We start from the raw sequence: 143,864 nt of genomic DNA, 5'->3' as shown, positions 1-143,864 counted from the left end.
CTCCACCTAGGCCACTTATCGGTCCTGCAGTGCTTTGGGTGTGCTGAGGGTCCTTTTGATGCAGCAGAGATATATGGGTTCAGTGGGAAGATTAAAAACATGGAAACAGGCTCGAATGTGGGGTAGGTTTACATTCATTCCCAAAGCTTACTTATCTCCAGGACCAGAACTTGGGACCTTGGAACTTGAGAAAAATAATGAACGGGTCTCCTTGAAAGACAGGGATTGCCTTAGCCTCTTGCCCTCCAATTTTTATTGGTAGTGAAGGGGCACTGGAGCTCACGCCAGAAGGAAAACTGTATGTACATAAACTCATGTGTTGGCCTTAGAAGGGGCTCTAGGCTGGTGCTAACTAAGGCTGTCCTTTGTCCTGGGGACATTGTGTAATCCTGACACTGCTGGGTAGAACCTCCCGTTCCGTTCCCTGCCGTAGTCCAGCCACACCCTCATAGCTTTGAGATTTCTGTATTTGGATCCTGGGAGATTTTTTACTGATAAACGTGGTACATACCTTTAAATCTGATGAGTGTTTTCAGTGTCTCTGCTATGTAGCTAATTACTTGCTTATTCAGTGCCTAGTATGTATCCGGCACTGTGCGAGGAGCTGGGGCCACAGGTGAAGGACATGGTCCTTGCCTGCTCTTGAGACTTGACTGTCTGCTGCTGGGAAGCAGTGAGGAGGTTGCTACAGGTAGTGGGGGAGGGGCTGAAGAAAGGAAGCCTCGAGTGTGGTGGTGACCTTGGAGCTGGGTCCAGGAGGATGGGTGGGCCAGTGGATAGGGGCAGGCCCAGAAGTGTGAAAGGACCTGGCTTGTTTGGGGGGCAGCCGAGTTCCTCACAGCTGGAGCAGAGAATATACGAGGGTTAGTGGTGGGAGAGGAGGCTGAAAGGGGAAACGGGCCAGATTGTCAAGAGCTTTGCACAGTACAGTGGTACCTCAGTTTTTGAACATAATCCGTTCCTGAAGACGGTTTGAGTTCTGAAACGTTCGAAAACCGAGGCATGGTTTCCCCATAGAAAGTAATGTAAAATGGATTAATCCGTTCCAGACCTTTAAAGTCAACCCCTAAAACTGCAAATTTAGCATGAATTTTACTATCTAATGATACCGTAGATCCATAAAATTTATGGCGTTTGTAAACCAAAATGTTTGTTAATGGAGACGTTCGAAAACCGAGGTACCACTGTACTTGAAGGAGCAGTGGAGAGCCATTGAAAGGTTTAGAGGGAGGGGAGGAGCATGATCAGATTGGTGTTATGAGCAGTAATTCTGGTGGGACCATGAAGGAGGGTGGGTTACATAGGGGTGAGACTGGTGTCCAGAGTGGTTATAAGGAAGGGTCCACAGAGAAGAGAGTGCTAAGGCAGTATTGGGGCGGGGGGGTGGGGGCAGGGAAAGAATTTTAGGTAGAATTGACAGGACTTGGTCATTACACGGTCTGGAAGGTTAGTGAGGGAGAGGGGAGGGGAGCAGGCAAAGCTAAGGAGAAGAAGGTATGAGAAGAGTTGAAGAGATTTGAGATTTTTTAGCTTGGATGGGCAGAGATGTTACTAAATTAGAACATAGAAGGAAAATAAGGCTGAAGGCAGGGATGGGGAGATGAGTTGGATTTGAGACTTACTACACGTGAGGTCTCAGGGACCATCTCTTTTATTTAAAAAAGCATAACAATGCTCTGTTCCCTGTAATCTGATTATTTATCTCCATTTTGCAGGTGATGGAATTGAGGCATAGAGAAGTTTAGTTGCCCTGAGGTCACACAGCTAGGGAATGACAGAGCCAAGACTCAAACTGAGGCACAGCGTCTGTTAGCCACTGTCAGCCATCATTTTCTGCCTTGTGCCACGTGGAGATAAGGAGCCATTTTTATCCTCAGGTGGACAGAGGCTTATGGAGGAGACAGGTAATAGCTAATCTGGTGGCTGGTCCAGTGCTGCTGCTCTGAGTAGAAGTGTGTGTTATGTACACAGGAGGGGCTGTGTCACTCTGGCCATATCCTTTAAATCTAGCACCTATGCAGCGAGGACTGTGAAAATTTAGGTCTCAGGCTGTTTAGGATGAGATGAGAAGCCATCCGGTATCTGTTGCAATGGCAAAAGCACTGGTGGTGTGATTGAGCACTTTCAGTGGGTCAGTTTCTGTGCTAAGCCCTTTCCCTGGATTCTCTCACTTAACCCACCTAACCCTAGGAGGAGGTCACAGTTAAGAGACCAGGCACAGGGGTGGCCGGGTAGCGCAGTTGGTTAGAGCCCAGTGCTAATCACACCAAGGGTTGCCGGGTCTATCCCTGCATGGGCCACTGTGAGCTGCGCCCTCCTTTAAAAAAAAAAAAAAGACCAGGCACAGAGAGTTTAAGTAACTTGTCCCAGACCATGCGGTTAGGGTGGGACAGAGTCCAACTGGCTCCTGAGCCTGCGCTCTTAGTCACTGTTCCACGTGGCCTCCTTGCCGGGAAGAAGGATCGGTGCTTTGGTAGTTTTCAACAGGCTGAAGATTTTTCATGGTGTCTTAAAATTTGGACTTTTAGTTTCCACATGACATATCCTATGAACAGAAAAATGACAGTACTAAATCTGCTCTTTTCAAGAAGACTGGAGTGGTCAGTACAGGAAAGCAGGGTCACTCAGTAAATGGAGGTGTCTAATCCTGACTTTGTAGCCTGATTGGACGGTTCTGGGATAGCAGCACCCAGGACTCAGGCTGCTTTTTGAGCCATTTGGGCATGCAAGGCATCTGGCACAGTTGGTGCTCAGGAAATACTGTGGAAACCCACCCTATGCGCCTTGGATCCGTCAGCTGCATGTGTTGGGGAGGGTAGGATGGGGAGAGGGAGAAGGTAATTGATTCTGCCTGATTTTCACGCAGCAAGTACTGTACCAGAGTAGGTGTGATGGTGGCTGTGAATCCTCCAGTCCCTCCGCTGGCTCAGTTTCTGTGCGCCTTGCAAAGTGTGGGCATTCTGCCACACTGAGTAAGGTATGATGTTTTGAAAAAACAATTTATGTACAGCATGGCTTCTGCGTACAAGCTGACTACTGACCTCGGGCTCAGCTGGACTTCCCCAAAGCTGGAGGAAATACTGCTTTGGACTTTTTTGAGAGCCAAAATATTTGCTTCCTAACACATTTTTAGGGTAATTTTGAACTATACTCGTACAGGATTTTTCCTGTCCCCCTTAGACACCCACTCTAGAATCTGTCCTGTACTACTGTATTTGTTGATGAATCACTCGGTTCTTTGTCTCTGTTGCCATGTGAATCAGTGTTTGCCTGGGCTCTGGCCCCTGCAAATCAGGTCGAAGTGGAGACCTTGCTGGCAGTGCCGCGTGCCCTCATTTGGCCGTGTGCTTCTGCTCAAGCTGTGGGGCCATTCCTGGTTTCTGCATGGGAGTTCATGGGCAAGCTAATCTTACCAGGAGGGTCCACACTCCTCAGAGCCATCGTTCTCACCAGCTGCCTATACCCTATGGCTTTTGTTCCAAGGAGGTCCTTTTGCTGTGACCTCGCCCTTGGGCATCTTTTCGATAACCTGAGCGTCAGTAGAAGCCGTCTTTGTGTTGAGTGAGATCCTGCCGGGAAGAATGGCAGCTGAGGAATGTGTCGGAGGCCGCTGTTTCCATGTGGATGTGTCTGAACCTAAGGCCTTCCTGATGCTGCTCCCCTCTCTCTGAGTCCCAATAGAACCTGTGCAGTGTGATCAGCTCCTGTGCCAGATGCTTGTATCTACCGAGGGCAGGCTTTCTCAACCCCGCCTCTGTTGCCATTTTGGGCCAGAGAATTCTTTGTCCTGAGGGTCTGTCCTGTGAACTGTAGGGTGCTGACCAGTATCCCTGACCACCCACTAGAGACCAGAAGCACCTCATCCCTCAAAATAGTCATGACGTTCCGAAATGTCTCCTGAGTGGGGAATGGGGAGCCCTTGCTTAATGGTTACAGATTTCTGTTTGGGGTGATGACAAAGTTGTGGATACGTGTAGCGGTGATGACTGCACAGCATTGTGAATGTAATTAAAACCACTGACTTGTACACTTAGAAGTCGTTAAGATGGCAGGTTTATGTTATCAACATTTTAAGCAAAACGTTAGAAAAATGTCACCGGACATTGCCAAATGTCCTCTTGGGGGCAAAATTGCCCGATTGAGAGTCACTGGCCTAGAAGGGCTCACTGATGAGTCATTTTAAGGTGTGACTGATCAGACTTAGTCTGGCTGCTTTTTATCGCTTCCTTTTGATTTGATGTGTCAGGTTAAGAGTTTCGGAATATTTAGCCATTTCATTTCATCTTTTTAATTGTGGCAAAATATGCATAACAAAATTGACCACTTTGAAGCACACGTTAAGTCCATCAACATTGCTGTGCAACACCACCACCCATGTCCATAACTCTTTCTTCTTCCCAAATGGAAACTCCATACCTAATGAACAGTAACTCCCTATTCCATCCTCCTTCCAGCCTTTGGCAACCACCGTGCTATTTTGTCTGCCATTTCGTTTCTTTACTTTTTTTCAACTAGCATCCATGAGACAGTAGAGAAGCTGTGGGACTATTTTCTGATCCCTTTATGGATATAGGATAAGTTATGTCGGGAAAAAGAAGTAATGCGTATATACTGGCTTTTAAAAGCCTGATGCAAATGACAGAACCTCTGGACAGGGATTTGGTGGCAAAATATGAATACACATATGCAATAGGTTTTTTCTGTTCACATAACGTCATCTAGAACAATGTGTCCTATGCTACCTTTTATCTACAGTGAGGCTATAAACACATATCCACACATACGTATAAACATAATGTGCACTTGCTTATATTAAACAAGTATGTTTATACGTACATACACGTACCTATTTATATTTTTTTTAAATGGAAGAATAAACCAAAAACGAATTGAAATTATTATCTTTATGGGGAGGAAAGAAGGGAAAGAAGCAAAAGGAAGGAACAAGGATGGAATCTAGGTGTCTCTGAATATACCTTGCTTTGTAGATTAGATTTTGGAACCAGGCAAATGTTTTACATGATTACAAAATAAAAATAATTCAATGATAAAATGGTAAGTCTTTCCCCTAGAAAAACACCTCTTGATGTGTTTCCCTCCCTTTCTAAAAGCTCCGCCCACTTGTGTCCTTCATGCTGGAGCAGCACAGAAGAAATGCGGCCGTAAGTGGTCAGTCCCTCCACAGGCCAGTGAAACACTGGCTCCTTTGTCCCCTGCCTTCCTGGGCAGGCACCCTGCGTGCCACCCTCTGCAGGAGGAGGCTCCACCAGCACTTTAACCTGATGCTTACATTGTTGTTTTTATAGTAGCAGCCTATGAAATCTACAGAGAACATGCACAAATTTAGGTTTTGCTGTGGAAATTTCCTTTTTTTTTTTTCATACCCTACCGCTGTTATCAAGATAGTTATTTAAAGATTTTTTAAAGAAATTCCAAGGAGAGGATTTCTGATCTATTAAAAGACATAATAAACTGGGAGAAGATGTACCTTTTGATTTTTTTGGCAAGGTCTCCAGAAGCGGCAAGAGCCCGGGGGAATTGAAGGAAATCGAGTTTGGGTGTCATGTGGTCAGATAAGGAATTCAGTGGACAGGCCATGTTGACCACTGGATGGGCTGACACATCTTTGAATGCGATCAGACCTTTGGTAGAATTCCAGGCATAGTGCACACGTGTCCTTGCTTTATGACTATGGATGGGAAGGGAGGGAAACTGAGGTGCAGCAGGAAGGGGTGATTGACACGGTCATCCTGCTTCATGCAGAGGAAGAACTGGAAGGACTGACCGAGTGGCCCCTTGGGGCTGCTCATGTGCCTGGCCAGCCCACTGAGGGTGCCTGAATCAGACTTCAGAGCTGGCAGGGGCTGTTTGAGGGCACTGAACACAGGTGAAAGGACTTGTCCATGGAACGTGGCAGAATTGGGACGACGACTATGACAAGCTGCCACCTGAGGGCTTTCTGTATGCCAGGAATTGTCACGTGCTTATGTGGATTCTCTCGTTGACTGAATCCCCAAATACTACAAGATAGGTGCTTTATTTGCATATTATAGACGCTAACACAGCTTAAGTAACTTGCTAGAAGGTACATGGTGCTTAAAATGGAAAATCCAGGACCCATGTCCAGGTTTAATTCTCTAGCCTGTTCACATAACGTCTTTGCTTCCCAAGGTGTCCTGGTTGGGAGTGAGGCAGCAGTACCACCTGCCCAGGAAAGGTGCCCAGTGTCCTGGGGAGTTCCATGTTTCCTTAATGTTCTCTCTGAATTATTGCGTGTTATCAGTAGTCTTCCTCTGGAGTGGGCTTGAGCCATGGACTTGATGAAATACTCGACTGGTCCTTTCTTGATTTAGTCCAAGCTCTCAGTCTTTTGAAGACCAAACATTATTAGACTTGTTTGGAATAATATTTACTTTAAGACTTTCCAACCATCGCTCTGGAGTCCCGCCGACCTGAGTTGAAATTCCAGCTCCTGCACTTGCTTAAGTGTGTCACGGGGAACGAGTTACCTAACCTCTCCAAGCTTTAGTCTTCTCATCTGTACATTGGGGATAACAATGAATGGGGTTTTGAAATCTCCAGACATGTAGAAAAGATTCCAGTTCTACATAAACAGTGTACACAACGTTTGTGCCCTCCCCAATTGTAGTTGAATACTCTGCAACCACATGGGCCACTGAGTATAAATCCACAAGGGATAGTTGGCAAGGGGGGTGAGGCTTGGGGTTGTGCGATGATGATGTGGGACTTGGCACAGGTGTGGCTGCTCCCGATGGGGCTGGAGACGTGCAGGAAGAGAGCAGGGTAACAGGTGTCATGAGGGATTTGCACTGAGGTGCAGATGGGTGTTGACCCCGGACTAGTCTCTCAAAAGTCACCACTTACAGAGCTTTCTAGCTCTAGGAAAATGGGTGGGCTCTGTGCAGCTTGGGCAGGGACAGGACAGTGCCCAGAGTGAGCGGGTGGGCCCTTGATGGCCATGGGATGCCCGCCTCCCTGATGCCCCTCCTTTGTCCGTGCCTGCGTTCGTCCTCAGGGAGGGAGCAGTGACTGGTTTCTATGCCATCCTGCAAGTCCTCGTGTAGTTCTAGGACCTGCAGTGCGAGCACCCCACACCTAGGACGTGTGTCTGGCCTTGGAAAGCAGGCACTCGGCCGGCTAGTGAATACGTCCGGGTCATTTCTCAGCTCGCTGAAGAGACTGTCCCTTCAGATCTGAGAAGCCGCAGGTCTGGTTCAGCTCTGCAGGGCTTGGCTGCCTGAGGCCTGGTGGGGCTAAGGAGAGTTTAGAGGAGCAGAGATAGGGTCTTGGAGGAAGGAAGGGCTTCCTGCTGATGCGTCCACGGGGCGGGCTGTTCCTCCTCCGGATGTCTTAAAGAGTCCTGCTCTCGTAAGAGAGGAGCGGGTGTTGGGTATGGGGGAAGAAACACCTCCATCCACCCTCCAAAACCCTGTGGGTGTTAGGGACCAGCGTTCAGATCCAGTTATTTTCTGTACCCGTTGGAAAGGCTGAGGCTTTAAAACCAATGAAACCAATAGCAAAATAGATGCTTACTCACTACCTAACAAAGCTGTTGTTTGTACAGTTGTTTTATTGAGTGGCGAATCTAGATTCGGTTTGGCAGGTGATTTATATTATGGGCTCTGTTCCCAGGTCCCTGCCTCCAGCGGTTCTCTGGACCTCTGACCAGGCCAGGTGGACTGGCTTCCTTGGTCTTTGTTCCTGTGGCACCCTGGGTGCCATCCATCAGCCCCATCACACTGTTACTCCTGGGTCTTCTCCTGTCTCCTCATTAGGCTGGGTTGTTTGCAGACAGGGATTGACTCTAGGTCCTCAGTTCCCAACACCACGACTGGCTCATGGTGGGCTCACTGAATATTTGAAACAATAGTGGCAAATGAGAGAGGCAAACGGGTACCTGTGTGTCCCACTAGCTTTGTCCTGTGAGCGCAACCCTCATTCTTATACCCGTGCATGCAGAACCCCTTTCTGAAGGTTTTACTGCCGCCTCAAGCTTCTCAAGTTTGAAGCCTCTCTCTCCATCTTGTTTCTTTCTGTTTTCTGTTTGTGTGAACCTGAGTCTCCTTCTCCTCTTCCCACCATTCTTCCCCCCTTCTGCCCTCCTCCAGCCCATACAGTCCATTGCTTGGCTCTCCCATGGCCCCTTTCCCTCCCCTGCAACCCTCATTGCTTCCATCATCGAAAGCTCTAGCATTGATCTTTTTTTTTTCTTTCAGTCTTGAATCTTCCTAAACATTTGCCAAACCTAAAAGATGTCTAAGTACCTGCTGTGTTGCGGGCACTTGGGTACGGGGCCCTGTATCTAGGAGGTGGGGGGTCAGACCACCAGCCTGCCCCTACGTCTCCTGCAACGTCAGTTTCTTCTGTCCTACCAGGATCATCACCTGGCACTCATGATACTCTAACCTCTTTTCCCCCACTGCTAGTGTGATACTGATTCCTTGAGTGGCATTCAAGGCCTCCTATGATCTTGCTCATTCATCTCGGTCTCAGTCATGTCCTGTTGCTCCCTATAGTGCATACTGCTCGTTCCAGCCAAACTGGTACATACCCCATCATTTCCTACCTCTCCCTCTGTCATCACTGGCTTCCTGCCAGAATGCTTCCCCTTCACCTCTCCCCTGTCCAAATCTTGTCCTTATTTGTGATTCAGCTCAAATGCCATCTCCTTCAGGAATCCTCCTCTGCTCTTTGGTAAACAGTGAGGTGAGTGCCTGTAGTGTGTCCACCATTTTACCGCCCCCCCCCCATAATGTCCCCTTATTTAATTGCCTCTTACAGTAGGTATCGGTTTATTTCCCTGCATCCTATATCCTCTTCGCAGGTAAGTCGGGTGTAGGTTAAATTCTTTGCAACCACCTTTCTGCCTAGTACAGGGTTCAGCCCACAGTAGACTCTGGAGAGGTGCTAGCTGCATAACTGAACACCAGTTTCAGGCCTGAGCCCTTTCCATGCTCTGTCACATTTAATTCTCACAACAGCCCTTTGACGTAGATGTTATTATTAGCCATATCTTCCAGAGGAGAAAACTGAGGCTCAGAGACATTAAGCAGTTTGCCCTGGGTCACACAGCTAGAAAGCCGCAGAGCTGGGATCTGTGTGCCCAGGCTTTTCTGCCTTTTAGCCACTGTGTTATATGACCTGAGTCAATTGGCTAGATATAACTCACACTAGTACATATAAAAACCCATTGGAGGATAGAAACAGAATTCCGAGGATGCTACTGATTCGCAAAGAACACTTTTTATTTTTTAAATCACGGGTGGATTTTGCTGTACCCTTTACCTAAGAATAGCTCACAGCTGGGGCTTCATCAAGATTGGGGAGCGGAGGAAAGGGGAGAGGCAGCCAGAGATAAATTGGCTTTCCCATACTCCCTCAGCAATGACTTCTCAGGAGCTGGCATTTCCAGGTCCCTTCTCCTGGTAGACAAGACTCCGAGGTGTTGCAGAAAGACAGCAGAACTGCCTCTTTGTCTGCATTTCTTCTTTAACCCCCATACGTAAGGGATAGTGACTGTCAGGTACTGCCCTGAGTCCTCTGGAACTACAGAGATCGAATCAGTCCTGTTCAGATGCCTCTGCTCCCTTAGATGGGAGACCTGTAAATAAATTAACGTTCAAAAGAAGTTCACGTGATTCTAAGAGACTCGTTTATTTCTGTTGAGGTTAGGAGGAGGGAGAAACCCTTGCAGCTCCAAACTGTAAAAGGGCTCCAAACCTTGGCTTCAGGGAGCAGTTTCCGTAGCGAACACCCCAGCTCTGACTCGGTTTGCCGAGACTTGTTTCTAAGGCTGGATGTTTGACACCCTCACGGCCCTGCCAGGAGTTAGCTGAGGGCCGTGGTTTAAACCTGCAAAGGGTGTGATTAGACGCTTTGCAGCTGGGGCAGCCTCCTTAGCAAGGAAAGCTGGGGGCTGGCAGATGGCTGCCTGTACTGAACTGTCTGGAGGGCTCAAATTTTGGACTGGTAAAGTGAATCAATGAACAGGTACTTCAGGGATCTGTCGTACCTTGTACTTTATGTAACATAGTCATTTAGTTCTCATTACAAACCTATTTCGCAGTTAAGGAAACCGACATTTGAAACAGCCATAATCTTCCCAAAGAGCTGAGGCAGCTCTTCACTGTAGTCTAATGCCAAGTGTGGTAAATATAGTAGGAGGCAGGAATAGAGGCATGTTTTGGGGGAGCAGAAAGGACTGAGCAAGTTTCAGGGCAGAATCCTTAGGACATATTTCCATGCTCTTGTTGGCTTGCACTTGGCACCGAAGAATTATAAAGACCACCTTGCGTAGAGGGAGGCTGGTGCTATGGGAGCCATTTAGTTGGATCTTGACTAGCAGGAGATGATTATGAAGATGTGGTACCCGCATTAGCAAGGCAGACGTGGGAGAATCTGCCTGCCTGGTTGATTGGTTTCCAGCCCTGAGTTGGTGGTGGACAAGCCCTGTCAATTGTAACAAAAACTCAGATTCTAAACCAAAATCAGACAGTAATCAAAGTCATTATTTGATTGGAGAATGTCACTCCCAGAAGGGGCCTCAGAGGGAATCTAAGGTTTTATATTTTACCGGCATAGAAAACTGAAGCCAGCAGGGAAGCAACATGCCTCAGATGACAGTGTGTTAGCCACAGCCGAGACAGCTTGCTGGTCGGAGCTGAACCTGTAAGACGGGTTTTAGTAAAGGAAGAGAAGATGAATGGAACAGGTTCATAGGAGGACGGGGCAGTGGATTAATTTGTGTTTCTGAGAAATTTGCCGGTGTTGAGGATTGTGGCTGGGAGGCAGTTGGGAGGCCAAGTCCAGATTTGTAGGATCCAGTGGGCTGAGTGTCTTCAGATACGGAGAAGAGTCCCCGATGAGGGGGAAACCGATACTGCAGAAGAAGGAAGGCTATTGTAGAATGGGGATCCCTTCCCAGCTGGGAGACAGGGTCCAGAGTCCGGGCGAGGAGCTGGAAGGTGGTGGTGGTGTAAGCTGACAGCTTTTCCTCTGCCTCACCCTCCCACTGCAGGTGATTGCGGTGGTGATGGATGTTTTCACAGACATTGACATCTTCAGAGACCTGCAGGAAATATGTCGGAAAAAGAGAGTTGCTGTATACATCCTTCTGGACCAGGCTCTGCTCTCTCAGTTCTTGGATATGTGTGTGGATCTGAAAGTTCATCCTGAACAGGAAAAGGTTTGTATTGCACTGATTCTAGTTTCGCCCAGTCAGAAATGGGACCTCTCTCCATGGTAGTTGGTAGTGGGATCCCTATTACAAGAGAGGGAACTGAGGCCGTGAGCAAAGTGATTTGCCTGAAGTCTCACAGAAGAGAAGCGAGAGTCAGGATTCAAACCTCGGCCTCTCCCGTCGTCTCGCTGCCTCCTGTTGGCGGCCAGAGGCTGCCCTGAAGCTGCTGCCTTTGACTGTAAGCTGGTAGACTCCAATTTTAATGGTAACGACCACCATTTATGGAGTTCCTGTTCTTGTCTTGGCACTGACCTAGGGTCCTGACACATGTTTTGCAAGGTAATCCTCACAGCAGCCCTCTCGGGTAAGTGGCATTTCACGTAGGTTTTAGATCACGAGGAGGTGACAGAGCCCAGTGTCTCCAACTAGACAATAGTGGGATTGGCGTCTGACTCCCCATCTGCCATCACTGTCACATGCTGCTTCTCACTTCTCATTATCATAAAATTAGATTTTTTTATGTCCTTTGCTCTGAGCATGAAAGCAATTTGAACTTATGTGTTTAAATGTAAGGTTATACAATTTAGCTAGCCTGGTCTCTTTAGTGGAGAGTGGCAAGAAAAGCAGTCATATGTATTACACCATTCTTTTTTTTTTCAAATTAAGCAACTTCACCTGTGAGCTTCAGAATTTTATTCATCCACTTGTGAGCAAGCACCTACTATGAGCCGTGCACTGTTCTAGATACTGGCAGTAAAGCAGTCAGCCCACTGAATGAAGAATTTGGGCTTTGGTCCTGTAGGTTAGTGCACATACTTACCACCTTGCTATTAAGTAGTGTGGTTTGCTTGCAAAATGTTGGCTGTTTAACTTCTCCCACAGAGTTCTTGTTTGTTGTTTTGCCTAATGAGGAAACAGGATTGGGTTTAATTTGATAGTTTCTAACGTGTCACTAGTGCTACAAAGCAAATCATGATGGAAGTAGGATTGGAGCTTGGAGACCCAATGAAACGAGCCGGTCATGTGACCTACCAGTCAAGTGACACATGAGATCAGGTGGACCTGAGGAAAATGCAAGTATGGGAAAGCACATTGTCTTCTAGCCAAATGTTCAGTCTGTGACTACTCCCCTAGGGCGAGCTGAAGAAATCGAAGGCGTTAGTGTTTAATTTCAAGGCGCTCTTTCTGTAATTAAGACTGTGTTCGCAGCAGGAAAATCCCAGAATAGTTCTGACCACCACTTTCATCAAGTGATGGGCTCTGCTTCATCGACTGGGCAGAAATCTAGGAGCACTGTTTGCCGACTCAGTTGCCCACTGCTGGTTGCTGCAGGTGTCCAGGTGCTCTGGAGGAGGGCTTGAAAGAGGTCTGTACTTCTGGCCTCACCGATTTTTGTCATGTCCTTCCTAGGGAAGCACCACTCCTGGTTGCTTCTCTCACCAGGACTTGTCTGTGCTGGGGAATAGGTGCCCTCGCGAGTGGGGGCTGACTTCCTCCCCCAGGCCCTGGCTCTGTGCTGGTGTCTTGTCGCTAGGAACGTAGTCACACATTCGTGTGCAGGCCTCCAGAGTGCTTTGGCCACAGCCACAGAGGCCTGCACCATTCAGGTAAGTGCCAAAGGGAAAGAGGCACAAAATCACGCCGAAATCCGCCCACAGTGCTTGTTATATGTTAACGCTTTGAAGCGTAGGACTCCTCACCTCCTATAGGAAGCCCTCCCCTGCCAACACGTGTGTAACCAGCACCGCCATCGAGGCACAGAACTGTTCCGTCACCACTAACATCTCCCCATGCCGCATCTTTATAGTCACATCCACTCCCCTCTCCGTGCCCTCCCCCCACCATCTTTAACCTCGGCAACCGCTAATTTGTTCCCCATCTCTATGATTCTGTCACTTAGAGAAGTTGTATAAATGGAACCATGTAGTATGTGACCTTTTGAGACTGGCTTTTCTCCCTTTGACATAATGCCCTTGGGATCCGTTCAAGTTGTGTGTATCAATATTTTGTTCCCTTTTATTGCTGAGTAGTAGCATATGGTGATTATACAACAGTTTGTTTAACCATTCACCCATTGAAGGACATTAGGATAGTTTCCAGTCTTTCCTATTATGAATAAAGATGCTGTGAGTATTTGTTATAGGTTTTTGTGCAGGTATAGATTTTCATTTGTCTGGATGATGTTTGTCTTGCTGTAGTTTTTAATCATTCATTACATTTCTCTCTCCTATTTCAGTCCTTGAAGGTCAAGAGCGTGCCTTATAGCAAGAAGCATGCGTTATAGCTCTGTTGTCTCAAGGCTTGGCTCATAGTGGGGGCTTTGTGGAATGAATGAGAGAGTCAAACAAGAATCTTAAACATTTAATTTGAATGTGTAAGATTTCTAAAGATATTTAGCTACCAATCTGCTCCAAGAATGCAGTTTGTCTTAGTATTTTGCATACCATTGTATATACATTAACATGTGTCATTTTGCAAAGATAATTATGCATACACATGCAGTATACAGTTCCAGTGTGCTACCAGTGTACCTTTTTGGTAAATACATACATGTAGGAGATATGACATTGCTGATTAAGCCACATGTAACCACATGTAATATGTTTTCTGCCTCAAGGCCTGTGTTAGAGAAGGCTTGTTCTATGTTCTTATTCTCTCTACTCACTATGGTGTGGGGGTAAGTGAAGATGGGCTGAGTAGGAGAAATATCCGCTTAGCTTCTTTAAGCCTTTGTTAAGATGCTATTCATCACTAGCGTGTTTCCTTTGATGATTTAATCCCCCACGTTTTGTTTCAAAATCATTTCTTGGATTCCACTGGGTAGTATTCCCAAAAAGTGGGGCTCCTGTTAGAGTACATGAGCTAAAGGTATCAAGGATAAATGTAAGATGTACTAGACCAAACCAGGAGATCACTGCATAAATTATGTAAACGTCCAACCACTGTGCTGTACATCTGAGACTAATGTAAAATAATACTGAATGTCAGCTCTAACTGAAAAAAACGAATAAATTTTAAAAATTGAAAAATGTACGTATTAAAATATCTAAATGGGGGAAATAATAAATCAATGTAAGAAAAGGGCATGTGAGAAGATGGACTAAATGCGAAGCAGCGTTTCCTGAGTCCCGAGAATCATCTGGCTAGTGTACTGGGAGCCCCTCACTGGCCAGGAAGTTTGTCTGTTTGGGAACTGTAAACTGAGCCCTCTAATCTTGAATCATTTGCTTACTGGGTTATTCATTTATTTTTCTCCCTGATCTCTCACCAACAGCTGATGACAGTTCGGACTATTACAGGAAATATCTACTATGCGAGGTCGGGAACTAAAATTGTTGGGAAGGTTCATGAAAAGTTCACACTGATTGATGGCATTCGTGTGGCCACAGGCTCTTACAGGTAAATTTTTCACCCGTCCATGCCTATTAATCTATACTTTTTAGAAGGAGCCATGATACATAAAGGCAAAAGCTTTTTTCTCCGCAACGCAAGGCTTTATGGGCAAGCATTCTGATACGCGTACATCTGTGTGTGAGTAGGTTAATCAAAGCCTCCTCCTCTAGGAGGTAGTTGGGGTGGAGGTCACCTCCCCTGCCCCGTGGTCCACAAACCTAAGGTGCAGGGGTTGAAACTTGCCTGGAGACCTCCTGGTGAGCGAGTCCTACATTCAAGCCTCAGCCAGGCCTGCAGTGGAAGAATTGGGGGTTGAGTGAGTCCTGTTCCTTGGGGACTTTGACACCCCCCCAACCCTCCTTCCTGCTCACTGGAAGATAAGGGCAGCCGTAGGCATGGGCATCAGTGTGGAGGGAAGAGCTGAAGGCTTCAGTTTACACTTAAATCCTTCACCTTGCTTCAAGCCTTGTAATCTGGCGCTTTAGCCTAGAAAGTACTGATCCAAGCTCTGGCCCCACCTTTGAAGTCTCCCTTTGGCAATAATGTCTTAGGCAGAGTTCAGGGAAGTTGAATAGAGGGTGGAGATAATGAGTGGTTAACACTAATCTCTAGAAATTAAAACGTACCATATTTTTCTCCTGCGGCTTCAATGGTAGTGTGTTTTGCCACCTCTGCCTTAGGTGGTCTGAAGGGGTGTGTCTAGAGTTTAAAAAGAAAAACTCACTTCTGAAGAAACGCACATTCCTGAGTGATAACTGTGTCAGCCCTGAGTAAAGGTGGACATGCAAGGATTTGTGGGTGCTGAGGCGATAAGATCAAAAACCTCTTGAGGCCTTTCTTCTCAAATAGTACCATCACTGCCTGGAACAAAATCCGAACTCTTCCTTGAGACTTCCTTCCTTTCACTTCCTTTCAAGAAGTTTTTAAATAACAGGAGGAAACTAGATTTTCACCCAAAGTAGGATTTGTCTATATTAGCCAAACTTAGCTCCAAATGGTTTTTGGCTATTCTAAAATATAAAAATATAAAAACGGCCTTCTATAAATAAAATACGCTGTCATTGAGGGTGAGGTTGAGGATGAAGATAGCTTCCATGTGTTGAGGACACTTATAATCCTGGTGTCGGACGGGTGTCTTGTTTCCATGATCTCATTGAGGGTTTTCAAAAGAATCTTCATTCTTTTCTATCAATGGGGCGATTGCAAATGCCGAAAGCGAACTCAAACTACTTTGTGCAAAGTGGAATTTATTGACTCACACGACTTGCCAAGTGTAGGAAGGTTTTTAGCTCTTGACCTCGAGGCCATACATTTACCAGAACGCTGTCTCCTGGTTCTGCTTTTCTTAGTTCGTCTTTATTCTCAGTTACACTCTCCATTTGAAGGCCAAGATGCAGGCTTTCTTATGTGACCTTGAATAAGTATCTCCCAGAGAGACTTGTATTCTTTCAACACTGGTATCAGTTCTTGAAAAATTACTTGGCCCTAGTTGCGTCCTGTGCCCACTCTGTACCCAAGGGGTAGGGTAGTCTGGCCAGCCTGGTCACATGCCCACCCCTCTGGTGATTGGATAGGGCGCATAAATGAAAGCTTTTAGGGCTAGAGTGCGTGTGGGTTCTGTCACTAGAGGAAGGAGAAAGGATGCTGGGCCGGCAGGCGCATGGCTGCTAATCAGCTTTAAATGTGCTTCCAGCAACAGTGTTGTCATGGCAATAACGATACTGTCCGTTTTGTGAAAATGGCAGCGCTGGAGGAGGGAGCAGGAGCATTGCACTAGCAATTCTTAAGGACTGAGCCCAGTCTAGGGTCTACCACCAGCTTCCCGGTGAGAAACCACTAGCTGGTTTCCTCACTTAGCAAATGAGGACGCTGGCCTAAATATGTTAGAAGCCCTTTCTAGTTTTCAAATACTCTGAGGCTGGGGACGGATAGGTTTTAGCGTGTTGGTTAAACAGTTGGCCTTTTTACTTTAACGTGTGTGTGTGTGTGTGTGTGTGTGTGTGTGTGTGTGTGTGTGTATGTTATATACCTATGTTTAGGCTGGTTGAATGCGCATTATATGGTAGGTATGCCATCATCAAAGTTGTGACTCTTATGTAGTGGGATATCTGGGCTTTATTACTCAGATTGACAATAAGTGAACTAAAATTTCTTATTCTTACCAGCTTCTGTTTGTTTTTAATCCTTAAGTTTTACATGGACAGATGGCAAATTAAATAGCAGTAACTTGGTCATTCTGTCCGGCCAAGTGGTTGAACACTTCGACCTGGAGTTCCGAATCCTATATGCGCAATCAAAGCCCATCAGCTCCAAACTCCTGTCCGGCTTCCCGGTCAGCGGCAAGTTTGACCATCTAGTTGACCGGAAACCACTGTCCAAGGAGCTCACGTTGGGCAATCTGCTGCGGCTGCGGCTCGCCAGGCTTTCAAGCACCCCCAAGAAGGCTGAGCTGGAGTGTGGGGCGCCCGCTAAGGGCAGGGCAGAGTCCTCCACCTTCAATGAAGAAGACTACTTCCACAGCTATAGGGACAAACCAGAGGATGGAAAGATGACCGATGCCACCACTCAGACAGAGCCAGGAGAGGAGATGCGAGCAGTGAGCATGAGTGACTCGGGAACACAAACCAGGACTGCCACAGCCAGCGCTGGGACCCAAACCGCAGTCGCCACCAGGGCAGCAACTTCCCAAACCGTGCTTCAGTCCATGTCAGCCACCACCCAGACTGACGGGGACGAGAATGTTCTCTTCTCTCAGGGAACCCAGTCTAAAGAAGGCTCGCCAGTATCAAGGATGTCTGTGTCGAGATCTTCCAGTTTGAAGTCTTCCTCCTCTCTGTCTTCTCAAGGCTCCGTGGCAAGCTCCATCAGCTCCCTGACTTCCATCAGAGTCACTGACTTCGTTCTCCCCGGACACGCCAAGTACTGGGGCGCTCCCCACTTTGACTCACTCAGAAACTTGAATAAAGAGCGGCAGTTTCACGTTTCTGGTATCAGGTCCCGGCTCAACCATATGCTGGCCATGCTCTCAAGGAGAACATTTCTTACTGAAAACTATCTCGGATTTAATTCTGGAAATGCCACCAGAGCCCCTGTTAATATGCTGACTATCAGAGATATCACACTTTACCCCTCCTATCAGTGACTGCTCAGGGTCCAGAGCCGCCGGGGTTCATCCAGCCTCGCAGGAGATGTCACCAGATTGTCCTACTTTACAAAAGGGCTCCTGTCCCTATTGTTTTCCTTTCACCTGACTTAGTCACCCTGATTTTCTTCGAATTCTGTAAACTGCATATTATTTACGTGCTTTTATTTGATCTGTGTCATGTACAAATGAGGTACTGGTTTTATGGTTTAAACACTATGGGTACAGTTTCTTTGCACAAGTTGAATATTGATATCTCTTAAAGTGAATGCTTAGGGGTCCTCAGGTTAATTCAGGTAAGAGATAAAATATGTTTTGCATTTTTCTAGATTTGTGTGCTCTTCTGTTTTAGAGGTTTAAATCACTAGTTTTTATGATCGAATAAACTGTTTCTTAATTGTCTGTCTCTTCTGTAGGGTATCCGTGTTCTTAGCATAAACCACTTTTATTTGGTGATTGCTCGAGTCCCTTTTTGTTTTGTTTTCTGGCATTTTTCTCTTTAACTCTAGGAGTGTGTCACAAGTAATGCACCTAATAGCTATTTATGCAATTTTTTTTAAGTCGTGTTGGGTGGAGAAGAAGGAGATGATCCAAACTGTAAAAGAGAAAAATATTTCCTTAAAAGTTAGAAGACAAAGGGAGTGTCAGTGTCATCCCTTCATCAGCAGTATGAATATTGGTGTTACTCTCTCTATGGTTTGAATGAGGAAACTTGCGTGTCTAGCTTGCCTTTTTTCAAAGAATAAGCTTGAGCTATTTAGACAAGGACCTTGGTTCCCTGCTTCTCTGCCAAAGAAGGCCTTCGTGTGCATTCCTGGATTTATCCCTGATATTAACTCTGGTGACCCCATGGGCCGAATTTCATCAGATGGGTGTATTGACAATGATTTAGCAATCTAATATCCTGGAGCAGGGGCAAAGAGGACACTGACAATTATCCCACATTCCTGGTCCATTGGCAGGCACTGCAACTGGCGTCTACACCCTGCTCATCAGGGTTGGGATGGCTGTGGAATCCTGTTTTTGTCTAGTCTCATCTGCATGGACAGACAAAAGGAAGGCAGTTCAATGATGGCTTCCTCCCTGTGATCTAGTTGGAGCCAAAGAGGTCTGTAATAGGGGAGGGTGTTGTCTGTCACGTAGACACGAGCACCCCTGCGGGTTTTAACACTTGCATCAGGACTCCTTTGTGGTCAGCAGGTTGTTTGCGGGGTTAGTATTATAATCTGGGCTGTGAGGCCACCTCGACAACTGGTTCACATCCGGTTGTGAACAACTCTGGCCTACGCCTTGAAGAAATATGTGATTTAAAACCATTTACAGATCTGGATGATTTCCTCTGGGTTATCTTTGACCCTCACAACCGGGTAGTGGTTTGAAAGCTGTGATTCCCAATTTTCAGGTGAAGAAACTGAAGCTCGGGTTAAGTAGCATATTCGAGGTCACATGGCTGGTAAATGGTGACCCAAGCATTTTCAGATTCTAAGTCCAATCCTCTGCTATACTATTGTTTTTTTACAGGGAGTATGGAGGCATTAGAGGATGTACCTTGAGAAATGGCAGTAAATGCAATGGTGAATTGAAATCATAAATTTTAACCTCATGAACAAATACAGGTACATGTGAAATTTCAACTCACTGTTCTATGGAACTATTCATAGGCATTCATAAAAATGATTCTGTGTTTGGTTTGGGAAATGATGGATCAAATAAATTTAAATAGGATTCTTTACTGCAGGACTATTCGGACTTGAATGAGGTCACTAGCTTACCTGACCACAGAGTCCTCTGTTCGTGGAGCAGGACTCAGTATTCTCTGCGAGTGTTGTTAGCGATGAGAAATGAGAACAAGAGGTGTGTGGAATCCTAAGAAAATGACCCAGTCTTTCAGAATAAGCACAGCTTTTCTGCTACTCCCCTGGAGAGTATCACTATAGGGCAGAGTTTCTCAAGGTGACATCTGAGAACCACCTACAGCAGAGTCAGCTGGGTCCTTGTTTAAAATGTTGATGATTGGCCCCACTCCCAGGGGAGGGCGAGGGTGGGTGTGGCCAACTATTTCGTTCAAAAATATTTGTTGCCACTCCCTAGAAGAGAATTATATTTCCTTATCTGTCTAATGTCAGACTTGGCCATTATAGAAGAGGCTGGAAATATTTCAGTATATATCTAAAAGATAAAAGCTCACTTTTCAACATAACCACACTACCCTGGTCACACGTAAACAACGTTGATAAAAATGTCTCAATATCATCAAATAAACAATATTTAAGTTCAGTTGGTTCATTTTTTGTTTTTTCCTCCCTGATGATTTGTTTGAATTAGAGATCCATGCAATTTCAAGTTCAACGGAATCAGACTGCAGGGTCAACATTGTTTTGAAAATCTTATGGAGTCAATTGAAATGGCCTCCCCGTATCTGTAGGCAGTTGGGCTGGGAGTATCTATGTTTTACATGGGACTCCAAGTGACTAACAGGAAAACCTAAGGTACAAGATCATGTAAATGAAAAGTAACATGAAAGAAACCCAAGGGTGGGAGGATACAACATGGAGCTGGGAATGAGGCAGGAAGCACTTGCCACAGGGACCAATACTGTTACTTTGGATCAGGCCATACATTAAAGCTTCTTAGTAGCCAAGGCAGAAAGAGAAACCTGGTCAGACCCACCATTCAGAATGTCTCTAAGATTAAAGTAAATCCAAGTCTAGGAAGAACAATCCTCGGTACTTAGCTCAGGTAAGAATTTCTCACAAGGATCCTCTCATAAAAATGATACTGTTAAGCCTTCTGATAACACAATGACAGATAATGCTGGGTGTGCCCAAACACTGAACTCCTTAGGACAGCTGTCCAAACCTATGTCCTGTGTGAGCCTGGAATGTGTACCTGATGTTGAATGTGTTACGCTAGGTTCCCTGGTGCCACCTAGAAATACGCCCGTTTGCCTGGCAGAGTTCCAGTTTATGCCGATGAACACCGTCTTTCATTCTCAGAAGTGTCCCAGTTGAAGCATACAATCATCCTGTCTAGAAAGCCCCTGGCCAACCTCAGGAGGTGCCCCTGCCCCCTGCAACTTGTCCAGTTTCATAGCGTGTTCTTCAGGCCAATGTGACAGACGCCCCTGGTAGCTGAGTCTCCTTCCTAATGGATCTCTCCACACCTCTCCACACTTCTGTATCCAAATCCTTGGGGCTAAGTAAACACTTTTGCTTATGCTAATACATGTGTGAACTTGATCCTTTGTGTGCGAGCCAACAAACCATCCAGGTTTACATATGTTACAAGTTGCAGAGGGCTTCTGCACCTTTGACTCAGTGGACAATCCCAGAACAGGACAGTTCAGTAAAAGCAATTCTGCAAAGGACGAACTGTTTTCAGGCTGGGAGAGAGCTCTCTGATCTGGCTTGGTGGAGTAGACCCTAAGGGCAGCTAGGGTTTTTCTTAGGAAGCCAAGATTTTTAGTACGTGACTACAGGGATGGTGTAATTGACATCTGTTATTTTTGCTTCATTTATTCAGTTGCCCTCTGATAGTCATCCTCAGATTTCCCTCTGAGGAATCATTCTGTTCCCAACTCTTGATCCATGTGGTTTTGGTGTAGGTGACCTCACCTGGTTTGGGGTGGAGTGTGTGTACATCATATTGTTTGGCCCTCGGATGGATACATAGCCAGATACTTTTACCACCAGTTTTTGGAAAGAGGCTTGATGCTGAGAGGATGTTTGGTTGAGTTGATATGGCCATTTAGGTACCAAGTGACACCCAGGTCAGTAGAAGGCAGAACAATATGATCAGAAATGAGCCCTGATTATGTTATATGTCCTAATGCAGCTATGTCTCGTCAGGACTACACTTGGATTTTATGAGCCACTTTTGCTTCCGTGAGAATGAGTTTTCTATCACTTGTTACATAAAAGCCTTAACTGGTACAAAGATGAAAACTCCGAAATCCTATGCTTCCTAAACATGGCTAAGATGGTGGAACTGGAAATATTGCAGGGCAGAAAGTAACCCTTAAACATTGTAGGCACAGACAAACTTCTACTGTTTCCCTGAAAATAAGATCAGGTCTTATATTCATTTTTGCTCCAAAAGATGCATTAGAGCTTATGTTCATGGGATGTCATCCTGAAAAATCATGCTAGAGCTTATTTTCCGGTTAGGTCTTATTTTCGGGGAAACATGGTATAGTGTACCCATGAAACGATTTTGAGGAGTATCTTTTTAGAAAACCTGTTATTCAGAAGTTGCAAAATGTACTTCTATGTGACAAAAGATCAAACAAAATGAATTGGCATTGAACTAAATAAATTCTGGATGCCATCCCACGAAATAATGGTTTTAATTTTGGAGTTGTTATTTTAGGCCATTCTTTCTGAAAATAGTTAATTAGGAAAGATAAGATAGTCCACTGAGACCATTCCTGGATTGTGACAGTAAAATCACACTGTCAACCTTTAGATTGTTACCTAGGCCTTTTCTCCAGTAGAGGTCTGTGTAAGAAGCAAAACAACCCACTAGGTTACAGTTGGGCTTTGAGAACTTTCTGGGACAGATAAACTAATTCTCATCTAAGAGAGCTAAGCTTGAATGGTTTTAAATGGTCTGTGTGGTGGAAAAAAACATTGGCCTGGGAATTGGAATGCTTGAGTTCTAGTTTTTAGTTCTGATGCAAAATTAGTTCATTGATTCTGACCAATCCTTTTAAACTCTGTGGGCCTCAGTTGTTTTTCTTTCTCCTATAAAACAGAGTATTTAGACTAGATGTTGATTAAAGTCTACTCCAACTTTAATCTACTGTCCCTTTGTAAATAGGAAGCCTTCTTAATATAAGTCATGAGTCATTTATAAAACAGAAATAAAAAGTGGCACTTATTTAATTTTCCCTTGTATTCATGTACAAACCCTGCTTTCTATATTTGGGCCTTTACTGAAAATAAGGCAAAAATAAACCAAGGATCAATGTCATGAAGAACTGAAAATAACTATAAAGCATGGTGTTCACATATACGAGGTCTGACAAGTTCTCAAACTCATCCTAGAAAAAGTGCTACATACCTCATTGCTGAATATCACTACAGTCACCTTCGAAGTACTCCCCTTGGGAAGCTATACCCCAACATCAGCGCCTAGTCCACCCTTTAAAGCAATTTTGGAACTCTTTTTCTGGAAAGGCCATCAGAACTGTCATTGTATTACCCTTGATGTCCTGAATGTCATCAAAATTTCTTCCTTTCAATATTTTCTTTATCTTTGGGTAAAGAAAGAAGTCACTGGGGGCCAGATCAGGTGAGTAGGGAGGGTTTTCCAATACACTTATTTATTGACTGGCTCAAAACTCCCTCACAGACAGTGCCGTGTGAGCTGGTGCATTGTCGTGATGCAAGAGCCATGAATTGTTGGTGAAAAGTTCAGGGTGTTCAACTTTTCTTTTTTTTCTTTTTTTTTTGAGGCAGCAAAAGAAAATTAATTTTAATGTACAAGGGACACTCAATAAGATTAACATAAAATATTTCATCAGAAACCATGGAGGCCAGGAGAGAGTGGAATGACATTGGAAAAGATTGTCAACCAGGAATCTGCTTCTTGCAGAACTCATCAGAAGTGGAAAATTTGGGGGAAAAAGTCATTGTCAGATTAAAAAGAAAAAGGGTGGACGCATAGGAATGGTGGCAGCGAGGCGGACTTCTTGAGTTCTCCTCCAGATCTTACCACAAACCGAACTTCTATAACCTATCAAAGGACTCTCTGCTCATCACACAGAACAGCTAAGAGACTCCTACAAGGATTACTTGAAGGTGGACAAATTGGGCGAGCAGGGGAAGAGGGAAGGGAGTGGTGTGGAGACACGGCCCCCATCCGCAGCTGCAGAGACCCAGGTGATCCCAGGACGGAAGAGAGACCACAAAAACCAGAAGGTGGGCTCTTTCCCTGCGTCCACAGCTGACCTCTCCCACCCAGAGGGCAGCATATCCAGCATTTGAGACAGTAACTGATGGGGAAACTGACCTTAAAATGGTTCCCTGCCACGTGGAACTGAGCTAAGAAACTCGTCCAACTTTTCTACGCAGCCTTTTCAGCACTTCCAAATAATAAACTTGGTGAACTGTCCAGTTGGTACAAATTCATAATGAATAATCCCTCTGATATCAAAGCAACATCGTTGCAATGTGTTCGTGAACTTAATTGTCCGACCTCGTACATTTCTCAGGCACTGTTAATGGGCTAGGAATCTGAGTGTGACATGGTACTTGTCCTCAAGAAGCTTCCAGCGTAATAGTGGAGGCAGATTAACTATAGATAGCTAAGTAAGTGTTATCACAACAGTGAGCACACAAGTTCTGAGCCTCCAAAAGGGGAATGCTTAAACCAGACTGTAAGTTAAGAGAATTCTTAGAGTTGACAATTATGAGGATATTTTAAAGATGGATGGATAATTCTAGGCAGAGGGATTATCATGTATTAAACATTATTTTCACTTTTATGGAAATAAACCAAAGAAGATATTTGGAAAATGAAGGTGAATTCAGATGTTTTTCCCCCTGGTGGGTTTGCTCTATTTGAGTTAAGGAGAGCTAATAGGATTGAATGCCTGCTATGTCTTACACTGTTAGGTGCTTTACATGTTATCTCATTTAATACAGCCTTTAAAAATATTAGATGACAGCTAGGAGCTAGGAAATGGCAAAGTTCAGATTTCAAATCATGTCTACCTGTTTCCAAAATGATCTTTCCACGACTACTGTGTTTCCCCGAAAATAAGACCTAGCCTGGACAATCAGCTCTAATGCGTCTTTTGAGCAAAAATTAATATAAGACCCGGTATTATTTTACTATAAGACCGGGTCTTAATATAATATATTAATACTAGGTCTCATTAATGTTTGCTCCAAAAGACGATTAGAGCTGATTGTCCGGGCTAGGTCTTATTTTGGAGGAAGCACGATATGTCATGTCTTTCAAAGAACGCAGAATTTTCTTCACAGCTCTAAAAATGCAGATTCTGAAGCCTCTCGCTTCCTTCCAATTAGTTGCCTACCCATAAAATAGTTCCTCTATTTTAGCTTATTAATCCTCATTAGCTTTCCTTTGGATTAGTGGAATCTTTCTCAAACTGGTTGACCAAAGAATCATTGCAGGGGCTTCTTAAAATGCAGGTTCCCTGGCCATGCCCCTGGAGATTCTGACTCAAGATTGGTTGGGGGCCTAGTATCTGTATTTTAAATAAGCATTTGAATCACATGAGCAAATTGGAGGAAACACTGGGTTTCCTAGCTTAACTGATCTACCCATTTCTAAGTCTCTTATTGCAACCCATCATCCCCACTCCCCCCCACCCCCCCCCACCCCCCCCCCCCCCCCCCGTTTTTCAGCATTACTCTTAAGGGCCCTGAAGACTTCCATACCCTTTCCCATTGTTTTGTTTACTGATAACAAATTCTACTGTTTATCGAGCATTTATAACTGTTGCCTCCTTAGACAGAAGTTCCATGAAGGGGCTGAAATGCAGTACCTGGGCACCCAGTACGTATTTACTGCACCAGCAAACTCACAAGGTGGTTACTATTATTATCCTTCCACTTGAAAATATGCAGAGTGAAAGAAATAGTAAAGCTGAGATCGCTTGTAACATAATCAGGATTTAGCAGTTCATTGGAATATACTGCCTCCATGCCCATCGCGCGCCAGCAGTCCTTTCCCAAAGCTCGCCCTTCCAGAGGTGTGCGGCCGCCATCCAGGCCACGCCACGCTCTTTGGAAGGCCCCTAGGAAGGCCCCTAGGAAGGCCACTAGGAACCGCGATCCGCCAGGCCAAAGAGAGCGGAGTAGCGCGCCCTTTTCGCCGGTGTGGGTCACGTGGGCCTGGAGGCGGGGCCGGAACGCTCTCGGAAGACGACCGTGGGTCACGTGGAGCAGAGGGGGCGGTGGCCACGGGGGGCGTGGCCATCAAACCGCGTGAAGCGCCGGGCCTGGGCTCCTCGTGGGCCACGCCCCCTGCCCCTCCAGGGGTTTGCCTGCGACGGAGGGGTGGAGCTTTCCTCGTGACCTTTCACCGCAGCATGGCTGCGCCCTTGGGACCAGTGAAGTTCTGGCGCCCAGGTAAGGCCCGTGGCGGAACGCTGGGCAGAGGTAGCGGCCTGCTTTTGGTCGTGGCCCCGCGGCTGGTGACCCGAGTCCTACGTACCTGCGCGCAGGCCTGACCTCGGCGGGCGAGCTCCCGTCGCCAAGGTGCTGCTGGTCGGCTCTGCGGCGCAGGCGCCCACTGTGGTCCCGAGGGGTTCGGGGACGCGCTCCCAACCTAGGTGGAGATTGTCTGTGTGACCTTGTTTGAGTCTCTCAGCCTCCCCGGTCCCGGGCCGCGTGTTTGCTCACTCCTGATGCCTGTGTTGCCCAACCCGCGAGATGGGGAAACGCTAACGCGCCCACGCGTGTCCTGTTACTGCCCTGGGGCTACGGTGGAGCCCGACTGGCAGTGTTGCTCAGGCTTTGGGAGCGCAAGCTAAGGAATCGGACTGCCTGGGTTCGAATTTTCCGCCCTGCCACATAGTAGCAGTGCCTTTGGGGCAGAGTAATAACATTCTGGAGGCTCGAATAACGAGCATGACGCATTGTCTGACATAGAGTAAGTGCTCACAGAAAGGGAAAGTTTCCTTTTGTTTTAGGGTCGTTCTTTGCTACTACGAGTGTCTGCCAGAAAGTGAACAACACCTTCACATTGGCTGTCACGCGCTTCCAGCCTTGCAGGCTAACAGGATCCTCAGTCTCAAAGTGCCTTGCTTGTTTTGTTTTAATTTTCTCAATCACGATTTTATTGAATGTGTACACGTTGATACCCAGCTAGATGCATTACTTCTCTCCTCCCATCAATTCCTTGTGAAAAACGAACGTTTTTTCTCCCCACCACTTGCTTGTCCCCTCACCCCCTTTTACACCTCTGCAGGTCTGGATGTGCCAAGTATATTGGAGCAAAAATGAAGTGAGACAGTAAAGGCAATACAAGGAAAGTTTTAAAAATTTTGTTAGAGTGCGTCTCTGAAATTCTGACCATGCATATACGTGACGTGGGAGATAAACCCAAGCAAGGGATGTGTTAATTATTTTTTTTAAATCTGTAGTTTGTCATTTAACAACATTTTTATGATTCAGCATTTTAAGTTATCAGCCAATTATCCATCCTGACTTTCATTTGCAGCCAAAACTAAGATCCCATTAGGTAATGAGATACCCACTATTGTATTTAGTCAGGTGTTTAATAACAGGTCAAAGGGTTAAGTATAATAAAGGCCTGAATGAATTATTTCAGTTAAAGAACATGGGATTACTCTAAGAGTTTTATTCCATTATTTAGTTCATTCATTGAGGATATGCTTATTGAACACCTAACCATGTTGTCGGGAGAGATATAGATGACTAGGGCTGTGCTTTGCTCTCTGTCTCTCTCTCAATTATTCTATGACATTGGATACCCTTTAGAAGAGATTGTAAAATGAGGAAGAAAAAGGTAGTGGTCAGGAAGAGGGGCTCTAGAGTCAGACAGTAGAGCCCATCCTTGACTACCACTTACTAACTTGGTGACTTGGCAGAGTCACTTAAGTGCTCAAAGTCTCAATTATTGCATCTGTAAAGTGGGCATAACGCCTACCCAAAGGATTGTTTTGAGGATTAAATGAGAATACATGTAAAGCTGTTAGCACTAGATACATATTACCTATTATAATTATATGGAAGTATAGAGGAGAGGTACAGATCGAATGTATGGATTAGAAATACTTCATAAAGACAGTGATATTTTTGAGATGGACACTGAAGCACAAATAAGGTTTTGTTCCGTAGAGAGGTAGGTGAATGGAGCTCTAGGCAAAGGGTACAGCATGAACGAAAGCAAAGTGGGATGTATGCCTCAAGAATGTCCAAAAAAACCCAAAATAATTGAGTTGTGTGATGGTGTTAAGTGGTAAAGGTGTATTTTGGGATGTTGTAGGGGCCAAAGAATTGGGACTTCACTGTTTTTAAGCAGGGGATGACACGATCAGGTTTATTTTAGAAAGATAACTCTGGCAGTGCTGTGCAGAATGGTTGGGGGAGGAAATTAGAGTCAGGGACAATTGTAGGAGAAGGTCCTACTAAAATTGAGGAGAGATATTGGAAGCCTTAATTTTGGCCTTGGAGCAGAGAGGAAGGACCTTATTGGAGAGACATTTTAGAGGCAGATATAGGAGAAGGTGAAGTTCTGACTCAGATTTCTGGATTGGGTGGCTATCTAGGTAAATGGTTCTCAAATTTTGCTGTGTAGTTGAATCACTTGGGAAACTTTTTAAAATCCTGCTGCTGTCATACCCCATGACAATAAATCAGGAATCTGAAGGGCTAGGAACTGAGCATCAGTATTTTTTAAAGATCCACCAGCTAATTCCAGCATCAAAGTTTGGGGAACCACTGGTCTAATAGGTAAGCTATCTGTCATTAACTGAGGTGGGAATGGGTTTGAGTCCACACTTAATGGGCCCTTACTTTGTGCTGGTCACTTACTTCTATCATTTTAATTAAACTATCACAATATCTCTGTGATGGCGTATCACTCTCATTTTACAGATGAGGAAACTGAAGTTCAAGGTGTGAAGATTGGATGTGGGAAATACATGGTGAAGATCAGGGAAATGGTTGAGGCTGGATATAAGGCTAGATGTTGGAATTGTGAACGTATCCTGTAGGCTGGGAGTCACAAGCTCAGAGGCCTTTCAGGCAATCTAAGTGAATCTGCCGGGTGGCAGTAATAGAGAGTGGGATGTGGACTATAGTTAACTGGACTGTACATACACGGATAGATACCGTGTTTCCCTGAAAATAAGACCTAGCAGGACCATCAGCTGTAATGCGTCTTTTGGAGCAAAAATTAATATAAGACCCGGTCTTATTTTACTATAATATAAGACTGGGTCTTATATAATATAATACACTGGGTCTTATGTTAATTTTTGCTCCAAAAGATGCATTAGAGCTGGTTGTCTGGCTGGGTCTTATTTTTGGGGAAACAGGGTAGCAGAGGGCAGGGAGAGACCAAAGAAAAAGGCAGGCACTTCAGATTGGTAGGCGGCAGGTTAATAAGCAAGGGAATTTACATAGGAGGCCTGTCTTGGGCAGCCACAAGATGTAGATTGCTGCACCCACCCGCCAAATCTTAAAACTTGGTACAGAGGTCTTAACATACGGGGGGTGGGGGGGGCCTCACCTGGGTTTAGTCATGCACACAGTCCAGATAGTCTCATCATTACACGGCCATGTCCTTGGGTAGCTTCTAGCCTGGGGAAGGCGATTGGAGTTCACATTCTGGAACACAGGGAGGTGGGTGAGGAGCCTCTGATTGCCTGGGTCCAGCTTGTGGATCACACTGGTAGCCTTCTCTTCTCGATGACCTTCCCCAACAAGCAGGGTTCCACTTACCTGATTTCTGGAAGACAACTATGTTTGTAAAAATAAATGGAGGAGGGATCAGAGATCTATGGCAGTGATTCTAAATGCAGCGCTAAGGGGGTTTGTGGGCCTCCAGCATTTTGTATTGTGATAAATTACCTTCTGGTGTATTTTTCAGGAGAGGGTGGGTGTTCATAGCCTTCCTTAGATCATTGAAGGGGTCTGGGACCCGCCTCCCCTCCCCCCAAATGTAAACATCAATCACTGGGCTAAATATTCTTGTCATACAGTCCCTGTACTTTCTTATAGCATTGTAGATTCTGAGGTCAGAAGACCTGCGAGGTGATTATTTTGCGTAATTATCCCTGTAGCACCCCCAACAGAAGACTGTGCAGCATATGTTTGAACTTTTAGGGAGGGTTTTTATTGATTCACAAAGTACCATATCTCCGTGCTCAACAGCTCTAACTTTTAGGAATATCTTCCTTATACTGAGTTGAATTCTGAACCCTGTGCTATTTACTTATTACTGTTACTTCTGTCCTAGAGCTACACAAACAAAGCAGCGTGGAAAGTTACGAAAGCTGATTATAAAAATTGAACTCATGCTCCTCCTAAGGCATTTTCCTTTCCAGGCTAAAAATCCATGGTACGTTGAATAGTTTTTCTGGATGGGACATAGCTTCCCTGTTCTTCACCATTCTGAGCCCCAGGTTGTCATTGTTCTTACCAAGAAGCTGTCGTGTATCTGTGGTTTCATCTGCTCAGCACAGTGGTTTCTTGGAACAGCACTTCCTATCCAACTGTTCCAATTCTGTGGTTCAAGTGGGGGCTGCTGTTTATTGCATCCCACTCCACTGGCCATGGTTGATTGGATCTGGCTGGGCATTGGACCTAAGCTAGGAGAAAAAGAGCCTCCCCTGCCCCCCAAATAGACAGTACACACCTGGGACTCCCTGTCGCCCTTACTGGGTCTTTAATTTTCTCCATAGCACTTACTGCCGCTTCTTGCACCAAGTTACATTCTGTGGGGAGGAAGACTAAAAGAAGCAAGTCAGCTGCACGAGGGTAGGGCCTGCGTCTGCAGTCTTCATGCTTTATCTCTTGCATTTCCGTCCCTGGTGGGTGCGTGAATGAATGACTGGTGGGGGACTTGTGAGCCTGAGGAGAAGCCAGCCTAGGGGACCGAAAGCAATCTGTCGAGAGGCATAGAGATGAGAGAAGGAGAAAGCCAGGCAGCGTTTGAGTCCCTGGTTCCAGTTGTCTCAGAACCTTCCTGCCATGAGTAATAGGCCTCATCTTTTGTCCCAGCTAATTCCCACTGTGTTTCTGTCACTTTTTTAAAAAAAATTATTTATTTATTTATTTTTGTTTGTTTTTTGTTGAGAGCCCACTGGCCCATGTGGGAATCGAACCCGCAGCCTTCAGAGTTAGGAGCACGGAGCTCTAACCGCCTGCGCCACCGGGCCGGTCCCTCTGTCACTTTTATGAAGTGTTCAGTGATAATGACATGGAGGCCAGAACTGAAAACATTGTCCTCTGTAAAGTACAGTCGTGTGTGGCCAATTTGGAGCCCAATGGGACTGTCATTTCCTTTGTTCCTGACAGTGGAGTGATGCTTTTAGAGACGATTTTTGTATTCTCATAGATAACTTTTCTAGATGCTTTCTTGAAGTTAAAACTCAGTATCTCTTAGTGGTTGGAGATCAGATGCATTGCTTCTGTTGTGTATCTTCATCTTTGAATTTGTAACTGATGCGCATTTTTTCTGTTCATTGTATCGGAGAATCTGAAGAAGTTTTTTTCTGTTACAGGTACAGAGGGACCAGGCGTCAGCATCTCTGAAGAGAGACAGAGTCTAGCTGAAAACTCTGCAACAACCGTTGTTTACAATCCTTATGCTGCCCTTTCTATAGAGCAGCAGAGACAGAAGCTGCCAGTGTTCAAGGTACATTGAATAAGCACGTTCAGTCTCTCGGCCTGAAGCAGTCTGCCATAGCTTTTTTTTTTTGAGCCCACTGGCCCATGTGGGAATCGAACCGGCAGCCTTCGGAGTTAGGAGCACGGAGCTCTAACCGCCTGAGCCACCGGGCCGGCCCTGCCATAGCTTTATACTTGGCACCGAAGCGAATAGTGTCCTCTTACTCTTAGTGGTTCTTTAGAACGCAAAGAGCTCAGAGATGACCTTATCTGAAGGGATTAACTTTTCAAAATGTACGTGTTCGTTAACCTTAGAAATCTTCAAAGCCCTTCAGATTTGTTTTTTAATAGTCGTCTGTTTTATTGGACCATCAGGAAACACTAGAAACATGCTCCTTCTATGAGATCATGCTTTTTTTTTTTTTTTTTTTAAGGAGGGCGCAGCTCACAGTGGCACATGTGGGGATCGAACCCGCAACCTTGATGTTATTAGCACCACGCTCTAACCAACTAAGCTAACTGGCCCCCCAGAGTCCTTAAGATTTTTTTCAATTAGATCTTACTATTGAAAACTGAAAGAAGAATAACATTCTCCCCCCTCCCCCCCTTGCTTTCAATTATGGACACGTTCAGACCTACAGAAAAGTAGAGAAGATAGCACAATGAATTTCTATGCATCCAGCTTCAACAAATTACCAACATACGGCCAAGTTTCGCTTTCTTTTTAAAGGCATATTTCTCTAAACAAGATTCACTGGGAATATGAGGTGGTTTCTGTTGGGAGGTTAACTCCCAGGGAGATAGTGACGTGATTTTGGTGTGTTTATTATCTACCATGTGCATATCCAGACACTTAATTCCATTACCCTCATGAAATGAATGCATCTCTTGGCATCTCACGAGAGACCGAAGTGTAAACTAGAATTCGGAATATGTTTGTTTACAGTGAGCCGGAGTTTTCTAGTACAGATGGACCCAGTGCTTGGACACACTTTCTCCCTATTGCCAAGTCCACATGGGAAGCCAAATTGTAATCAGGAAGTGGGCTCGGAGCCAAAGGTGATTTAGATGTAGCTGAAGAATATTTGTTTCATACACGTATAACCTCTGATGAAGGGTGATGCCTCTGGAATGACCCTAGTAGGTGGAGCCACCAGCATGTTACTCTCTTCTAAGTTCTTATATTTAAGGAGCCCCTTTGTCTAGGTTGTGCTAATAATCCCTCTTCTATGAACATATTCTTTCTCCAAGTGGATAGAAAATGGAATCCTTCTTAATTTAGCCATCCCACCTTGATTAGAGTTTTATGTGGCCCCAAACATTTTAGTCACTCGTGTACCGCCAGCCTCTGGGTTTCTTTCTCAGGTGATTAACCTCATCCATTATGTGTGGTTGCAAACCAGTTTGACCCTCAGGAGATAAGATTATAGGTTCACTGTTGAGGGACATAATTGGAGTTGTGATGAAGTGTTTGGAGTTCAGAGTTCAAACCTAAGCTTCGTCATTTGTGTGCTGTGTGACCTGGCTTCACCATCTGAGCTTCTGTTTTCCTATTTATAATGTGGGGCTATTAGTACCTCCCTCGTTGGATTGTTGAGGACCAGATGAGATAATCCACGTAGAGCATTTTAGTAAAATGCCCGACATATAGTAAACGTTCAAACACAAGGATAATTATTGTTTACCATGTGTTTAATTTTGATCTTTTCCTGAGTGATCCTTATCTTCCAGCTGTACTTATAAAATATAATAAGTGAAACAACAAATGAAAAAAGTAAGCAGGAAGTTAACATATACTGATGAAATTAAAATGGTAAGAAGAAGGGTATAAGTTACTGATAAAAAGCAAAGCAGAGGTTAAGCATATTTAAGATCTCAAAATGTTAAAGATAAATCTAGAAGACGAAAAGAATAAGAAGTTACCTATTCACCACCCCTTCTCCTGTTAAAACTAAAGGTTAAAGTAGCTTTAAAAACAAGTTGAAACTAAAGCCTCAGTAAACCTAAAGCTCACCCCTTTTCCCAGTGCCGTTACAAGTTGGCTTTCCCCATGACTGCCTTTGTAGGCTGGGAACTGGGCCATGGGCACTGCTATGCAAGGTTGTCCTTTTACTGCCTCAAACTCAGCCTCTTTGAAACTCAATCTTGTTCTCCTCACCAGTTCTTCTTGACTTCCCTGCCTACGCCTGTCGGTGGTACTGTCATTTTCCCAGTCTCCAAACTGGAAATCTTTTTGTCATCTCTCTCTCCAGTGTCATACACTGGACTTTCCCCACTTGCAATGCTTCGTATTTAACACAAGAAGTATGAATTATTGCCTTCAGTTTCTTCGTACTCAGATCAACCTTGTATGCTGCTGCCCAGTTTTCTCAAAACCCTTACAGCATATGCTTTTTAGCTAAAGTCCAGATTCTCGCTCTGCATTCAAGGCCTTTCACAACGCAGCCCTAATTACACCTCTCGTAACTCATTTCCAGGCCACACCTGGAGTTTTTCGTGGGCTTTTTATAGCACCCCTTTAATAGAATTTATGTAGTTTGCTTATTTCCATCTTCGTTCTTTGCTTATGTTATTTCCCTTTCTTGGAATTCCTTGTCTAGCTATTTAGCTATTTGTACTCAACTTGTCTTTCAAGTTTTCCTTGAATCTACCCACTCGTCTGTCCGTCCGTCCATCCATCCATCCATCTCACCCATCCAGTATGGATGGATCTACCATTTACACAATACCTGCAAAGAACTCAAACTTTTCCCCTTTCCTTACCCAAGAAGAAGAAAGCACAAAGTGTAAGCAACTGATAAAAAAAAAGCATCTAGACTAGTCATTAGGCCACCTGCAGCCAAATCTCCTTTGGGTGCTTGTAGAAATTCAAATTCCTGGGCCCCACCCTAGCCCTATTGAATCAGAAACCCTGAGGGTAGGGCTGGGAATCTTCGTTTTTAAACAAATATAAGAGATTTTCACACTAAGATTTGAGAAATACATATTTAGACCCCAAACAATGCCAAATTCAAAAACCCAAAACAGCCAATGCCTCATTTAGCCTGCTAGGCAGCAGCCTGGCTCTTCTAGTCTTCACCAAACACTTCGCTGGTTTGGAATCAGATGAGCTGAGCAGTGATCGGAGTGGGAGGATTAGGCAGTTTTTCATTCCAAACCAGGTATTTATGGCCTGCCTTTATGACTTTCTAGAGGTGTGTCTCTAATCAGATGTGGGTACACAAGTGCGTTTTGAAGCTAAGTAGATAGGATGTTGGCATTATCTGTGACTTTTCTGTATGTAAACCAGTGTTTGTTGCTCACACTGAATGGGTAAAGGAAAGCTCAGCTGCAGTATTCGATGTAACATATGAGTGCTTTATTGTGAACTTGGATTTAAAGGTAGAGGTGAAAGCATATTTTTTTTGTAAAATATTTTTTTGAAAATATTTTACGAGTTAATCAATGAAACAAATTGAAGTAGGTAATACATGCACGTTGTACAAAATTCAAAGTTCTTCACACCCCTGCTCCCCAGCCATCCTGTTCCCCTACCTGGAGACAATATAAGGTTGTTCTCAGTTTCTTGTTTTGTTTTGTTTTTCCCAAAGATGGCTTATACACAGACGAGCCTATTGTATTTACCCTTTCTTTAAAAACACAAATACTAGTGCATTATTCACACTGTTTTGCATCTTGCTTTCTTCCCTTAACAGATCTTCGTGACCATCTCATAGCAGTACAAATAGACATTTGTTTTTTTTAACAACGGCATGTTATTCCCTTATTGGAGTGCTCATAATTGATTTAACCAATCCCGTCTTGATGAACATTGAGGCTGTTTGAATTTTTGGCCATTTTTAACGGTACTTCAATGAGTATGCTGTATATACATATCTTTGTTCACGTGTATGTCTGTAATATAACATAAGTGAAAATCTCGAATCAAAGGGCATGTGTATTGTATATTTTGATAAGTTATTATACTCAACTGCAATTTGTATCAGCTTATACTGATACCAACAGTACCTGGGGGTTGGAATGACATTTTTATAGTTCTTTTTAAAATTTACTTTCCTTTGGTAAACAGCTCATTTCATAATTTTTAGATATCTTTGTTTAGCTCTTTTGAGAAAATGTGTGGCTATTTACAATATATGGTTATATTTTTTTCAGCTAAGGAATCATATATTATACTTGATAGAAAACTATCAGACAGTGGTGATTGTTGGAGAAACGGGATGCGGGAAAAGCACGCAGATTCCACAAGTGAGTATATGCTTAAATGTCTTTGTACTTATATTTGATTGGAAGGGTTTTGTAACTTGAGAACTCTCTTTACTGTCATTTGCATTTTTAAGATCTCTCAGAGGAGGAATGTTCAACCCAACTAGGTATTTTTTATTAAACTTTTGGGGCTTATAGTTTCTTTGATGAGTACTGAAGTACAGTCATCTTCAATTTATTATAATTCCAAAATAATAACTGAATAGCCATATTCTGAAAGGAGCAATGAGGACTCATTCAAAGAGGTGTAATGCATAGTTTCTGTCCTCAATTATAGTTGAAGAGGCGGGATAAGATGAATGCTTTTTGTAGTTGTAAATAAAATTTGACTATTACAGAATTATACAGTGCTATGAAAGAAATCTCTCTTACAAGCCAAATGGTATCTGATGTGAATAGAAGTTGAAAGCAGGATCAGGGAAGGCCTTGTAAAAAAATATTTGAGGTAGACATTGAACAGTCAAGGGGAGCTGGCTGGGAAGATTTTCTAAACCAGTGAATATTGTGGTTAGAGATATTGGAGTGGAGAAGTGTTTGGGGATCAATGTTAGTGGACACATGGGGTGAAGGGTGGAAAGATAGGGTGATGTCAAAGTGCATCTTAAGAGCCTTGACTGGGAGGGTGAAGAATGATATTTAAGTAGTCAGGGATGAGAGTCCTTGCAGGTTTTTCTTTCCTTTCTAACATAGATTTTTATTGAAGTATAAAATGCGTACCAGAAAGCGTTAATATCATAATTGTACAGCTTGATAAACTTTAATAAGTGAATACACCTGTGTTACCAGCACCCAGAAGACCTCTTGTGTCCTCTTGTGGTCTCCTGCCCTCTTTCTCTTCCTGACCCCACAAACATATACACAGGGTAACTCTTATTCTGTCTTCCAACACCGTAGATTAGCTGCCTATTTTTGAACTTTCATAAAGAAATAATAATATAGCTTCTTTTGCCCAACCCAATAATGGGTTTAGGATGGGGCCCAGACATATAGGTATTTCTTACAAGTACCCCAGGTGACCTAGGGGAAGGTAGACAGAAGGGAATGACCTCATAGAGAAAGGACAGCAGAAGAAATGGTGACCTGGAGGGAAAACATATGTGCAGATGGTATGAAGATCCTGGCAAATTACTTGCTTCTTACAGAGGGACATAGGAGAAGGGCCGTGTTAAATTACTGAGAGATTATTAGTTGACAGTAGTAATAAAAACAACAATAATATTAATGGTAATATTAAGAAAACAAATAATAATTATAGTAAATACTACATAACGTGATCACTTTAAACACATTAATCTGTTTAGCCCTCAGTGACCCTGTGAAGCAGGTACTATTATTATCTTCATTTTATAGATGAGGACACCACAGAGAGGAATGAGGTGGGGGGGGGAATAGAACCGAGGTAAAGACAGGCCATGTGAGGTTAGATGATGGTAGTTTGTTTTGGAATTAGTCCGTGCGGTTATTTAGTCAGCTTAATATAACTATGTTGTGGTAACAAAGAACCTGAAAATCTCAGTGGCATAACACAGTTTTCTTCCTCCTACTATGGGGTCATCTTGGGTTGATGACCCAAGATGTGGGCTGCTTCAGGTGATCACTGGGACCCAGGATGAGGGTGCAGCTCTCACCTGGGACTTGTGCATCTGGTGGGAGATGGCAGAATCATGAGATGGCTCTTAAAACTTCTCACCGAAGTGGCAGGTCTGCTCACATTTTACTGGCCAAAGCAAGTCACAGGGCCAGGCCTCCCAGCACTTCTCACAAGGATGGGTAGCCGATATCTGGATCCATAATACAGTACAGCACAGCGATGTGGTCATTTCCCCCGGCGAGGCTTGGCTGCCAGGGAACAGAGGGCCCGCTGCGGGGCTGCGTCCGGGGAAAGAATGGCCTGGAGGAGAGAGGGGAGTAGGGACTGAGGAGCGGCCTGCGCAACTGCCAGCCTACAGCAGAGAAAGGCAGCCTTTTTTGTTTTGGGACTTTTAAAACTACTTAAAGTTGTTTTTGAATATTTAATAGGTTCACATGGTATAAAATTTAAAAGACACACAAGGACATAAAAAGAGAAAGATTTCTCTTCTGCCTTATCTTGTGATACTTTTATGCACATGTAACTGATGTTACCAGTTTCTTGGACAGAGGATTTAAAAAAATTGCATTTATAGAGAAATATGTGTGTGTGTTTGTATGTCTGTGTATATTTTTAATATATTAATGTATATATTTCTCCCTCTTTTAAATACAAATGGTAGTATCTGTACAGCTTTAATGTACCTTGTCCTTTTTCACTGAATGTATAGTTCTCTTTTTTCAGTTGCACAGATTCTAGTAGTTGCATAGATTCTACATAATTTATTTTGCCAGTTCCCAGTTGATAGACATTAGGTTGTGGATTTCTAGTTTTGTGTTATCACAATGATGCAATGAGTCGGTTTCCAGGTGGATCATTTTGTACACATGTCGATATAATCACAGAATAGATACAGCAGTTATGGAGTTGCTGGGTCAAAGGGCATATGCATGTGAATTTAATTATTTTTAAGGAACTGTATTTTCTTGTAAGTACTGTGTGTTTTGAATAGGAAACAGTCACATGGTATCAAATTCGAAAAGCACAAAGGAATAAATAGTAAAAAGCGAATCTCCTACGCCTTGCTGGTGAAAATGACTAAGATCATTATGATAAATCATGTGATTGGTCCAGGTATCTGCTACCCCTCCTGTAGAAGGATTATTCCTCATTTTCTTCACCCCTCAGTTCCTCTTCTCTGAGACAGTCACAGTTTTCAACTTCTTGTGAAACTAAATTGGAGTTATGGGCCAGGAAAATTGGAAAGGCTGAGCTCATGGCAAGGATATGGAGCAGGTATTTCCTCAACCAGCTGTTTTGCTACGTTTATATGATATCTTTCCGTGGACAAATACAGCATGCTGAAGCACCAAACGCCAGTGCTGAAATTTCACAAATTTTGTGTGGAACCTCGATGATATTTTTTCCCACAGCTCTGTCTAAACAATAGACTAAGAAAATAAGCTCTTGACTGCTGCGGCCCACGCAGCCAGGAGGGCTCGGCCTGAGGGGGAAAGGTGAGGAGATAAAGAAAAGACACAGAGACAGGAGAGCTGGGATTGGGAGGTCCACTGTCCGTGGATGGCGGAGCAGTGGCACAGTCTTTATTTCACACACGGTTTATATACAGTCTTAGAACAATTGTCTGTACAAGCAAGTATTAGCAGAACAAGCAAGTATGAGTAGAACATTCTGTTCTGTGTATTGGCCAGTTTGTATGTCTGTGGCTGCATTAATGTTGTCTTGTACTTTCTGGGAAGATGCTGAGGCGAGGCTTCCCATGGATGACCTTGCAGGCTGCAAGGTGCTAGTCAGCTTACAGCCCACTCCCTACACTTGACTACGATTTTTATGAGCTGTTTTTTGTGGAGTTATTCTTAATCCCACTCTTTACCTAGAAGACCAGATTGGATGACTCTTAAAAAGAGTAGGGAGAACTGTAAAGGAATTCAGCAATCTCTGTCCATGACATCCCACTGCCTCGTGATGTCACTGCTACACCTGCTTCTGCGGGATCTTTAAATTTCCATGTGTCCGCAATCGCAAGCGTGCAGTGGAAGGCTCAGTCATAGGGTACTGAGGAGACTGGCTTCGTGGATAGATGCTTTATTACTATGGAAATTATTTTTCTTTTACTTAACACTACTACTAGACTGAACGCGAGTTTGCGTGTGTTATTTTGGATGGTACAATGGTGTCCTGTTTATGTGGCAAGGCTTTCATGTGCTGAGCTTGAATCCCAGCTCTTAGTTTTTATCTGTGTCTTTGGACGAGTTATGTGACCTCCTTTTTTCCCTCATCTCTAAATTATTGATGATGCTGTTACCTTCCTTATAGAATTTGTTGTTACAATTAAATAAGGTTATGCCTGAAAGGCGCTCAGCACAGTTCCTGGCGCTTAGTAATGTCCTCGATGAATCTTAGCTGTTATTCTTGTTTGGTTTTTGCATTTGTGTTGATTGGGGTGGTCGGTAGTGTTGTGTGTACATATTTAATACAAGAGAGAGAAACTTTACAGTTTTGAATCACAAAAACACCTACATAGTGAAACACTTTGTTCTTTATAGTCATGTTCTAAACTACTATTTGGGCTAATTTTAGACTAACAGGAAAGCTGCAAAAATAAGAGAGTTCCCTTATACCCTCACACCACCTAGTGCAGTCATGGAAGGCAGGCCATTGCCATTTGTACCGCACTGCGTAGTAGCTAGACTACAGATCTTGCTTAAATCTCATCAGTGCTCCCACTGATACCCTTCAGCACTGTGATCCAGGACCCTGCAGTGCATCTACTTGCCATTTCTCGGCAGTCCTCTCCGTTATGAGAGTTTCTCCGTCTTTCTCCATCTTTCAATGGCCTTGACATTTTTGAAAAGTACTGGGCATTTATTGTATACAGTGTCCCTCAGTTTGGGTTTGTGTGATGTTTTCTCATCGTTAGAATGAGCGTATGCGTTTTGGGAAAGAACACCACAGACGTGACATGTCCCTGTACATCCTGTCACAGGATGTTTTGCGACGTCCCGGCCTTATCATTGGTGAGGTTAATCTTGATCACTTGGTTAAGGTGCCAGGTTTTGCCTAGAAATTTACTGTCTTTCCCTTCGTAGTTGATAAATATCTTGGGGGGAGATATTCTCAGACTGCAAATACTCTGCTTCTCTTCAAACTTTTGCCTAATTGTAGCATTTCTCAGTGGATCGTCCCTGCGCAATTACTCAAGTGTTTGCCTAGGGATGATTTTCTCTTTTCCTTTTTCCTTCTACCTTTAGTAAATGGAATCTTCTGTAATGAAGAACTGTCTTTTCTCTCTCGTTTATTTATTCAATTATTTATGTATATCAATATGAATTCATGGATATTTGTTTTATGTGTGTGTGTACATATACATATACACATATATGTATATAACATACTGATGTCAGACAATTAAGTTCACGAATTCATCCTAGAAAAAGTGCTACACACCTCATTGCTGAATATCACTACGGTCACCTTTGAAGTATTCCCCTTGGGAAGCTACTGTGTTTCCCCTAGAATAAGACCTAGCCGGACCATCAACTCTAATGCATCTTTTGGAGCAAAAATTAATATAAGACCTGGTATTATATTATATTATATTATATTTATATTATATTATATTATTTATTATACCGGGTCTTATATTAATATAAGACCCAGTCTTACATTAATTTTTGCTCCAAAAGGTGCATTAGAGCTGATGGTCTGTCTAGGTCTTATTTTCAGGGAAACACGGTATGTACCGATGCCAGCACCTAGTCCACCCTTCGAAGCAATTTTGGAACTCTTTTTCTGGAACAGCCATCAGAGCTATCGTCATATTACTCTTGATGTCCTGAATGTCATCAAAATGACTTCCTTCTAATATTTCCTTTATCTTTGGGTAAAGAAAGAAGTCATTGGGGGCCAGACCAGGTGAGTAGGGATGGTGTTCCAATATAGTTATTTGTTTACTGGCTAAAACCTCCCTCACAGACAGTGCCGTGTGAGCTGGTGCATTGTCGTGATGTAAGAGCCATGAATTGTTGGCGAAAAGTTCAGGTCGTCTAACTTTTTCACGCAGCCTTTTCAGCACTTCCAAATAGTAAACTTGGTTAACTGTTTGTCCTGTTGGTACAAATTCATAATGAATAATCCCTCTGATATCAAAAAAAGGTTAGCAACAGCGTTGCAACAAGTTCGTGAGCTTAATTGTCAGACCGTACATATGTGTGTGTATATGTATATGTGTGTGTGTGTATATATATATATATATATATACGCATACACCATGAATTTATGCTCATACTTTTGATTCCAATTCAATACCATAGGGCTCATTTTAGCATTTCCTTAACTGTAACTTTTCTCCAACAATCAGAAACTCAGATCCTATTACCTACAATATATTTACTTGTTAAATTCTAGTATACACATAAAATAGGTTTAGAATTGCTAACCCCTTCCTTTGGGTATTAACTAACATTTACTAACTAGATCACAGCATTCACTAACATCTACTAACTAGATCACAGCGTTCACTAACATCGACTCACTAGATCACAGTGTTCACTAACATCGACTCACTAGATCACAGCGTTCACTAACATCGACTCACTAGATCACAGCGTTCACTAACATCGACTCACTAGATCACAGCGTTCACTAACATCGACTCACTAGATCACAGCGTTCACTAACATCGACTCACTAGATCACAGCGTTCACTAACATCGACTCACTAGATCACAGCGTTCACTAACATCGACTCACTAGATCACAGCGTTCACTAACATCGACTCACTAGATCACAGCGTTCACTAACATCGACTCACTAGATCACAGCGTTCACTAACATCGACTCACTAGATCACAGCGTTCACTAACATCGACTCACTAGATCACAGCGTTCACTAACATCGACTCACTAGATCACAGCGTTCACTAACATCGACTCACTAGATCACAGCGTTCACTAACATCGACTCACTAGATCACAGCGTTCACTAACATCGACTCACTAGATCACAGCGTTCACTAACATCGACTCACTAGATCACAGCGTTCACTAACACTGATTCACTAGATCACAGCATTGATGTACAGGTCTTGTCTTTGGCTTCACAGCATCCAGTCAAGGTATGGTTTTCCAGTTATTTAGATTAGTTCTTGTCTTTTCCGCCCTCTTCAGTGCGATCATGTTATTCATTTGTAATACAGACAGGGTCATTTGTTAGTATTTGTATTTCCCTTTGACTTCCATCGGCATCTTGGTTGGTTTTGTTCATTTTTGGGGTATTTGAAGAGTATGTGAAACATGACTATGGTTCTAAGAGTCAGAGTTACACAGAAAGATTTACTCAAAGCATTGTCTTTCTTCGTCCCTGCTGCCCTGTTTCCATTTCTCCCTTCTTTCCACCCCTTTTCTACTGATTCTCCATAGACGACTATTCTATTTAGTTTCTGACCTATCCTTCCTTTAGTTCTTTTAAACAAATGAGCAAATAATACATGTACCAACATTTAAACTTTTTTTTCCTATTGTAGAAGTAATATATATTCATTGTAAAACAATTTAGATTATGAAAATTTGTAACTCTGATAAACACTGTTATCCATTTTGGATTTTACAAATGCACATAATTAAATGAAAACATAATTCAGATAAATGCTTACAATCAAATTTTTATGTATACGAATATCAACTAATGGAATATATACATGTATATAAAATCTAATTATTTATATTTAATCTGGCTTATATATTTTGTATGGTTGATATTTATATTGAGATGTCTCTGTATATACTTTAAAATTCTTTGTTCTACAGATTTAGCACTGTTCGGAGTGATCCCTGGATAGTTTTTTATTCCTTGAGGTGGCTATAGTACATGGAAATTTTATAAGATGGAGGAGTCAGAATGTTAAATTTATGCCTTTGTTCTTCTGATTATCACCTTTGATGTGAATTTAAACAAATCACTTAACATTTAGAAGCCTTAGATCCTTCATTTGCAAAATAATTTCCAAAATGTCTGCTGGGACAAGAACCATCTGTTGTTTCTTTTCTCAGTGATTTTAAAACAATATGGGGTCACCTTGGGGGAGATTGTTTCTGGAGAAATGATATTGGATGTATACTTAGATGTAATTTTATTTGTAGTACCTTGCAGAAGCTGGTTGGACAGCCGAAGGAAGAGTTGTGGGAGTGACCCAGCCTCGAAGAGTGGCTGCTGTTACCGTGAGTTTCTTTTTTGTGTTTTGTTTTTTTTCATGTATTGCAAAGACTCCGTCTGTGTCTTGTATTTCAGTGACTTATTTTTTTTTGTTTCCTAAAAGCTCCAAATGAATATGATGTTGCTCCTTAAGAGTTTAATTCTTCAGTTTAAAAAGTACTATGCTCTAATTATTTTTATAAAATTGATATCCATATATTATGAATTTTTAAGTAGTAATAAAATACAGAGGAAGTCAAAACAAAACAAAAGAAGAAAAACCCAAACCTCACCCCCTCACCATCTTTCAAAAACATTGCGAACATTTGTGAACATTATTTCAAATTTCTCTTTTATGTTCACATAAAGATGAATGGTTGGTTGGATGAATAGAAACAGTGGATGGATAGAAAAAAAAATGGGATCATAGATATATATTTGCTTTTTGTTGAATTGAATAAAAGAAAAAAACAAGTGAAATAGAATAGAAGTAGTTACTGAACATCAGGTAAATACTTATTTACCATAAGATAATGTATTAAAGCTTAAAAACTAAGAATAAAGACCACAAAAAACTTTAGGATGTTATTTATTTTTGAATTTGTTATAGTTAGTTTCCTATTATAAGACTAAACTAGCACATTTATTATTTCCACCTTTTTCCTCCCTCCATTTGTTGTAGATGTTGTACTATAATTTTTATTTCAAGATTTATAAATATATGTTTTTTTCTGTAATCATAACTCCCATAGGTATTTAACTTTAATTCTAGTTTAAATAGTTTTAATGTTTGTCATTAATTATTTCCATGGTTTGCCAATCTTTAATTGCTCATTACTCTTTATTATTTTTTCTGCTTGAGTGCTTGTAAGGTTGTTTTTGCACCAGGGTATATCTTGATGCGGGTTGTTCTGTGTCATTTTTTCTTAAATATGGAAGAACTCTTAAAATTCAGGTTCAAATCTCTCTATATCAGATAGGTTTTCTTCTGTTATATCTTGGCATACTTTTCTGTTACATTTATTTTATTCACTTTTTCTAAGAACATCAAGTAAGTGTATATTAGATTTCCTTTGTCTGTTTTTAGTATTTATTACCATCTCCATAATCATCTATTCTTTTCCCGTTTGTTTTGTGAGATTTCTTCAAGCCTATCCACAATGTTCGTGATCATTTTTAGTTAAATTTTTTCTGTTTTAGTTCCCTTATATCTCTACCTGGGCTCATAATCACTTGTTTGAATGTTTTTATTTGTCTTTAATAGATAGAGAAGTGAATATTGAATGTGAGGAGATATTATAATACATTATAAATTTTAAAATCCGATATTACCGACATTTTTTAAAAATCCAGAAAAATAACATTGTGCATTTATTAATTAACTGCTGACACCTTTCTGTAAATCTTTTTTTTCCTGCAATTTTTGGCTGCCTTTTCATTGATCACCTCTTCACATGACAATGATTTTCTGCTATTTTTCTACAGAGAGAGTAGAATAGTATTTCAGTGTTACTCCTGCCTGGTTGATTCAGATTTGCCTTTTTTTTATGGACACTGTTGAAAAGTTCCTTTAATTTTGTAACTAGCCATTTATAGCATTATATTCATTTTAGGGATTGTTCTCAAATTTTTGGAAAGCACCCCTAGCGTCTTTCATGTCCAGACTGGGAGATTTGGAGGCCATCCGCAGGCTGGCTTCTCATCTCTGTACGTTTGAGACCTTGTTTCTCCTCGACTCTTGTTTGACTTTGCGTCTCTTCCTTTAGCTGTTTTTAGCCGAATCTCGTGATTTCTTGGCAATTGGATTTCTTTGAATTCTCCTGTTTCTTTGGCCAATACTTCTGAAGTTTCTTTTTAAGCTGCCTTTTTTGCTCATGTTTTCGTAGTCGGCTTTAATGCAGCGGGCTTGTGTTAGTCCTTCTCATGGCTGCAGAATTGTGAGGTTATACTGATCTGGTCCGGAGAATGCACAGCCTCTCACCAAATCTCTTCTCTTCCTTTGTGGGGGGGATGAGGATGAGGATCTGGCAGTACGCTCCTTCGTGATTTGAGAGGTACTGTCATGGCTCACTATAAAATTCTCCGGGCTCCCTGATTTGGGATCTGCTGCTTGCTCCTGACTGTCTGCTCCTCTCTCTCAACTTCCCCTTCCTTGAGATTCTTTGCTTTCAAAGTGGGTCCCCCAGTGAGACATTTCCTGTGTCTCCTGGGCCCGAGCTCTGCTGCTGCTTGTTGTCTTCCTAGTACAAGGATTGTCAGCCGTGCCTCCAGGGGGTAGCTCTTGCCGGAGAGGGAGCCAGCAGCCCGCTCTGAGTGTGAGGAAGAGGGGCCATGCTTCCAGATTCAGGCCTCAGCCTATTTGTTTGGCAGCTGTCCTTCCTGGTTTTTTGATTGGGCTCCCGTCTGTCTCCTTTCATTGAAGATGGAGGTTTTAGTTGACAATATGTTTTATTTCAAATCAGTTCTGAGAGAGGGAAGTGGGGGCAAAAATGCCTTCATTTTTCTGTCTTTACACAGACAAGAAATTTATTCTATTTCCCAGAGTTATTTTTGCTCTGGACTGAGTTTTAATTATCGTGTCATCCTTTTTCCCAAAGTTCATTTTCTAATCGTCTTTAAGTTAGACATCATTGATAAACATTTTCCAAGTCTTAGATGTGTGTGTAAGAATGGAGATAACAGTTTGGAAAGTATGTAATCTTTTGTATTACAAGAGGGACTCAACTAGAGCAATTTTTCCTATTTGTGGTTTGGAATCCCAGCTCTTAGTCAGCTTGCATTTTACCTCCAGATTTGTAGACATGCATAATTTCCATGAAGCCACATGCTTAACTCTGGAAAGAACAAAACGTGTATAAATTAACTGTAGTATTAATAGAGCTGTCGGGTTTGAAATGCTACATCTCAAAAAGTACTTTGTGTACAGACTGAAATCTGAAAAGTCTCAGAGCCTAAGAATAGATTGCATAAGCAGTTACTAACGAATGTGGTCATTGGGTTCATGTAGTCTTGGTTTGGCTTTGAGGCCGGGCCCTGCCTTGAGCTGTGATTCTGAACAGGCTCTGAGCCAGTTTTATTGCAGTTTCTCTCTTTCTGAAAAGCAGGGTATCTTGCCCCCCGTCATGGGCTGTGTGCACAGTTATGAGATAACAATTTATAAAAGCTTGGAACACAGTACCTGTAGGTAATAGGGGCTCAGCGATTGGTTTTTCTTTTTCTTTTTACTTCCCTTTCCCTTTGTTTATTTGTTCCTGTCAAAAAGATAATATTTATCCAGTCCAATGGATGAAGTTATTAGAACTGAATCAATAGAGGTAAAAAGAAATCTGTTAAAAAGCCAATAGAATATGACCTTGCAAATATCAAGTGCTATGATCATAAATAAAACTTTTAAAAAAGAGTTTGAAAATAAAACACATATTTTTAGTAGCAAATATATAATAGTGAAATAATAGAACTAAATATGTTTGGTTAATTTTACCTTACAGACAGATAAAATGATTACATTTGTATGGAGAGGCTTGGTTCATTTATGCTCATTCTTATAAGCCCATTTTCCCCATCAACTAGTATTTCTATGCACACATTCTCTGTTTGTACCATTTTCTGAGATTTATAGTATAACGATCTCGGCGTTGAAATTGAAATAATAACCATAACAAAACTGTCTCGGTGCGATACTGCTTGTTGGGAAATATAACCTGCAGAGTTAGGACAGTGTAGGATGAATTTCAGGTTTCATAAGATGTTTTGAAAGACTGCGTGGTGTACACCAGCTGCTGGGTGATTGATGCTGTTTAGGCCTCTCAGATCTGTAACTTCAGGTCGTTAGGCAGAGCCACTTCTGCTCCTCACCTGCTCTTCAGTTTCTTAAACACTGATGGCCATATAACTCTGGGGGGTGGGGTGGGGTGAGGTGGGGGTTGGCTTGAAGAGCTGTGCGCAGGGAGCCTCTGGGTTCCTGAGCCTGGGCTGCTGTGGCCCAGTGGCTGTAGCAATGAACTGCTTCAGGACTCCTGTGTGCCAGTCCACATTCCAAACCCAGGACTCCCACTGCATGGGGAAGTTGCCTCATGTTGGGGTGGGTGTGCCAGGTCCCCAGGAAACCTCTATACTACTTCTTCCTTTGGTTCTTTTTAGTTAGGTAGTTTATGTAATGAATCTTACATCCCTTATTTTCTTTTAAAGTAAATGAATATGCATTATTGCGCTTCCATTTTTATAGTTATTCATTATTTCAGATATTTTCTATTCATGAGTTAATAACTTTGAAAAGCCTTCTTGGGGAGGTAGGAGATCTTGCCATTGGGTTCTTTTTTTCTCTTTCTTCCACTCACCTTTTATTTATATTGGTGGGTGGCAAATCGTATCTATAGTTAGTGGTCTTCATAATACTAGGGTGCCCAAAAAAATGTACACACATTTTAAGAGATGTTATCTATGCTCAAGCAGTAGTTCGCTGTAATCAGAAGTGTCTAGACGCTGAGCACCTCTTGTAACTGCAGAAGTCAAACGTGACTTGTATTCATCTTTTATTATCGGCATATGTTGAGTATTACAATTCATACAGTTTTTTCCTTTCTTAAAATATGTATAGTTTTTTTGCACCCTCTGTATATTATATATTTTGTTTTCTACCTTTGCTTTGTTGTGTAAACTTGGATCCTTTGTTAATCTCATCTGCTCATCTGCCATTTTTTACTTTTTAATTTGCATTCTCGTCTTTATTTCCTCTTTTAATAGTTTTGGTAGCTGGGAGACTGTTGTAAATTGTTTTAGATTATCTTGCTCTGGACACATCATTCTTTTCTCCAAAGAGAAAATGCACTTGGTCCAGTATTGACTATGATCATTCCTGTTCTCCTGCCTTCATGGTCCAGTAGAAGGTACTTATTTCAAGGCATGAAGACATGAAACGTTGTCTTCTGTTGGTGTGCCAAAGAAGGCTTTAGGGACAGAGTGAATCTTGTCATCTCTTCTGCTTCCCTCTTTGCTTTGGCCACCAGGAAATGTAGCGCTGAATTTGTAGCTCAACTTAAATAACTTTGACATATCTGTGTCTTAAAATTTTTCTCATTGGCCTTGATCTTTTGAATTCTGTCATTTCTTTGATCCTGATCTGTAACATCTTTGTGTGATTCTGTTTTTATTGAGTATGTTCTTATAAGTGGCCTCAAGTTGGTGGATAGAATGAGGTGAGATATATAAAGTTAATAAATCGCAAAGGTTGTCACACTTGTTCTCTAACAACCTGCCCCTTTTCATTTTCCACTGTGTTCACATACTATTTAAAAAAAATAAATGACCTTTAGATTTTCCATAGTGTGTGCTCTGTGCAGTAATTTCTGTGTCTCTATTTTCAGCACGATCTTTCTTTTCAAAGGTTGCAGGGAGAGTAGCTGATGAAAGGGGTGCGGTGCTGGGCCATGAGGTGGGCTATTGCATCCGCTTTGACGACTGTACTGACCCGCTGGCTACAAGAATTAAGGTGACGTGCTCAAGCTGCTTTTCCTATTGCAGATAAGGAAGAAGATTATTTGGGGGGAATTAAAAACCTGCAGCATCACTGCTGACGGGACACTGGTACCGTGGCAGAAAGTGCAGGAAATCACCCCGGCCCCCAGAGGGTTTAGTCTTCTGGGAGGTGCAGAGGCTTGACTCTTAGTCCTGAAAGGACCTTGAAAGTTAGGTTAAGCTCTTGGTTCTATAGCTGAAGAGGGGGAGGAACTGGGCGGTTGAATGTCTTGCCTGAACATTGTGTGCCCATCGGTGAGAGAACCAGAGCTCAAAGCTGTCTTGCCTTTTGTGTGTTTTATTATTTTACCACTGAGCCACATAGCTGTCTAAATATAGCAACTTGCCTGTAAAAGGGCTGAAAACAGGGACAAGGTAGTATAAATTGGTAAAGTGTAGAATTTAGAAATGTTATTTTTACAAGTTAGAACTTTCTTATTTTTACATGACGACAGATTTTACATGTGTGTTCTTTGAACTAATTACTAACATTGAAATAATGAGCAATCAGGGTACAGTCAACTCAACAGAATGTCTCCTGGGTGCCACTGTGCTGGAATCAGTCTGATCAAACAGTGCTCTAAAGCAACGGAAACGCTCTGTGAAATGAAAATTGGTTGTTAAGACTCTCAGTTGCCTCAATCTGCATAGAGGAAAATTGAAAATAGTGATTTGTAAAAATGGGGACCTTATTTTCCAGATATCTGTATTTTGACATTCGTTTACTTTTGACATTCATTTTACTAGGTAAAGAAGATATTCTTCTGTATCATCACATATATTGAGACTAGCTAATTTTTAGATGAATTTCAGTGGATTACATAACCAAATGATTATTTTAAAATCTTTCATGAAAAGCTTTTGTATTCCATTTGGTCATAACTTTAAGGTGCTCACTTCTCCACCAGTGGTCTGTCATTGGTGGCAGTTTCTCCCCTTCCTTCCAGTTGTGTCTCTGTTGCAGCTGGTACCAGATCCAAGAAAAATGTGATGGGAATGCACCCTGCTCTTATAAACCATAAGTAAAAACGCTAAGATACAGCATGTGAGGGAGATGTTTAGCCTTGTTAAAGTACTGAATTGTTTTGGGGTGAGCGTAACAACATCTGGTTGTTGCTACATGTTTCTAAAGCATTTTATAAACCTTCATTCATCTTAAATGATAACAGCTGACATTCTTGAACGCTGTGTGCTGGGTCCTGTACAAAACACTTTACATGTACTAGTTCACTTAATTCTCACAATAACCCTCTGAGGTAGAGGCTTTTATTATTTCCATTTCACCAGTGAGGAATCAGGTTCAACCAGTGAGGGTTAGTAAGTTGCCCAAGGTTCACACAGCTAGTAAGACAGAGAGCCAGGACCTGAACTCCCAGCAGTCTGACACCACAGCCCCTGTCAGCTTCCCTAAAATAATATCAGGGGAAATGGAGGTTAAACACCTCAAGAGCTGCAAGTCCGTAGTTTTAGGGACTTAGCTGACGTTCACGTAGTAAATGCAGGTGACATTCTGCTAAAACATTTGCCAATCCCAGCTTAGGGTCCTGGGTTTGAAGTCTTGTTTCGGAGCAGTTCCATTGTTTCATAACTAAAATGTTGGGGGCATTTCCTCATAGTCCTTTGTGGGAATTGTATTGTACACATGCTGGCAAAGAGATTGTCTAGTTGAACTTGAACTTAAAAAAAAATCATGTACAGTGTAAATGAATTATTTCTAAAACTTTTTTGTTTTTGGTTCTAGTTTCTGACAGATGGAATGTTGGTCAGGGAGATGATGGTTGATCCTCTGTTAACAAAATATAGGTAAATGTGTTTTTCCTATAACTTGCCTAAAATTTCAAAAGTACACAAGTAGATTGCGAAGGAGCTGTGTTAATAACCGGGGTTCACATCTGTGTTTAGCCACCCCAACGCTTTTCTCCTTACCGTGGCTCTTTCGACCCTTGATGTGTTTCTCCATTTACAGACAATCGAAACAGGGCAAATTAAAATGCCGGCTGTTATTTGAACAGTCTGTTGCCTTACCCTATTTATCTTGCCTCTGTTATACCCCAGGTTGGATGGTGACCGCAGAGTCCCATCACAGAAGGGGGCAGCGTTTTGTTGAATGTAATATGCAGAGTCCAAATAATTACACTTTCTCTTTCCTGGTGTGTCTTCGTCCATCACTTGCAGCGTTAAAATTGTCCCACCCAGGCTCCGTGGTCTCTGGGAAAGGATGTCACGTTTGACTCCCTGGTACCCATGCGCCCCAGTGTGACCATGTGCCTCTTTGTGGTGTTTTCTGCAGCTTCCCAATCTTTAAGTGGTTGGCTGTTGTTCCAATTATGTGCTCTATGCTCTTCTTACGTTGTAATACTCAGGTATTAGATCTTAGTGGAATCCAATGTGGGTGGTAAAAATCTTTCAAGATAGCAATAAACGTACCATTTTCTTCACCAAGATATGTTGATGTCACCATTTTTATTAGTTGAAGAGTTACCTCCTTGTCTAAGAGGAGTTCCTTGACTTTATTTCGATACAAAGTGAATGCTTGGGGGCTGAAAACCCCGAAATCCCTTTGGTGATGCAGGTGGGGTTATGAGGGTGGTTGTTTGGATGTTCACGGAGCTCCTCCATCTGGTTCTCAGTGCCATCATGCTGGACGAAGCCCACGAGAGGACCCTGTACACAGACATTGCCATTGGCTTGCTGAAAAAGGTATGACTCTGCTGCCAGGCTTTGGTTTTTGTTTTGTGTGGTTGCCTGATTATGAAAATAATTGTAGCGATTTGGAAAATCCAACCAAATATGAAGGAAAAATAATTTAAACCATCCCTAATCCTACCCAGAGAAAATCACTGGTAAAATGTTGATGTGTTTTCTTCTCTTCATTTTTCTCTGTTTCTGTTTGCATGTGTCAGATGTGTCTTTGTTGGCATCATAGGGATTGGATTGTGTGTGTTCATTTGTATATTGCACATTTCTCTTAATATTACATCAAGATCATTTTTCTGTGTCCTTAAATATTCTTTGAAGACATTATTTTTAATGGCTATGTAATCACGTATTTCTACCATAAAGTATTTGACCCTTCCCTTATTGTTAGGCATTTGTATGGCTTTCAGATTTGAAGTATTTTAAATAATGTCTCAGTGAGCACCATGGTAAGTAAATCTGTTGCATTTCTGTTTCTTTTCTCTCTCTCTCTCTCTCTCTCTCTCTCTCTCTCTCTCTCTCTCTCTCTCTCTTTTAACTTTTTATTACAGAAGATTTCAAATATACCCCCGAGTTGAGAGAAGGTTTAATGACCTATGTGCTCATCATCTGGCTTCAACAATTATAACTCGTGGCCGATCTTGTTTCACCCTACCTCCATCCTCTCCTCCCTTCCTGTGTTTTCTCATTGTTTTCTTTGGATCAATTCACAATCCAGGAGTCTAGAGAAAGGTGGTAGAGCAGAGAGATTAAGAACATGGATTCCGGGCCAGACTGCCTGGGTTCAAATGCTGGCTGCTGAGTTTACTCATCTCTAAAATGGGGATAATAGAAGTATCTGTATCTACGCTGGTATGCTCTCCTATATAATAGCCACTAACTACCTTAGATTTAAATTAATTAAACTATAATAAAACAAAAAATTCAGTTCCTCGGTCCTACTGGCTGTATTTCAAAGGCTCTGTATCCACGTGTGCCTAATGGCTACTGCATCGGACAGAACCTCTCCATACTGAAGACAGTTCTCTTCACAGAGCTGCTCTGTATCATACTTTGTTGTGAGGCTTAAGTAAGACAGTGTAAAATTCTTAGGGTGGCACACAGTCACAAATAGACTATGAGGTACCTTTGTGCAAATTAGAAAAAGATGCCCCCACTGGGAAAATGTCCAGAGCTAGGTGAGGGGAGGAGCGTGGGCTGGATTTCACATGCCCCAGCCTCCTTTGCCTGGCATCTTTGTGCAGTGCACATGCTGCACAACTGTACTCAGAGACCCTGGAATAGTACAGAAATTAGTATATGTTAGCTGCTATTGTTATTTGGAGTATTGTTTTCTTCCTTGGCCTTTTTGATATTTATGAGGGCTTGTATTACCTTCTTAGGGACAATATAATTAGAGGGCTTATTTCACGGAATCTTTGCCAACACTGAAAAATAGATCCTTGCTGATGTAATAAATGAAAGAATAATCTCATTGCTATTACATATTTTTGCTATAATTTGTTTGATCATTTCTCCTATGCCTGTTGATCATCTGTTTCTTTGAATGACTGTTAATATCTTTTACCCACATTTCTGTCTTGGTGTTATTGTTTATTGCTTGTTTGCTTTTAAAGTCCTTTTGTATACTTTAACTGTATAGATGTGTACGTAGATTCTGACTATCCAGAGACCCAGGTGTCAGGAAAAAAAACTTTATTATTATTGTTATTAGTTTCAGGATAATGATTAGATATTTATACCCCTCATAAAGTGATAACTCCAACAGGTCTGCTACCCATCTGACACCGTACATAGCTATTATAATACCATTGACTATATTCCCTATGCTGTATTTTATATCCTGTGACCATATATATATATACATATATATATAATTTTATATTAGTTTCAGGTATACAGCGCAGTGGTTAGGCATTTATATAATTTATGCAGTGATCCCCGATAAGTCTAGTACGCATCTGACACCAAACATAGTTTTTACAACATTATTGGCTATTCCCCATACTATATTTCACATCCCCTGTAACCACGTATTTGTTCTTCCTAATCCCTTCACCTTTCTCACCTATTCCCCAAGCCCCCTCCCATCTAGCAATCATCAGTTTGTTCTCTGTATCTATGAGTCTATTTCTGTTTTGTTTGCTCATTTATTCTGTTCTTTAGATTCTACATATAAGTGAGATCATATGGTATTTGTCTTTCTCAGTCTGACTTATTTCACTTAACATAATGTTCTCTAGGTCCATCCATATTGTTGCAAATGGTAAGATTTCATTCCTTTTTTTTTATGGCAGAGTAATACTTCATGAAAAAATGGTTTTACTTTTGAATTTGGTAAATTCAAATTCAAGTCTTAAAGCTCCTTTATACTTTCTATAACATTTTTTTTTAGCATTTTATTTTGGAAATTTTTATACATTTATACAGTTAGAAAGAATAGCACGATGAACCCCCTTTTAACCTGTGATTTTAACAATTATCAACTTGTGGTCAGTCTTATTTCATCTGTAAGCTTCCCCTCATCCAAAGAATACACTGAATTATTATGAAGTAAATTTCATATATCAGATTTCATCCATAAATATTGCACTGCTGATTGTTTCCTGATGCCTTCTTTTTTAGATTCAGAAAAAGCGGGGGGATCTCCGATTGATTGTGGCTTCAGCCACTCTGGATGCAGAGGTAAGAACATTTTCCCCTCTCCCCCTGCCCACTGTAAGCACTGGAATAATTGGGCATATCCGTGGGAAGTTACTTGTAGCAGGAGCTTATCTTTGGCAGAATGGCCCACCTTCCTTATGGGGACATCTGATGACCTAGATTCCATAGGATCAAAGGATACTCCTTTTCAGCCTGTGGGCGGAAATTAACCTGTAATTAATTGAGTTCATCATTACATACCTACTTGTCTTGTTTCTCTTCTCACAACTTCTTTTCATTACTTTTTTAAGTATGAGGCTATATTTCTGGCATTTATTTAGATTATAGCGTTTATATTTAGTTTTTTTTTTTTTACATTGAAGTTTTCCCTGTATGTGTAATAATTTCCATGTTATAATTTTTATGGCTAAATTTATATTTATTTTTCTCTCTTAACAACTCATATTTTAGTTCAAATAGCAGTTCAACACAACAAATAATTTTGACCACTTGATACAGAGAGGGTGCCAAAAAAATGTATACACATTTTAAGAGCCGTTATCTATGTAGCAGTAGTTCGCCATAATCAGAAGCGTCTGGACACTGATGGTAACCACTTTGAGCACCTCTTGTAATTGCAGAAGTCAAACGTGACTATATGTTGAGTATTACAATTTTAATACAGTTTTTTCCTTTCTTTAAAGGAAGGATACAATTTTTTTGGCACCCTCTATATTATATATTATATATATATTATATATATATGCATACATATGTGTATATGTATGTATATATACATATATACACACATATGTATATGTATGTGTGTGTATATATGGATATATACATATACATATACGTGTGTGTGTGTGTGTGTGTGTGTGTGTTTATAGTTCAGTATGTTGTTCAAGGTGCTGAGGTAGCCAAGGAGCGAGTTCTTAACTCTAGCTGGCTGGTGTCCAGAAACTCTCACAGAAGACAGACATCCCAGTTGGATTTGAAAGATGCACAGAAGTTTGCCCAGATGGGCAGGGATGGGGCATGCAGAGAACACAGAGGTGTGCAACCATATTTGCAAGGAGCTGGGAATCACTGTAAGGTGGAAGCCTGCCTTACCTGTAAGGCCCTACAGGGGGCCATCTGCTTCTGGTTTTCTCTTTCTGCAGTGCTCCCTACACTCCAGCCTCACTGGGCCCCTTGCTATTCCTCAGAAAAACCCAAGCATGCTTCTGCTCTTGGGGGGCCCTCTTTCTAGATGTACTTTCCTTAGACGTTCTCATGGCTCTACCCTCATTTTGTTCCAGTCTTGATCAAATACTGTCTTTCCTGAGGCCTTGACCACTCTGTCTAAAATAGTGCCCCTGCTGCTGTCCGTCCTCTTACTCTGCTGATTTTGTTCTGTTTAGTACTTTTCGCTACCTCACATTATGTGCATATCCAAGTGTTTGCTTATTGTGTGTCACCCATCACTAAAAATAAGCTCCATGAAGAGTGGGATTTTGTCTTGCTCATTATTTTATCCCTTTCACCACAAACAGTGTCTGGCACAGAGTAGGCGCTTTGGGTTGAATGAATTTTGATTGAATAGGAAAAAATGGGGGATTAAAATTGAAAGTTTGGTAGGGGTCAGATGATGGAAGAAGGCCTTGTAGGCCAACCAAAGGAGAAGAAACTCTCTGGCACCTCATTGGGTGCCCTGGGAGGGTGTGTGGTTATGGCAATGACTTGGTCATATTTGGGTTCTGGAAAGATCACTTTGGGTGCTGTGTAGACAAGACAAGAGAGATGTGGAAGTACCAATCAGGAGGCCGGTTTTATAATCCAGCTGCGATATGAAAGGGGCCTGGCTCCTGGCCCCTGGGCTCCCTGTGGCTTCAGGATCCAGAAAAACTTGGAGAGAGAAAAAACTCTCATGGCTAAGAGAGGAATCTTCATGTGTGCCCAGACTGCTTTCTTACATCTTCTCATAGGCTGTAGGAGTCTGTGCTCTTAGGTCTACCCATGATAACTTTTTGGTCAAAGATCCTTGGTTGCCTGCTTAATTAATTCTCATGCCCTTCACCCATGATACATGCTGGAATGCTATTTTTTTTTTTAACATTCATGGATTTATTAAGCATCTGACATATGCCAACTGTGTCATAGGTAAGCTCCCAATAAGTGTTTAATCCATAAAATAGTGAACTGAAGTAAGTTATATACAAAACGACAAATAAGCTACTTCCTCATCTTGACCGGAAATGGAATGCTATGTTGAAGACCATACCTAGCCTCTCTCCTTACCTGCTCCATGGGTGACTCGCACAGAGCACGTCCATTGTACCTCTTAGCTTTGTTACCCCCTTCTCTTTATTTAAAAAAATCATTCCCAACAGTTTTTATTGTATTTGAAAACTATAATGTCCAAGTCTTAGAATTATTGTTAAATAATATTTATTGCTTATTATTGCCTTTCATTGTCTTTTGGTGCGGCACAGAGATTTTAAAAAATGGCTTCTGTCAGTTCTGCCTACTGTAGTTGATATAGATGGGTTTTTTGGAAGTAATTTTTTTAAGTGGGAAAGTAGAATGTAGGAAATTTGTTATGCCACGCATACAGTATGAGGCAGCAAGGCATGCCAGGACCTCAGCAGTCGTCAGCCGTGCCTTTGGGGGGCTAGTGCCATTCATTCCTTCATCCTTCCTCACCCAGAGTCTCCTCTGTGAGGGGGAAGGTGTGGTCTGCGTGTGTGTGAGGGGAGGACCTGGTTCATGAGTTCCCGTGTGAGAGTAAGAGAGTGAGGAAGAGGAATGGAGTGGGCTGAGGGCAAGGGAGGAAGAGTAGGAGAGGGTGTGGGAGCAGGAGCGGGGAAGGGCGTGGCTTAGGTAGCATCTGACTGAGAGGTCCACAGGTGCCAGAACTCATTCCTGGTCCCCCAGCTCCTGGATCTGTGGGTGACAGACTAATTCCAAGCCCCACTACCTAGAGAGGTAGACGATACCACCTGCTCTGGTTTTGCTCAGGGCCCCAGGTGGCCCAGAAAGCAGGTGAAGACACCCGTGACTGTGGCTGAGAGGCAGAGGCAAGTGGAGTATGAAGGGCTGGTCACATAGTTGCCTGGATTGATTTAGCTGGTTTGTTAATGGAAGCCTAATTAAGCAAGAACATGACTGGGTATAATTACGAAGTATTTGTTGACCATTGTATCCACATGGCAGAAAATAGGATTACTGACAACTCCCACCGTTTTTTGTCACAGGTCCAGTTACTTGGGGAGAGGCTAATTTCTCTTTCCAGATTCTTGGAGAAGGACCTTGGGGTCAGCTGGGGTCAGGTACCCACTTGGGACCAATCTGCATGGGCCAAGGCCTGTTGGCCCAGGGTGGGCATGTTGTGTAGACGTGGTTGCTGGAAGCCCACTCCTGTAGGTCAGGTGGGAGCAGCTACCATGGAAGGGTGGTGAGCTGGGCAAATAGCCCAGCAGATGTGCACACAATTTACATTCCATGAAATGGGTAATACTCCTCACATTATGTGCATATCCAAGTGTTTGCTTATTGTGTGTCTGTGCCAGTAAAATACTCCTCTTTTATGTCTTTTTACGTTTCTTACTGTGTGTCTGTGCCAGTGTGATCCCACCTCTTCCAAACCTGACTCAGACTCTCCCTTCCCAGTGCGTTGAACCCATTTCACTCTTCCTATTCCCTCATTCTGCCTCAGAATGCATGCACTGTTGATAGGATATCTTCTTTTTAGCCTGTAATTTTCTGTGTATTTTGTATTTCCAAATCAAGATAAAAGAGAAACATCTTAAGGATTAAGATCTTGTGCCTTCTCAATTAATGCTGAATTTTATTTCTTGGAAGAGTAACTCCCCATCTTTACCCTTCAGCACACATATTCCTGAGCAGTTAAGGGGTCGCTATCCACTCCGACAGCCTTGTTAAGGCGTCAACTTCCTCCCTGTTCTGCTTGCCTTTTTGGTCCAGAAAGCTTGTCTGTCAAGCCCTTCCTAAAGTGTCCCTCCCTTACCCGCAGCTTCTAGAGCCCTGCCATGTCCCGTCTCCCTGCCTCCTCGACGACTTCCCGTCAGGCTCTTTTGCTGGCTGCTGTTCCTCCTCCAGGCTGCCCACCTCCGTGGCCCCTGGTTCACTAGAAGCTTGGTGCTTGAGGCCATCTTGACTGGTCTGCTGTCTAGTCACAGACCACTGAAACGCATGGACCTGTGACTCCTACAAACCTGCGACTCTCGGCTTCTGCATGGCAGTCCCTTTTTTGTCGCCAGTCATTCAGACTCAGGACTTCCATTGCTTGGGGACGTTTTTAATGCCTGACTGAGTAAGAAGCTGTTCCGTCCTCCCCAGCCTGCATGAGCATGTGCTCGCACTCCCTGATTGCCAGGTGCCATCAGTCATAACCTCTGGAAGGCTTTGCTTTCACACTGCCCCTGCCCAAGTTCATGCTTTTCATCGTCTCTCCTCGGAGCTGTTCTAATACGTTCCTTAATTAGTCTGCTTGCCTCCAAAATGGCTGCCCGAGTCAGGCATCCAGAGCATAGGTCTGACAATACCATGCCCATCCTCAGTGCCTTCATCTTGCCCATCTAGTAAAGTGCTGGTGCAGGATGGCATCGGGGTCCCTTTAGAGTGATAACACAGTCACTTCCTGCTCACTCCTTCTAGGTCAGCCCTGTGCCAGCTGCTGTCACACTATTTGAACCGCACAATTTGAACGGCCTTGCAGAGTAGATAGCAATTTGTTCGTTTTGTAGACCAGAGGGCTAATTCAGACATGAGGCTGGTCTGCCCTAGACCTTGGACTCTCTCCTTTGTCAGGGCCCCTTTCCATCTTGGTCTGCACTCTGCTCTCATCCTGGGAAAGGGTGTCTCTTTTCCTTTGCAGTCATCCGTTAAGGCTTAGCCAAGGGAACCTGCTACCTCCACGCTGCCTTCCCCAATAGCCAATCATTAGCGACCTTTCATGCTCTCTGATTATAACGTGTACCTCTTTTCTGGTCTTTGAGTCATTCTGCGTCGATTTATGCCATGATTGGTTCTTTGAACACCTGTGCCCCCCAGATTATTCACTCTTTTTGGACTTAGAGGGGTGTCTCTTTCTCACTTGTTCATGTATCACTTCTAGTGTGTCTGTGATCTGCACATCACAGGACACAGGAAGGCCGAAGTCCCTCAAAGGGAATTTACCCAAAAGGAATGCGGAGATTGGTGCCCTGTGGTTCTTCATAGAACAGTGTCATTCTTTTTTGGGCATGAGGCACTTTTACATCTGTGCTCACTCTTCTCAAATACAGCTTTGAGGTTAACGATAGTATCCCAGTATGTTGTCGTTAAACCCAATGACTCTTTTAGAGGTGCTCCTCAAGGCCCACTCAGTTTGTATTTGATGCAGTTCCACCGTGTACCGGGTGGGCGCCCCGATTCCAGGAGCAGGTATGGGCATGTTTAGACCAGATACCTGGGGGATATAAAGAAGTTAGGACTCGTTATCACATAGTTAGGCCTCTTAGGAGAATAGAAATTAACGCCCAGCCAGGCCTCTGGGGAACTGGAATATCGCTGGGGAGCAGGAAGGTCACTCAGAGTCAAATAGTGACACACTCCTACTAATGGGATGTCTGTGCCCCCTCAGCCTCTGACATCTAGCTTCCCATCTAACCCTCACTTTCCCACCAGTTTGGACACTCAGCTCTTCTCAGGTTCAGCTTCTCTGGGTGTCTTGGGTCACATTTCCTTACTGGGGCCCTGGAGTGGTATCTCCCTGCCCCATTGTTGGCCAGAGCTCTCGTGCCAGGCCCAGTCTGCCAGTCTGATGGCCAAGTGCCATTGAAGAAGACGTGGCCACATATTTGGGAGGAACTGCCAAGAGCCAGTTCTCTCAACAGGGTTCTGTGGGAGTGTCAGAGAAGTGTGTAATGGAGACCTGCCTCATCCAGAGCTTTATGCTAACTCCTGTAGGGCGTATGAACATGGAGAAGACACTGTCCTTGCCATGCATGATGTGACCCAAAATCTACGGGGAAGGTTATAGTAAATAAATCCAGAGGTGCCAAAAAAATGTATACACATTTTAAGAAAGGAAAACTATACTAAAATTGTAACACTCAATATGTACTGGTAACAAAACACAAATACAAGTCACGTTTGACTTCTGCAATTACAAGAGGTGCTCAAAGTGGTTACCAAAAGCGTCCAGACACTTCTGATGACGGTGAACTACTGCTTGAGCAACGTTGTTCAAAGTGTCCACTTGTATACATCTTTTTGGCACCCCCGGTATACTTATAACTATGGTACCAGGACTACCTGTTCAAAGAAGCACAGATTTCCTTTATAAATTGATAACCTTGCGTGATCAGCTCTGTGCTTTCCAGATTAGAGCTACATATCAACCTGTTTTAGCCGGTATTTAACTTGAATCTTTTGACCTAACTTTTGGTTCAATAAAACATATAGGACAGGGTAAGATAAGTTATACTCCAGCTACATGTTAACTCAGATGCACCAGTGAATACAGTTTTGAGATCTAACTTTTATTATTTCTATCAAACTGTAGTAAAGAGTCTGTCATTGAAATTGATTCCCCAACATTGCAATAATAAAATGGGATTTTAAATAACTTTTGCAACCTATAGTCTATATTATACATATCCAATATCTACTACCCACTCCCTGCTCTTCCAGTTTTATATTTTCTTTCTGTCCATGAGTTACTATGAACCTTTTTTTTTTGAGAGGAATGAATAATTAATTAATTATTTTTTAAAGAAATTTCGGGATTTCTTCAATCAAAATGAAACCAGTGACCCAACCATGGATACGTGTGTGATCCTCACAGTGGAAGGGCGAACATTTCCAGTGGATATCTTTTACCTACAAAGGTTGGATGACACTTGCATTTTTAATGATGGTGATTAGAAAGCTAGGATTTTATTGTGGAATGAGAAGCAACTGCATCTGTCCCAAGGGTGATGGGCCAGGCTGGTGAGGAGGGCGTATTTTGTGTCTCCTGTTCTTGATAGGATGTTCTGGAACCCTGCTCAGGATCACTGCTGAATTTAGTCTAAACTCTTGTGCCTGTGTGCAGTTTCTCTGAATCTGTGGTCGGTACCTCTGGGAAAGAGCCAAGTGGTACCAAGGTTGCTAGGAAGATGGCTTGATAGTTTTCAGAACTGGGGTTTACGCGATTGCCGTTAGAGGGGGCAGTATTGTTGAATCGTTTGGTTCTCAGCTCTCCACATCTTAGCAAGAAAGCCTGGTTGACATTTTTGGAAGGAGCCCCCTTGGACAGGATGAGGTCATCCTAATTCCTACACCTAGTCACTGGACAAACGCCAGGAGCCTGGTACAGTGGCTGATAAATCCAGAGAGTGCCTGACTGCTGAGTCGTTCTAGTTGGACGGTACTCTCACCGGCTCCGTCTAGCCACCTCCGACACGCTGCCAGTGGTCAGGAGGGAAATGGAAAGAGCGTGGGATTCAGCCCTGGAAAGAGCCCCCTATTTTCACTGGCCAGGCATCTTTGCGTGCTAAAGATAGCACATCTATTCGCATGGGCTTGCTGTTCTTGTTTCTGTGCAAATAAAGCAGCAAGTCAGAGTTGGCATGTAGCTATGAATTATTTTCAAGTGCTGCATTTAAAAAAAGAAAAAGTGAATATTTATTTTATGTAGTCATATAGTGATGATGTGTTGGGCAGGCCCAAACTAACTTTCATGAGATGTTGCTGCCATATTATCAGGGTAATTGATCTGTAGTGAACGTGCATATTCTAGTGATGACTTGATCTCATACATCTTTTCAGCCCTGTTCCAGATTATATCAAATCAACTGTGGAAACTGTGATGAAAATTCACCAGACAGAGGGAGACGGAGACATATTAGCATTTCTTACTGGCCAGGTAATTCCATTGGACCTTTTCTCTATGATGAACAGGCACGTAAAGGCAGCACCAAAATTAATGCAGAGGACTATTACTTTGCTTAGTCATTTATTTCGTGTTTTTTGTATTTTGTGGTTACTTAATTGCATGAAAAATTATTTGGTTTGATGTCATTCATCTCCTGACTACATTGTCAAAGGGTCATTAGCTCCTGCCTGTTCTCTCAGCAGAGGGTTACATGTATTTTAAACTTATTAGCAGATTCCAAAGTATGTTACACACTTCAGTCAGTGGGCTATTAAGTTTACCGCAATTCCACATTGCGTTGGGTACATTTCGTGCATGCATATTGCTGCTGCATGCGTCTTTCCCAGTGGTACCTTTGCAGCTCATCCTGGGGTAGTAAGTGGGCACATCAAGGGAAAGACAGCTGAACAAGCCCAAGTGCTCACTCGAGGTTGTCACACTGTTCAGAAGAACCCTCTAGCTATTACCTTTTCCATTGTTGAACAATCTCGACCGTTCAGTAATCTTTCCTTGGAAAAGCTCACTGTGATTTTTTTATATGCCACAGCTTGTTCATATGTATTCCACACTTTGCTTGCCATGCTCTCCAAAAGCTGAGTAAAATAGTCATTGTTTTTGTTGATCATGAACTCTTGTACTCACTGCTGATAGTATAGATTTCAGTAATTAATCTGACAGCTGCACGTTTTCACCCGATAGCACCACTTTGATTAAATACTACCCCAGAGTGAAATGTGATTGTGCTGAAAGTCATGAATCTGACCACAGTTCAAATTCTGATCCCAACTTTCATTTTCTTTCATATGGTGAAATGACACACTTCAAATTCATCTTGGTTTCTTTGATTCCTGGTTTGATGTTTTTAGGAAGAGGTGGAAACTGTCGTGTCTATGCTGATCGAGCAGGCTCGAGCCCTAGGTCGGGCTGGGATGAAGCGGCACCTCCGGATTCTCCCCATGTATGCAGGACTGCCTTCCTTTGAGCAAATGAAAGTGTTTGAAAGGGTGTCACGCAGTGTCAGGAAGGTGAGAGTAACCCAGTGACCAGGGCTGTTGGCAGCCATCTGTATTTATGTTGGTGCTCTTCGTTAGGCACTGGAAGTTTTGTTTTGTTTTGTTTTTTAATTAAAGTGAAACTTCCTAAATAGGAGGTTTCTTTAAGAATGTTAAGATCCGGGGCTGCCAGATGGCTCAGTTGGTTAGAGTGCGAGCTCTCAACAACAAGGTTGCCGGTTCGATTCCCACAGGGATGGTGGGCTGCGCCCCCTGCAACTAAATAAAGATTGAAAACGGTGACTGGACTTGGAGCTGAGCTGTGCCCTTCACAACTAGATTGACGGACAACGACTTGGAGCTGATGGGCCCTGGAGAGACACACTGTTCCCCAATATTCCCCAATAAAATTTATGGGTGAAAAAAAAGAATGTTAGATCCATGTTTCTGTGCACACAGTAAATGATGTGTTGCGAAGATTTCTAAACCTGCCCCACAGAAGGGTCCCTCTGATGGTGATGAGCAGAGCAGGTGGCATCTTTGCCTCTTTCCTGCCTGCCTAGCATTTCCCCATGGTCCAATGCCACCTTGGCTTGAAGGACTCTCCTGGTGCATTGGGGTCAGTCAGGAACAATAGTCCTGCAAATCGTTCCTAAACCATTGGCTTAAAGCATCGGCTTCTCTGTAGAGTCATGCTTAAGTCAGTTAATTCAAGGTGTGGCTGAAAACTATTTAGCCTTGAAATAGGGGTGGGGAAGGGTGTGGTGGGAAGCATTGGAAGGAGCTAGCAGGCAGCCAGTCTGCCTAACGCTCATCCACCCCCTGGGCCTGGCGCGGCTGTCCCTGCCATTAGACGAGGACGTCAGAGACTGGCCTGATGAGCAGGTGGCAGAGAGTGCAGTAGGTGAGGGATGGTCTGAGGATCCACTCGCAGTTCAGACCCCTGGGAAGACCAGGCGCAGCTTCCTGACCGTGGGTATGGAGCAACTCGTGTTTCCCAGTCAAGTGTGAATTACGGGAGGCCAGGGCCCCGTGCCTGTTACTCTGTGTCCTGGGATGGGATCCTCAACCGCAAGGCCCGCTTCTCAGTTGTAAAACAGCAATAATAACTTTCAGATAGATGATTTTATAGCGTAAAATCTTAATTGTCTGTTACGTAAAAATGGTAAGAAGATTTTTATAAAATGATAGATGTACATGTGCCTTAAAAAGAGTTTTAAGTGCTCTCTGAATGTATCCCCTGCCACTTGAAATCCTCCAGGGGCAGCGCCCAGTGCGCTTGGAATGAAATGCAAACATCTCACGAGGGCCCAGAGACTATGCGTGGTCTGGTACCTGCTTCCCTCCGATCTCATCTTGTACTTATCTGGACTCTGGCTGCACTGGCTGCTTCTCCTGTCTTCCAACCGTTTTCTTCTGTCTGAGTCTCTGTAGGGTTGGCTGCTTCTTCTAACTCAGATCTCAGCTCAAAATGATCTTTTAGAAAGGCTTTCCCTGGCCATCCGATCCAAAGTGGCACACCCTATTATTATAATATATAATAAACACCTTAAATACTACATAGCATTGCATTATTACTTTGTTTTGCTTTCTTAGCATTTGTCACTCTCTGAAGTTATCTATTTGTTTATGTTCACTGCTTCTCCACCCAAACACCCAAGAATGCAGACGTTGGGAGACCCGGGCTTTTATCTATCTCATTCATCATATATCCCCAGCACCTTGGACAGGCCTTGGCAAAGCACAGACCCTCAGAAAATAGCCAGAATATGAGTGAATAAAGGAATATCCATGTACAAGGCAGTGATTTATGTTACTTGTGTAAAAGGGAAAAACTAACATTTGTGGAATATTTACTATTGGCCAAGTAGTAGACTCTAATCACTTTATGTGTATTTCACATTAAATCTCTACCACAACTCTGGAAAGGGGGGTAAATATTATTACGTAGATGAAGAACCATGCTCAGGAGTTTCACTAACTTGCCCAAAGTCACGTGCTTAGGGAGAATTCAAACCCAGGACCCCCTGACCCTAAAACTCATGCTCTTTCCAGTGCACCAAACTGCCTCATGTAGCTTCACCAATGTCAGAAAAATATCTTTAAATCGTTTAGGATTTTGAATAGTTCATTAAACATGTAAACCAAATAACGTTTATTTTGACTCTTCTTTCTGTGGGGAACTTAGGTGATTGTGGCCACCAATGTGGCAGAAACCTCCATTACAGTCAGCGGGATTGTATATGTGATTGACTGTGGCTTCGTGAAACTCCGAGCTTACAATCCCAGGACAGCCATTGAGTGCTTGGTGGTGGTCCCAGTGTCCCAGGCATCAGCCAACCAACGAGCAGGACGTGGTGGCCGCAGCCGCTCGGGAAAGTGTTACCGCCTTTATACAGGTTAGTGTGGCTTTCCTTAAGGGTGTTTGACTTTCTCAGTCTGCCCGGGCATTGGAGAGTATTACAAATATTTACCCTCAGTGAGCAGGACTTTACATAAAGTCCAGACCTCCCTCAAAAGGCCCTCTATCACCTGGTCCCCACCACCTTCTCACTCTAAACAGCACTTCTTGGCTACTGCTTGCCAGTGGCCCACACTGGCCCATGAATTACGAGTTATGTGCCATTCTTGCTCTCACCTATTGTCTGGGCTTCGCCTGTCTGCAGCCACATGACCCTGGAGCTTGGGACGTGTGTCTCACATCCTGTCCTTCTTACCTGTCCTTTAGCTTAATGTGCTATGTTCTTGTTCTGGGATCCCTGAATGCTCTGTCCATCTTTACCTCTGATTCAGAGCACCTTCGCAGAGCTGGAATGGCAAGATCTATCCTGAGACTTCCTGATAGAAAGCAAATAGCTGGTCAGCTCCTGCTCTGCGCCAGGCACCATGCTAGGCTCCAAAGGAGCGAAATAAATACTGTATAAATATTTAGTATTTATGAAATACTGAAATAAAGCTTTCTGTCCAGCTGGAAGACACCTCACTGACAGACGGTGATGGCCCAGACCTGTTCTTTCTCTCTACACTTCCCTTTTGTGGGGGATGGTACCAAGATTTCTCTCAATTGTCCAGACTTAATTTTCACATCATTTTAACTTTCCTTCCCTGTCCAGTATCCATGTGTAGTCACTTATCACAGCCGGGGGTTTTATCATTTCTCTTTTCTTTCCTTGCTTGTTACTATCACCCTTGTTCAGTTCTTGACATTATTCTTTCTTTCAGTAAATGTTTACAGAGCACGTGCTGTGTGCTAGGCCTGGTGCTAGGGTTTAGAGATGTCGGGCTAGGTGAGACATGGTTCGTGGCCACATGTGGTCACTGACAGCCTGGTGGCAGAGGCAGACCCACAAACAGATCGGCATATTGTGGTGCGATAGGGTCTCCATAACGGAATGAGCCATGGGAGCAGAGAGCGGGGAGTTGTCCTGTGGGGGAAGGCTTCACAATCGCGTATTTGGGCCTGATCTTACTGGCAGCCTGTAGTTATCCAGGTGAAGGGATAGCATTGGAGGTGAGATGTCAGCACCTCAGGCAAAGGGACTGAAACGTACAAGGACTTGGAGTTGGGTAAGGAGTGTCCCTGGGAGGGAGGGAAAAGGCAGAACCAGGGCCGGAGGCGTCAGGGTCTTCCACTGCTGAAGGTGCTAAGAAAGAATGAATGGAGTGGAAAGAGGGCGAACCAGGGCTAAAAGGCGTTCTGAAATTCAGAGGAGGAGAAAGCTTCAAGATATTTAAAAAAAAATTATTGAAGTAAAATTCGCATAACATAAAATTAACCATTTTAAATTGAACAGTTTGGTACCGTTTAGTGTATTTACCATGCTGTGTAACCACCACCTCTATCTAGTTGCAGAACATTTCCAACCCTCCAAAGGAAAACCTTTTATTCATTAAGTAGTTTCTCTCCATTCCTCCCTGCCCCTAGCCTCTGGAGACTACGAATCTTTGTTTTGTCTCTATGGATTTATGTGTTTGGGATATTTCGTATATATGGGATCGTACAATATATGACCCTTTGTGTCTTGCTTGCTTCATTTAGCATAATGAATGCTAAATGTCTTCCAGGCTCATCTACATTGTATCAGTACCGCACTCTTTTTTATGGCTGAATAATATTCCATCTTATGGATAGACCACATGTTGTCTGTCCATTCACCAGTTGATGGTTGTTTCCACCTTTTGGCTATTATGAATAGTTGCTCCTAAGACACGTGTGTAGATGTGCTTTTTTGAATACCTGTTTTTAATTCTTTTAGGTCTACCCCAGGGAGTGGAATTGTGGGATCAGATGATAATTCTATTTGAACTTTTTTGAGGATCTTAAATTATTTTTAATGAGGAAATGGCCAGCACCATCTCATGCTCCAAAGAAGTCAAGTAGTAGAATGCAGACTGAAGATAGGTATATTTGGTTAAAAGGTCATTAGCTTCCTTAGCTTGAGCAGTGTTAGTAGAGGTGGGTTGGGGAAGGCCCATCTGACACTAATGGGATGCATTAGATTTAACCTCTATGCTTTCTTGGCTAGCTTATTTCTGAATGAACTTTCTGAGAGTGTAGCTCTGAGCAGGTTGCCACCTGTTCAGACCCTTAAGAGTTTCTCAGAATCTTCCTTGACTTTTTCTCAGCTTATCTTCTCCCGTTATCCACCTACCCCTTCTGTATGCTGCATCCCAGCTGAACTACACTTCCTGGATATACTTTCTGTTCTCCCACATCCATCTCTCGTTCCTTTGATATTTTTCCTTGAGCTGTTTCCTCTGCCCAACACATTCTCCTTATCCTTCAATTCCTCTCTCAAATGGCAACTTCTTCATGAAGATACCTCAGATGCCTTCTTCCAACAGCTGTGCTTCCTCCTTCCCTGAGCCTCCCTTTCCCTTTGGGAGAGCCACTTACTGGGACCGGGTCTCAGAGATCACTGTTTCTGGGCTTGGTCCGAGGCCACTTCATATCACCGAAGCTTCTCAGAGCCCTGGGCCCAAGGCTCCCGGGAGCACCTGGCCCAGCACCTCATATACTCAGTAGAGTTTAATTGAGTGTCATTGAACTCAGGAAGTATCTACTTCCTGTCAGCGGCTTCTCAGCAGGGTTGTTCTCTTACCTGATAACTTGGCTTCTTCCTTGGTCAGCAGGGTGCTTGGAAAATGCGAATCTCCCGCTGGGAACTTCCTGGTATTGCCTATTAATCCAGAACCTTCCAGTTTGACCCGTGCATTGGGCATTTTGTATCAGTCAGCCCACAGAATATTGGTTGTCTATTTTCTCAGAGACCTTTTTGAAGTTCTTCAGGGATGGCGCGATTTCTTCGTGACACCTTTTGTTTCGGTTCGTTTTTTTCTCTGGTTAACTAAAGCGTTACAATGTAAATGGCACTTGGGCCACCCTCGTGTTAAGGCGTGTGTGTAAGGTGTCGACTGACGTGGGAGGATTTTGTGGGTGGGGCATTCTCTGTATAATCCACAAACTTTCTGAATATGTCAAACAGGATTGAATCTCTTCCTCCCTCTTTTTACCCACCCTTTTGTCTAGCTTTTATAAAAAGGCCTCTCAAAGTCTCTGTCCCTCCCATCTTGGCACCTCTGTACCTGGTGGTGCTTTTGCTTGTTGGAAGCCGCTCTTTGTTCCTGATGGGGCCTGTAAGCATTCACTAATCTGAGTGGGGCAACATCAGATTCTGGGTTTGATGTGTGTGTCTGGCACATTGATTTTAAAAGTTAGACTTGGACAATTTTTGCTCTTTATAAGATTTGGTCCTTTGTTATATTCTGGTTACTATTTGGTGATTTATTTTGAAATTGGTCTTTGCTTATATGCACGGTCCTTGCCTTTTTGACTTACTCCATCCAGAGCGGAGATAATAGTCGCTGGGCACCAAGTGATTCAGCAAATACTTGTTGCATTGATTTAATATTTTGCTGACAAAAAGCACGTTAAAAAAAAAAGCATCCTGAAGTAAAAGGACTGATTTTTATAAAGATGTATTGTTTATAAAGACATAAATTGCTAAAATATTTTTTAAATGGAATGGTCGTTGCTAAATACGAAACAACTTTATATCATGATATCACATGCCCCTGATCTTGGACTCCTAGAGCCTCCGGTTAGAGAAGGAAATGTGTCTTTTTGGCATAATGATTGCACTGGATCATGACATACGATCCCACACGGTTCTGATTTCCTGTCCTCAGAGGAAACCTTTGACAAGCTGCCTCAGTCTACCGTTCCTGAGATGCAGCGGAGCAATTTGGCACCTGTCATCCTGCAGCTGAAAGCGCTAGGAATTGACAACGTCCTCAGGTTCCACTTCATGTCGGTAAGTCCTGCCTTCTGCCTGCGGCGTAGGGAGGCTGGAGGGCTCACAGGGAAATGTCCTTGTTCGAGACCACATCGCCTTTCTTTTTCCACTTTGCTTGTTATGTTGTGTGTCTTCTTTGCACCAGGCCCTGTGCAGGGCATGGGGGAATACAGTGAGACCAGGCAGACACAGTTCCTGTTCTTGTCTGCTGGGGAAGAGAGACAAGTAATCGGTAATTACAGTGCATGTGCCAATGCCAGGAGAGACAAAGGAAGGGCCCCAACCCCCGTTAGTCATGTGTGCGGTGAGACCTGAAACCCAAGTGGGATTTTACCAGGTCAGTGGAGGTGGAGAGATCTAGGACAGTGCGTCTGTGTAGGCCTGCATGAAAGAGGGTCACAACTGCGGGAACCAAGAGGGCATTGGCGGAGGTGCAGGAAAGGTCTTTGTGGCTGATTGCGTTTCTGATTATTTCCTAAGGCAGCTCTCCAGGTGTGAAATTATTGGGTCAGAGGGCCATAGGCGTTTTGTGGGTCCTTGACACGAGGCCAAATTGCTTTACACGTGTAAACTCCAGCAGTGCATGAATGACTCATTGTGCCCCTACCACGCCACATTGTTTTCTGTTAGAGTTTTGTGAATTTGATTGATGGCGGGGAGGGAGAAAAGAAGGGAGGAAGAATATTATCTGTACCTTATTATTTTGATTTCTCATAAGGTAATTTAAAAAAAAACTATTGTCTACTTTATACTTCTCCATTAAGCCATTTATCTGTTAGAATTAGTGTTTATTAGTGACTTTCAAGAATCTTTTAACGATTAAAGACATTAACCTTTGTCTATAGTATTTCTTGCAAATAGTTTTTCTAGTTATTTGTATTTTGTCTTTTTGTTTTTTTTGTTTGTAATGTACAGATGTTCTAAACATTTCCATAATAGTAAAATCTTTTTATCTTTGCCTCTGTGACTTCTTCTGTTATTCTTGTGCTTTATGAAACACTTCGCATAACTAGATCAGTTAGTTAATAAATATTCCTATTTCCCTGAATTTTTGTGATTTGAACATGTGCATTGTAACTCTTTGTTCTGTCCAAACGGCATTGATAAGTGGTGTGGATCCTTGGGTAATAAAGTCCCTAATGTCACACATCCCATGATAAATTAGGCAAATTAAGGAATAGAAAAATATCAGTCTCCCTCCCAAAGAAAACAATTGTGTTTGCCATAAGTCTGGAGAAACTATATCCTTTGTTTACTGGTGTATAGTACAAGAAGTTATAAAGAATAGACAAACAGTAAATGCAAATTCAAAGCTTATGAAAAGCCTCACATCTAAGATTAAAGGAAAACATAATAGCAAAAATGATGAATCAAACATCTCACAAACTACAGAGTTTTCAAACATTGTTTAGAATAAATCAAATATCCACCAAAGGAAAAGCTAAAGGAAATAGTAAACTGACGTCAGAACATGTTCAACTTCTCTAGAAGAGAGAGAAGTACAAATTGAAATAGCTGTCAAGGACCACTTTACGCTAATTAAATGATCAAACATAAACAGAAATGTTAACATCCAAAGCTGACCTAACTTGGGAAAGTGGTTTCATACTCTGTTGCAGTCCCCTGGAGGACTTCCTCACATTATTTTATCAGTCGTAGAAATGCCTGGTGTTTCTTCTCAGGGAAATTTCTCCTGAAAAAACAATTCTAAAGAAGAAGAAGAAGAAGAAGGAAGAAGAAGAAAGTACATGTATGATGTTTATAGCATCATTTTATATTAAATTAAAAATATAAATAATGAAAGGCATAAACTTTGGACAACTGAAAAATGAGGGGAAAAAAAAATGAGGGAAATACATACAAATTCACCTTCATGTAGACCCTTCTGGTTATTTCCCCCTGAAATGATGTTTTTCTGCAATTGAAATCACAAGGTACATATAATTTTGTGTATTTAGCAGTGTTAATTACAGTAGCAAAGAACTGAAGACAATTCAATTGCCCAGTAGTAAGAAAATTACTTATTTTACAGAGTCTGACCTTGTTAGGATACTAGGCAGCTATCCCAAGGAATCACTGTGAGGTTTCTGTGGGTACAGGAAACAATGAATACAGAAAGCCATGCAGTGGAAAAAACAAGCTAAAATATGCATACGAGTACGCAGTCCTTCCAACTTAAAACAGTGTTTGCATATGATCCCAAATCAGATGTGGCTACAGAGAAATGCTAATAAATGTAAACGTATGTTTAGGTAAAAATACTTTGGATATGATTTGGGTGTAGGAGGGGTTTATTTCATTTTGTTTTGTTTTTTGATTGGTGATAAATTCAGAGTGAAGTCCTAGGAGCTTAGTGATTGACTCCAAATAGGGCCAAGGACTGAAAGGAGTCCAAGAGGATCTTGTTAGTTTTGTTCAGTGCTTTGCGATTCCTGTTGTCTCTCCAGTAATCTCAGTGTAAAAGATCCCCAGAGGGATTGAGCTCCTCCATTTAGGTGCTGTATATTTTGCTTCTTTGTAAAGTAGGATGTCGGTGGCCCCAAAGAAAGGCTAGTGAATCAATTACATGATTTGGTCAACAATGGCTTGTTGACTGCACTTTGTGTAGTGAACCAGGGCTAGTTCCTACCCTCTAAGTGTGTACATGCTGTCATCACAACTTTTAAAAGTACAGCTTTGTCCTTGGCCATCAGTGGGTGTGGTAGATTGGAAACAATGAGACCTGAGTTCAGTTGCTGGCTTTGCCACCAACTAACTATATGACCTTGTTCAAATGTCTTTTACCTATAGTTATTTACTTCCCTCATCTGTAAAACTGAACTAAAACAATGTGATAACTCAAAATGCATTTGTTACATGAATGCATTTAGAGGGAAAAAGCTGCGTAGTTTGAAAAAGTACTATAGTTTTATTACCTGGCTTATTAGAAATGAAATAATTTAGCAGAAAATAGTTATGATGCTTGGCACATAGTCCATGCTCAGTAAAGATTTGTAGAAGGAAAGAAGGACATAAGGATCTGGAGAACCAGACTGAAGGTCACAATATCAGTTTTGTTTAACCTCAGCTTATGTAGCATTCTCTGTGATTTTTTGGGAATTCAGATTCACCCGTGCGGCAGTGCCTCCCTAGAGGCAAGGCCTGGAGCAGGTCTCTGAATGATGCAAAACAAAGCTCACTCATCAACCAATACTGCAGGATCACAGGGCTTCTAGTCCCAGAAGGCTGGGACTATGCAGTAAAAATTAGAGCTGTCTGCTGAGAGTTTGGGAAAAACAGCGAGGAAGTTCAAAGTCAGGACCCATCGCTTCTGATGGAGGGAAGTACAAGGGAGAGATTCAAAGGGAAGTGTTTAATCAAACTGAGATTAAAGACCAAGCAGTACTAGGGGTGCTGAGAAGGAGAGGAAGAATATTTCTTTCTTTTTTTTTTTAATTAAAGTTTATTGGGGTGACAATTATTAGTAAAGTTACATAGATTTCAGGTATACAATTCTGTAATACATTATCTATAAATCGCGTTGTGTGTTCACCACCCAGAATCTGTTCTCCTTCCATCCATCACCAGGAAGGATATTTCAAGGGGCGCTAATATCGTGAATAGAAGCTTGGAGGTTGGGAAGTATGGGGCACACACGATTCAGAAGAGTGGATTTAAGCAAGAAATAGTCACACTTTTATGTCTGTTATGCAAACAAATTAATTTAGGAGTATTTTAATGTTTTTCACAGCCCCCTCCAGCACAGTCGATGGTTCAAGCGTTGGAGTTACTTTATGCTCTGGGAGGTACGCCTGTCTCTTATTATGATGTGTTCTCTGATCTGTTATAATATGTCGTATTTGTTAGGTTGTATTCACTTTGGGGCTCGTAGTATCTTCAGGAATGGGATTGGTTCTCCCCATATACCAGGGGTGCCAAAAAATGTACACATTTTAAGAGACGTTATCTACGTATTGCTTTTCGAAGTTGAATTGAATTAGGGTAGCAACGTGTAGTATGACATTCGTTCAAAAGATGGCGTTAAGCAAATGGACGCTAGCGTCATTCATTGTATTACAATTTTAATACAGTTCTTTCCTGTCTTAAAATGTGTACACATTTTTTTGGCACCCTCTGTATAAGCCTCTTAATGACACGTAAGCTTTATGGAAATACGAAGGTGGAACCATGACTAGATGAAGAGTATATGAAGTCCAGTCATGACAGTGGATTTATAAAGCACGTCAGTCCATCAAAAGCTGTGAGTAGCCATCACCAGAGCCATCCTCCTAAAGACATCCAGAAGGTCCCCTACCAGTATTTCGGACGTCATCCATCCAGGCCTTCTCCGTCCTTCCACCCCAGCCTGAAATCCGTGGCTCAGTGTTCTCTCCCTCACTCTCCTTCATTCCATTCCTGGAGTTCCCTGTGGAGAATTGGGTAGGACACCGGCCTGTGGTATTGTCTGGGAAGGAAACACCAAGTTATGGAGGAACATGTGTTCTCTCTGTGGTATTTACCTTCAGACAGAAAATTGTCGCCTCAATTCACCTCTCCAGGAAGTACGGATCTTTTCTGTGCATGTTGCCCCAAATGAACATAATGCCCATTTGGTTATTAAGTTTTAGTGGAGGTTTTGTCTTTTGAGAGTCTTTTTTTTCTTGCTTTTAACATCTTTATTGAGGTGTAACTCACCCACTTAGAATGTACAATTCGGTAGTTTTTAGTATATTCCCAAGGTTGTGGAACCATCACCACAAGGTTAGAATATTTACGACATTTTCATTACCCCTGAAAGAAACTTGTATCCATTAATACTCACTCCTCACTCCGTCTCCCCTCCCCCTCCCCGCCCCGGACAACCACTGTCTACCTTCTATCTCTATAGATTTGTCTGTTCTGGACATTTCATATTATGGAATTGCGTAATATGTGGTATTTCATGATTGGTTTCTTTCATTCAGCTTGATGTTTTCAAGATTCATCTGTGTTGTAGCACGTATTAATACTTATTTCTAATTTTTATTGCCGAATAATATTCTATTGTATGGACATACCACATATTATTCTTATTCCATTCTTTGGATGGTGGACATTTGGGTTGTTTCCTCATTTTGGCTAATATACATAATGCTGCTATAAACATTCGTGTACAAGTTTTTGGTGGACATTTGCACCAGCCATATGTGAGGGCTCCAATTCCTCTCCGTAATAAGAAGTTAGCAATACTTGTTATTATCTGTCTTTTATATTTTAGCCATCCTAGTGGCTATGAAATGGTATCCCGTGGTTTTGGTTTATGTTTTCCTAATGACTTAACGGTGTTGAGCACCTTTTCATATTCTTACTGGCTGTTTGTATATCTTTGGAGAAATATCTATTTAAATCTTTTGCCCATTTTTACCTTTGGGTTATTGTCTTTCTATTAAGTTGGAGTTCTCTATATATTGTGGGTACAACTTTCTTTTCAGATCTGTGATTTGTAAATATTTCTTCCATTCTGTGGGTTGGCTTTTCAGTTTTTTGATGGTATCGTTTGCAGTACAAAAGTTTTAAGTTTTGAATAGTTCAGTTTACCTATTTTTTTGTCACTTGTGGTGTCATATCTAAGAAACCATTAGGTAACCCGCAGACATGAAGATTTTTCTCCTATGTTTTCTTTGAAGAGTTTTTATAGTTTTAGCTTTTACATTTAGTAAGTCTATGATCCATTTTGAGTTAATTTTTTGTATGAGGTGAGATAAGAGTCCATCTTCATTCATTATATTTGTGATACTTCCCTGTAAAGGAATATCCAGTTACTGATTTAAAAGATCTTCAGCGATTTAAAAGCCTTTAGATGGGTCTGCATCAAGTCAGCCCAGAGTGAGTGTATGTTGGAATACGTTTCCATCCCCTGTTCTCAAGCATGTATAGGAACTGTAGGAACTGGAAAACAAGGTTTCCTGGGGTAATCCATAATAAGAATGGGAAAACGCTACTGCGTAGACGTTTCTCATTTGGATTGATTTTCCTTCAATTAGAATGACATTTAAAATATTTTCTATTTCTTCACTGCCCTAAATTAGCTGGAAAAGGTGGAGGGAAACACCTAACTTAACTTAGTTTCAAGCTGAATTATCATCTTTAAAGAGGTCGTTATATGGTAACAGAAGAGAAATGATCTTTTCTGTCTTGCTCTGAGCTCTGCAGCATTTGTTTTAATACTACATCTTGAGAACAGTCTAAACAGTAGTAAAACAATAGTCTACGTGGGAATTCACTTTGTGGATATTGGCCAGTGGTAGAGAGCCGAGGCAGGATGTGGGGAATAGAAGGAGCCTGCCTAGTTCTGTAAACTACCCAGGAGGCAATTGGATAAACAGCTCTGGTGTTGGCACCAAAGAGAGATCTGGGAAGTGTTTAGATTTGTGGTCATGACCTTGTAATTGCTGACCCAATAAGAGATGAACAGAAGACACGGGGCGCCATCCTGGAATGTCAACAGTATGTGAGAGACTGGACGAAAACCCAGAGGTGACAAAGAGGGAGCAGCATGAGAGGTGGCAGAGAACCAGGAGAGTGGGGGTTGCTGGAAGCTGCTGGAGACCCTCAGGAAAATGCCTTTTTATTTCTCACTATCTAGTCATTGGGCCCTTGGAAAGAGCAAACTGTGGGGCGTGGTGGGACCAGAGTGGGGTTTCTGTGAGTGAGGAGAGTGTGGGAGCAAGAGGAGACTGCAGGGCCGTTTCCTTATAATTAAGTTCTTGAATGGAAGCCATTGGACGTACCCGTTTTTAAAACTGAGTATTCAGGAGCTCAGTGGAGATCTTTTCTTCTTTGAATATAACGGTGCTTCGGTTTCAGATTGAGTTCGATAGTGCATGACTCATCTTTCAGATCCCTTTTTTTTAGCATGCAACATCTTTTATTCTCTCAACACAGTGTACATCTTCCGACACAGTGGTACGTGCCTCCTGATTGTTGTTGTTCTATGGCAGGTCTGGACAAAGACTGTCGCCTCACTGAACCACTCGGCATGAGAATTGCAGAGTTTCCTTTGAATCCCATGTTTGCAAAAATGCTGCTTGAATCAGGTGGGTGGAGACTGGCAGTTCTCACTGATTTTATTTTGACTGTTAGAGGAGTTATTTCCCTGAATTCTGTGCACCCTGGGGAAGAGGGTACAAGAGATTAGAGTACTGAAGGAGCTGTTTCCTAAAGCTGTGTTTGGGGCATGTTGCTAACTTGTGATTCGATGTCAGTCAGTAATTCATACACACTTTTGCTTGTTTCTTAGGGGCCTCGCACTAACACCTTCAGATTTGTGTTTTAAAACAGGGAAGTTTTCCGCTACTGTGGTCAAACAATACATAACAAATTTTCCCAGGTTAACTCCTTTTAAATCTCCAGTTCCCCGGGGCATCCAGTACATTGACATTGTTGTTGACGAAGCATCACCGTCCGTCTCCAGAACTTCTTCATCTTTCCAAACCGAAACTCTGTACCCGTTAAACACTAATTCCCCAGTCTCTTCTCCCTCCAGACCCCGCAACCACCATTCTGCTTTCTGTCTTGATGAATTGGACTATTCTAGCAACGTCATAGAAGTGAAATCATACAATATTTGTTCTTTTGTGACTGACTTAGTTCACGCGGTGTAATGTCTTCCAGGGTCAACCACGTTGTAGTATTTGTCAAAATGTCCCTCCGTTTTAAGGCTGAATAATAAGTATTCCGTTGTATGTTAGACCAAGACCACATTTTGTTTATCCATCACCTGTTGATGGACTTAGGGAGATTCCACCTTTGATCTCTTGGGAAGGATCTGCTTGACCATGGGTGCACAAACATCTGTTCCAGTCCCTGATTTCACTTCTCTTGGGTATATACTTAGAGTGGAATTGCTGGATTGTCCCATAATTCTATGTTTAATCTTTGGAGGAATCACCGTACTGTTATCCACAGTGGCTGCACCATTTTGTTTTCCCGCCACCAAGCGCAAGGGTCCCCAACTTCTCTAACATCTTCAGATTCTTGTGAAGACATGAGTTAAGGAATCAAAGTACATATAACCTGGAGATCTTCTCATACTTAGAAACAAAATCATTTAGAGACTATAGTTTGTCATCTCCCTCCCCCCAGATCCCCGCCCCAGGAAAAGTAAAGAATGATTTTTCAGGCTTTTATCTAACTTTCACGTTAACGAGCAATCTCCAGAGTTGCATGTCAGACTAAGCATGGTGAAAGTTCGGTAAACTGTGTTTTGGAACAACCAAATGACCTTAGGTTTTCGTTGAGCAGTTTGGGCTGGGGGAGTAGATCACTCCTGCGGCAGGAAGCTGTGGGAAGGGGAGGTGCAGTTTGCTCTCACCATCTAATACGCTGGAGGGCTGATGGCTGCAGACTCTGGGCCCAGGTGCTCACAGCAGCAGCCGCCCACAGAGCTTCCCTGGTCTAGCTGTACCTCAGGTCTGCCAGGTGAGAGGAGCCCCAGTGAGACGGAGGCCACTTCTGAGAAGGGTCCAGGAGCAGAGGAACAGCAAAAGCCCACAGTCCCTGCCCCCTTTCCCTCTCCGGCCTTCTGCCAGGATCCTTCCTAGGTGTCCACATAAGGGAGTAAGAAGCAGCTGGGAAGCTCACCTGCCCGTAGTGATGGGGCCAGTCTGGCCCCCACTGGGGCTTACAGGAAGGGTCCCTCGGTTACAGCTGCAGGTGGACCAGTAGCGCCTTCCAGGCTGCCATTCACCTGGGCCGTGTGTAGGACATTCCATTTAGCAGGGTGAAGTGTTTACATATTATAGACTTAAAAAAAAAATCAAACTGTATGTAAATACGTGATCTTAGTAGTACAAGGAAAATATCAGGCAATGTCTTTCACTTCTCTTTGACACATTGTATGACTGAAATCAAACGTGCTTTTTGTTTTATAGGAAATTTTGGCTGTTCTCAGGAAATTCTAAGCATCGCAGCCATGATGCAGATCCAGAATATCTTTGTGGTCCCCTCAAACCAGAAGTCTCAGGCCGTGAGTCCAACTTTCTCTCCGAGCTGTTCAGACCAGCCTCTTTCACTATGGGCCGTCCTTGTTAAAACTGTCAGGAACTGCTGACAACGGAACCGTGCAAATGACACCAGCTTACATTTGAGTGTTGGCGCCGTGTCTGATAGTATGCCAGACATTTTGTGTTCATTTCATTTTATCTTCATGAATCGGGGAGGTAGATACTGTTACCATCATTTTTAGAGATGGAGGCACAGAAAGATGAGGTACTTCATTCATGGTCGTACAGCCGTGGTGGAGCTGCCGTTCACAGTCCAGAGCCCCAAATCTTAACCGTTGTCCTGTTGACTTTCCTGGAAGGAAGGCTGTCTGTGTGTTGGGCTGCTCTGGGAGCAGCTGGGTGGGCATCTTAGTGACAGGAGGAGTCAGCGCCGGGCACAGCAGGCTGAGTCTGGTAGTGTCGGAATCAAGCCAAGGGGATGACAAAGCCCTGCCCAAAGCCCAGGCTTCGGTGACGACTGAAAGAGTGAATGTTGGGAAGTTCGAGGAGAAGTTAGGATACCGAAGAGCACCCCGGAGGGGAGGTGTTCTGATGGAGGCAGGTCAAAGATGAGTTCAAAGTCGGTTCCTGTTGGAAGAGTCAAGGAGCGCCCTCCACACGAAGGGGCTGAGTTTGGATGTGGAGTGGGGCCGAGGGAAATTTTCTTACGGACTGTTGTCACCTTCCCTGACAGTTGTATAACGGCGGATTACCAAGTTTTCCTGCCTCTGTGCCCAGGTGGTTTTGTCTGTTTTCTCCATTTGTTTGTTTGTTTATTTTTCTATGAGCCTTTTACACAGTCCTGCCTCAGGGCTGGCAAACTTGTTTTTAAGATGAGGAAACTGAAGTTCTGAGTGCTCTGTCTGAAATTGTAACGCACCCCCCATCCCCTTTCTATCTCCATCCTCTGCTTCACTTTTCTCCTCTAGCACTTCTTACCCCTTAATATACTACATGTTGTGTTTGTTTATCTTGTTTGTCGTGTTTCTCCCACCACTGTTTTATTCACTGTTACATCCCAAATGCACGGGACAAGTGCCTGGCCTATAGCAGGTAAATGCCTGTTATTCAGTGAGTGGAAGGGAAGAAGGAAGATTGATTATGTGGGTTTTGATACAAGGAGGAAATTCTGAAGTCAGTAAGTTTATTTGTATGCTTGTATTTCTATTATACATGCTGCTTCTTGAATCCATAGCAGCAGGTGGCATTGCCCAGGGTATTAAGAAGGAAAAATTGAGGGCTGGGATCTGAGCGGTAGCCTAGCAACCTGGAGTGCCTGCCATGCAGCGGCCAGCTGGCCCCCTGCCCTCCTGGAGCTTGTATTCTGTTGGGGGCTGGGAGGAGTTCTGAACGAGATACTGTTGACTGGGTGGAGGGGGAGAGAGGCAAGAACAGTAACTGTTGTCTAATAACTGGGCCAGGTACTTTATAGTGAATTTCCTGAAGCCCACGGCAGTCTTGATAGTCAAGCTTCATATGCCGAGAAGGAATATCAAGGAAGTCGAGGCCAAGAAAGGTTTAAGTAACCAGTCTGCGGTGGTTCAGGACACCTGAATGGTGCAACCAGGTCTTTCTGGCTCTATAAGCCATGAGCTATTCGTTGTCTTGTGTTACCACCTAGTACAAGAGGCTCCCCGGGCTCAGCTTCAAACCCTGCTTTGTTCTGTCCAGATTCGAGTGCACCGAAAATTTGCCGTGGAGGAGGGTGATCACCTCACTATGCTCAATGTTTACGAAGCATTTATTAAGGTAAGCGCAGCTGTCCCTGCAGAGGTTCCCTCCGCACACCCAGAAGCTCAGTTTATGAAGGCAAGGCCAAGAGACTGTTTTATTTTCCCAGTAGATTATTGCCAGTACGTTTAATCTGTGGGTTGGGCCCCTGCCTGCATTTGTGGTGCCGTTTTGCCTGGAAGAACACAGGGATCATTCCTTGCTTTTCCCTGCCGAGAGATGTGACCCACCAGTCGCAGGCTAGCGCCTCTGCCTCCCTCCGCCCCACTCTTCTCACTCTGTCGTCCACCCACCCAGCGTTGCTGGACAACACTGTCCAACATTCAAATAGGAAGTTCTGTTACATTTTTTGCAAATGAACGAGACTGAGAGGAACTTGCAGTCTTTAGCTGACTGACAGTCTTTATGAGTCTGAGACTGTACATATCCACAACCCCGCCCGCTGCCAGACGAGCTGTGAGAAGACTTTTAGGTTAGGATTCATATATCGTCACGTACCCTACCCACGTTTAGCCATAGGTAATGTTAATTTTTACTCTTCTTAATATTCTGTAAAACTCAGAGCAAATAACACAGCTTAAAGTTATCACTAAAAATTGTTAAAAAGAGAAATCGAAAGAGTTCGATGAAGACAATGAAAATGGAAACTCATATAAAGGAAAGGAGATAAGGGGGAGATGAGATATTTCAGATTTTCAGTATCTTGTATTCATTTCTTTTTATTTTTTTAATTAGTTTCAGGTGTACAAAACAATGTAATAGAGATTTACACCCCTCACAAAGTGATATACCCCTCAATCTACTATCCCTCTGATATCGTATATAGCTTTGTATTCATTTCTTAAATACATTCTTAGAATAGGAAAAATACTAAATTTTTGTTTTACCAAAGATTTGAAGGATTATTATTCAGTTAATGAAACATTTTCAGAAAAACTTGATCTCTTATTGAGATTATGAATCATGGATTAATTGGTTTGTGGAAGCATATTGTGTCACCCCCAACCTGAAGCTTCCTCTATCAGTATGATGCGGGTACAGGGCCATGTTGCCTTCTGGGAAAGTCCTGTGTGATTTATATTTTCTTATATAAAACACTTTCCTCTCTTGCTTAGAATATAATTTCAGAGATACATTCTCACAGCAATAATTAGTTTAAGGTGTAATGATCATACTTAAGAATGTAGAACAAAATTAAGCACTGTTGATAGGAAAAAAAATCATGCATTGGGAATAAATAATAGTAATTTGCAAATTATTTCTAAATTGGCAAGTGTCATATTGTTTGCCTATTTAGTCAAATAAAGAGTGCCAAGGAAGGAAGGTTGATTTACAAAGAACTGCAGGGAAGTGGTTCTGTCTGGAGTTTCCACTCACGTAGGTATTTAAGGTTGAAAACACGTCTGCTTGTCATTAAGTTCTCATTTGCCCTTTAAGCAGAGTGAGAGCAAAGGGCAGTCAGATGGTGAGCATGCCAGCATCTCTGTCAAGAGAGATGGGGCACAAAAGAGCCAGTTATTAGCTGAATTGAAGATCTTGTCCCATTGAGCAAGCAAGTGGAGGAAGAGAAAATAATGGTCTTTGCAGTATCGCCGTAGTCGAGAACATTTCTTTTTTTTCTCTCACTCTCCCTCTGTCTGGGTTGTTCTGTAGCACAATAAGAACTCTCAGTGGTGTCAGGAACATTTCCTGAATTACAAGGGTCTTGTCAGAGCTTCGACCGTAAGAGAACAATTGAAAAAGCTTCTTGTCAAGTTTCAAGTGCCGAAGAAGTCTAGTGAAGGTAAGAATGAATTGCCCCAACCGGTGATGTCCCTTTCTTTGCTCTGTTTAGTTGCGTTCTCAGAGTTCTCACGCTGGGCTGTGTGAGGCAGCAGTGTGCTCTATATCTGTGTCGACAAAAGGCTGCACGGAAAAGGGATATCGTTTCTCCTAGGAGGTCCATTTTTATTTCTGAGAGCTGTTCTTGCTAAAAAAATTTCATAAGCCTTGACAACACTTAAGAATTGTTAACATTCAGATCATTGCACATTATATATAGTTCATTTTCCCATGTGGGCTTTACAAGAAAAATTACTTTTAAGTGGACAGTAGTTATGTTTATTACATATAAATTACATTTTACTATCAAATACAGGTATTAGTAAAGCAAGTGCTATATGTTTAGCCCAGGCATCAGCGTGAGACGGAAGTGCTGTGTAAGGCGGGGTCTCTGGCCTCTTGCAGTGACAGGGACCACCATCAATTGAGGACACACTAGGTTACACCATGGCTGGTTCCACCAATCTTCTCCCACCTAATCTCCCATTCTATGAGGTGTAGGTGATACTACCCTTATTTTACAGATGGGTTGTCAGTTTTAGGGAGAAATTAAGTTCAGGACAATGCAGCTGGTTAGCAGCAGCCAGGTCTGTGTGGCTCAGAACCTACACTTGTGAGGAAGAGATTCCTTCATCTGCTCATTCATTCAGCAGTTGTCTTGAAGACTGTGTGCCAGGCACTCTGCCCCACTCTCAGCACCACTAGTACTTGCTAACATTTTCTAAGTGCCTGTAACAGGCTGGGCAGTGTTGTGTGTGTTTTCAGATGTAATGTCATTTAATGTGCATGACAGTCCAGTGAACTGTGTCCTGTTATTATTCCTATTTTATAGATGAGAGCAATGAGGCTAAGAGACAGAGTAAGTTGCTAAAGGTCACACAACCAGCGTATGATGGAATCAGAACTTGAATCCAGGCAGTTTTGTTCCAGAGCCTTATTTTGCGTTTATACTAAGAGCAAGTGATTGAAAAATGACGAGACGTGGTTCTTACTCTTGGGAGACAATGCGGTGAAGGGAGAGAGTCACACAGATAGACAAACGACTGCAGTACGAGATCATCTGTTCTCTTGGAAGTTACAAGTGTAGACAGACACCTCGGTGACTGGGGCAGAACAATTGGCAGAGGTAGTAGGAATGCAGGGAAGGAGTCCAGCGGGGACTGGGCTGGGAGGTCTCACAGCAGGCCTTGAGTGGAGGCGAGCCGGTTGAATCAGAAAACAGTGGTAGAGGCCACGCTAGGGAGGGAGGCTGTGGAGACAGGTACTTACTTGGAGGGAGCAGCATGGTGGATGCTCAGAGAACACTGATGAATGAAGAGCCTCACAAGAGAGCAAAGAGCTGACACACCTGGGTGATTGGCTAAAGTTGGTGTCATTGAGAGGAACAGGAAGCTTACAAGGGCAGCTCTTGGGGGAGAAGCTGATCGAGTTCCTGTCACCTAGCAGGTAGATAATAATCTCACTTACCTGCATCTGTGTTTCTTAACCTGTTTTTGATTATCAGCCTCTCTCCCAGGAGAAAAGTTATATTAAATTTAAATTCTTCCTAATGAGAAAAGCTAAATACTAAGATTTTTGTAAAGTAAGGTTGAACTTTGGAGGGCCACAACCACTGTAATATCTGAAGATTTCACTCCACTCCCCAACGACCAATTTTCACCCCTTTTGTTCTACATGGAAATATATCATAGGATGTTAGAAAGAAGGGACTGAATCTTGGGTCAGATTGTAGTTAGAGAGGTGGATTTGAGATGTATCAATCCCGTGCTAAGGAACAATAGAGAAAAATCATAGAAACTCAGTCAATTACATGCAAATTTAAAATGCCTAGACATTAAAGAAAAAGAAAGCAAATAGTGAACAATGTTTTCAGCAGACATGAGACAAAAAATTAAAAACTTTTTTACAGAATGAGTTCATTTAACGTATTAAAAAAAGAAACACTAGTTTCCAAGTTGAAAAATGGGCAAAGGAATGGTACAGAAAATTCACAAAAGAAGCAATACTGGAGTAATCAAATAAATGTGCAATAAAAGAAAGGGTACCTTTTTGCCAAAACACTACTGATTAAGAATGCAGTGAAACTGACCTTCTCATAACATTGTTGATGGCTTTGTAAACACCACTTTTGGGGATCTTATTTACTAACAAATTATTTCACTGAATCTAAAACACCACCATGTGTAAGACATGCCATTATTTTATATACCACTAAGAAAGAAAAAAATGCTGTCAATTATAATTATAAAACAACTGTCCTGATTTTAGTGAGTCAAAGTGTAAAAAAGAAAGTCTTAGACTTGGTGAAATTTGGTATGTCACAAGCCATACAACTGACACTATCTTTTTGCAGAATAATTTGGAAGGTATCTTGTGGAAATCATCCAATAAACAGGCAGTCTTTATCCTTGGATGATGTTTACTATAGCAGTACCGGTACCATTGAAAATGGGATATTTGAAAATTTTGAAGAATTACCAGCTTATAACCACAGAAATAATGTTATAGTGTCATGTCCCAGTTTCTGTCTTACGGAAGGAGCAGCATTCCCACAAGGCGCTCTCCTCAAAAGGAGTTCCTGAGGTCACTGGCCAGCCAATGGAGTGCTCTGTTAGGTTCTGGTGCCCCGCCGTGGTCTCAGCGTCTGTGGCCTGGGGAGGTTGGGGGTCCCCAGGTAAAGGAACAGCCCAGCATGTTTCTCTCAGCAGCCACTGTGGGAGCGTGGGGACCTCCACAGATGGTGCCACGGCAGGCACCCAGCACTGGGAGGCATGGGGCTGGGATCGATTCAGGAGATGGTTACCAGGTGGCTCGAGGTAGCCTGGGAGGTGCCTCACAGCACAGGCCTGGCACGCGGTGCGTACGGCAGGTGAGGGCCTCATCCATCACTCTGTTTGCTCCTTTGTATAGGAGATCCAGATCCCGTTCTGAGGTGCATCGTCGCGGGATTCTTTGCCAATGCAGCGAGGTTTCATTCCACTGGAGCCTATAGGTAACATGATACTTTGTGAAGTCGTTGATTAAAGGAGAACTCTTAAAAATGATCCGACCCCCGCAGAATGCTGAGATGCAGGGAAAGGAGAGAAATTGAAGAATTCTCCCCTTATTTATATCGTGCCTTCATCCAAAGATGAGTCCATACATGAGGTTAGCTATATAGCTCTAAACAAAGTATCTTAACTTCATGGAAATGATCCTCAAATGTTCAGCCCATCCACATGTTGTAGGAAGATGACAGTTATGAGTGTGGCGGCTGGTAAGATTTCCATTCTAGCAATAGAATAATAGGACTAGCAGGAACCATTAAAGATGAGCTTTCCTAGAGAAGGTAATTTTGCGGTTGGGTGGTTCAAAATGTTTTCAGAGATCTGCAGGCTTGAAGCCACCACCTACCCTGATACATTACAGCCACATTTGGTGTCTTTGGATGTTGACATGCGTTTCTTCATGTGCTGGGTCTGCCTCCCGTTACAAACTGCCGCCTGTTTCTCCCAGTTCCATTTTCTAGGCATAGAAAATCATTGATGATTGATGCCCTCCTAATAGCCTTTAGTATTTTAAAGTACAGTAAAAACTAATGCATAGCTTAGCCTTATTTTCCCCAAACTAAATCATTCCAGTTCTTTGAATTGTTACTTTTAGTCTGTCTTTTCTCACAGCTCATTTTGGTCTCATAACTTCACTATTTAAAGTACAGTGATCATGTGATCTGTTCTTTAATGAGGGAACAATCAGAAGGCTTTCTCCCCAGCCTTTCTTTGGATTTCCTTCATTTATTATTTTGTCCTTAGCTTTTTCCCCTCAGGAAGCATTATAGTCCTGTTACCTTGAGGTCAACCATGATGTCCCCTGTCCTGGACACTGGGCTTTGTTAACAAGTCCAGAGTCACATTGAGCATTTTTGTTTGTTTTTTTTTTGAGAGCCAGGTCCTTTCCATCAAGTACCCTAGTAGCTGATGGTTTGAACCGAAATCTAGCACTTTAGATTTATCTCTAGTATGTTATATTTGTTACTCCAGGCCAAGTATTGTAGCCTGTCAATATCACGATTCTGTTCCCATCCATTGAATGAGCTTCCCCGCCCAACACTGGGGGGGGGGGTTGGTGGGTGGGGGGAGGGTTGTCCATGTTTGAGGCAACTCTGGAGAGGCCTGTGATCTCCAGTGTACACCATTATTTTGTTGTCACTTTGATTGCTCCACTCTCCACAAGAGTGTTCGTTAGCAGTTTCTCCTAGCATTTAAAAAAATTCTTTCACCAGTGTCCTCAACAGAAATGTGGGCTGTGTAACAGGCTTCACGGTCAGTGAGTCCCTTTGAGACAAAGTTCAGTGTTACTCAGGCCGGAGCACCTGGGGGGATAGCCTGGCCCCCGGGGGCACTGGCTTTATTACAGAGCAGGAGATAAGCTCGGCTGTGGAGCTTGCAGCGGGGCCCTGACGGACACACGGATCCCTGGCAGAAACGCTGTAATTATGGTTTGGGCAGCGACATCCTAATGTATGAATGTTCTCTTGTGACCCAATCTTACCGCTAGTTGTGTGCTCAGTAAATATTTTTGAATTAAATTGAATCAAAGCTGAGTTGGAATTTGAAATATTTCCTCAGGGACATGGATAGTCCAATGTAGAGCTTTCTTTCTTTCCCTATTCTATCCCCCATAGTCTTTATGTGTAATATTTACCTTTGTTTAATAGAAAAGTATAGAAATAAAAAAAAAAAAAAGAAAAGTATAGAAATAAGCATTTGCGTTATTTCTGTTCCCAAGGAAATTCTTTTGAAAGAGAACCTACAGAAGATAAACATAAACACTGGCAGAGCAAATTCTTTAACGTCCACGTGCTGCTTTGCTTTTCTTCCCTTATTTGCATGATTTACGCTTGACTTCTGGGTGGTAGTGGGGGAGGGGTCCGTAATGGGCACAAGAGAAAATGGAGAGCATACTTTTTGTTCGAGTGAAGTACAGTCTGTCTGCATTTTTTATCGTATTAAATGCGTCTGCAGGAAAGTCTTGCTGTAAGTATTTAAAATGTGCTTCAGATAAAATTGTTCCGTTTTTCAAGGACCATCCGTGATGATCATGAGCTGCACATCCATCCTGCGTCAGTCCTCTACGCAGAGAAGCCGCCTCGCTGGTGAGCGCCCTCCGGCCTCTTAGCTCTGTAACTGTGCTGACGGAAAGGCCTCATTCGTGTTCGTCTCTGGGTCACCATTGCCTGCCCCAGTACCTGGAGTGCAGGCTCCCAGTACTGTCTGTTGACTTCATTATAGGGAGTTGTTAGTAGAATTTCCGTTCTATCAAAGTCCTTAAGCAAACGGTGATATTTCTCCACTCACTCAACCATTCAGCAAACATTTCGCTCCTGAACTAGACACTAAACCCTGTACTGGGCACAGCTCTGTGGAGATGAATTTGGATTCCAGCCCATAGTTTCGATGGAGAGCAGACACCAACAGATTCCAGTACTTAGAAGAAGGGCTTTGATAAAGGGGTGGATAAAGGGATGAGGTTGGTACCTCATATGTCAAGGTGAGTCAGGTCTGGCTTCCTGGAGGAGGTGACATTCGATGTGGATTTAGAAGCAGGAGTTTTCAGGCAGAAAAGGACGTGAAAGGAATACAGACTGAGAAAGTAGCAGGGGCAAAGCTGTGCGAAGGTGAAAGACCCTCTTGTTTTTGGGAAATGGGGAATCAATGGGGTGGCTGGCCCAAGGCTACCCAAAAGGGGGGGTGGGAAAAGGTGCCATCTATGGCACTGCCTGTGAAGGAAGAGGTAAGTATAGAAGTTGAGAGTAGCAGTTACACCTTTTTAGAGCATTTTTCCGAGATCAGACGAGATCGGGCGCTTTCAGGCTGGTATGGCCGTAGACTTTTTAGAGCATTTTTGATAGGTTAATGTCTGCCCGACTTGATAATAAAATATTTGGGCTTGTATGTTGTGCGTCTGTTTTTTAATTTCATTTTTCTGGTAATACATTTGTATTGTATTTTACAAAAATGTTGATCTACAGAGGATTGCTAGTTTTAAAAACAACTTGCTCTTAACCCCAGATAGATGGAGAAGACCTTGGAAAGAGGGTGGGGCATATGTGGAGGGGGTAGGAGAGACAATGAGATAAAATTAGAGGGCAAAAAGGGCCATTGTAAGATAGTTTGTATTCTAGACAAAGTGTGGTCCCCAGACTAGCATCAGCGTCACCTGGAAACTTGTTAGAAATGTACATCCTTGGGCCACCCTGCCCTACCGATCAGAAACTGGTCTGTCTTGTTTTATAACAAGCTCTCCAGGTGATTCTGATGGGTGAGTGGTAGAATTTGAGATGTTTCCCTACTCAAGGAATTAGACTTTATCCTGTAACCAGTGTAGATCTAGAAGCTTCTTAGATGGAGAGAGACTTGGTCAGTTCTAGAAACGTCACCTGATGGCCATTAGTGTGCAGAGCAAGTTGAAGAGGGAAGCAATGCATTGATTGATTCTAGATCCTTTTTCAAGGGTTTGCTGACTTTTGGATGATTAAATGCGGGAGTTGCTTAAAAGAAAAACACTTTCTTTTTCCTGCTTCATTCCCAAGGAGCCCTGAAAGTCAAAGAGCCAGTCCTGAAGCAGATTCATACCGTAAAGGTGGTGAAAAAAGCCCCTGTCCCCCCATTGCCTCTCTGCAGAGGGCCCCCCCTTTTACTGGGTCTGACCTTCGTCAGCTGACTTATTTTCTGGCTTTTGAGGGGTAGACAGCAGTGGTGTGGCTGTGTTTACAGTTGTGAGGGAAGCCCTGAAACAGCACTTCAGTTATCTCAGAAACCAATATCTACATCTAATATCACTCCATATCTCATGTCTGGGGATTTGCTGCCTGTTACCTCAGCCTCAGGCAAGCCTTTTTTTCCCGCCCTCCCCTAAATAGAGGTGTCATTTATATGTAGTGAAAGAGTATTGACAACTACCGGGGGTTCCAAAAAGATGTATACACATTTTAAGGGATGTTATCTATGCTCAAGCAGTAGTTCGCCGTCATCAGCAGTGTCTGGACCCGGATGGTAACCACTTTGAGCACCTCTTGTCATTGCAGAAGTCAAACGTGACTTGTATTCATCTTTTGTTATCGGTATATATTGAGTAATACAATTAATATAATTCTTTCCTTTCTTAAACTGTGTATACATTTTTTTGGCATCCCTGGTATATACACCCATGTAACCCCACACTCCAAATAAGACATAAAATATTTTCATCACTCTAGAAACTTCCCTCGTATCTCTTTACAGTGAATTCCCAGCTCCTTTCAGAACCCAATAAGCCTTTGCTTCTATTGCTGTATTTTCTAACAAAGTCATTAGGCTCTGGTCAGAGTTCTGTACATGTAGACTAAGGATCCGGACAGGTCTTGTGCTGAGGACTGAAATATTCTGGAGATCACGTAGGACTTAGCGTCTCAGCTGGAAAGTGGGCACACTCTTCTCCACTCAGGTCATGACGCTTAAGTGTACATTTGTTTAGTATATAGAGCCTGGCTCACAGAACGGATACTTAGTAACTAAAGGTGAAGGAAAAAGCTCGTCGTCGGTAATTGTTGTGGTTCTTGACTTTCATCATAAGATACAGGCAACTAGCTCCTGTTTCTTTGTTATTTCAGGGTGATCTACAATGAAGTTATGCAGACCTCCAAGTACTATATGAGAGACGTGACTGCTATTGAATCTGCTTGGCTGTTGGAGCTGGCGCCACACTTTTATCAACAAGGAACGGTAGGAATGTACAGAGCCTGTCCCCCCAAACCGCCTGTTATCCTGCCTCTTCATATTTTTCAATACGCCTTCATTCTCCAATTCAGTGCTGAAATTTATGCCCCCTCCAATAGTGCATAGGGTGAAATGGCCAGTACCATATCCCCAGACCATTCTGGGTAAAAGCACTATACCATTTGCTTATAGTGAAGTACATTTAAACATAAATCCCTCCAACTCGTAAGACGAGAAAGAGAATGTATCTTCAGCTCTTTCTTTCTCCCTCTGCTCTTCGAAACCATTTCCAAAGTAATTATGTCACACTTTGGACCATGTTCACAGGAGGGGCACAGATATTCTCTGATGAGGGTCCTCGAAAGACTGTAAACAGGTGTGTGGGCTGGAACTCAAGGGGGTTTACACGCAGCGGTGTGGTGCTGAGCCCAGCATTACTGAGTATACTCGTCTTCCACGGCAGGCCCACCTGCAGGACAGTCAGGGTAGTCAGCCTTGGAGAACAGATTCATAGTGTTATGTTGTGCATTTACACACAAAAAATGGTTCTTCCGTTGCAGAAAAGGGCCATACATTCTTCTAGCAAGGTTTTAATTGAGGGGAGGTAATAATATTTGGAAGGCTGGCATGGAAACAGGTAAATCAGAGTTCACAAGCTTCCTGGCTAAATAGAGCCCAAAGACTTGTTCTCTTTGGTCTGCATTGTGTTTTTAATTCATGTATTTAGTCTAGTTACATTTAATGAATTATTGATATGGTTAGATTTAAGTCTGCCATCTTGCTGTCTTTTCTTATTTGTCCAATTTAATCTTTGTTCCTTTTGTCCCCTTTATTATTGCCTGCTGTTGTATTAATCACATATTTTTTCGTACTCCATATTATCTCTTCGAATGGCTTTTTGTACTTCTTGGTTTATTGTTTGTGGCTGCTCCAGGGATTATATATGCGCCCTTAACTCATCACAACTGACCTTGCGTAGGTATTATGCTACTTAGCTTATGATGTAAGACATGTACAACAGTATATTTCATTTTCCCATGCCATTTTTTGTGCTATTATCATATACTTTTTCTACATATGTTATATATATGTTTATGTTAATAGGTTATTTCTACATATGGCTTGTTTCTATGTATGTTGTCATATGTATTGCTTTTTTCTACATTTTCACAATATATTATATATTGTTTTAAACAGTTGTTTTTTGAAGAAATTAAGAAACAAGAAAAAAAGTATTTTATGTTACCCACATATCTCTCTTTTCTGTCATCTTCATCCCTCTGTGTAGACCCCAGTGTCTGTCTGGTATCTTTTCCATGAAGAACTTCCTCTAACACGTCTTTTAGAGCATGTCTACTGATAAAATATTCTCTCAGCATTCATTTTTCTGAAAATCTGTATTTCATCTTCATTTTTGAAATATGTTTTTTCTGCATATAAAATTCTAGGTTTGAAAGATTTTTTTTTTTTCCGTCTTTCATTTTAGCACTTTAAAGAGTATATTCCGTTGCTGTCTGGTTTGAATTGTGTCTGAGGGACCATCAGTCATTTTTATTGTCACTCCTCTGTATGTAATGTGTCTTTTTTTTTCCTCTTGTGGCTGCTTTTAAGATTTTTTTTCTTAATCTTTGATTTTTCAGCCGGTTGACCTATTATGTGCTTTTCTTTGTGTTTTCCTGTTTGAGGTTCATTGAGTGTATTGAATCTGGAGCCATTTTTTTTTTTTTCTCCATCATTTGGGGAATTTGGAGTCAGTATTCCTTAAAATACTTTTTTTTTTCTTCTCCAATATCTCTTTTCCTTTGGGAACTCCAGTTACTTACATGTTTGAACATTTGATTTTGTCTAACCTGTCACTGAGGCTTTAATCTTTTATTTATTTATTAGTTTTTTGTGCTACAGTTTGGATAGTTTCTCTTACTTGTCTTCAGGTTCATTGGTCAATTCTTTTGCAGGGTTCAATTTGCTATCAAGCCCATCCAGAAAATATTTCATTTCTGTATTTTCTGTTTTTGCACTTTCATTGTCTTCATTAATTTTTATTTTTATTTTTGTTTAGGTTCTGCTTGTGTTTTGCTCATTATGGTCATCTTTTTCTTTAAATCTTTGAACATATTTATATTAGCTGTTTTAAAGGGCTTGTCTACTAGTTGAACATCTTGAACATTCTCTGGTCTATTTCATGTTTTGATTGTTTTCCCTCCTTGTTATGGGTCTCATTTTCCTGCTTTTCTTGTCTAGCAAATTGTTGTTTATGCTGTATATATGCTATGTTGTGGAGAGTCTGGATTTTATTATCTTTTTCTTTAAAGAATGTTGAGCTACTTTCTAGTAGACAGTTAATAATGGCAGATTAATTTCAGCAAACCTTGATTTTAGGCTTTAATAGGGCAGGTATAGAGTAGCCCTACTTCTAAGACATCATGACCTTTTTGATGCTTCAACTGAATGCCTAGGATGTTCACTGAGGTCTTTGCACTCTGGCTGGTCAGAACTCCAGTGTCTCAAGCACTGGAATAGATCTCCAGAATCTCCGTTATCAGCTCACAACTCCCCAGTCGCTTTTTTCTGCTTTTTTACCGAATCTTAGCCTGCACATGTAGCCTACCCTTAATAGTAAGGGTAGCCCTGTGTAGATTTCTGGGACTACTCCCTTCTTATGACCTGCCCTACAAATTCCAGCTATCTCAGGTGCCCTGAACACTGATCTGTTACCTCTGCCCAGCAATACTCTTGTTTTCTATTTAGGATTTACTTCCTTGTGCCAAGGTTTGGAGAGCCAGGCGGAGACCTGGGATGAATATAGAGCTGACCTTGAGTGTTTCCTTTTGCTCAAGGATCATAGCCCCATGCTGTCTGTTGCCCAATGCCTGAGAACAGTTGTTTCAGATATTTGTCTAGTTTTACCATCATTTACCACAGAAGGGTAAGTCCAAAACCTATAACTTCTTCAGGGTTATAACCAGACTGCAGTGTTTTCAAACCAAAATATGGATTGATTGGTGCATTTAAACATTTGGAGATTTCATATTAAATATGGATTTCAGGTTTATCTTGAAAGAAGTGTTAAATCTGCTGACACTGGGCCTGAGTTTCTGCTTGGCAGCAGCCAATAAGGCCTGAGGAAGGCCTGCTTGCTCTGAATGACATTCTCCATGTGCCATAGTCCTACTTCACTTTCTTCTTTCACTGGCTCAACTCCTGGGGACATCTGAGTTGTGACCCTGTAAATGGGAGGATCTTCTCATCCTTCTCCCTCCAGCAAGGTCAAGGGCAATTGTCCTTTTTAAATCTTATAATATTTAAATGTTATCCAATCAAGCACAAAACATTTCAAACTTGTGTAATTCTTCACATATCCTCAGACAGATATTTCAGTTAGAAATGAAATCAGCTGCAAGGATTGATAAAATGCAGAGTGTGTTGTCTCTGCTGTGTTGGGCCGATAAGGGATAAACCTGAAGTGAAGGAAAATCTTTTCCTTCAAAACCTCTCAGGTGGAAAGCCGCAGGCTTCAGAAGTCCAAGAGAAGTGATTAGAAATGTGAACTTGTAGTTGAGAAGAATGGTGCTGTTGTAAATGGGCCTGTCAGAGTAATAAGATGCGAGCAGTTAGAGAAGGAGACACCTGAAGATCTCTTGGATTCATTTAGACTCTTGGAGAACAGAATTAATTTGGAAGCTAAGTCATTTTTTTCCCTTTTCAGCTCAAAATTATAATTTCTTTAGGTGAAACCCACAAAGTTAAAGAGCAAATAGCCCCAGAAGTTTGAAGAAAATGACAATCCCGAATTTCTGCATTTGCCTCTTTTCTCCAAATGCCTGTTTTTCAGCTCATCAGCTCCACTCCGATCACTGCCTGTGATCAGAGTATTTTCAGAGGCCTTTAGAAATCACCTGGTACAACAACTTCATTGTATAGGCAAGGGCCCTGAAGTTCTCCAGGAACCTTGGCCCTGTCTTAAGTAAACAGTCCAGAGTTACTACCATTAACTTGTCCAAAATGAATTTTCTCCAAGAGCCCTGCAGCTCTCTAGCGGCTGCCCATGTATGGTAGATGTTTCTTAGTTGAACACAGTGTAGTTCCTGGTGACCATCCAGGGCCCACAGATCATCCTCGGCTCTATTCCTAGTACCTTTGGTGACTTTCCATTACCATTGTTTATCCAAGTGTCATTCACCCTGTAACCAGGCCTGAAATGGTCCAGAGTTGGCTTTGTTTATATTCAACATCCTTCCCGAAACAAGCACCAAAAATGGTCCCACAGGCATGATGACGTCACCTCCCATTCCCAAGCTAAGGCTGTGGGTGTCTAACATTAGTTTTTAGGGGTCACATCAGGTGAAGTGCAGGGAAGAGAGAATTTAGAGAGAAATACAGCAAGACCCACAGCTGGGGAGGAGAAGAACAGGGTAACCTGCTCAAGAGACTTGTGTTTCAGTCCTTAATTTTTTTCCCGTGATTCTCAGAGATATCTTTGGAATCTGTAGAAAACCCTCTTAAGCAGGGCCTTTGCAAGAACCTCCCCTGGTCTTTGGTCAGGCATAAGCGCTTAGAAAGTGATCTCTTGCAGCTCACTTAGACTCGTGTCTGTCCACTCACTCATCTCTTATGTCGCACGTGGTGAGGTATTGTGTCTTCTTCTGCACCCTGCAGTCCGCTGTCGGCCCTGGGGATTGCCGTCTCAAGGCCACGTGGTGCACTAAGAAACCCGGTGTGGGCACTGAGCATGCTGGGGGTGGGCAGGCCCACTGTGCCCGCCGTCAGGGCAGGGATTTCCTCATGGGGACACCCCACCATGTGGTAGAGCAACATGCCTTAATTGTCTCTCCGTTGTTTGTGTGTGATTTGTAAGGAGGTATCGAGGGTCCCTCAGTTGGTGAACTGAAGAAGTCTTGTGTTGAAAGCTAATATTTACACACGCTGCCATAAATGCATATTTTAGGGTTCCTAGTGCTTTGGGCTTTACATTGGAATGTAAAGAATGTTTGTCTCCTTACTCCTATTATTGAAGCCCACAGTTATATAATATTATGCCTCTTATGTTATGCATATTGGTAGAAAGTGACATTTCTGAAAGAAAAATGTGTCTTTAGGAGGTACCCTTTCCCTGCACTTGACTTGCACAGGATTCTGGGAGGGCGGGGCCTTGCACACGGGGTGCCTGCCTGCGACGCTTGGTAAAATGATGAATCTCCTTGTTCCTAATGGGAGGATACCTTTCCTTGATCATTCATGGAAACGTGAGGTGATGTCCAGCCTGAGCCCAGTCCCTGAGCACGGGTATTTGGCTGCAGTGCTGTGCTGTGGTCTGGGGCACAGGGAGAGCCCTGTGTGGCCAGGTTGAGCCATGGCAGGCTGGGCCTCGGGCTGCTGTGGCTTACTGAAGGCGCATTTCCTCGGTTGGTCACTTCGGCTTTTTTCCTGCAGAGAACTACCTGAGGGGCACTGCCTTTACTGAGAAGATGCGGAACAGATGGAAGCTTGGATGTGGTCACTTAGATGGGAATTGTGGTGAAGTCTGGTTTCTTTGTCTAACCAACCCCAGTTACGACGTTTTCTCTTCTTTTGCAGCACCTGTCCCTAAAAGCCAAAAGGGCCAAAGTCCAAGACCAGTGAGCAGAGCTGGGCTGCAGCTGCAGGGCTGCTTGATGCCCTCTCCTCCATGCTGCTGCCCCCCAACCCTGGTGGGGAGGTGAGCTGGCGTCGGCTCGTGTGGAGCCTCCAGCCGCTCTGACATGGGCTGCAGCCCATTCCTTAGCTCCTCCTTCCTGCTGCCCTCAGCATTTGCATTCCTCGCGGGGGTCCCGGAGGCGTCTGTGCCTGGGCAGGCGTCCAGCTGCGGTGCACCCCGGCAGAGCGGGAGGGGGCACAGCCTGGCGCTTTGCTCACTCAGCACCTTCGCTGACCCAGCATGCCACTTCCAGGAGGCACACAGTCCGGGCCCAGCTTCCTGGGGACCAAAGAGGAAAAAGTTAGCCACTGCAGGCTGAAGCGCCACGTGGGGTGGACAGAGGGTTTGCTGGGCTGGCTTTGCTTTCCCTGGCAGGGCCACGGCTGTGTTGACCAGTGAGGTCTGCTGCCGGGTGTGAATAAGTCTGTGTCCACGAAGGGATGAAACCCTGGAAATGCTGCAGATTTATGCGAAAATCACCAATGGGCATGTCTCGACGGGCGGGCCTCCCAAACCAAGCCGCTTCTGTTTTCCCTCTGCCCGTGTCCCTGTTTATCTGAGGCCAGACGACGTGCAAGGACTGGTGACCGACAGAGAGGACGTGTGCACTGTTCTTTGTTAACAAAGGACTTCTCCTTTTCACAAGTGGGCTTAGCTTTCTCTGCGGACAACCCGTCTTGATGCCACCAGCTGAGCACTAGTAAGAGTTCATGAGCTCACCCCCATCGGGGACCCTCTGTAGCGGGAAGTCACAACAGTTTAGAGGCTCTAAGCTTCTGTAGCTCAGGAACATTACTTGTCTATTTGTTTTTGTTTGTGCGTTGGGTCCCTGCGAGGACATGGGGGTCGGCTCTTCCAGCAGGCACTGGATTCACTGCTGCCCCAGGCTTCTTCGCTGTGATGTGTGCATTTCAACACGTGACCGATCCAGATTTTGTTTTTCCCCCTTCCTGTTTCAGTGACATTTATTTTAAGAACACGTAGCTTGAAAATTTATTTTTGTACTGATCTTAGTTTGGATGTGCCACTTTTGGCACCAAACGTGTGTCGTTTTTATTTCTATTTTTTAAACATGTAAATAATAGTGTTAACTTGTTAATAATGGCAAACCTTTATACCTAAAGTAAATGTATTCCCTCCCATCCTGGTTCTCGTGGTCTGTATTTTAAGATGATCCACTTAAATTTTCTGAGCGAAGGGCTGACATTAGCTAAGAAGCCGGATGCTGTGACGTGCAGCAGCTTTTGGGGTCCCATAGACAAGGGAAGGCTCATGAACCAGAGTGCGTGACCAAGGCCGAACCAGAGCGCGTGACCAAGGCCTTCCCAGAGGAAACCGTGGGATGCTGTTTAAACCAGCCTCTGATTGGGATTGTTCTATAGAGCAGTCGAAGTACTTACTTGTATCAAGTCTGAAGTGAGGAGTGGGGCTGATCCTAATAAGCTTCTGTTGGTACTCATGCGCTTTCTTTGTGAATGTACAGATGATTCATGTTCTGCCCCCTGTGTGTCCCCTCCCCGCTGAGCGTTTCACTTTCTGAAGGAAAGGGTGTCAGAAAGTGGGTGAGAGCGCAGATTCAAAGTGGGAGACCAGACAAGAGACTGGGGGGAGCACGGCGTGACGGCCGCCTCTACCTGGGGGGCCTGCTAACGAGCACATGGTCCTGTCACCACCTCTCAGAGCTGCCTTCCCCAGGGCCGGCCTGCGCTTCCTACCGTGTTGTGTTGTAGCCGTGTAGCCGTGGTGGGGGGAGAGGGCTCTTCACTGTCAGGGGCCAGCCGCCACAAAATCGTGGCCTTCCCTTGTACCTGAAGAACCACACCGCCCTGTTGGGGTGATGTCCCAGCCTGGCTGAGAGACAGGATCACGGCCAGCAGGGCCTGGTCGCCTAGCAACTCACAAGGCTTTGTCCCCAAGTAGTTCCACAGGATTAGTCCCCTCAGGCTCCGCATGGTTTTCCAAATATTGTGAATGAGATCACAACTCTGCAGTGTGTTCCTTCGGAAGCCAGGTGTCTGGTGAGAGGTAGAGGGAAGTTTGTGCTGGAGGACATGGGGGGGGGGCACGGGGTGCTTGTGGGCCATGCCCTGCCAGTCCTTCCCCCAGCTGGTCTCCCTGAGGGTTGCACGCTGCCATCACACAGAGTCCCCTGGTCCAGCCAGTGGTCCTTTGGCCACTCAGTCAGCAGTCGGTGGTGGACCGCCTGCGCGGTATGCATGGCACTGGGATGGGGGGGAGCCGTTTGACGTGAGCGGCTGGATGCGTGGACCAGCACGAGGTCGGGTGAGAGAAGGACAGAGTGTGGAGATTGCAGAGGCCCAGGCAGTGGGAAGAGGCCAGAGAGCATCCAAAAGCGGGGATGCTATCCCCATGACGGGACCCTTTCCTTGGAACATGCAGGTGGCGCTCATGTTCTGCCGCCCTGCGTGTCCCCTCCCAGCTGAGCGTGTTTCACTTTGGCTGTGAACTTGGAGAGCTGCACCGTCACCCACCACCAAGCTTCTGTCTGCTGTTGTCCTGGTGTAAGCACAGCCTGTGGTCAGCAATGCTTTCCCGTGGTGGCCTAAGTGCTGCTTCTGGTGCCTTGGCGTGCTGTCCCGGTTCTCAGCTCTGCTTTGCAGGACCCAGTGCTGACGGCTTCTGTCAGTCATTTCACAGGGCCGAGTGGTGGGGGCATAAAGCTGAGGCGCCACATCCGGATGAGCACAAGCCCCCATCCTGGGACGACCGGACCAGACTTCTGGGAGGGGGTCCTGGGAGTCTGCAGGGTGAAAAGCTCCAGACCAGATGATTCTAATATGGTGGCTTGGACACCAAGGGTAAAGAAGACTTGAAGACGCGAGGACATCAAGACCTGAGCCACCAGCTGGCTGGGAAATCAGGAGGAGGAGCATCAGGGTTGAGTGACAGTTGATAAATTTGTTTTTGCTCAGGTCATACATATCCTAACGTGTCTAAATCCCACCCCAAGCCCACTGCTGCTCCCCGACAGCACTGATCAGTGGGGTTGGAATTCAATTCCAGGCAGGTGCCAGCAGTGGGTACCAATGTCCACACACGACGAGAAACATGGACTCATGAGCATTTCATAAAGCTCAAAGTTATTCTATATAAAACACCCTCCTCTCGTCTTTTTTGGCTACGAAAATGTTCCTTCTTTTAGAAAATGATGGTAGTTTTTAAAAATGTTTTCCTTGGAAAAATAAAATACCGACAATTGTACATGAGTCTCCCAACTGAAAACAAAAACACCCAGTTGAAGAAATCCTGGCTGGGAACCACTGGGTTGTGGGCTAACCAGACTGTGTGAGCCGGCCCCAACATCAGCACCAGTCATCCTACCTGGGGCAATGGGTCTTGCCTGGCCAAGCAACTGAATTTCCACTGAACTTTTGGAGCAGCTGGGGGACTACCTGTCTTTATATAATTGGAAGAGTTCAAATTAGCAGGACTCAGCCCCCGTGTCCCTTCCTTCACCTTTAGATAAGATCAGATATTTCCCACCCTCTAATGACTCATCTGGATTTTTCCTCAGCTTTCTAACTCGTGCTGAAACAAGGTGATGGAACTCTGGATTTCCTGTCAGTTTAATCTGTTTCTGTCATGGACATTGGAAATAGCCAGGCAATTCATTTCCCACGCAACTGGCCACTTCAAGTGAGTAGCTAGAGTCTGCATGGCAGACCTCCTGGAGAGGGCTTGTCCCTGGGTCCTTGCAGTCTGCTCCCCCTGGCGAGATCACGTTCTGCCATCTCGGATGAAACATGGAGATGTTCTCTTGTGCACTCTTAGGTAGTATTGAACTTGCTCAAACAGGCTGTCTCCTTGCCTGCCAAAGAGATTCCCAACGCAGCATTTTCCCCTGGACCTTTGGCCTCCGTGGCCCCAGCCCCTATTTGTGGGTTCTGCGGAATGCAGAGAGGCTGGCAGCAGGTTCAGGAGGGAGTGGGTATGGTGGTCAGGGGCTCAGGGTGATGCCCAGAGGCTCCATAGCTAAGCAAAGGTCCAGCACTGGCCTGTCCACTCACCACGGCCTGGGCAGTGGCTCTGAATACAAAGGTGCTGACAGGGCTCTTCACTGGCCCCGGGCTGATGGGGCGAATCCTGACAGGCTCCAAAGGTAGTCCAGGCTCCTTCCTGCCTCTGGCCTGCTGCACCCAGGCCCCGGGGCCCTGAGGGCAGGACGGGCCGATAAGGACCTACCAGTCTGCCCTCACTTGGTTTATTTAGCCTTTTTCTCTCCATTCCCACTAGCTTTGTTTTCTGTTTCAAGTACTGTGGAGCTTGCTTAGTATCTGCTGTTACTGTGTTTACTCTTAGTCTTCTTTGCTTTTTTGTTTTCACTTGTGAGAATATTTTATGCCTTTAAATTTTTACCTTTCTGATGTTGGCATTATTTCCATTTTTAACTATGAAATTGCTTCCCTTTTATACTCTTTTAAAAAAGTATTTTTACCTTAACATTTCTTTTAATTTCTTGGTCTGTTTCACACTCCATTTATTTGTTTCTACTTTTAGATAAAAAAAAAAAAATCTCATTTAGTTGTTTTTGTTTTTATACAAATATTTTGTTTCGTTCTTTTCATTTTCTCATTTTCTTAGTTGTAAACTCCCCTTAACAATTTGCCTCCTGTTTCATTTTACTTCCATTACTCCCCTTCTTTCATATCTTAATATGCTTAATTTGTTCTTGTGGTTGACAAAAGGCCTACTTAGGTGTGGGAGCTGAGAGAAGATGTTTGCAATGGTTGAAACCAACAAAGGGTTGACTGTCAAGAATATACGAGGAGCTCCTACAAATCAACAATAAGAGGACAACCCCAACAGAAAAAGAGGGCAAAGGGAAGGCACAGTTTATAGAAGCAGACCCCAAAGACTACCAAGCCTGTGAAGAGATTTTCAAACTCCATCATCAGAGAAACACGAACTAAAGCAACGATTAGATCTATCGCTTTGCACCCCATCAGATTAGCAAAAATTGCAAAGGTGGGGGATGCCAGGTGTTGGCGGGGAGCTGGGGACCTTGGTGCCCCGTTGGTGTAGCCATCTTTGGAGAGCCCCCTGGCACAACTCATCAAATGAAGTATGTGCATTCCCCGCTGTCCAGAAATTCCATGTCTGGGTAAATGTTCCCAACAAAATTATCACCCTGGTCCTTAAGGAGACGTGTATAAAGATGCTGGGCCCGTGTGGTTGTGGAGTAATGTCCATCACCGGGAGAAAATGTGTAGGGAAACTTCTGTGGAGGTTACCACGGAACACTACAGAGCAGTTTCAGACCACAGACAACATACAACCCGGACCTTAGAAAGAGCTGAGTGCAAAACGGAAGGAACAGTGAGATGCGGCAGTATCATTTACTATCGTTTACAACATGTGCTCACAAGAAACACATCTGCCAAAAACATACAGACCAAACGGTGCACATTAGAAGGGTTACCTGGAGGAGGTGAAGGGAGGATGGCAGTGAGGATTGGAGGTAAAAGAAAAGATAAAACGAAATGAAACAAAATGGGATGGAAGAAGGAGCCTCGAGTATGTTCATGTGCAAGAGGCCTGGATTTGAGGACACGTACCTGTTTTTCTTCAAGGCTTTAGACAGGTTTACGAGCGACCCCAGGTCGGCAGGTGGAAGGCGTGCACGGTCGGCCACACTGACGTGTTCTCAGTGTTCCTGCTGCTGGTCTCCCAGCTCACCTCCCCGCAGGTACCACTTAGCCCCTGGGTGCGATCCTCTTGATGAACACCAGGAAATGTCTTAACGCTTACCTCCCCATTGCAGTGCGTTTCTACTCAGATATGTGTTCTTGTGTGATGCCCTTTCTACTAACACTTACTCCACAAACGCTGTGGTGCAGTTCCTTTTCACCGGCCGTCTGAAAGTCAGCCACGGCAGCGCGCCGTGTGTGAAAGGCATGTAGCCCTGTGATCCCTTTCAGCAGAGGCCCATGAATGAATTCACTGGGAAAGCCCTCCCCACGTAGACAGAGAGACTGCTGGAGTGGACGGTAGCTCATAGGGTTCATCTCGTCCATGTTTCCAAGACAGGAACCCACAGAACAGATCACATCCTTGTGAGTCCTTCCTGCTGATCAGCATCCTGTAGATGGAATTTATGTTGTCCCTTTACTTCAGCTCATGGCACTGTTTCGTCCGGAAACTTCTTGCCCTCAGCACTGGCCTGGATCGTTCTGAGGCTGAAAAGAACAGGATGTGTGAAGGCTTTGAAAATGCCTCCATCTTTTATCATCCGAGGAGCCTGTAACCTTCAGCTGTGTTTGCTGCCCCACTACGGCTCCTGACTGTCCTTCTCATGGGCTGGCTGGTCGCAGAGAACCTGTGTAATCAGCACCGGTGTCTGATTTTCCAAGAACTGCCTCATCGTGGGGAGAAATCTGGGCCAGGTGAGTAAGGCAATGCGCACATTGGAAGAGGCCACCAGGCACTTACTACATTTAAGTCTTATTCTAAACTTTTCATTGTTCGGAGCAAGGGTATTAGGAACCACTCTGTCTTGTGCTGAGGACTCAGAAGGAGGGCAGATTCTGGAACAGGTCCCTGATCCAGTGGTGAGTAGGATCATGGATACCAGCTTCTAGGGAAACAGGCAAGTTTCCTGTCCCCAGATGTATACACCCAGGTCAGTTCTGGGCTGTGACCATGCCTGGCCCAGGTCTGAGTGGACCCGGATGGAGTAAAATTTTTACATTTTATTTTTGCCTATAGATTCATGCGTTGTTCCAGCCAGAATTAGGATAAAAGATCCTCTGCCTTCCCATAGCCTCTCCTGATGGCTCTGGTGGTTCGTGCCATTGGGTGCGAAGAATAACTCTTGCAGGCCACATGGACATATAGCAGTGACAACATGCCTGGGTGTCTCCTGAGTGGTGGGTGCAAGAGCACTGAAATCTGAGTCAGATTTAAAAACAAAAACCTTTATTGAGGTATAATTTACATATAATAAATGCAACCATTTTAATTGGATGGGTCAATGAGTTTGGGCAAATATCTGCACCACGAATGATCACCAAAGTCAAGTAGAAAACATTTCCATCCAAAGACTTCCCTCATCATCTTTAGTCACTCCCCCCCCCCCCAGGCATCACTATTCTCCTTTTTATCACTATAAAATAGTTGTGCCTTTTCTAAAATTTCACATAAATGTGTGGAGAAGACCTGGGTTTAAGCCCCAGTCCCACCATTAGATAACCGTGTGACCCTTAACAAGATACAGCTTCTGACTTGATCTCAGTTTCCTTATCTGTAAACTGAGGCTAATAATAATTTACGACATTCATTCCTTCGGGTCTGTGCTAGGGTTGGAGTTAACCAGGGACCTCTGCTCTTCTCAGCCCGACTGTGTCACAGGAGGCCCCCTGCTGCCCCTCTCTCCACACCTATCCTAGCCTCCCCGGTGCCATGATTGACACGTCCCTACAACACCTTCAAGGAGGACGCCTTTTATTGAAACGAGACACGAAGACACCCCCAGGAAAGAACAGCATGCAGTGGTGAGGGGCCCCCACATGGACAGAGGTAACCAGGGCTGAGCAGAGAGGAGGGATATGTCCGGGAGATGTCCGCAGAGGCATGCACGGGCCTCCCCGAGGACACTGGGGCTTCCTGGGGGAGCGAGAGTCAGCAGAAGGCATGCAGGGCTGCTGCACTCCCCAGGTGAGTGGTGGCATCAGACCCAGACCCACGCTTAAACACACACTCAGACCCAGCCAGGAACAAACCTGACACCCGCAGACCCTGCCCAGTCAGACACAGACTCACTGACATCTGACACACCCAGAAGCACTTTCAGATCTGAGAACTGCACACACAGTCACACTCACCCCAGCATTCTAAATATGTATTGATTGTCTTCTGTGTATCAGGCACTGGGAGATACGGCGGTGAACACAACTGAGTCTCTGCTCCCCTGACTCTCACATGCTGAAAGAGGATCCCCCATTCAGGCCGCACCCCCTCCTTAGCCAGGGGTATCGAGGGACCTGGATGTGGCCCTGAATTCCACTCTGTAGAGTCAGACCTACCGGTCCGCTCAGGGTCTGACTGCAGAGTGGGTCTGTGCTGCCCTCTGCTGGCCATATGGAGGCGGTGACTCCCCAGAAGGGGGGCGGGCTTGCACAGGACAGTGGGCTGAGGGCAAGAGGGTACCAGCTGCTTTCTGTCCCTTGCTTCTGGCCACCTGGCAGAGCAAACATGGAGGGGCATGAGCAGTTTGAAAAACTCTTCCCGAGTTCTGATCTCCCTGTTATTTCCTGCATGCCCCACTCCCCTTTCCCGTAAGTAGCTGGATTTGAAAAGGGGGAATTGAACCAAATCGTTTTTTTTTGAGCTGTTTCCTGCAGCACCTCCTTCGCACGGCATCCTCCTCATCACCCCCCGCTGCTGAAACTGGTTCAGGGGATCCCTTCTCGGCCATCTTCCATCCAGCAGGGATGGAGGAACCCACATCGTGAATTTGGAGGTGGAATCCCAGCTGATGCCTAAGGAGGCCAACCACCTGAGGCCAGCGTGCGGGACAGGCCAGCCGATAGCACAGGGTCCTGCCATAATCCAGTGGACGCAGCCTTAGCCATCCCAGCCTGGAGCCAGGACGAACATGTAGGGGCCATCTTGGAAGGGGCTACTCCAGCCCCAAATCTTCCAGGCCCTCAGCGGTGACCCCAGAAATCCAGAGGGCAGAGACAAGCTATCTCCACTGTGCCTGGTCCAAATTCGTGACCCACAGACTCTGTGGGCGTAATAACATGGCAGTTTTTGTGCCACCAAGTTTTGGGGTAGATTGTTATGCAGCTCCAGGCGCACCAGTCGACCACATCAGACCCCGGCCACGGCAGGCCGACGGGTTCTGAAGCCTGGTCTGGAAGTGGAACCCACTGTGGTAATGCTGTCTCTTTGGGAGAACCCCCCTTCTGGGCGACCAGTCTGGACATCTGGGGGTTTCTATCCCCTGCGATTCCTCTGGGGTTGGTGGTACGGACCCAGCGAGCTCCATGTTCCCTCATTCGGGTCTGTGTGACCCGTGTTTCTAATAGGAAAATAATGCTTTATGTAGCAACCATTGCACCTGACAAGTTTTAAGTGGAGAAGTGGCACCATGCAATTTGGAATTGCAGAAAGTGTCACGCCTGCGGGGTGCAGGGAGTGGTGGGGTGGGAACTGGACATAAAGGCCCGGGCACTGAAGGTGGAGAAAGACCTCTGGCCCTCAATTCTTTTTCCCTGAAAAGAGGAACTGAGGCTCAGTCACGAGCCTTGCCCAAGGAGGATGCAGTTTGCGTGGGGTCCACACCCCCGGGCTTGCGGTGCCCTCAGGGGCGGGCCAGCCTGCGGAGCCGCGCTCCCCGCGCAGGGCAAGGACTGACCTTCCACCTCCTTTCCTGGCTGGGGCTGCTGGAGCCGGAGTCTCGCCCGCCTCTAGAGCAGGCCCGGGGCGGGATGCTCTGGCCGGTCTGGCGCGCGGCGGCCGGCAGGGGGCACTGGCGCCCCGCGTTTGCGCCTCCAGAAAACTTTCCAGCTGCGTCCAGACCTGTGTCCTTGGTGGTGCACTCTCACCACCTGCCCACCAGGCATGCTCCCAGCGGAGTACTCGCAATGGAAAGAGCCCCCCCACCCACGCACACACCGCCACTGCCCATGGCAGAGACCCCTGCTCTGCCCACTCTGCTCAGAGCTGGACTAGACCCAGCGGGTCCTTAAATCTTGACCACCTCCCAGAGGAAGGCACGAATCTCCCAGGTTAACAGGTCTAGTTCATGATAATAATCAACGACAGAAATCGAATAATACCAGCCGACCTTTACGGAGTTCTAATTACTGACGTGGCTCGCCAGGGTCCTTCAGAGTGGAGCCAGCGAAGCAGGGGAGGGGTGTAAGGCCAGCTCCCTGAAGGTGGCCCCCGTCACAGCGTCCTGCTCCACAGTCAGGGTCCCTGTAGACCTGAGAATCTGACAAGAAGAGCAGGTGGGCCATAGTAAATCTGAGGGGCCAGTGGGATGTCCAGACCATCCCAGGTCACCCCATATCTGCATTTCTTCCATTGCAACCATCCCTCCGTAGCCTTGGATGGCCAGAGTGCTTTGGTAGTGGTCCAGGAACAGGCTCATCACCTACCAGGGAGCATTGCTCAAGGTCATTAGGCTCAGAGCTACAGCTTGATCCCACAGCGGTGCCCGTTTGTGCCAGGGCCATGAGGTGGAGGCCATGGCCACAGCCGAGGGCACTTGGGGCCCGGCCCCATGCCAGTTGGAGACCAGCCAGTGAGCAGCTCCAGCTTGGGAAGCAGCCCTGGCACGAGGCAGTGTGTTATGGTGGGGTTATGGGCTTGGCCTTGGGAGCCACAGGGCTGGCTTCAAGTCCTGCTGTCCCCACCTCTCAGCTGGGGACCTTAGACACGACACTTAAGACTTTGCCTTCGTTTCCCCATTTTTAAAATGAAGATAACAATAGTGTACATCCTTGTATTAATTATGCTTTTGTGTGTGTGTTTGATGATGCTTTGACGTCTTGGGGTCTTGCAAACCCAGGGAGGGACTGTCTCTCCCAGGACTAGCTAAACAACTTGCCTAGAGCACACCTTTCATTTGCAAACTGACAACCTAAAGCCCCACCCCAACAGTCTCCTTTATTTAACTCAGTCTCCAAGCCAATATTCCCCCTGCCCTGCCATGTCACAATGGGGCCAAGTACTAGACAATCAGGGACCGCCCCTTTAGCCTGGAGCCCACTAAGATGATTCACACTAACCAATCCTAAACTGCTTCCCTTGCCTTGTCCAGTCCTTCCTGTGAAACCACAACAAAGGCTCTAGCCCCCGTTTTCCCCTCATTCCTTTGCCTCCTGACAACCCTGCTGCTTCTCCATAGGGCCCTGCATGGTGTGGTGTGCCCCCTTCCTCTTGGGAACTGTGAGTAATAAACTCTTCTTTCAAGGCAGTTGTCTCCGCATCTATCATCTTACCAAACCTGATTGCAACAAAGCCCCAGGTACATTTTAAAACAACAACATAAGATGGTTGCGGCGATCAAACGACTTAACTTTTCTAAAGTGCTTACAACAGTGCCTGACACATGGTGGATGCTAAGCAAGGAATACCTATTATTACATCTCCTCTGCCCAGTTTGCACCAATTGCCTCCCTCTGGGCGACTCTGAGCACGCAGGCTGTACAAGATGCAGTCAGCGCCAGGTGCCTTGTCAAAGGGCAGCCAGGTGCTCCCTTCCCTTGGCGGTGGGGCTGAACACCCCAAGCTGACAGTGAGTGCCAGGTGAGGAGGGCTCTAGGAGCCAGCAGAGGGGACCCTTTGTCATTTGGCTGCAGGAACTAACTCCTTAATCAAGGTTTCCATCAACTCCCCCTCCCCTGCCCACTCTCCTGAGAACTCCCAGCTCAAGTGGGGAAATTGCCCATTGATAACTACTACTACTACTAATTTACTGAGTAATTACAGTGATCAGGCACTGTGCTAGCATCTTTTTTGTGTGTGCTAGCATCTTGTATCAATAGTTCTTAAACTTTTTAAAAAGATATTTTATTAAAAATATAGTTAGCATACAATATTAAATTAGTTTCAGGTATACACCATAGTTATTCAGCATTTATATACCTAAAGAAATGATCACCGTATGTCCAGGAACCATCTGACACTGTACCACGTTATCACAATATTATTGACTGTATTCCCTATGCTGTACATTACATCCCCATGACTTATTTGTTTCATACCTGGAAATTTGGATCACTTATTGCCCTTCTCCTTTCCCTCCTCTTTTTAATTTTTCAGTTATAGTTGACAGCTATCAAACGACTTAACTTATTTTATATTAATTATTTATTATTTTATAGGACCTAATTATTTTATATTAATTAAAATAATTAATTATTTTATATTAATTTCATGTGTACGGCATATGGTTATACACTTATATAATGTAAAAAATTATCTATCCCCCTGACTAGTCTAGTACTCACCTGGCACTATACATAACTATTACCATGTTATTGACTATATTCCCTATGCTTTACATCCCCATGACTATCTTGTAACCACCAATTTGTATTTCTTAATCCTTTCACCATTTTCACTCTGACCTCCAAACCCTCCTCCCATCTATCACTCTGAAAAATCTAGTACCCATCTGACACTATAGGTAGTTCTTACAATATTGTTGACTATACTCCTTATGCTATACCCTACGTCCCCATGACTACTTTGTAACAACCAATTTGTACTTCTTAATTCCTTTCCCTTTTTCACTCACCACCCCCAACACTCCTACCATCTGGCAACCATCAAAATGTTCTCTATATCTGTTTCTATTTTGTTTATTTTGTTCTTTAGATTTCACATACAAGTGAAATCACATTCTATCTGTCTTTCTCTGTCTGACACTCCACTCAGCACAGTACCTTCCAGGTCCATCCATGCTGCCAAAGATGGCAAGAATCCATTCCCTTTCCTGGCCAAGCAATATTCCATTGTATATATGTACCACCTCTTCTTTATCCATTCTTTCATCATTGGACACCCAGGCTGCCTCCACATCTTAGCCATTGTAAACAAGGCTGCAATGAACATGTGGATACATACGTCCCCTAGAAGTAGCATTTGGGGTTTCTTCAGATAAATACCAGGAAGTGGGATTACTGGGTCCTTCTTTGTCTCTTGTTATAACCTTTGTTTTAAAGTCTATTTTGTCTGGTATAAGTATTGCTACCCCAGGGTTGGTTTTTTTTTTTTTTTCATTTTCATGAAATAACCTTTTCAATCCCTTACTTTCAATCTGTGTGTGTCTTTTGATCTAAAGTGAATCTCTTGTAGGCAGCATACTTGTGTGTAAGGGTTTTGTTTTCTTACCCCTTTCAGCCACCCTATGTTTTTTATTGCAGGATTCAATCCATTTATATTGAAAGCAATTATTGATAGATATGTAGTTATTGCCATTTTATTATTATTTTTGATTTTTTTTCCATATTAAAGAAGTCCCTCTAAAATTCCGTGTAATACTGGTTTAGTGGTGATGAACTCCTTTAACTTTTTCTTGTCTGGGAAGCTATCTGTCTTTCAATTTCAAATGATAATCTTGCTGAGTAGAGCAATCTTGGTTGTAGTTCCTTGTTTTTCATTACTTTGAATATTTCGTACAAATCCCTTCTTGCTTGCAAAGTTTCTGTTGAGAAATCAGCTGACAGTCTTATGGGAGCTCCCTGGTAGGTAACTAACTGCTTTTCTCTTGCTGCTTTTAGGATTCTCTCTTTGCCTTTAACTTTTGCCATATTAATCATAATGTGTCTTGGTGTGGGCCTGTTTGGGTTTATCTTTTTGGGGACTCTGCACTTCCTGGACTTGTATGTCTATTTCCTTCGTCAAGTTAGGGAAGTTTTCAGTCATAATTTCTTCAAATAGATTCTCAATTTCTTGCTTTCTCTCTTCTCCTTCTGGTACCCCTATGATGTGAATGGTGTTACACTTGATGTTGTCCCAGAGGTCTCTTAAACTATCCTCATGTTTCTTGGATTCCTCTTCTTCTTCTCCTCTTCCTCCTCCTCCTCCTCCTTCTTCTTCTTTTTGCTGTTTTGATTGGGTGTTTTCTGCTATTTTGCCTTCCAAATCACTGATTTAATCCTCTGCTTCATCTTGTCTGCTGGTGATTCCTTCATTTTAGTTATTGTATTCTTCACTTCTGACTGGTTCTATTTTATGGTTTCTATATCATTTTTTATGCTTGCTCTCTCTTTGTGGAAGTTCTCACTAAGTTCCTTGGGCATCCTTATAACCATTGTTTTGAACTCTGTATCTGGTAGGTTGCTTTTCTCCATTTTAGTTTTTTTTCCCTGGAGTTGTCTCCTGTTCTTTCACTTGAGATATACTTCTTTGTTTCCTCATTTTGGCTGCTTCTCTTTATTTTGATGTATTACGTAGATCAGCTATGTCTGTCAGTCTTGGCCAGGTGGCCTTATGTAGTAGGTTTCCTGTGGGGCCCTGGCCAGTCTCCTTGGTCACCTGAGCTGGGTTTTCCAGGAGTATCACTTGTGTGGGTTGTGTGTGCCCTCCTGTTATAGTTGAGCCTTGGTGGCTCTTGGCATGTCAGTGGGTGAGATTGACCCTTAGGCTGATTGGCTGTGGGATTTGGCCATGTCCACAGCTTAGTTTGCTGTGTGGGTGGCTTACCGCACTGAATGGGGTTTGCCCCAGTGGGCTCTGGTGCCTGTTGAGACTGCCCTTTGGGTGTACCACTTGTGGGGTTAATTGGGTGGTGCTCTGCTCTGGTCTGAAGCCACCCTCTAAATATTTTGGTTCTGGGGCCTTTTGTGAGGGGCTCCCGTGCAGGCCCAGGTTACTCACTGCCTGTGACCAGCCAGGAACTACCTAGTAAGAGTTACAAAGTATTGCGGTTGTTCACTGCCTGTGTTAACCCTGGAGGCGAGTGGGAGAGGCTACGATGAGAACTGAGGACAGCTGCCACCAGTGCCAGGTGTGGGGTAGCTCTGCAAAAAGCCAGGACACTCTGAGGCCTGCTGCCACCTGCTGGCTTCAGTAAGGTTCAGCAGCTGATAAAGCCTCACTTCACAAGTTGTGTGAGGCAGGGTCTCAGTGAGTCAGCAGGGTGGAGCAGCGGAGCTCACCAGGCCAATCAGATTCAGATTTGAACTGTGGGGGAGGGCTCAACACAGCAAAGATGGCGCCTGCCTGCCGGCTGCATGGGAGTAGGGCTCCACACAGGGGAAATGGGGACTGTCCCTTCAGTCCTAGCCCCAAAGTCACACAATTCAGTCTTTCTCCAATGCACCCAGAGTCACCGTCCTTCCGCCAGAGCACAGGGTGAGTGCTTCAAGGGCCCTTTAAAAGGATGTCTGGGTTTCCTGCAGCCTTCCGTCTTACGTGGAAGGTCAGAACCCCCACTGTTTTTCACAGACAGAAGTTGTGGGGGCTCCTTTTCCCGGCACCAGTACTCTGGGCTAGGGAGCCTGGTGTCAGGGGCTGGGGTCTCTCACTCCTTCCTGGGGAACCTCTGTGGCCGAGTGTGGGGACAGCGTCCCAGAGAGCAGTTTCCAGGCTCTTGGCCTCGCGTGGAAAGGTGCTGGCTCGGATAGTAGATGGCCGTCAGCTGTTACCTGTTAGTCATTAGCCACTGATATAACTGCCCGCCGTGGCTGAGCTAGCAAGTGGGGATTGCAGCTAGCAAGTGAGGTTGGTTGGCAGAGAAGCGGACAGCGGATTGTGGATCATGTGGCTCCTACTTCGTGTGTCCCCAACCCAGCCACCAGTGAGAATACAGTGGTATGACGCCCCTATCTATGGCTCCGTGGGTGTTCCTTTTTGGCCTCACCATGTCCTGCGTTCTTGTGCAGGGAGCGGGAGCAGAGACCTTGCATGACACAGAGACAGCTATCCTAGTTTTCTACTGCCACATGTGGGTGTGGGACCAGCCTGTTTTGCATCTTTGCCCCTCCTACCAGTCTCGACGTGGCTTCTTTATAACCTTAGTTATAAACTTCTGTTCATCCAGACTTCAGGTGGTTCTCCAGGTTGACTGTTTTACAATTTACTTATAATTTTGATGTGCTCATGGGATGAGGCAGGCACAGCGTTTACTACTCCGCCATCTTGGGTCTCCTCCAACAGGTCTCAAACTTCTTTTTTTTTTTTTTTTGGAGAAAGATGGCTGACACTTTATGCTTCATTGCTTTGGGAGGGAGGTGCTCAGGAGTTCTTGGTGGGGCGAGCCCGCTTCCTCTTCAGTGTCACGGGCTTCTGGCTGCGCAGGATGGCGCTGGCTCTGCGGATGGCGGCCATGCGCAAGTCCGGGTGACACTTGTTCTTGCGGATCCGTGCCGGATGCTGCTGAGAGTGGCCCGGGCGGTCTTGTTGCCGGTGGCCTGCACGTAGGAGGTGGCCGGCTTTCGCTGGCCGGATCTCTGCTTTATGACGACCACCACACCTTTGTTGATGGCAGCTGGCTCCACGCCCACTGTCTTGCGGTGAATCAGCCTGTTGTAGAGGAAGGAGTTGGGGGCCTTCAGATTACTGGGCTCGGTGCTGGACGTCTGCTTGTTCCTTTTGATCAGGAAGCTGGAGCAGTTGCCCAGGACCATCCATTGCAGATGTGCGGACACGGCAACAGTTCCCCTCGTGGCAGCTGGAGACCGATAGAGGCCAGTTCTCAAACTTTTTGATCTCAAGAACTCTTTATGCTCTTAAAAATTATTCAGGATCTCAAAGAGCTTTTGCTCATGTGGGTCATATTTGTCACTGTTTACCATCTGAGGAGTTAAAATGGAGAAATTGCAATAATATTTGTTTATAATTTAAAATCGCAGTAATAAACACATTACATGCTAACATAAATATTTTATGAGCTATAACAGTATTTCCCAACAGAAAACATTTAGGAAGAAGGAAGCGTGGCATTGTTTTACATTTTTGCACATCTCCATAATGTCAGGCTTAATAGAAAACAGCTGGGTTTTCATATCTGCTTCTGCATTCAAGTTTTTGAGATATCACATGTCATGTAGTCTCTGGAACACTCCATTGAGAGTTAAAAAAAAATCTTTAATTAGGAGTGAAAAAGACAAATAAATAACATCCTTGTGTTTTTATAAACATAGTTTTAACTATTATGGATACCCCAGAAGGGTCTCAGGGACCCCCAGAGGACCCCAGAGCATACTTTGGAAACTGCAGCCTTATATATAGGATGGGTAGGTATCAATATGCCCCAGCTTTATAAATGAGGAAATTGAGGTCCAGGGAGCTGAAGTGACTTGCCCAAGGTCACACAGCTGGGATTTAAAGCCAGGCTGCCTGGGTGGGGGGGGGGAGCAGGTAGGTCACTGGGAAAAGGCCTTGACTTGGGTGTCAGTGGCCCTAGCACTCAGCCCTGAAAGACAGGGTAGGGATTGGGCATAGACAAAGCCAGTTGGGCAGGATGGGCCAGCGGGGAGGGGAGCTAGGTCTGAAGTGAGGGGGGCTTGGGAGGGGTCGGGGGGATCAGTTAGTCACCAAATGGTCCTGGTGACAGGGCTGGAGATGGCAGCTGGTGGGGGACGCAGCCTCCGCGGGAAAATCAATAGGTGATCAGCGGTCCAGGGGCACCGCTGTTCATCAGGTGCGTGGAGAGGCAGGGGTGGGGGCGGGGGGCTGGGAGGAAATATCACTGACCCCCGGCAGGATTGATCAAACAGCCAGACACCCAAGGCCAAACTCACTAATAAAGTGAGACGTTCAGCTCAGCCAGGCGGCTGCTGGCTGAAGGTCTTATAAAAACCGCTTAGCTGGGGAGTTCTTGCTAAACTGTCTTTGTTTCTTGAGGCCAGTGGGAGGGACGACTGGCTGTGGGGAGGCTAGCTGGGCTGCTGTTTGGCCTGTCTTTTGCCTTGACACAGGCCTGCCCACAGAACCCCGGAGCCCACATGGCATGTGTGTATGTGGGCATGTGTGCTCGCTACAGCACACACCATTTACACACGGCATGTGCATGCGTGACACATGGGCACACGTATGCATGTTACATCACATACGTGTGCACAAATGTGCCTGCCACATGTGTGCATATCCGTGCACATGCTACAGCCCGCACCATTTGCATTTGAGGGATGATCATGAGTGCGTGTGGGTTAAATATCATCACCTCCTCTGCCGATCGCCCCAAGATGCAATATTTGTAATGACAGTCATGATGATTATGGGGGTGTGGAGACAGACGCGGAGCCTGGAAAGTTGTATCTGAAAGGCTAGGATATACAACAGAGAGATGTGGAAAAGAAGAAGGGGAAGAAAAAGTGAAGGGCCGAGTGGGTAGAAGTTAAAGAATGTATTGGCTGGAAGTTGAGAAAGAGGATTTGGGGGGTGTGGAGAGGTGAGAAAATTAAAGGATAAAGGATGTGCAAATGGGATCCTAGGAAGCGGTGTGATGGGTGATGATTTTGACATTCTTTGAGGGATCCCAGCAGAGGAAGAGTGGAATGACTTCCAGTAACTTTCCGATTATTGGACTGTGTTTTGTTCAAGGTGCCACCATACTGAGACTGGGCTTGTGGGTACAGTAAACTTATTTGAGTTAAATGATAACATCGTGTATATTAAGGGTTGCATTTTATGAAACGCCTTTGTGAACCAGAGATTGTACCAATAGCTTTCCTCGTGTCCTCTCCTACTGGCCCTAAGTCATGTGGTCAATAAGGGATGGACCTGGGATTTGAGCCCCGTCTGCCAGAGCCCACTGCTGCCTTTATCATAATGACTCTGTACTTATTGCAGTCTTTGAGGGGTGCAGGGTGGATGCCGGGGGACCAAGTGGGTGGACCAAGCCTGCACTGGAAGGGGGCATTTCTCATCACTGAACTTTGCCCTAAGTTAGGAGAGCAGGGCTCTGGGGTGAGGGGCCGAGTATTTGGCTTGCCACCAGCAGGTACAGCCTGTGCAACCCCCAGCCCGCTCACCCAGAGCCCCCATTATCAGACGGTGATGGCCACATGGGTGCACAGGAAGGGATGGGGAGGATCTGCCATGCTCTGGGAGCTGACTTTAACCAGCGTTGTAGGTCTTAAACCCTAAAGCCTCTGGGCTTTTGTAAAAGCATACAGCAGATTCACTGAGAATGACCGAGGACCTACACCACAGGGGAAATGTAAGAAGACCACCTGTATCAGAATTACTCGAGGAACATGAAAATGGAGATAGCCGGGTCCCTCCCAGACCTCCTAACCCAGAATCTCCGAGGCTGGGACCAAGGGATCTGCATTTAAAAAAGATGTCTTGCGTAATTCCTCTGCACATTCTGATTTGACTCTGCACTTGCTCTTCCCTCTGTCTGGCATGCTCTCCCTGCAGCTCTTCCTTGGCTCACACTTGCACGCCTTTAGGTCTCTGTTCAAATGTCACCTTCTCAGATGCCTTTCCTGCCCACCTTACCTAAAACAACACCTCTTTTATTCTCCGCCTCTTTACTCTGCTTCAGTATTTAGTTTCACTGCATGGCTCACTAACTGAAATTATATCTATGTATTATACAATGCAAAAGGCGTGATATATATTATATAATACGTATTATATATCAAGGTGCTTATTTGCTCTATTTGCACCGCTCTACCGGAAGAGAAGCCCTCTGAGGGCAGGGCTTGCCCACTTAGTTCAATGTTGCACCCTCCGTGGCAGCACTAGGCCAGGAGAGGTTAAAGTGGGGGAGGGATAATGCATGCAAAGTGCCCAGTGCTTAGTGGGTGCTTAACCCCTGATCCCTAGATATAATGACAGTGGCCTGAGCATAAGTGTGTAATATGAAAACACACAGCCAGGGGCCCTGTGGTTCTGGTAGCCATTCTCCATCCCCCACCCTCACCCCCTGGGATCAGTGAAACTGTTACAAGGGCACAGAGAAGAAATGTTTCCCCCATTCCCTTCATTGCTTTCGTCCCGCATCAAGCAGATCCTCTTCTGTGTCTTGCCCGTTTACTCCGCTTGCCTTCTTCCTTAGGAAGATTAGCATGAATAGTCTCAGCAACTCGAGGCTGAGCAGTGTGGGGTGTTTATCACGTGCCAGTCACCATGCTGAGATTTGGAGGGTCAGTGGCTTCCCTGAATCTCTCCCTCCTACCGGGTCCAAGCAGTTCTCCCCACTCCTCTGAGAGGCTCAAATTCTACATCTCAAGTGGACGCCTCCTTAACTCTTTTTGTAGCTCTTGCTTTCAGGCAATTTTGAAAGCAATTTGTCTGGTTGTTGGGCAGTGTGGTCCAAGGTCAGTCAACCCACTGGCCAGCCAATGACCTATCAAACTCCCTCTGGAGAACGTTCTCCCTCTGGAGAACGAGGTGACACAGAGATAGGAAGAGCAGGTGGAAGGCATTTGCATGGAAAGGTGGATCCTAAATGCGTTCCAAAGATGCTGGGCTGCAGATCCTTTCTGTACTTGGAAAGGCTGGAAGGTGGGCCTGGCCTGGTGGAGCCCCCACGCTGGAGCTTTTGGCCAGAACAGACTCATTTGTTCACTCAGCCAGGCTTGGTGATATTATCACATTCTGTGTGTGTCATCATGGGAAGAGGGTTGGGAAGCACTGGTGTAAGTGCAGGGGTGGAGGCAGCTCCATTGGGCCCTGAGGGCCCCCGTGCTTTGTTCAGTGGTCTTGGATCAGCCTCTGTCTGTGAGAACGAATGTACCTGTAATCAGTAGCTGCTTAACCAGAACATGATAGTAACTGTAGCCCAGGAAGGACTTGGAGCGGAGTGGAGTGGGGGAGGAAATGGGGTGTTTGTGAACTGGCAAGGACATTGCTAGGAAGAATCTGAAGCCCAAGATGAGAGAAAAGATCATTAGAGAGCTTGCAGCATTGCTATACAAGTTGGGTATTAGTACCCCCATTTTGCAGACAAAGAAACTAAGGCTCAGAGTGGCTCAAAATCTCACTCCAGTCAATGCCACAGCTAAGTGGGCCAAACTCTAAGGCTAGTGCTTTCTCTTCTCAACACTGCTCCTTGTAGCTTGATGAAATTTGATAGAGTGCTTCAAGACTTTCAACTTGACCAAGTGCCAAGTCTTCTTAGGACATCTTGGTGGAAAAGATGGAAAAACGTCTACTGGTTTTTGGGGGCCATTAGGTAGGCTGTGCCAGAACCAATGGGAATAAAATGGACTTGACATTTTGCCCTCTGAGGATTGGCAGGAAAACTGATGCTGTTTTCTTGGCAGACTAAAGAACTTCGGGCCGCCTAACAAACATGGTGCCTCCGCTTCCTGGATTCTGATGTGCTACCGTTGCCCGGAGGGCTATCGCAACTCAGAACGTCACTCCAGGCAGCCAGTCAGAGGAGAGCAGTGCTTTGGCTCTGCCATCCGCTTGTGCCATAGAGCTTACGTGATGCAGAGACCCAGCCAGGAAGCCCGCAGCAAGGCTTGTAGTTCTGGGGAAGCCCTTGCTATTCCTTTCTTTTCTGATGTGGATCCAATTTCCAAAAAGGTACTTCTACTCTTTGAGGATGGAGGTGTGCCACCAGTGAGGACATCCAGAAGATGCTTCCAGAGGGAGTGAAGATACTTCCGCTGAGGCTCCAACATGCGCTCAGCAATGGCAGCCTTTTAAAGCTGAGAGCTTGCCCCTCCGTGTGATTATTTTGAAGAGGGCGCATTCAGTTGTATATTTACATTCTGGTGTCTTGGTTTACAATGTCATCTGTGACTTCATAGAGGTACTTAATGTCAGAAGAAGAAAAAAAAAACCTCAGGGGTGTATTAGATTGAATACAGGAGCTCCAAAAGATATGTCCACCTGGGACTTGGGACTGTGACCTGCTATGGGCTGAATGTTTGGGTCTCCAGCCCCCAAATTCCTATGTTGAAATCCTAACCCCCCAAAGTGATGGCAGTAGTAGGTGGGGCCTTTGTGAGGTGATTCGGTCATAAGGGTACAGTCCTGGTGAATGGGATGAGTGCTCCTATAAAAGAGATCCCACAGAGCTCCCTCAGCCCTTCTGCCATGTGAGGACACAGTGAAAAGGTGAAGGCTGTGAAGCAGGAAGAGAACCCTCGCACGGTGATGCTGGCACCCGGTCTAGCACCTCGGCCTCTAGAACTGTGAGAGAGAAATCTCTGTTGTTTATAAGCTACCCAGTTGGTGGTATTTTGTCCTAGCAGCTGGAATCACCTAATATTTCCAACCTTATTTGGAAAAACGGTCTTGGCAGATGTAATGAAGGTAAGGATCTCAGGCTGAGATCATTCTGGAATACCTGGGTGAGCCCTACATCCAGTGACTCTGTGTCCTTATAAGAAGAGGAGACACAGAAAGAGGAGAAAGGGATGTGAAGACAGAGGTAGAGATTAAAAGTGACGCATCTACAAGACAAGGAATGCTGACCATTGCTGGCAGCCACCAGAAGCTCAGACAGAGTGTGGAACTAAAGTCCCTCAGACCCTCCAGAGGGAACCAGCACTGCCGATGCCTTGATTTTGGAGGGCCTTCAGGACTGTGAGAGAATAATTTCTTGTGATTTTAAACCATCAAGTTTGTGGTAATGAGTCACGCCAGCCCTAGGAAACTAATCCATAGGGGTAGAGTGCTGTTCTTGAAGGAATGAAAGTTGGCATGTAAAAGGGGGTTCCATTGTCTCTGTATGTCCCTGGAGGAATGAGGAACTCTCAGACATCCAGCTTGCAGCTCCGAATGACGAGGACTTTCCACAGCACAGCATCCCTGATACAGTCACAGGGGAGCTGACGCTTCTGGTATGGAGTTGAACTTGACAACTTGTGAGGTCTCCCCCAGCCCTGAGAACACATGCTGACATGGCCCAGCCAAATGGGAAGAGAGGCTGGTGTTTCCCCAGATGACCTCTTCCAATGTTCCCAAACCATATGATCCTCTAAAGATGGACAGCTACACTTCCTCTGTGTCAAGCCGGGGCGTAGGTCTCTTCATGCAGCTCGGAAGTTGTGGCAGTCAATGCCAGTGTCCCCGGGCTGCCCCAGCCCTCCCTCCTGGGTGCGGCAAAGAAGGATACCCAGCACCCCTGGGTTGTAGCTCCCAGCCCATCTTCCCTTGCCTCCTTCTTCTTCTTCAACAAGCTTTGGAGCCCTCCCTCCCCTTCTGATCTATCATCTCAAGGATTCTGTACAGAAAGGCAGAAAATAAGATGGAAATTAGCATTTCATTTTAGGGATTACAAGAAGCAGCAGTATGTGGTAGAGAGAGGTTTGGATTCTGGGCCATACTGCCTGGGTTTGGATCCTGGTTCTGCTACACACTGGCCTCTGGGCCTCACCTTTCTTATCTGAAAAGTAGTTTATAACAGTGTCTGCCTTATAGGGTTATTAAGAGTATGGAATTGGCAAATCGACATAAAGCGCTTAGAACAGTGTGTATGGCACATAGGACACGCTATGTAAGAGTTAGATTTATTATTACCCTGCTGGCTGTATCTATATTTGTATCTGCCTGTAGAAAGTTCTAGAAATGGGTAATGATGCTACCTCAGGGGAGTAAAGCTGGGCTTAAAAAACAGGGACTTTCACTTTTTTGCTTTATGTACTTTTGTACTCCATAGATTTTAAAAAAACAAGAATCTAGTACATGTAATCATATTTAAAACTAAAACCGGTTTTTAGAAATGTCAACTCTTTAGAAGCAAAAGATAAGCTTTTGAAAAAAAAATGGCAAGATTTGCACCATTTAATGTAAAATACAAGACAAGACAGATTGTCATCAATCTCCCTTTCACTGCTTGTGTGCCTGGAAAGCAAAATGTATGAGTGTTCCTGGGGTTGGGGTTGGATTGCCCCTTCCCCAGCTCCTGGGGCCCCTAAACTTCTCCTGCTAGACATGGCCCCGGACTGCAGCTCCCCACACCCCCCCATTGTGGGTCTCCTGCCCCCCCCACGGCGGCATCTGCCCTGGTTGCTAGGGAAACGGCCCTTTATTGAGTGAAGCCATTCCCCACCCAGTCCGGTGATTTGTCCTTGTCTAATTATTATCACTCTTTGCATTTCCCCTTTGGATGAGTAATGGGGGAGGGTCGGGGGGTGGGAGGGCACCGGAGACGAGCAGCAGTGATTTGTGGGGTCGGCAGCTCATCTGGGAGAGGAGGACATTTATCTTTTTGGAAGCAGAAAACAGCTCGGTGGAGACAAATGCAACAGCTCATGTGTAAATCTGTGTGTGTGTTTGTGTGTTCACACGTGGCTCGGGAGTCACCCACCTGGAATGGGTGTGCGTGTGGACGGATGGCCAGGGACTGTGTGCCCAGCTAGCCGACCTCTCAGAGCCGTGGCCCCTGTGGGTGTGTATGGTTATGTGTGCTCCCTGAGCACGGCTCCTCAAGCTGTGTGTGTACACAGGTGTGTGCGTCTGCATGTGTGTGCACCCTGTACTGTGCCTCCTTGAGCTTCAGGAGGGACACAGGGAGAGCTTCCTTTCTGGGCAAAATGGCCTCCACTCCAACGCCAGGAACAGGGTCCCGGAGAAATGAATGCGTATGTCCGTCAAAAAGCATACACACGCAATGGATGTGCACAGCCGCTTTAGCCACAATAACCCACACTGGAAAATATCCCCGTGTCTGTCAGCAGTAGCATGGATCAACGGACGGTCGTATAGTCATTCACTGGAATACTACGCAGCCCTGAAAACGAAGTCCTGCTACACGATGGTCTCATGGACATCATGTTGAGCCAAACACGCCAGAAACAAAAGACGCTACCTTGTGAGTCCATTTACATCCAAAATGGGCAGCGAGATCTATGGCCAGAAAGCGGGAAAGTGTTTACACTTGTGGGGTAGTGACTAGAAGAGGAGCTAATGAGGGGTTTTGGGGCCCAAGTAATATTCTCTTTTTAAAATCTGGGCGCTGGTTTCATAGATGTGTTCACTTTGCAAATCTCCATACGTGCAACATTTGCTCCTTTCTGTACATATGCTATACTAGAACAGAAAGTGTACTGAACAAAAATGCACGCTGGAGAAAATAACACAGGGGTGCCTGGGACTTGTGGAGAGAGAGGAGGAAGGTGACAGACAGAGCTGTGGCATTAGCTGGGACTAGATCACGTTCGGACTGACAAGCCATATTAAAGATCCCGTGAGCTCTGCAGAGGTGCAGGGGGCAGGGGAGTCCTACACAGGTGAATACCATTTTCAGATTTTCATTTCGGAAAGCTCTCCCTACTGGAGCTGAGAAAGGATGCCGGGGGAATAGGGAAGTTGGGAGGTGGACGAGTCGGTTCTCAACGTGGTCCAGGGAGAGATGATGGAAGTTTAGGCTCATGGGAGGTAGTGGGGACAGAGAGAAATGAGGGTGGATGAGGGACATTTAGGGAGTTGGCCAAGCTTGGAGGAATTAGATATGGGGGCTGGGTGAGGAGCTGGTGCAAGAGGAAATAAGAGGGAGGTGAATGAGACAGCATGAGACTGGGCTCCTTTCTGCAAAGTTCACTGGGGATAACTAGCACCTTTGGCATTTGACTAATGAATGCAGTGGCTTTCATCCCCCATCTGGTGTTGGGAGGCTGACTCCCAGGCGCTGATGATACGTGCACAGCGGATTTCCAGAAGGGCAGGCAGAACCTTAGAGGAAGAGAGGCGCTTTCAGGAAGAGTGGAAGACCGTGTCCCGTGCCCTCTCTCTTTCTCTAGGAAGGTGGATGTCGGGCGCCTGAGACTCTGGGAAGACAGCCCAGGTCCACCCCTTTCCTCCGAGGCCCTACCCATTCGAAATCATTTCTCAGGAATGACAGAGTCCTCCTTCTCTTTGCCCCTCATTTCTACCCTCTGTTTCAGTCCTGTTCCTGTGTTTGCTCTCCGCGCTCTGAACTCCATTGGTCTGCCACTTCCTTGACTTGTATCATCGAAGCCTCTAGAGACTTGTCTGCCTTCAGGAAGAGCCAGATCCAGGGCGTCAGACAAGAATCTACTCTGCTTTATCTTTTCGGGCTCCTTTCCTTTCTGTGTTCTTGATTCTCAGTCAAAATGGCTAGGATAGCCCTCTACTTCCACCTGCGCTGCTTAGCCACCCCGGAGCTAAGAAGACTTTTTATTTTCATGATAGTTTTGGCATCCGCCCAGGATTGCCTCATGTTGAACCAGTCACCGGCCTGGCAGAATGTGGCGTTTTGCCTGGCCTGGCATGTATTGGTGCTCACACAGAGGTTGGGTCAGCCCAGCTCAAACCACGTGGCCTGACAGTGAGTGCAGGCTGGTGCTCAGAGTACAATCAGGCGGCTCGAACCCATGCAAGGAGAAATGGAAGTGGGGCAGGCAGGACCTGTGGATATGGACCACGGACCCCAACTCGTCCCTGTCTCCGTGACTTCCCGTATTGGAAACTCACCTGCTTAACCCAGCCCCATGTTTGGCCCTGACAGCCTCCTTTGGCTTCCTGGAGTAGAAAAAATGTGCCCTAACCTCACCAAACCCTGTTCCCATTCTGCTCACTGAGGAGCATTGTGTTAGTCAGGGTTCTTCAGAGAAACAGAACCAATAGGATGCCTGTTTGCTCGTCTGTTTGATTGTTTGTTTGTTTATTTATTTGAAGGAATTGGCTCATGTGTCTGTGGAGGCTGACAAGCCCCAAGATCTGCAGGGTGAGTCCTTGAGTGGAGACCCAGGAGAGCCGATTGGTGTAGTTCCAGTCTGATGTCAGCAGTCTCAAGACCCAGGAAGAGCCAGTATTTCAGTTTGAGTCCTAATGGTGGGAAAACTGATGCCCCAGTCCAAAGGCCACCAAGCAGGAAGAGGTCTCTTTTACTTGGAGGAGGGTCAGGCCTTCCCCACCCAGACTGGGGAGGGCAATCGGCTTTACTTAATCTCCCAAGTCAAACGTTCATCTCCTCCAGAAACACTCACAGACACACCCCAAATAAGGTTTGACCGAATATCTGGGCACTCTGTCACCCAGTCAAGGTGACACATATAGTTAACCATCATAACTAGTGTGCTTGGAAAGTTCTCCCTATGCTGAGGAGATATTTATATTTATTCTTTGATAAATTATAGGGTTTTATCCTCTGCCCATTGTATTAAGGGCCGGTGATTTTCTTTATCGCTTTATAGACATTAACCTTTACTGTCATATATGTAAAACACACAAAAAAAAGGTTTATCAGTTTGACTTTTGACCTTTACCTGTATGTCTTGAAATACAGGCATACAAGCGTTTTGGAAGGTAAATCTATCTGTCTTTTTCTTTGGCAGTTTTGTCCAAGGTCATGGATAAAACCTTATGCATCCAGATATCAAATCATTTTCTTTCTATATTTTCTTCTAGCCTTTTATTGTTTTATTTTTACTTCCAACTGTTTCACCCATTAGTTTTTATTTTTGCGACTCTAGAATGAAATGAAAATCTAAATGGACTGTTTCCCAAATAGCCCAATTTACAGATAGCATTTACTGAATAATCCATCCCTTCTCTGCTGATACGTGATCCCTCAATTTTCATAGGCCAACTTCTTAACTCAGGGTTATTTATTTCATTCCATCGATTTATCTGTCTAGTCTTATGCCAGTAACAGACTGCTTTTATTATTGTAGCTTTATAATGCATTTTAATAATTGGTAAGGCCAGGCTTTTTCCAAATCGATTTAGCTATTCTCATCTTGTTGGGTTTTCTATTTTTTCACCTGCACTTTAGAATCTGTTTTTATCCCTTTTTGTCACTTGTCATCACAGGGATGTGACTTTGACATTCTCAGGAGGGCTGTTTTGTGGGGACATCACGGATATGCCCAGCTTCCCTGAGGGGTCCCTAACTTGCCCCTTCTCTTTGGCTGTGGTATGTGGCTCACAGAGACTCGGAGGGAAATGCAGGTGGTTGTGGCTAAGAAAGCTTGGGTAGACTGTGTGTTCTGTTCCCCCAACTACTTTAGTGTTTCTGCTAAATAAAAGTCCATTTTTATTCTTATAGGAACTGAGCAGGGAGATGTTTTACACCCCAGTTCTCACCCGCTATGATCTATGTCCCTTTTACAAACTTATCTCTGGGTTTTTGCTCAGTTTATAAGCTAGGGGCCATCTTTCTTCCCTAAAGCCTCCTTCCACCACAGTCTGGAGGAACCTTGAGATTTCCTGCTGATGATTTAAAGGGCTATAACACTCGCAGGCTAGATTTGTTTTAGTGTCCATAAAACTCAAAAATTTCATAAAACAATTGGTGAAAATAAAATTACCAAAAAATGATATAGTGCCAGCAGACTGTATAATAGTTACGGGAGAAATGGAGACTATGATTCACTGGGGGATAAAAATGACAATGTATTTATTGCAGTGCACTGACAAGAAACTAATTTGTCCCTTTTACTTTTGAGACAGGGCAAGAATCCCGATTTTTCTCCTCGTGCTCTGACTCTGACAGGGGAGCAGAAGGTGGTAGCAAATGGTTCTCGGCTTTGGGCGCTGTGTGTGTGTGTGTGTGTGTGTGTGTGTGTGTGTGTGTGTGTGTGTGTATGTACCAACATGAAGAGTTTCGATAACAACAAAACTGTTTTGTCTTACCTTGACCTATGTCTTCTTCTTTTTTTATTAAGATTTTATTGAGGAAGGGGAACAGGACTTTATTGGGGAAGAGTGCGTACTTCCAGGCCTTTTTTCCAAGTCAAGTTGTTGTCCTTTCAGTCTTAGTTGTGGAGGGCGCAGCTCAGCTCCAGGTCCAGTTGCCGTTGCTAGTTGCAGGGGGCGCAGCCCACCATCCCTTGTGGGAGTCGAGGAATCGAACCGGCAACCTTGTGGTTGAGAGCCCACACTCCAACCAGCAACTGAGCCATCCGGGAGGCAGCTCAGCTCAAGGTGCCGTGTTCAATCTTAGTTGCAGGGGGCGGAGCCTACCATCCCTTATGGGAGTCGAGGAATTGAACTGGCAACCTTGTGGTTGAGAGCCCCCTGGCCCATGTGGGAATCGAACCGGCAGCCTTCAGAGTTAGGAGCATGGAGCTCTAACCGCCTGAGCCACCAGGCTGGTCCGACCTATGTCTTCTTGAGCCTATGTCTTCTTGAGCTTAGGTTTAGGTTTCCTTAACCTAAAATATGTGTGTGAATCTGTGTATTTTATGTATGTGTGTGAGTGTGGGTGTGTGAGTGAATATATTGTGTGTGTAAATATGTAGGTATGTGTAGGTGTGTGGGTTTGTGTGTATGTGTTGTATTGAGCCATTATCACCAATGGTTGAAGAAGGTAGCTAGCAGAAAAATGAATATTATTTTACCAAGGAGACATGTGTTCTAAAGCAAAAAGGAAAAATAAAACATACCATCAAAAATAAAAGTAAACGATAACTTAAGCTGAGGGAAAGAGACAGAAATCAGATCGATGGTTGTTTGATGGTGAAGAGGTGGGTAAGAGATTGACTGCAAGGGGAGGGAACCTTCCAGAGTCATGGAAATGTGCTCTGTCTTGACAAGGGTGAGGGTTACACAGGCATATACATTAAAAAAGAATTTTGACCTATAAACCTAAAATGTATAAATTTTTATTTTATGTAAATTATACCTCAATAAAGTTTTGATTTTAAAAAACTCCTTAGACCTGAAGACAAGAGAAAAGAGAAGGAAGCTGCTTTCAAGCTGATGGATAATGGTCATACACACAGTCTGGCAGCCCAGAGAGCAGCCTAATTCCTGAGTGAGTGAATGGATGAATGAGAGGCCAAACTTAATCCTCCCCAAAGACGGAGTCCACAGTTTAGGATGAAGTCAGCTGCAGAGAGTAGCCCCTAGGAAGGTCTTATACCCACTTTGCAGATGGGGTAATTGAGGCTCAGAAAGGTCACCTGACTTGCCACTGGTCACACAGCTAATGAGAGGCATCAAAAGAAAGTGACCCGGGCTCAGTTAAGGGCCCAAATTCATCATCCCAATGAAGGGGAGTGGGGTGAGCTTAGGGGGACCCTATGGGCTGATTGGAGCCTTCTCAGAACACAGGGCCTTACACACACTTGTGAGGAGGAAAATCCACAGCAGACTCTCAGGGCGGGGCTCCTGCTTGCTCCCCCCAGTCGGCTCCCACGGGAAGCCGGCCCTCAGCACACTCCACCAGAATCCTGAGGAGATATAAACAAGGGACTATGGACAGAAGTGTGGGCAGGGTTGCGGGCATCAGGTACCCTGGAACCACTGTAAGTGGAGAACTTCTCCTGCCTGACTGCCTTTGAGCTGGGACATACGTTTTTTGTTTTCCCCCCCGACCTTTGGACTTGAACTGAAACATTGGCTCTTCTTGCGTCTCAGGCCTGCTGGCTTTCAGACTGGAACTACACCATCGGCTCTCCTGGGTGTCTCTCCCATTAGCTGACTGCCCATCTTCAGATTGGTCAGCCTCCATAATCACGTGAAGTAAATCCTTATACGAAGTCTTGTTTTTATATAATATCTGCATCTCCATAGCCTATTGGTCCTGTGCCTCTGGGGAACCTTGCCTGATAAACGAGACATCAAAGAAATACCAGCGAAAGTCCCGGTGACATGCTAATGTTTCTCATGCCTCTCGATGTAGTGAGGGTTCTCTTGAGTCCTCCCCATCGGCATCTAGACATTTCCAAGGCTCTCCCAATCTAAGGAAAGTCTCCCTCTTGTCCCACGGCCCTCTCAAGCCACTGGCCTCTCGTGTCCCTCTTGCACCGTCCAGTTTCTTTAGACGGCTCTCAAGATGTGCATCTCCCTTCTTTGCCATCAAGCACGTCAACCTGGCATCTCTGCCTCCATCTCCCATTAGACCCCACGTCCTAGGCAGCATCTCTGTGTGTGGCTACACGACTCCAGGGGGCGCCATGTGCATGGACTTGGACGTGAATGATGGCCTGCTGTATAAAGCAGCCGCCCTGCTAGAAATCCGCTGAACCTGGCAGCCCCCTCCTGATTGTCGTTTTCAGGCTCGTTTGCCAGGAGGCAGGGTAGAGGTGAGGAGGTTCTATAGGGAAGAGAAGAAGTCATGAGACAAAGACCCTTCAGGCCGTTTTTTAACCAGCATTTCTTCCCACTGTTTGCAGGTAAATGGGTACAGGTCTTCTGGAAGGCTATGTTCTGTCTGTTTCCAGTAGGAACCACAGGCTCCAGAGAACACACTTTTATTTGTCTGACTTTGCATTGAAAAGATATAGCAGATATTCAGCTAACCCTCTGAGAATGTGAACATGTCTTCCTAGCTCTCCCCTCCCACCCACCTGCCTTTGCCAAGGTGCACAGCACAGCATTGGGCAGATGGGAAGGGTGTAAGCCTTGCCAATTGAACCCAGGTGGCCTGGACACTAGTTGTCACCAGGCTGTTCTCTAGCCAGCAGCCAGAAGGAGCTTTCTAAGACAGTACCAACATCCCATCACTCCCCCATATTTGCATAGATGATGGAATTCTGACTCCGCCCAGGCCGTGCTCCTTGCCCATCTCTCGCATCTTTCTGTCTCACCTGCCCCCTGGATCACTGCTTCAGCCACATCGGCTTCTTCTGTGTTTCTGGAACATCCGACACTTGCCCATAGAGGGACCTCTGCCTGAGCCATGTCTTCGGCCTCCTCTGCGCACCTCCCTGTGCTTCATAGGGCTGGTTAGTTCTCAGGCCAGGTTCTAGGTTGTCCTCCCTTCGGCAGAGTGGCCACCTGGACACTGTCTAAGGGTCCATGAGTGCCCTCTGATTCTTTATACTGGTGTTTTGTGGGTTTCCTCTTCAGCATTCATCACAACTTGCAATTTTGAAAGAGTTGCTTGGGTTGTTTACTTGCATTTTGCCTGAATGTACACCAGAAGGTAAGGTCCATGGGGACAGGAGTATGTGCCCTGTTCCCCGTGGCACACCCAGCACCGAGCACAGCGCTTGGATATAGAACACGCTCAATGTAAATGTGTTGACAAACTGGGTGACTGAGAATAAATGAATGAGATGAAATGGTTGGAAAACGCTGTGGCTTATGAAAAGCCCACCTCCCCTTCCCTGGCTCCCACGACCAAGCAATCCTCGGACAGCACCGTTTCCACGAGGGGGGCGGGGTGCTAGGACTACAAGCAGTGAACTTGAGCTGGCTGGGGTAGTTAGCTGCTGAAGGTCTGTGGAGAGGGGGGCAGATTGTACCGAGGTCTGTGCACTGACTTCCTTTTGGTTCTAGAGTGATGCCTTTTGTTAAAATGCAGATTTTGAAGCAGCCAGCACGGTGCTGATGAGGTTAGCCCAGGGGCCACACTTAAAGCAGCAGGATCCGGACCTGCGGTTCTCAAACTTGGCTGCACACTGAATGGCCCGGTGGCTTTGTACCTAGAGATTCTGATGAATTGGTCTGGGGCGTGGCTTGGGCACGGGGGTTTCGTAAAACCAGGCGATGCTCACGTACTGCCAACTTCTGTTCCGGATGGGGTTTACTTTATAAATAATGGTGACAAAATTAAGAAATTCATTTATTAATTATTTTCAGAATTATTTTTGTTTTGTCAGAAATTCGTTTTGCAGAAGCATACTGCATTTTTAGGGGGGAAATATCTTCCTCGACAAGCCTGCCTGCAACAGATCCTAAGTCATGGCAGGGCCTGAAAGTGGGGTGAATGCTTTGGTAGGACAGGGCAGAGATGGGGCTCTGCCTGTCCAAGGCAGGAGAGGGAGACGGAGACAGCTCTGAGTGTTTGGGTTCCAGAGATGGAGGAAGACCTCTTAACTCTTCAGAAAAAATGTATAAAGTAGTGAAATGCTTGAAAAGGATGGAATTTATTTTAAAAGATGCCAGTGAAGGCAGTGGTTTCCAGGTTTATTATCTACACATTGGGGATCTCTAAAACATTCCAGATTAACTCACAATCTTGGGGTGGGACACAGGCACCAGAACTTTCTGTGGCTTCCCAGGGGATCCCAACATGCAGACATGTTTGAGAACCACCTGTTCAGGTGATGAGGCTCCAGTGCTTAGGTAGATTCATGCAGAGCACAGAGAGGCCAGAGGGGGTCAGCTCGGTGGGGGGTGGGGGGGGTGTCCTGAAACATAGGGAGGGTTCTCGACTCGCAGAGTGTGTGAAATCAGGACTTCAAATCAAGGCCAGGAAGGCCCCCACCAACAACGACGTGATGCCATTAAGGAGGCCCTTGTTTTGAGAGAACTGCTTCTATAAGCCTCAGTTTCCTCCTCTGTAAAGTGGGAATATCTGAAGTGTTTTGAGGAACAAAGGAGAGGATGTGGGTGGGCATGCTCTGTAATATGCTGTATAAAGAGGAAGCGCCATATAGCTCTTTGAGCATGGTTTGCTATCTTACAGGGCATGGTTTTTGGTAGAAAAGCATCAGGGAAAAGAATAATTTGTGAATCCAGGCTGTGAATTACCCACCGGTTTGAGTCGTGCTCGCTCCAGCGCCACCTTGTGTTAGAAACTTGAGTTGCAGGAGTAGGAGTTGGAAACTTTTTTTTTTCTTGATAGATGAATGGGCTTAAATAGCATCTACTCCCGAAGTTTCTCATCCTCCGAACTATTAACATTTTGGGCTGAATAACTCTAGTAAGGAGGGGGTTATATTTTGCAAGGTAGGACGCTTAGCAGCATCCAGGGCTTCTCCCCTAGGTAGGACCCCTCCCTGCGGGTGTGATAACCAAAAATGTCTCCAGACTTTGCTAAATGCCCCCACAGGGGCTGAATCGCCCTTGGTTGGAAACCACTGAGCTACAGCAAACAGTAAACAATAATATATCTGCTTCCAGTGTTTGAGTGCTTAGTGTTTCCTGTACGTTGTCTACGTGTGGGCTAAGGCAGCAGGCCTGTGGGAAGGGGACATTGGCCTCTACACCCCCAATCATCATGCATGGGCCCAACAGCTGGAGGGATAGGGATCCTGATAGCCGGTGGGCTGTGGGCCTGAGGGTCTCCTCTTGCCAACAAGAGTCCCCGTGCCTGAAGGAACGCAACATTAAATAGCAAATAGAAACAACATGACAGGCTAAGTCAGAGAGCAGAACCGTGAAAGAAAGGGAAGAGTTTTATATTTTCGTGCTTTCAGTGGCACATGTTTCTCGCTATTTGAACAAGGGGTCCCCCTACATTTGCATTTTGCACTGGGCCCTGCAAGTTATGTAGCTGGCCGCAGGGGTAGAGGTGGGTGAAGTGAGCCACAAGAACGTGGGAACTTTTACCTGATGGTATAGGGTGATAGTTAGAGAACAGCTTTGGGGGAAAAGGGGTGCAAGGAGGATGCTGACCCCAACCTATTACTGTGGACAGGCTCTCTCCGAACATTTCTAGGACCTGGGGTAAGAGTGCAAATGGAACCGCAGGCTCTTGGCCCGTCCCCGTCTCCTCTCACTCCAGCTCTGCCTCGCGCAGTGAAGGGTGCTGTGTGCGTGCATGTGGATACTCCAGCCCCGTGTCTGACCTCCGTCTACACCCCCCTGCTGCTCTTGGTCACCATCCCTGGGCCAGTGGCGTGGTCGGTCTTGGGAGCATAGACCTGGGAAGAGGCCCGTGCGGCAGACCCTAGGAGTGAGCTTGAGGATATTTGGGCAGAGAATTCTGGGGTGCAGGTACCTGGAACATGATCTGGGAGGAGGGTGTAGGCTCGCGGAGGGCATGGCACTTTGGTCCCATGGACTCCTCATGTGGAAGGAGAGAATGGACAAGAGGCAGGCAGTCCCAGGTCCAGGAGTGGCACTGACTCTGAGGGAGATGGTGTGTGAAGCGAAGGCAGTAACTGTTCCTATTTGCTTGAGGAATGGGTCTGGGAGAGAGGATGGGGCTAGGAGGCTAGGTCAAAGGAGAGGAAGCGGGAAGCGGGAAGCCTGGGAATCCTGCTGGGTCCCGCTGCCCCTGGTGAGGCATCATGGGAGCACCGAGGGCTTTCCAGCCTTCCCAGCAGGTTGCACAGCAGCTCTTCACTCTTCCTTCCCAAGGGGACTTTTCTCTTTCCTCCTCCCTCAAAATCTCCTTTCTTAGCAGCTCATCTTCTAATGAGACCAGGGATACCTTTATCTGTATTAGAATGTGGGCAAGGCATTCCCAATGGAGAGAATGGCATGAGCAAAGGCCCTGAAGCAGGAGACTAGGTGGGCAGAGAGAGGAGGTGATGGAGAGAAGGGTGGAGGGGGCATGGGCCCCACGGAGAAGGTCTTCCTATGTGGGAGTGCTGCTAATGGATGGGCCCAGGAACAGTGACACTTTTGCTGTTTGGGCATGGGGACTCAGGACGTGTTTGAGTGGCATGACTGAGTCAGACGGGGTGATAGCTGAGTGTGGAGGCTGTGAGCAGAGGCCAGGGGTAAATACCCCAACCTCTCTCTTCCCTCCTTCAGGTCTCCAGAGGTCAAGTGGTCATATAGGTCACATTCTTCAGTCACCTAGCAGGGGGAAGAGGTTAGTGAGAGGACCTGGGTGGGCCAGTGGATACATCTGGGCTGGGGCTTCTGGTAAGAAACTCAGAGAAGCGTCGTGTTGGGAGAACGTGACAAGTCAGGTGTGGCCTGGCACTCTGAAGAGAAGTCTGGGGAGAGCTGGATTCAGGAGGGGAAGGGCCCTCAACATTTAGATCAGGTCCCCCTGTCACCCCCAGCCTTGCACATCCAGGTTGGAACAGACCTGGGTAAGGAAGGGGGTGTGGGAGCCTTTGCAAGCCTGTCCTGTGGAACTCATTTTCCACTTTGCCCTGGATGACCCAGCTCCTGGCTGGGGAGGGTGTACCTGGACCCCTTCCCCCCACCCCTCCCGGTTGGGGCCCTGGCCTTTTCCCCAGTCCTGGGGGTGGGGCAGTTTCATGTCTCCCTTGGCCTCAGGCTGGCCTGCCCAGCAACAGCTCTGTCTCATGCTGTCAGGGCTGCCAGGATGTGACAGGCGGCAGATGGGTCTCTGATCAATGGACCCCGTCCCTGAGCAAGGACGGTGGGGCTGGGAGCAGGACAGGGGAGCAGCTGCTAATGGATGGGCCCAGGAACAGTGATGGATGGGCAGGAAGAAGCCGCCATTTGTCTTGGGGAAGTGAGTGACTCCAGGGAAGAGAAGGGAGGGTGGCTGGTGGGCTGGGAGGGTGAAGGGAGCAGCCAGGAGCTGGGAGCCCAGCGTGGCTGGGGAGGTGGGGTCGAAGGTGCCCCGGCTGGGGCAAGGCAGGGAGGAGGCTGTGTCCTGCCTTAAACCAGCCCTGGCCGAGAGGACCGCTCCGTGCGGTGTGGAAGACGCAGAGGGACCCTGAACGCTTCTAATAATACAGCAGTGGTTCTGGGTCCTGTGCCCTTGCCGCTGCCTGGTACGCACCGTCACCCTTATTTTTTCTTCTTCTGGTTATTTTGTTAGTGCCAGGCACCATTTATTTGTTTACTTGCTGTGGTCTGTCACCCCATAGGCTGCAGCCTCCATGAGGGCAGGGCGTTGTCTCTTCTGTTTGCTGCTGTGTCGCCAGAGCTTAGCACCCAGGAGAAGCTCAACAAAGATTTCTCGCCAGTGTGAATGAAAGGGTTCACACTCCAGCTCGGAAGCTTACTGGCGTTGTGAGTTTTCTCCATCTGCGAAGCCTCAGTGCCCTCACCGACAAGATGAGGGTGACTGTCCCTCTTCCAGAGCCCCTGTGAAGATGACGTGTGGCGGTTGCTTCCTCGTAAGGCCTGGCGATGGCCAGTGCTGTTTCTTGGAGAAGTTATTGCCAATGTCTTCCATGGACCCTGGTCACGAGGTCGTCCCCTCTGTCTGTGCAACCCGAGTCTCTGCCCTCACCTTGGTTCCCCCCTGGGATGCTGGCCTCCCCTGCTCCCCAGCGAGCTCTGACAGAGAAACTCTGTCTTAACTCCTCAAACCACAGCCTCCACCGAGGGTCTGCCCTGGTGCCGGCGGCTCCCAGCCCCTTCCTCACCCCAGTCAGGAAACCACTGCCAACAGCATGTACAAGATAGAGCCCTTTGGAGTCTGGCGGAGCTGGATTCAAATCCTTCTCAGTCGCACCCTCGCCAAGTGATCGGTATAAGTCACTTCCCTGAGTACAGGAGAAGCTATTGGTCCCTCACCCAGTGCACCTTGATAGGCCAAAGACTACTTTCTGCAAACCCCTGCCACTGCCTGTGTGGCATTTTTCTGGCTTTGGGGTGTTCAGGATGCAAGGGAAGTCAAAAGCTCTGGAGACTTAATGTTCTAGGAGCCCCCAGCCCTCCACAGATGGCAGACAGTTGGTGGATAAGTGTCCCGGCTGCCCCACCTGCAGGGTAGGGGACGGTGCTGAGGCGTGTGGGCATCCAGTGGCCCACATTGTGACCTGTTTGATCACGGTCTCTATACTGGTTCCCTTTCCTTCTCGTCCTCACCGACTCTCGCTCACCAGTGTTTCCGGGAATCACCTTCCACGTTCGTCAGCACTTCAGTCCTTGTGTCAGGCTTTCTTTCTGGGGGAACCCAAACGGAGAAGGCATTGAGCCTCAGTCTTTTCACCCTATCTTGAGGATAACAGAGTTCCAACCTACCTCGTGTGTGTGATGGTTAATGTTATGTCAACGTGCTTGGCCCCAGGGTGCCCGGGTGCACATTATTTCTGGTGCGTCTGAGGGTGTTTCTGGGTGAGATTAGCATTTGGATTGGCAGACGGGGTACAGCAGTGGTCCTCCTCCATGGGCGTGGGCCTCGTCCCATCAGGTGAGGGCCTGAATGGAACAAAAGTGGAGGAAGGAGCAGTTCCCCCCCTCTTTTTCCTGCTTCCCTGTCTTTGCTGGGCCCTTACCTCATTTTCTCCGGTGCTTGCACTGGGATTTACGTCACCAGCTTCCCTGGTTCTGAGATCTTCAGACAAGGATTGAATTATACCACTGTCTCCAGCTTGCAGACAGCAGATCGCGGGACTTCTCAACCTCTGTAATCACGTGACCCAATTTCTCAAAATAAATTGCCACAGATATGCACATTCTATTGGTTCTGTTTCTCTGGAGAATCCCAACGAATACAGCTTGTGATAAGGAGTAACTGAAAAATGAAAAGAGGCAGGTACAAAGCATACAGTCTGCTTGTGCACGTCATAGCTTAAAGCAAAAGGACTCACTGAGCCGTTCCAAAGGCAGTTAAGATCCAGAGCAATGAGACCTTGTTCCCTCAGTTATCCCCTCTCCCGGTTGAAATGTTCCCCACCAATCGATGCCATTTAATCCTCTCTGGATGACTTTTTCTCTTCTCTCACCGTAAAGCTGAGTCCTTAGCACACTCAGGTCTGGCCAACTACCTCTTGAAGTGGGGAATTCATGTTTAGGTGTGTCAAGGACAGCGTAGAGCTACACTGGCACCTCCTTGCTTTATACCTCTGTTGATGAATCCCTCTGGTAATGAATCTGCCAGTGTTAGCACTGGCAGGGTTAGCTCCAGGCGTTCTTACTGCATTAAAGAGGAAACTTGCAGCACTTGTCTTTTCTTTCTTGCTGTGTTATATTTAGTCCCAAGGGCAGAGCTCATGTACCCAGACCACTGGTAGACTGATGAAGCATTGGAATCAACACTTGATTCAACACTTGAATCACTTGAATCAGATTCTATCATCCTAGATAAGCCTACCAGCAAAAGAATCTGTTGAATTCTAAAATTGTGAAAAATACAGCATTCCTAATCTGAGAGGATTGGCGACCTTAGAAGAAGAGGCAGAGAAGTCTCACCCTTTCTCCATGTCCATACCAAGCAGAGGCCATGTGAAGACACAGTGAGAAGGTGGCTGTCTGTAAGCCAGGAAGAGAGACCTCACCAGAACCTCACTGTGCTGGAGCCCTGATTTTGGATCTCCAGCCTCCAGAGAAAATAAATTTCTGTTGTTTTTGCCACCTAATCTGTGACATTTTGTTATGGCAGCCTGAGCGGACTAAGACAGGAAGGTAAGGTACTGAACATCAAGCCCGAACACGAAGCCATACTGGGATGACATCTTTGCGGGGGAGATAAAGAGCAAATTTTGAATCTGGGGGAGAGATGGAAGTAATTGAGGCAGAGTGGACCGTGATAAATGGAAAACATGAGCACAGTAGTTTGTAGTCCTTCCCAGGAAGAAATAGAGTCCATTTTCCTATACTGCAACACTAAGCTGGCCTCAGGACTTGCTTTGACCAATAGAATGTGGTGGAAGTGATCTTGGCAAATTCTCGAGTGATGTGAAATATTAGAAACAACCCACATGGATGTCATTAGGGGATTGGCTAAATAAACAGTGGCACTTGGAGGGTTAAGTGGTTCACATCCTATGTTATAGGAGGACTTCTCAGCAGTTCTGGCTATGATGCCATGGGGCAGGGAGTCTTCTCGCCCTGGAACAGGGCCGCTGAGCCCCTGCAGAAGAGAGAATGAGGTGGAGGTGTGAGCCCTGTCTCCCCACCTTTCCCATCCTATCCTGGGTCTCTCCTTCATCACACTGTCTGCTCATAAGCACCTGAGGGACTCCTCCTCTGTTGCTCAGAACCTGAGGTCCCCACAGGAGGTCGTCCCCCTGCCCCAGCACTGTGGGAGCTGGAGCTCAGTCTCCCGGCAGGGATCCTGGCTTTCTGGGCCTTGCCTCCAATCCCATGGTACCTCTCCCCGAAAGCCTTCTGAGTCTCTCTCCTCTTTTCCTCAGGATAGCTGAGGGGGCTTAACCTGCCCCTTTCCCAGGAACCCTTCCTGCAGCCAATCTGGGGGCTAGACAGGCCCTGGGTTGGGTGAGGGAAGGACTGATATGTCCTCCCAGCTATGTGTCTGCTTTGAATGGACTCAGCTCCAAGAGCTTGCCTCTTAAAAATGCAGGAGAGTCTTTGAGCCAAGGGGCTGTCTCAGCACCCAGTGGCCTCACCCACCCATTCCCCTCCATGTAAATCCCCAGGCTCCCTCCCCCTCCCTGTGGGGGGACTGTTGTCAGCCCACAATGGTGATGCTTTATTACAGCTCACTTCCTGCTGTGAGTAAATAAGTTTGTCTCCTTTAAATTCCCTGGGCAATTAGGAGAATGAAAGACTGAGCTTTGGATTAGCATTTATTTCCTCCAAACGTTTATATGAGGCCATTTTCCCCGCTGACAAATCAGGAAGACTGTTCTTCGGAAAGTCTTGTCTGCGGCAAAGGTGCTATGATTAAATGACTGGTGTAAATTTGGGGCCATAAATCCTTTCCCTGGGTTAACGGAATTTATTCACAGCAACTGCCATTATGGGCTCAAAGAAATAATAATAAGCGAGGTTGATTTTGCACCTGTTTCTGGGTAATTAATATGTACACTAAAGGGAAAATAGGTTGTTTTTACAAACTGCCTGGTTTGTGGCTCAGCATTTGGAGTCGTTCTGGGCGTCCTCGGGTCAGTGGCCAGTGGGTGCAGGACCAAGGGCTGGGGCTGCTGGGAAGGGGGCTGAGGCGGGGTATGGTCTGGGAGGGTGACCTGAAGCTCTTGTGTTGTAGAACACAGAACCCCTCAAGTCAGCTTGACTAGTGAGGGATTGTTACAAGGGCAACAGGGTGAGCAGGACATATATGAAACTCAAGTGTGAAGTATTGGCCAGAACTTGCTGGTAGCAAATGGCAGAAACTCAAGATAACAGAACTCCTAGCACTGAGGGAAATGCCGGAGGACCCTGGGTCCTAGGAATTGTGGACCCAGGGTCACCAGGTCTCTCTCTCTCTCTCTCTCTCTCTCTCTGCATCTCAGCCCTGCTGCTTTCTCTCTGCTCCCTTAGAGTTGGCCCTGCTAAGAAGCCTCTCTGAAGGAATCCCCAAATCCTCTAACTGGAAGCTCAACGTGCAAATCCCACTCACTCTTTCCTCAGTATCCCCCATGCAGGGATGAGGGGGTGATAGTTATGTCTGGGATGGGGACTCAGTCTTCCTAGACCCTACCTCAATCCCATTTGGGCCAGAAGAGATCTGTGGGCATCCAGGGATGTTGGCCATCCGCCTGGCACCATTTTGCCCCCTTGCCTAGATGTCCTGCCTTTTGCCTATAGACCTTGTCCAGCTGGAGAGCGGCCGTCTGGGACCCCTGGCCAGCCCTGGCCAGATCCCTCCCTGAGAACTCAGAGCTTACAACTCCAGATGCTACCTGTATTTTTTGTTCCCAACAGACTCATGCAGGTGGGAGCTTCTTTGGAGGGGAGTTTGGGCTTGTGACTGAGAACAAGATTTGTTCTGATTGCCTCTGCCTGTTTAGGTCCCGTCTGGACCTCAGCTGTCCTCCTCCCCCCACTTCCTGGCCTGGACAAGTTGAGGTCCCACGGGGCCCCTCACAGAACCCCTGTGGGAAAGCAGTTGGAGTGACCTGTCCAAACACAAATTTGATCATGGCATTTACCTGAGAGGCAGTGAAATGTAGCAACTGTGAGCTTGGAGTCTGGAGCCAGACTGCCTGGCTTTGAATCCTAGCTCATCACTTCTGAGCTGTGTGATCCGGGCCGAGTCCTTCACCACTCTGACCCTCAGTTTCCTCCTCTTATAAATGAGTCCAGCTTGCCTGTTGTTTGTCAAAATGGAAATGAGATGGATTTTATGACTATGACAGGGAAGGGAAAGGTGAGCGAGTGGAAGTGGGGAGCATTGCTGATCCTTGAAGACTTATTGGAAAGACAGAATAACTAAGTACGTTAAACTCAACCCTTCCTTCTCGAAGCTCCTTGGGAAGTCCAGAGAGTGGCTGACTCAGCCTGGGGCAGCCAGAAAAAAATTCATAGAAGAAAGGACATTGGAGATGGGGCTTCCTGGGTGAATAAGAGTTCTTCAAGTGGAGCCAGGAGAAAAGTACATTATTTTAAGCAGAAAGAACAGTCCATGCAAAGTGGGAGGGAAAGAACTCACTGTGTGTTCAAGGAACAGTGAGGAGTTAGGGTGTGGCCCTACATGGATGTATTCTTTCGAAGTTCACAGCAGAAACTCAGATCTGGAGAAAATATCCAGTTCGATTTTTTTCTTTCAATTAATTAAATCTGATTCTACCCCCTGCCCCATGGCCCCCTGAACTGGTAGGAAATTCACTTTCCTTCAGTCCTGAGGCCCTGCCCTTCTGGGGTCTCACCAGAATCTGGGGGACTCGGGGGGCATCTGACAATGGGGACAAACCTTCAAATCTGCTCTCTGAGTGGCCACTACAGCTGATTTTCTCCTTGTCTGAGTTCATGGAAGTTCTTGAAACCCATGACTTTCTCCACCCTGAGCTCCTATCTGTCCAGGCTGGGTGTCACGGGGCCTTAGGTCTTGCTCAGTGCGTGATGCAGCTACTCCTTGGGTCGTCTATGGGGAGGGTCACGGACTGTCTGGGACGAAATTCCCTCCTCCCTCCTGGTGGTCTAGGATATCTTCTCCCGACACTCCTACTCTGGCCACCTCTCCAGTGGCTCTGACCTTGTTATCAAAGCCAGGAAGACAACCGGCAGGGACTCTTATTTTGTTCTCCAAAATCTTGGGAGCAGGAACATACAAAAGGCTCTGGGTACAGGCTCAAAATGCAGGGGAAACAAAGGAAAACAAAAAAAAGAAAAAAGAGAGAAGAGAGGAAATCTGCTGTCCGAAATTTCTGAAAAACATCCTGCCGTGGTGTAATGCAGGAGGGTGGGTATAGGAGGGTGGGTGTAGGAGGTGGCTGAAGCCTGAACCTGAAGGGGTTTCAATGTCAGGCTCTGTACCAGGGAGCACGTGACCCAGGGAAGGAATAAGGTCAGGTGTAATGCTTAGGAGTGGGAGGGGAGGGGGTCCAGAGAAGGACTACTTCAGTGTCCAAGGGGCACTCCAGCTCCCAAGACCCTTTGATCCTGGGGACAAAGGCAAAGCTAGGTGTTCAGGTCAAACCTTACACCTTAACCCCAAATGGCTCTATCCTCTTTTTGGGATCATCCTGGGAGAGCCCTGGAATAATGGTAGGAACAGCCAGGTGCCACCTTTGCTGGTCCATGTCTGCAACGTGAGTTAATGTCTCAAAAACTTCTGTGTGCGCCTGCCAGCGTTGCTATAACAGAGTGCCCGAATGCAGTGGCTTAAGTAGTACCAGCAATTGATTTTCTCGCAGTTCTGGAGTCCAAAGTCAAGGCAGGGGCAGAGTCAGTTCCTTCTGAGGGCTGTGAGGGAAGTATCTGTTCCAGGCCCTCCCTCCTTGGCGTGTAGAGGGCCGTCTTCTCCCTGTGTCTTCACACTGTCTTCCCTCTATCTGTGTCTCTGTGTCCAAATCCTCCTCCTAAGAGGACACCAGTCCTACTGGAATAGGGCCCACCCTAAGCACCTCACTTGAACTTGGTTACCTCTGCAGAGGCCCTCTCTCCAAATAAGGTCCCCTTCTGAGTTCCTGGGGGCTAGGACTTCAATGTATGCATTGTGGGGGAACACAGTTCAACCCACAACAGCTCCCGACAAGTCCCCGATCGGGAGAAAGGATTATTATCTCACAGATGAGTTAAGTGGAGGTTGAGAGGCATCAAGTAACTTGCTCAGGGTTTCAGAGCCCAAGAAAGAACAGAGAGGATGTAACCTGGGGCTTGGTCAATGATGTTCCTGCTGGATCTCAGGGTCCCTGTGAAGGCAGAGAGCTGGACGCCTGTTCGAGGCCAGATTTCCTGGAGGGCTGGAAGGAGGCAGGGAGGAGAGAGAATTTCATTCGGAGAGTCACTTTGCTGCTCCTTTGTCTCTCTGTTCATTTCCTTCGATGTGTGTATCTTATTCCTCGAGCTAGGTAGATTTTTGCTTGGCTGAGCTGAGATCAAAAAGTAATTTTTCTTTGTGCAACAGCCAATTACAAATTCATTTATTTTCACATTATGGACATTTGGCAAAAATTTCTTTGGCAATTTAGCTCCATTTATAGAGTCTGCATAAAGGGAGACAGTGAGGCTGGGAAAAAAAGAAAGGAAAGGCCCCGGGCAATAATTAAATGCAGAATCATGTATTAGAAATGAGATGTATTTACTATTGTTTTTGAAAATTAATGGTGCATTTTTAGCTTTTATAATGTAATTTAATGATGCAATTCATTTAATAAAACAGAAATAACACATTTTTAACTCAGTCACACAGATTTACTGGGGCACAGCTCGGAACACCTTTTCCAGGGAAAGGGGTTGGAGCATAATGCTGGGGGCCCTTTCTCTTTCTCTGCAAGACAAAAAAAAAAAAAGGAAAGGAAAGAAAAATGGTGTGTGCGCATTCCCATCTGGGGTATTTACAGGAATCCAATAAAAAGGACATTTTTCTTTTTCCATATTGGTGTTTGTGCCGTTTTATCATAGCATAGGAGCAGCCATTGATTCTGGAATGTTTGGGGGTGTTGGCTGTCCCTGCTTGCTAAGTAAGCCCTAATGCTCAGACCCTGGTGAGTGGGAAGGGTCTGTGTCAGGGTCCATCCTGGGTCTGAGTGGGGGTGGGCAGTGTATGGTTTGGGCATCCATCCCAAAGTGCTGGCCACACTTGCGAGTTCGGGACCTCTGCTGACCTCTGAGCTCTAACACATTTCTCTCACATTCATGTCAAACACCTGGATTTCCACTTGCCATTGGTCCCACTTGGGGTTAAGGCAATGGCGGTCCCTCATGGAATGCACATGATGCCTGGGAGATAATCAGGGAAAGAAGAGAAGAAGTGGGGGTGGTGGTGGGGGACGTGGGTTGGGGGTGGGAGTAGGGGTGGGGGCAGTGTGGGAGTGGGCAAGCACTGACTTGTTTCTGTCACGCTCTGGGCACTGCAATGGCTGTTTGATTGCCCTGCCCCCCGCTAGAATGACAGCTCCTTGAGGGTGGGATGCATTTCTATCTTGCTCATGCTGGATCTCAGCCCACAGTACACTGTAAATACTCACTGGATAATGTGTGACCAGCAGACTGACTGATGAAACGCCCGGCCTGAACGCATGATGTGCAGTGAGGAGATAGGTCCTGTTACTAGCCTGTTTTACAGGAGCAGCTCAGAGAGGTTAGGGAACTGTTTACACAGCTAGTAGGCGACAGAGCAGGACCATAGGCAGGGCTGCCTCACTCCAGAGCACTTGTATATGCTGTGAATGAATGAATGAATGACTGAATGAATGAGTGAATCAAAGCATGACCGAAAGGATGGATGGCTTTTTCCAAGACTACCTAACTAAGGAGCTGGGATTTTAACCCAGATTTTTTGATTCCAGGTCAACAACTTTCCTCTGCTCTCTTTACCATTTAGCAGGAGGATAGAAAAGAGGATTTGGGGTTCAGTTGTGATTGTAGGGTTGGGTGGTGATGAGGGTTATTAATGTAGAGGAAGCCAAGGGTCACACGGGCCCAGGTGTCCTCTGGATGTTGGGGTACCTGGGGGGTGACCAGGGATGGGGCATAGAGTTGTCCCAGGGGTCAAAAGAAGTATCCGAGCCACTTTTAATCATTTGTTTCACAATTATTTATTGAATATCTACCATGTGCCTAGAACTCACCTGACCTTTTTGAGCCTCGGTTTCCTCACCTGTAAAATGAGGCTAATTTCTCCACGTTTCTCAGCGGGGCACAGTGTTGGTGTCTTGAATGGGACAATTTGTTTTAATTGCTTGGCCTGGCAGGGTGATTCCCACCCTCCCGTCATGGTGAGGTCCCCCAATGCTCCTCAATGCCCCTTTTCAAGTGAAAATAGCAGATTCATACACATGCTGGGAAGACTCAATGAGAATCTGTACAAGGTTACTTTAAACAGAGCCTGGCACACAGTAGGTTTTTCACACCTTCCTCTGCGGTCTCCCTTTCCCCCACCTCTCCCTCTTCCTTCCTCCAGTCCCACGTATCTGCTCTGAACGACATCTGAAGCCCTTGGCCCTGCTGCTGTCTGGTCCAGGCTCTCAGCTCTGCCTCCTGCCCTTCCCTGCCCTCCAGTTCCCTCTTCCCACCAGGTCTGCAACTGGCTGCAGCCACTGTGCTCTCAGCCCAGTGAGACACCTAAACTTGGGCCTGTCCAGTACTGACACCTAAACTTGGGCCTTGCCCAGCTGCTGCAGCCTTGGCAGGAAGGAAGGAAAGTAATTTTCTCACCAGGAGGGCAGAGTGCTGTACTGACCCTCCGTATTGGAATTTGGCCTTTTGGTGCTGAAAGGCTAGACCTGTGCTCTCCAGTATGGTAGCTGTTAGCCACATGCAGCTACTGAGCCCTGGAAACGTGAATCGAGGGGCGCTGTCAGTATAAAATATACCCCAGGTTTTGAAGACTGCGTGCCCTTGGGTGCAAGACGCTGAGCGTCACGTTTCTTTAGTTTTCTAGATTTCATTGGAGTGGCTCCTCACTACATTGATGAGCAACCCAACGTCAGCTAGTCAGGATGATTCTTTCTCCTCTCGGGGCCACGTAAATCCCTAAACTCAGGCATATCCCAGTGTTGGGATTCCCACCTCTCTCCCTTGAGCACCCAGAGCCAGCCGACTTCCAAGGAGGAGAGAGAGCTTCCAGGGAGAACATGGAGGCCCCTCTCTCTTTCTAGGTTCCCAGGAGTTTTGCAGAAATCTGTTTCACCCCCTGAGGCCCAGCTGTCTATGGGCCAACCCGTCTATGAAGCTGCTCCCTTCCCATTACTGGGGTTGCAGGGTTCTTCCATGGGATTTCAAAGCACTTTATGTACCCTGTGGATTCCATTCCAGACCTTTCCCCCACTGTGCCCTTCTTGGCTTAAGCTCCTGCGTGGCTGCACGCTGCCTGACTCACCTTTGTCCCCCATCTACAGGGCGAGGTGTGTGTCCAACACCCGGCCATGTGGTTCAAAGTGAACCAAGGCTGTTACTTCCACGGAAGCATCTTTGTAAAGGTCCTGCATGGAGCTACCAGCCACAAAAACAATTCAATTCACATCCTGGAGCTCAAGCAGGTAAGAGCTGGAAACAGAAGTTGCCATTTGTCGGTGTGGGGCCACCACCTCTGACACAGACACTGTGTCCCATGTGAATTGAGTGCTCGCTGGTCTCTGTACCATATGCTTTACATACCTCAGCACACTTCATCCTCACAACACTATTCATAAGGCTACAGTATCTTCACTTTGCAGATGAAGAATTGAGTCCCAGAGAGCTTACGAAAATGGCCCAGGGTCACACCGCCAGCAAGGGGCAAAACTAGTATTGGACCCCATGCCATGTGACCCCAGAACTCGGGTTTTCCACAACACAGTGATTCTGCCTCTCCCAGGCACACATGTGCAGACCTAAGGACACGTGGGGACACAAAGACGTATAGGCATGCATATATGAACAGGCATATAAAAACACAGAGACCCGCATGGATATGTGGACAGACGTACGGACACACTCACATTCCCACAGCTGCCCCGATATAAAGCTACACCTAAACATACATCCACGTACACCTACACCTATATGTATCCCGAGGCACATACCTATACACACACCGGCAGCTATACAGACACACACACCAATATACATGTAGCTACTCAGATAGAAATATGTCTACACCCCCCACGTATATCTGCACATACCTGACATCCATACTTTCATACATACTTACACACACACCTATACATACACCTGCACTGTACATGCAGATATACCCATATACACATGGCTATCAGACATGAAGGTAGACACACAATGCACACATTTGTGTGTGGACATATCCACAGACATGCAGAGTTGGAAGCCTCTCCCACTCCCAGCTAAGCATACAGAGATGTGTGCCCACCCCCTCTCATTTATACCCTCCCAGAAAAACACACAAATACACAACTCAGCGTGCTTATAAGGGCGCCCCCCCCCCCCAGGTATACAGAACACCCACTCCCCAGACACACACTCGCAGACACTCACTCAAGCGCAATGATCCAATTTAAACTGAAAAGGGAAAACCAAGTTGAAAATTAGAGGGGAAAAAAAGTCCTTCAGAAAGTATAAAGCTAATAAGCTGCAAGTGGTGAGCCTGCTGCCTTCACGATATCAATAACTCAGTATTGGGTTTCCAAAAAGACATCACATAATTTTTCAATGAGAAATCCATGAGCCCTGGAGATGCTGTTAGGGTGTGAATTACAATGCACGCGGCTTGTCAGCCTTCCCCGTCAGCACTTTCTCGGACGCCTGCACGGGCGGGAAGTGCTGTGGCTGCAGCAGGATGGTTATTGTTGTTATTATTTCTTCCTTTTGGAGCCTCAAATTAAGAACGCAGGAAGCCAGCAGGTCCCTTCCTCCTCTCTCCCCTCCTCCCATTGTACCCAAATCAAGAAGTTTTCTGGTTTGATATTTTCTTGAGCATGGCTTCTTAGCTCTCAGCACGCCCTCCCTTGTCCTGGAGTCCTAACTGAGAAGAACTAGTTCTTGGGGCTTAGGAACCAGGGATATGTGGGAGGGGGCCACCCTCCCTTAGAGCTGGGGCGTGTTTGAGACAGCTGGGGGAATAGGAAAAACTGTGTTTTCTCTTTGCTATCACCTGGACCTGGGGATATCATTTAGCAGAGCCAGCCTCCGGGGGCATTGCTTTCTCCAGAGGTTGCCTTCCAGACAGGATTTTAGTTCAGGAATGCGGACCCCGGACCCCGTGGGAGGGGGCAATGAGGTGTGATCTGGGTAGAGGGCGTAAGGCATCCTTCTGGGGCCCTGGGCACAGCAGGAGGAATTGGGTGGGCTCCAGGAAGGAGCTGAGTGCATCACCTGGGAGTAGGGGAAGGGGGCCTGGGTACCAGAGGTGGAGCTGGGCTCAGGACTGTGGTCATTGTATTATTGTGCTCACCCCTGTTGTGCTTCTTCTATCTGTCATGAGAAGAGGATGTTTCAGATTGTCACTGGTTCCTGAACGTGAGTCTTGTGGCGCCGACCTGAATGTGGGCTGCATTCAGGAGTGAAGCCAGCCCTGCTGACCACTGACCTGTGAGTATCGCTGTATGCTGCTGAGATATTGGGGCTGCTTGTTACGTAGCACGAATGCAGCAGAGAGCTGCCTACCACAGGGCCCCTGGGCTCAGCCCATTGTAGCATTTACGGTCATGGCGGCTCAGGGTGTGGAACCACCCTGGTTACTAACCAGTCTGAGGCTTAGGGGTGAGGAGTGGGCGTCCCACAGGGTCTGGCTTCACATCCTGGCTCTTCCATTTACTGACTGTGAAGTCTTGGGTAAGTCATGTTACTTCTTTTTGTTTTAGTACCCATTTCATTGGAGTAGTCCCTCCTTCTTCCACACTTCCCTTAGATGGTGACCAGGAGCACCTGGCCTGAGAGTCAGGAAACGGCCGACTCCTTTCCTGGCAGCCACCTCCAGCCTGCCCAACAGCTATGTAGATGCCAGGTCCACATGCAATTTTGTGCCTCCGGGCTGTTGCTCCGTTTGCTCCCAATTCCTAGATTTCCCTGCTCACCCTGCTCATGCTTCTACAGCACCCTCGGCGTCTCGATTCAAATGTCACCTCTTTG

General features: G+C 45.1%; 2 protein-coding genes and 1 pseudogene across 7 annotated transcripts in view; 2 read left to right on the top strand and 1 right to left on the bottom strand.

The window, feature by feature from the left end:
- Positions 1-20,954, top strand: part of FAM83D (family with sequence similarity 83 member D) — a 22,687-nt gene extending 1,733 nt beyond the window's left edge. The window contains exons 2-4 of the mRNA XM_081033746.1: positions 11,039-11,206; positions 14,475-14,599; positions 16,784-20,954. Coding sequence (XP_080889872.1) covers positions 11,039-11,206; positions 14,475-14,599; positions 16,784-17,735 — 1,245 coding nt within the window. The 3' untranslated portion in view covers positions 17,736-20,954. The remainder of the gene's footprint in view (positions 1-11,038; positions 11,207-14,474; positions 14,600-16,783) is intronic.
- A 4,805-nt stretch (positions 20,955-25,759) lies between these two features.
- Positions 25,760-96,277, top strand: DHX35 (DEAH-box helicase 35). 5 transcript variants are annotated; one of them, XM_081034267.1, is made up of 23 exons: positions 25,782-25,837; positions 30,142-30,217; positions 30,964-31,097; positions 35,225-35,317; positions 43,069-43,146; positions 48,504-48,608; positions 50,376-50,437; positions 51,265-51,334; positions 53,957-54,016; positions 60,740-60,852; positions 61,775-61,871; positions 62,747-62,905; positions 65,061-65,271; positions 69,062-69,186; positions 72,899-72,953; positions 76,128-76,223; positions 78,060-78,154; positions 79,842-79,919; positions 81,555-81,684; positions 84,633-84,714; positions 86,785-86,856; positions 89,353-89,464; positions 95,033-96,277. In XM_081034267.1, exons 7-23 carry the CDS (start codon positions 50,391-50,393, stop codon positions 95,075-95,077), a joined length of 1,647 nt encoding a protein of 548 aa, XP_080890393.1. In that variant the 5' UTR covers positions 25,782-25,837; positions 30,142-30,217; positions 30,964-31,097; positions 35,225-35,317; positions 43,069-43,146; positions 48,504-48,608; positions 50,376-50,390; the 3' UTR covers positions 95,078-96,277. The 5 variants fall into 5 exon arrangements, with proteins under 5 accessions (XP_080890389.1, XP_080890390.1, XP_080890392.1 ...); XM_081034263.1 differs by lacking the exon at positions 30,142-30,217 and having other exon boundaries at positions 25,760-25,837; XM_081034265.1 differs by lacking the exon at positions 30,142-30,217 and having other exon boundaries at positions 25,790-25,837; positions 48,511-48,608.
- A 14,572-nt stretch (positions 96,278-110,849) lies between these two features.
- Positions 110,850-126,119, bottom strand: LOC308490761 (large ribosomal subunit protein eL28-like; annotated as a pseudogene). The gene is made up of 2 exons: positions 126,026-126,119; positions 110,850-111,342 (listed from the first exon to the last, which is right to left on the bottom strand). The product of its transcript is annotated as a large ribosomal subunit protein eL28-like (transcript).
- Positions 126,120-143,864: the final 17,745 nt, after the last annotated feature.

The sequence above is a fragment of the Rhinolophus hipposideros genome (genome assembly GCF_964194185.1).
Source record: "Rhinolophus hipposideros genome assembly, chromosome: 22".
NCBI lineage: Eukaryota > Metazoa > Chordata > Mammalia > Chiroptera > Rhinolophidae > Rhinolophus > Rhinolophus hipposideros.
Note: the sequence above shows the minus strand (reverse complement) of the source record. Positions and strands in the feature narration are given on the sequence as shown.

Excerpts from the sequence above, each read along its gene's own strand:
- DHX35 (XM_081034263.1), top strand. The coding sequence starts at position 25,798 with ATGGCTGCGCCCTTGGGACCAGTGAAGTTCTGGCGCCCAG. Across the intron at positions 60,853-61,774 it reads GATATCTTTTACCTACAAAG|CCCTGTTCCAGATTATATCA; the intron begins GTTGGATGACAC and ends ACATCTTTTCAG. Across the intron at positions 69,187-72,898 it reads TCAGGTTCCACTTCATGTCG|CCCCCTCCAGCACAGTCGAT; the intron begins GTAAGTCCTGCC and ends TGTTTTTCACAG.